Consider the following 144179-nt stretch of genomic DNA (forward strand, 5'->3'; position numbering starts at 1 on the left):
CTAAATGTATTGTTAATGTAAAATAAATAAGAAATTACAACATTTTGTCTTTGTGCCGAGGTCTCATGTTTGAGGCTGTCTTTCTCTTGTGGTAGTTCAACTTTTTTCACTGTCATTGTTATGCATATGTATTGTAACCCTGTGCTCATTAATGCTTTATTGGGGTCAATGCGTACTGTATATGGGTGGTCCTGTCTAGTTTTTTTATGTCTTTTATTGAGAAATGTATTTATACTGTTAATGTCTAAACATTACAGGAAAATTTTGATATTTCACATAACTAATCGTGCATTATCTGAGAAAATCTAAGTAAAGGTTTATTCTTTACTACTGAAGATAATCTTACAGACTATATAAAACTTGTTCGTAATGTGCTTCTACCCGTCTTTATTAATTTATTTTACAGGTTAGTATGTCCCTTCAGAAAGAGGACAACGTAGCAGTTTTTGTTGTTCCTGGGCAATGGCCCTAGGCTTCATACTTATCAAAACTTGTTCTGAACTCTAGAGTCTGAATGCAACCAAAACAACATTTACACAATAATCACATTTGTTTACTCTTATGAATGAATTATGCAAGACTGGTTACCAGGGTGAATAAGCATGTTTAGTTTTTTTTTATTTTTCATGTTCAATTCTAGGATTAAATTGAATACTATTGTACAAAAGTAAGTAGTTCTTAAGGATCCAGGCTCATAGCTGAAAGGTTGTGGTGGGGTAGATGATCCCCAAGGTACCTCACCATAATGTCTCACTAAAACACTTATATAATTGGTTCACATGGTAGTCGCCTTAGATAATAATGTCAGACAAATCAATTAAAACTAAATTATTAGCAAAATTATTTATGTACTTTATAAGTGGAGAGAAAGGGGTGTTTCAGAAAAAAATATACAGTATGAATTATTAATCTTTATTTTCAGACATGACTGCTAGATTATTTTAATCAAACATAGTTTTTTTTATAAATACAATGTAAAATTCTACAAGTATACATTTATGTTATTTTATATAATATTCCAAATTCAATAAAATATTCAGTATTTAATAAAAGATATATAAATTCATATTTTTATCTGAATGGAAAACGGAGATATTAATAAGCATTGGGTCTCAGCATTTTTTAATTCTTAGATCTTTTATTCATCTGACATTCTTTTAATATAGTAGTCAATGAGTGGATTTAAGTGATCTCTGAAGAAATAAAAGAGAAAAGACATTTCAAAATGAAAAACAATTAGAAATTTCATTTTAAATATGTCTACGCTATGTACTATAATGTACTAAATGTTCTAAAACATCATGGATGTGAACACACATCTTCTCTAAATATATATATACCATTAAATGAACTACATGGATATTATCATACTATTCTGCTTGAGTGGACATTATCATAATATTCATTAAATAAAGCAGAATCACTTTAAATATGAATGATTCAATCAAAGACAAAAGCATCATGGAAGGACATGATAATTTATTGTATTTTGTATGTACAAATTCATTTATTTCATTTTAATTAAGCAATGCAAGCTGACTTTGAGAAGGGCCTGCATTTATGTATACTATCCAACACATACATAGAAACTGCAACAGCAAATGTCAGAAAACTCCCTGTATATGGAATAAAACATATCTCTGTGAAACATCTAACAGAACAGATTGACTAAATTTAATTCAATTTTTCCTCTTCTCCATTGTTACGCATTCCACTCGCGCCTCCGTTCCTTCTTGCATTCCCACGCGCACACCCTGTAAAACAAGCTCACGCCCCAAGTAAACGCCAATCACCTTTCTCTCCCGTCTCTATTTTAGTTCTCCTTTTTCCTCACTTCCCCGCTCACTATTGCGGATTCTCTTCGAGCTCCCAAGTGCGCGTTTATCTCTTGCTTTTCTCCGGTTTGCGATTTGGATTGCTGCTTCCTCGTTTGTACTTCCGTGTTCTGACCTACTCGCCTGCTTCCTGGATTCGATTTCGCCTAGTGTTTTTGGATTGTTGCTTCCTCCTTGTATCTCCGTGTTCAGACCTACTCACCTGCCTCCTGGTTTTCGTTTTTGCCTAATGTATCTGCTTAGTGTTTTTCTCTTGTCTTGAGTCCTGCATAGGATCCTATTGCCCTAGCAGCCCTAATCTTACATCCATAATATTTCAAATATCTTGAATGAACAAAATTCTGATAACTGCAAAGCAGTTAAAGTTTTAGCTTGATTAAATTAGCAATTGCAAAAAGATAGTCGAAATTTACTTCAAATAAGAGTTTGGTGCTTTTTTCTCACATGTTTTTATTTATACAATAATTTATAAGAATAAATGCTCTATCATCAAAAGAAGTAAAAAAATGGTCTTAAAATGCATATATGCACATATGTAATATCACTACCTCTCTATGAACTATATGAATATCAAGTACATAACCCCATTACTGAAGATTTCTGTGATCTGGACCTCAAAATCATGTTCACATCAAGTAAATCGCCCTGGATCAGGGCATCTACGAAACAAATAAATAACAATGATAACATTTTATTACACAAAGTCTGTGAGCTCATGAGATAACTTTCCAAAGAAGTTCAAGTATGTAGCTGCGTCAGTAAGCGTAGGATGTAAAGGAACATTTTTCAATGCAGAAAGGAAAAGAAAAGAGACACAACATTTTGGTTGTGAAGCCTTCTTCAGGTATCATAGCTAAAATGTTGTGTTACCTGATTGTGTTTGAGTAAGCCACTAGGAGTTTCACTATTGTGGTCCTTTCTGGCATTTTGCTTGTGGATAAACACAGTGTAATGAACAGAAAAAATATTCTGTGGTCTATTGAGAATAATGAATAATTAGGGAGCTCTGCAGTGCAACAAGGTGTCACCACGTTGTAAAAGGATTCAGGTTAACTGACCTCATTAAGATCTGATTCCTGTACACATCATTCCTACACTTCACAAGTCCAGACGAGATTTCATGGTGAAGAACATGAACAAATTGTCCCATTTTATGGAATAAGTACTCATGGACACGTGGAACCTTTAATTTGAGTCAAGGTAGCCATTTCCATTATTAATTTTATTCACAAAATTAATACAATTCCTAAATGAAATGAAGATAATTTAAAGAAAGCATATATTCTAAAATACATTTGAACTTGAAAACTACCCAAGCATTACACTGGTAGTCAAATAGTTTATTTAAAAATACTACACCTTATTACATCACAGTTTTGTGAATCATTTGTATTTTTTTTAAATCTGAACAACTTTGCCATACCACCTCACACCTAAAACATCATCAGTAGTGTTATTCTCAGAGTTTTTGGAAAAAGACCCCTAATACAAGGTTGTGCATTCATTTCAAGAGCTATGACAGAATTACCATAAAATAAAGACCTGACCGTGTCAGCAGCAGCACTCTAAATTCATGATTATGAAAAATAGGAGTGGGAATGTAGTGTTTTCTGAGGTTTGATGAATTTCTCCATAGTGACTCCACCAGACATTCTAATTAAGTGTTTAATTAATGGACCAAACCATAATCAACCATATCTTAGGAGAACATTGTTGAAAACTCAATTGTGAAGTCTATTATGAGAGTCCAGACTTTTTTCAAGGGTATGCCAAGAGGCAAGACTGTAAGATTTGAACTAATACGATGGCAAACATTGGAGTTTAAAAACTAATTTTTAAATTCCGAACAGGCAACCCACCACAGGTCTTTCATTATGCAGAATTTAAAATTCAATATATGGGTTCTCCCTTTCAAATGAATTAAAAATTATTTGTCTGCAATCTATTCCATTACTTTAAAGGGGGGGGGGGGAGAGGAACCACAGAACTAAAAATACAAACTACTATTAATACTGTTAATGTCATATATGGTTAATCAGCTTATTAGTAGAATATTAGTATCCTTGCAAAAAAATGTCAATATCCCTTCCAATTTGATGAAGAAACTATATTTAATTAATTCCTTTATTTCTAGGTCAAAATTAAATCTTTACTCTCCTTCAGCATCTGTTTCAACACCACAGGAGTGGTGTTTTAAAATAAAAAACGAACTGGCACCAGTGTCTCTCCACAAATTCCAGAGTCCTTAAAAGGCTTGTTTCATCTGGGTAGTAACTTGGCTATGATCCAGTTTAAAAACACTGCACCAATCCTTAAACAGAAATATCAGGGTTGGATTATCTGTTGTCTTTAAAAAGCAAGTACCTGTCAGTATATGAAAGATATCTGAAATAAAATTCTCAGGGTTTGCCACAACCTCTAGAAGAGTGGTCTATATGCCCTCTGCACTTCCCATTCCAAAACAGCCCTTGGAACTCTGTTTGTTACTTATATAAAAATTGCCTGGTTAAGTGTAAGTGTATAATAAAATAAATAAACAAATATCTTATCTTGCTAAAAACATAGTGAAAATTCACTACAAGTTACAAATTACAAAACCACAGTTTAAAAAACAAATGATTTACCCAAAATGGTTTGAAGAAATCTTTGCTTATCTGAGAGCTATCTGATAGTGCTGGCATGGTGGAGGGTCAGGGAAACAGAGTTAGAAGTAGCAAGAGTAGGACTGAGGACCTCTCATTGTAATAGAGGAAGCAAACACTTGTGTTTACTATCCTTGATCTTATCTCCCCAGATTGGTCAAGTCTCACACATTGGATTGCTGAACCATTGTGCCATTTCCCCATAGTCTAACCTGCAACACATGAAGTACCAGCATGAAGTATGTTTTACACTGCCAAATCCTCAATTCACGTAAAAAAAAGAATAAGAAAATAACATTCATCAATCCATTCATTTTCTAACTACTTGTTAGACTTGTGAGTGTCATGGTGGTAACCTGATGAGCAGGGCACACCAAATTTGCCTTTCCCATGCAACACTCCCCAGTTCCTCCCAGGGTTTTCCCAGGTGCTCTCAAGCCAGTTGAGAGATATTATCCCTTCAAGCATGTCCTGGATCTGTCTCAGGGTCTTTTCCCAGTAGACTGTGCCCGGTACACCTCCAGTGGGAGGTGCCTGGGGGGTCATCCTAACCTGATGCCCAATCCACCTCAACTGGATTCTTTCAGTCCAGAGGAGTAGCAACTGTACTCCAAGATCCTCCCAGATTGCCAAACTCCTCACCCTGTCACCTCATTTTTGCTTCTTGTTACCCCAGTCTCATTCTTTTGGTCACAAAGTTCGTGACCATAGGTGAGGATGTAGATCGACTGGAAAACCAAGAGCTTCTTCTGAAAAACTCAGTTCCCCACCACTGTTCAGTACAATTCCCCCTCCCCTCACTCATAAACAAGCTCCTCAGGGGATCATGACCTTGTCACAGTGGAGGTATTAAATTCTCCAGGGAGTCTTAAAACCCTGTTGTCAGGAAAGTTTTACTCTTTATAGGTTTACCATTGGCAAATTGGTCTAAGTGAGGGACCAGACAAAGAATGATCTAAACTAGACTACCATGATGTTTCCATTAAGAAGTGAGAGAACCCTGCCTTTATCAGGGACACAGGGAGCCAGGTCGGGGGGTGGTATTCACTGGTGAGGGCCTGGTGCCCAGGCCAGCCACATAATCTGGCTGGGATCAGCTCGAAATGGCTATGTGGAGCCATTGTGTGGGTTCTCCCACCACAATATGAAAGATTGTATTGGTGTACTTGCTTGTTCTCCCAAAAACAAGTGCTATCACATGGAAAGCACTGTCCAATTTTTATTTACTCAACAATTGTAGTCAAATTTTAAGTCAAAATAGCTATTGAAACTGATACCCAGGCTTGTTCTTTCAAAAAACAGCAATAATGGCACTGAACTTGAACTTGAACTTTATTGCCATATGTAACCGGTATATGTACTGGTTATCATGTACAATGGAATTCTTACTTACAGCAAGTCTCGATTGTTAAAACCGGTGTAAAAACACAAAGTGCAGACAGTGCATCAAGACAATATACAAACAAACAGTAGACAATGTACAAGTAAACAAGTAAACAGTTTGAATGTAAACAATGCAGATGTGTAAACAATGCAGATGTGTAAACAATGACTGGAGATGTGCAATAAATAAGAAATCATAATGAGTAAGATGGTGTAGCATGGCTAATTGTGTTCGCCAATCGCACTGCTTGTGGATGGATAGAAGCTATTGAAGAATCTAGTGGTAAGTGTCCGTATGCTCTTGTATCTCTTGCCTGAGGGCAGTGGAGTGAAGAGCTCCAGGGGTGGTGACTTTCCTCTGTGATGGCCAGAATTCTACCATGGCAGTGGTCCACATAGAGCTGTTTAATCTCGGTGAGACCACAGCTGATGATCTTCTGGGGCATACTGACCATTCTCTGTAGTGCCTTTTTTTCTCGAGAAAAGGTGTTGCCATACCACATGGTGATCCAGTTGGTGAGGATGCTCTCGATGGTGCAGCGGTAGAAGTTCACCAACACAGGTACTGGCATCCTCCATCGCTTGAGGCACCTCAAGAAATAAAGGTGCTGCTGAGCATTCTTCATGATAGAGTCAGTGTTCACAGTCAGGTTAGATCTTTAGAAATGTGAATTCCCAAAAACTTAAAGCTGGTGACTGTTTCCACTTCCGTTCCATCAATACTGAGTGGGCTGTGAGTGTGTGGCCTGTGTCTCCAAAAGTCCACTATTAGCTCTTTCATTTTATTTACATTCAAGTCGAGATTATTGCTATGACGACACCTAAGCAGCTGTACAAATTCATCCATGTAAGTGGACTCATCATCATCACTGATCAGTCCTATTATAGTGGTGTCATCTGCAAACTTAATGATGGCGTTGTTGCTGTGTCTTGCTGTGCAGTCGTAAGTGAACAGGGAGTACAACCTTGGACTCAGACAGCAGCCTTGTGGGGTTCCACTGCTCAGGGTGAGTGGTGTTGATGTTTTATTACTTATCTGCACCACCTGTGGTCTCTTGATTAGAAAGTCCAGCAGCCAGTTGCAGACAGAGTTGCACAGACCTAATCCCCTGAGCTTTGTCACTGCTATACTGAACTTATTCAGCATCCAAGAGTGAAGAACGGAAGCACAGGATGGAATGGACAAGCAAGTAGGCACAAGCAGATGGGCTAAACAAGCTGGTTGGCATGAGCGGGTAAACATAGTCCAGAGTTGTGATCAGAAATAAAGTGAGGTTTGAAGCTAGGTAGACAAGGGGGCACACCACAAAAGGGATATTCACAAATTGAGCTGAGGCAAACAAGCAAAATTCCTATTAAGTAGCTCTCAGTTCAAATCACAAAGGGGGCAAATCCAGGAAGAAGTGACAGAGCTAAGCAAGGGTTGCAAATCCAGGGCAAAGCACAAAGCAGGGAACATGAGAATTAGGAACAAAACATGAGAGTTAGAGCAAAACTCTACAATAGAGCACAGATCACTACCAAGGCAGAGCTTACAGTCTGTTCCTGCTGAGACAGACATGGTCATAAATTCACACAGGTGGAACAGACTTCTTCCCTGAGCTTGTAGTCATGGCAACTGTCTGACTGACAGGTGAGTAGAGTACTCACTGGTTGCTGTGATGATGTTAACTTGCTCTGCAGTGCTACGGCAGAGGCAAGCATGACATCAGAAGTGGATGAGATTCTCTGGCCAAATTGGCCACATGGGCCCCTCTCTTTTGGAATCACTCTTACACTCTTAGACTTTTTCTACTGATCCCTTGTGAATAATAAATCAATTGAAACAAGAAGAAAAGAAAACAATTGTAACTTTAACAAAAAGTTAACGCTTGAGACATTAACATTAATTTTAAAAATGTTTTTGCTCACTATTTCCTGTATAGATACTTGTAGAAAATACAAATCAAATAAAGCTATCTATATTTGGTCATGGCACTTTGCAGCAGTTAAGAAAAAGTGAAAGCAAAATCAAAAATATTGATTAGATTGAAATTGCATAACATTTCTTTGTAGGCCTATTATCATTTTCTTCTAAGTGCGAAATCCACTTAAAATAAAAAGTCATTATATTCACAGTTCGTGACACAACTACACATTTGCAAAAATAGTGCTAATTGCATTAATAATATACTTGCAGGTAGGATGTGAAGAGATTGGAGTGAATTATTCTTCACTTCTGAAGCTCAGAATTCAGTGTATCACATTTATGTAGAGAAGAGCTCTGTTTTATAGTAAGCCTCCTTTGAACGATCCTATTAGTGTTCATAGTTGTTATAATTGCTCATAGTGTGTTGTTTTATTTTTTAATAATATATTCATTTGTATTATTATATCTAGTGCCATGTGCAACATTTAGATTCAGTAAGTACTTAGAGGAATAACTGGGGAATATGTTGTAGAGGACTTACTTGAGGACCATTCCAGATACAGATTAAATTATTTTCAACATCAACAATATTTGATGAGCATTCAAGGCTCATTTGCTTTTTTTTTCTTTTCCAGGCTGTGTGTGGCTCATTTACTTTGGAAGCCCAAAATGAATGCAACAGGAAAATTCAGTGAAAGAACTCAAAATCTAACTGGACTAAGACTAGATTCTTGCTTTGTTTGGGCAAAAAAATGATAGCACCACCTGGAAATGTTTGACCTGCCTGTTGAAACAAAAATAAAGAAGTGTGTGTCAGTCTATAGATCAAATAATCTCGGTATCACAAACATTGAATAAAATGTTATTGATGTGTCTCCTTGCACCTCTTCATTAGGCATTAGACTGCTGTCCTGGTGCAGACTGATGCTGTGTAGTTGCACCCATGGGGCAGAATGAGCATCAGCTAATGGGGGGACTGCAATAACAATAGTAAGGAGGATTAGCAAGGACAAGAGAGAAATAAACAAAGATATTCTGTGGCCGAAGTTGACGTGGTTTGGATGCCTAACCAGAAAGGTGGGAGAAAAGGGGAGTAAGATTGGAGAAAGGAGAAAAAGTTAAGGGGTAGTGAAAGGGAGAAGAAAGGGTAGGAGAGGAAGTGGTCACAGTTCGGACACAGGATGAGCTCCAGAAAGGTAGAGGACTTCAGAAGAACTGCAGAGTAAATATCAAGGTGAATGTGGAGAGAGAGAGAAAGAGAAAGGGAAGAAACACAACGAGAAAGAAGCATCAGGTAAGAGGATCAGGTTCTGAGACCAGATTTTGGCTAAGTAATTTGAACCTTGTTATAGAACGTTTGCTGTCCTGTTCTTTAAGTAAATTCTGATTCCAAGTCACTTTTGGGCACTTTCCAGGATAATAGGATGTGGGTCATATCCTGGCAATATGACATGTTCAGATGCAGAAACTCTTTCAAATGGCTCTTTTCAGTTTAAATGTGTGACTTCACTCATTTTTAGTGCAATATTCTTTTGGAAATGAATCTTATTAATAAACAGCTTCAGGATTATAACTTGGACATACATTCTGTGGTTCAAAAATGTCAGAAAACTAAAAATAAAGGGCTTGAAAGAACACTGGTAAATTCTTATGAGCTTGCTGAGGCAATAGACTTTCAGACAGAATTTGAGCCAGTGCCAGTGCTTATTTGTAAAACAAAATCAACTTTTTTATTTTTCTAATGAAGGACTAGACAAATCCATTCAGACCCCTCAAGTTCTACTTTGCAGTCCTTGATACTGTTATTTTCTCATTCATACTATCACTAGCAGCAGCCAGGGTCAGTATTTGGCTTTCTGTGTGGTATCACACAGCTTGCAAAAGAAAACAGCGTTATTCTCTTAATATTGTTTGACTTCCTTGTTTTTATTGTTGTTTTGGACTGCATTGTAAAACAAATGTCCACCAGAGGATAATACAGCTTGAACTGAAATTGAAATGTTGTATGAAACTGGATTCGTGATCAGTTCATGTAATTCCAAAGACATGGATGCTACAGTGTTTTGTAGAGAGCTTCAGTTTGCCTAGGGTGCAAGTTGCTGGCAGCTATTCTTGGGATGTTCCTGCTTAGAGGGGGGAAAATAATGGTCGGAATTCTGGGCCCAGTTGTTGTAGGAACTCCAAAAGATGATGTAGTGAAAGCCAAGCAAAGAGCACAGGAGATACATGGAAACAATGAAGAAATAAAAGGTAAATGTTGTCTGACAATGCTACATACAAGAAAAGCTTGTCCCCGATGCAGCTGAGTGTGAGAAAGATGCACAAAAGGAGTGCTTGGCGGACATTGTGTTTATGAGTAAGAAAGTGGAACTGGGCAAAATTAAAATCTGAGTTAATGGGATATCCTCTTCTTCCTGTGAGTTGTGGTTGTGGTTGCAGCAAATCTTTTAGACTTTTTACTGCCATCTTGAGTAAATGTTTTTGGTTTTTGTTTTTCAAACAAAGGAGTCCTTTGAGCATTAACAATGTCTAAATGTCATGCACTCAAAGCACACTTCAAGCATACAGAGTGTTACTAAACTAATCCACATTTCCAAATGTTGTGATATGAGCAGGAGGCAAGAAGCAAGCTTTTTTAAGGACATATTGCATATGTGTTACATAATTGCATAATGTAACACATATGCAATTGGAACCATTCACTTCCTTTATTTCATATTATGGACTGGGAATTCTCTATTTTTCAGATAATATTCTGAGTAATGTCATATTAAATTTAAATTAGGAAAACGTCTGATAAAAATGTTTAAATTCTCAATCTGATATATGTATAGTATTTTATTAACCATATTCAATATAGTAAAACAATTGATTAACATTTTAGCATTAATTGCATACATTAATAACTTTTCTTTGGTTTTCTGTTATTTGCCCTTTGTATTCATTGGATATGTTATCACCTGAAACCATATCCAATAAAGAAATAATCTTGTGATATGTATAGTAAAAAAAAAAGTTATCCAAATGAAAGGACTGATTGTCTTTTTGTTTATGTTTGCAAATGTTTGCGAATGTGAAAGCCATTTTATTACAACTAAAATTAAAATAAAAAGTAATGAAACATTACACTTCATAACTGTGTTGTATTATAATGTCTTTGTCTTGCTTCTTACAGGTTATACTGGAATAAAACTAGATTTCTGCATAAACTGCTAAGAGCCATCAAACTGTCAGATTACAGCCTGATAACTGATGCTGTGTATAACATTTGAATGTTAAGTAACCTCAAAGCATTAGCATTTACCTTCCATTTCTTCCTCAGCTCTCTGACATTTAGCTCTTCCCAGCTAGAATAAGCAGAGATTGCATACATTTAATCACATAGATAAGAGTAATGAGCAGGCAATGAATTATGAAGCAGGGATACCAAGTACTGTAGAAAGAGGGAATTAGAAAAATGTAATGAGCTCTAGGACTGAGAAACACAGATCTAGCACACCTAGCAGCACAAGACTGCCGGAGTGCCAAGATTTTCTCAAATTCTTTACTTTTTTCTGTTTTTTTGTGAATGTTGTGTTTAAATGTGGTACACAAGCTAAGCACTTGAAAATATTTACAGGTATATTATGTAAATATAAATAAGGACAAAAAATATTATGTATTTGGTTTTTAACTGGTATATCTCTTTTCTATTGATTAAAGTAATACAATGTTTTTTTATGTTTTACACAAAGTTAAAAATGCATTGTATTGTAACTTTGGACAATAGTTCTTCTTAAGCTATTTTAAAAAATACAATCACATTGTGGTAAATTTGTTGTTGTTTCAAACTTTCACTGCATAACAATGAAACAACGTCAGAATAGAAAGTTAAGTTTGAGTCCTACTGCCTGAATATCATTTTTTAATTCTTCTTGTTGCCAAGAAGAATTTGTTCTTTAACACTGATTAACTCCCCAGAGAGTGATGTCTTCAGCTGTTAACACTTAACAGTTAACACTTTTCAAGTAACATATAACAAGAAGCAGTGGTGCTCATCTGAATGGTTCTACAAATCAATTAATTATCTTTTAATCTCACCAATATAAAGTTATTTTTATTTTTTATAAAAATAAGGCAAACTTGTGTTATACATTCATGTAAATGTTGGGTGAATAGTATCTGATTAATTCAGGCCTCTGATCTCTCTGCAGGGATTGACGTTTTGCAGTTGGTACATGGAACATCATGACTACTGCATGGAGAAATGCCTTTCAAAAGCCTCCAAAAAAGTATTATTTGGGATTTTTTTGTTGAGCACGTGCTTCTTAAAAAGAATATCAAAGAGTATAGCATTCTTTAACATTTGCATCATAGCTTCAAACACCAGTATTAACATCAACATCAACTCCAAACTTACCAAGTCACTCTTCTCTTGAATACCACTCTTCACTAAAGGCTTTCAAAAACTGAGATGCTTTATAATCAGCTTTTCAGAATACCTTTTGATGTATACACAGACTTCATTATGATTTTCTAAACACAAGTGAGGATGTTTTTATGCATATTTTTTACAAAATGTCTTTTCTACAAGAATTATTTGTGGATATAGGTCCACCCATAGAAACAACGGTTTAAACAGCAGTCTGAAACAGAATGCCTCAAGTACCCGGTTATAACCCCACCAACAAAACAGTGCAAAAAATATGCAGAGGAACTTCAAAATTCTCCAGCAAGACCCATCTACAGCATCTGTTTTCAAAACCCCACTACTTCTAAGTTCATATAGAAGGGACAAGAGGCTCAAAGAATACTTTCATAAAAGAACATGTATCACCTGAAAATTTATCAGGCCCTGTAGAGAATATGTCTGAGGTTGTGGTTAGCTGTAAATGATACAACCAGTCATACGTTGGAGAACCTAGAAGAATACTTTTTTCAACATATACAAAGCATTCAAAATAATAACACAGTGTTTCTAGTTTCCCCACAATGCAATACTAATAACCACATTGCTAAACATGTCACTATCATTGGAGTGAATCAGTGTAAGAAGAAGAAGAAGAAGAGGAATTGCTTACATTTATATGGCACTTTTCTGGACACTCCACTCAAAGCACTTTACAGGTAATGGGGACTCCCCTCCACCACCACCAATGTACAGCATCCACCTGGATAATGCAACGGCAGCCATAGTGCGCCAAAACACTTGCTGTGGGGAGGAGAACATAGTGATGAAGCCAATTTATAGATGGGAATTATGAGGAGGCCATGATTGGTAAAGGCCAATGGGAAATTTGGCCAGGAGGCCAGGGTTACACCCCTACTTTTTTCAGTTGTGAGTTGCAGGGTGTTATGGCTGCTGGCTTTGATATGGAACAAAGGCAAAATAAAAACAAAAGAGTAAGAAGAGTGATCTTCAGTTTTGGACTTTGTAACCTCTTGGAATGAACATTCTATTCTGAAATCATTATCATCATAAGTGTCAAACATGTTTACTTGTTGTTACGTAAGTTTACTGTGGTATGTTTCTTTTCTAACCAGCTATAGAAGGAGTTTAGTCCAATGAGTACAATATAAACACGTTCTTTTCATTTTTAATCAGTAATTGGTACTATTTGGCACTCAAAAGCTCTATCATCTTGCAGTATTATAGTATATCTCCAAAATAAGCGATACGTTTTAGTTGTCTGAAGTTGACAGACAGGTTTGTTTAACACAGATACAGAAATGAATGTTACTTTGGTCATCTGGAATAGGGTCATAGAATAATCATAAAATAAACTGGTTCCACTCCTGTTTTAGTAGTGACAATAGTTGCCAAGCAATTGTCACGAATCGCATTCTTACGAGCACCTCTCACCGCCAACACGCGGGCACTAATGAATCAATTGTCACTCCTCATGCTCTTCCCTGTTTATACCCTCTCACTCCACTCAGTTTCCGCTCACTATTGAGAATAACGCTTGGCTTTCTCTTGTGGGCGTAAACTACTTTCAACCTGATTTCTGGATACCCGACCTTGTTTTTCCTCCTGCTTCGACTTCTTCTGGCCTCTCATTTTGGATTTGGATACTCTCGACCTGACTCTTGTGATACCTGACCTTGCTCTTCTACCTCAACTATGACTTTTTGCCTATTGCCTTTGGGATTTGGACATTAATCACCAGCTACTACCTAGAGTCTCAGCACCGCATAGGGTCCAACCAGGTACTCCTAACGCCATCCTTGACAGCAATAATGTTGCAGCTGAAACTCAAATTCATGCCAAAAGATTTTCATTGGCAGAACACTTTGCAACTAGGTCTCCCAGAAATACACTTTTTAGCCTTTAACTCTGGAAGTACAGTAAAGCTATTAAAGCACAAGGGTATGCGTTGCCTTGTGTTGAGCTTGTTGATACTGGAAAATATCCCAATAAACAGCTGTGAGGGAAAGTTCTGAAGTAAGACTTACTTAAAGACCAAAAGAAACTCTTTCATGGCAGGTTATACTGATCCACCCAAACTATTTGAGTGTCCAATCACTTGATCTAGGGCAGTACTTACAACTGTCTGTTTGAAATGGTTGTATTTTTTTTAGACAGTCATTGCAATTTGGATATAATACATCAAAGATATTAATGTTCCATTGTATTTGAAAAGTTAATAAGAAGACTGAATCACACATTGGCTTAGATTTATTTAACAATAACATAAGGGTGTGATGTTTGACTATATAATGCTATCAAGGAAGGCATCTGTCAAAAAAATGCAAACACTAAATGTATTAAACCTGTATATCTCCTTCAATATAGTGTAACAAGCTGTTGAGAAAACTTTAGAACAGCAGTAGATGCTTTAAAATTACATTAAACAAAAAGTACAATAATGGAACATTTTATACAACAATGAGAAAACTTAAAAGTTATGATTATTATAAATAAAAACAGAATCAAAGGCAAATACAACACTGATGATCAAGGAATACAAAGCAAGAGATCAGGTTTTATAAAATGTAAACTTTTTCTTTCAAATCTTTACAAATAACTGTCTGAAAGTATGATAAATGAAAGTGATACAGTAGTTAAGCAATATGTAGTTAAGAACATGTGAAGCCCTGAGGTAAAGTATAAATTATACTACGAATAGGCAGTACACAGTTTTAGTGCAGTGCAACACTTAACATTAAGGTATCTGTGAATGCCTAATGTAATTAAATTTTTACCATCAAGACTTTAGCATTTGACTTCCAACTGTTCTGAAAAACTGAATTATATATTCTTGAATTACATATTAACTAATCTCTTATCTGACTTAAAATATAAAAAAATATATCAAGAACCCTTACATAATATTTTTACATAGAAAGCTACATTTCCCTGTAACAAGTAAACTATTTTTTTCAACAGTGAATGTAACCTTTCTGCAATACTCACATTCACCTCCATCACTTTATTCTCTGAAGTCAAGAGGGGCATTACTGAGTTCTTTTGAAAACCTCTTTAAGCCAGGTAGTTATTCAGTTCTTTGTGGATGTCTCTCTCTCACCTTCAGTTTTCATCTAGCAAAATTCAGGAGAAAAGAAAGCTGAACACCCGAAGAATGGAAAATTAAGTTCAAGACATAGAGGGAGGGAGTCTGAGCCTTCCATGGTGATAAATAAGTCTGTTAAATGGTTTAAAACAAAACCAATTTTACACAATAAAAGACATCCCTCCAGGTGACCTAATTAGGAAAAGAATGGGTAATCTATTTTTGTGGGACAGTAACAAAGGTTAAACCTGGTCTCTTCCATCAGCCTTTTTAAAGTGACATCTCAGAACAGAAGAGGTCATTGTCTTCTACCAATCACTATATGTAAGGCTCAAAGGAAATTATCATTGTAGCATTGATCTTTTTTGTTGGAAATAGGGTTGGAAATTCATTGTACCCTAAATACTGTAATACAAATGATTTTTTCTTCAAAGTTACTGTTTGGAAACTATAGAGAGTTGTCAGTACATGTAAATAATATTCTGATTAAAATATAATTAGTGGTAGATTGAGCTTTAAGTGAAACTGATATGTAAGACTGTTTCAGGGTTCTTAGCAAAGAAAATATTCTCTTTTAATTATTCTCCTTTCAATTGACAGATATTTGTTTACAGCCTTCATGTGGAAGAGACAGATCACCTGCATCATGTCTGTTATTTTCAGATACAACTGAAGTAAACAAAGCAGCTAAAAACAACATTCGTCCTAGTTGTTTCAGGCTATTAGTTTTTATTTGGGTTGTTACTGCTAAGGGAAAATATCCAAATAGTCAAATCAATGGTTCATAAGGTAATAATTTCCAAAAATATCCTCTCAGGAGTATAACTAAGAGATTAGTGTAGAATTACTTTGAAACCACAATCATAATCAAAGTATTTGATTGTATATGAATTTAATACATGGTTAAATTGTTTAGAAATAATATGTACATGTTTTTTCTTATATATAATATTATACCTGTTTTAGAATGTTCTTTCTCTGTTCTATCTTTAACAGCTGAAAACACTATGGAACACTGGTGTTTGTCCCTAAAATGGCACAGAAATGGCTTACCTTATATAATATTCTTTACAGTTTACTGATAGCCCTGATATGATTGATCTACTTCTAAACCCCTATAATGACAATTGTTAGCATACATATATACAATAGGTCAGTATCTTGTCTTGTCTTGTCGAGATTCTTGAAGTTAAGTCTTGGTGCTAGAGTCAGTCAATAAACCAAAAGTGCACATCATTAAGTCCTCTAAAACAGACATTAGTTTCAGAATGCAAGGAGTTGATTTATCTTGGACTGAGTCACTTTACTGTTATTCAGTCAGCAGCAGATAATCTTAATCACACAGGACTTAAAACTGGCTAAAAGAAATTAAAATTAAAAAAGCAAGTGATATTGAGAGAAACTAAATTAATTTATAAATGTGTTTTAATGATTAGATTGCTAGAAATGTAAAAAGAAAGCATTTACAATGTTAATTAAACTAAACTGCAAAGGTAAAGTTAAATTAAATAAGGGCCTTAATGTATGTTGTGGGGTAGGTACTGGAGATCTGGAAAAACATATTATGTTGATATAAAAACTAATAAAGTTTGATCTAAGTAGGTTCAGGCAGAAAAAAAATGTAATTGAAATATTAACTCCACAAGACATATTTAATGCTTAAAATAGTGTTTCAAAACAACATCATCTTCACAAATATCACCCTCAAGAATTCCCTGGAAACCTAGAACACACATGCATCATTAAAATGCATTTATTTTAAAAATCATATAATTATATTTAATTCATCACAATCAAACACAAGACGCTGCTGTGTTTAGCAAAACTTACATTTTGTCATCAGCTAATCAGAGTATGAGAATGATTTCATTGAGCAAAATCTATGTCATTTCTAAAATAAATTAAGAAAGCCTTTTGATGTCTTCATTTTCCAAGGAGTTGTTCAAAGGAGAAGTTGACTGCTTATCTGCTAGAAATATAATATTGCCCTACGGAGCCACAGAGGTCTGTCTTACATTTTTTATGTCTTAAGAAGCATTTTTTCTTCTTGATGCATGCATTAGCATTACATTTTCAGCATTTAGCATTATTTGGGCCAAATTCTTAACTTCACACTCATACCGTTTCCCCTGAAAAGTGTTGACACTGTGATGGGAACCTCTGTGTTACTTTCCCTAACATCTCTGGTTTTGCTTTTATCTGCCATTCAATCATCCATTCTCTATCTGCTTTAACCAATAAAGGGTTGCGGGGGAGCCAGAGTCTATCCCGGCAAGCAACAAGCGCAGGGCAGAGTACTCCCAGGATAGGAGGCCAGTCCATCACAGGGCAGATAGACAAAAAGACAGAATTGGACACACTCTCACCAGGGCCAATCAGTTTGTCATTGGGTTGCAGGAGGAAACCTGAGCACCTGGGGAAAACCCAGGCAACATGGGGAGAGTATACAAACTCCAAGTAGACAGCTCCTCAGGTTCAGAATTGAACCACTGTGCCACCATGCCACTGCTTTTCTATCTTGATGTCTGTTGTTTGGATCTGACATGCTGGTGGTGAATCTGGAGTGCTGTGACTGAGGCAGTTGAATCCTGGCCTACACAGTGCCTCTATTGTAGTGGTTTAGTGTTTCCTGGGGAAACTTGGAGCGGGTACCTCTGACTGGGATGGGGGAGGGGTTTTGCAGATGCTGCTGAACTGTTCTGTTCTTGCTTTAAACCAGAATGAAATGGTTCAAATGAAACTTATTCATTAACACCTGTACTGTTAATAAAGTACTGTTGTACGAAATATCAGAATCTGAAACTGTGATGTTCAAAAATGCATGTAAAAATAAAAATACTTACATTACCTTTCAAAACAGAACTACATTTTTTAATTTCCTAAAATATTTAATTTAATTGTAGGAATACTGAACAAATGCACATCTCAACACCTTTTTGTAACCAGTTTTTATCTTCATTAGATTGATTGGAATAAAAATATTTGCCAATATGTACAACAAAAGACATCCTGACATCCACTGTGCAAACCTTTAACATATCTCTCCACAAAATCTGATGCAATCCATTTGAAATGTTGGAGCCATACTAGGAAATATACTGTATATGGTGTGAATGCCATTTTCTAATGTAAAACATGTGACAGCATGTACAGAAATAAATGTGTGCTTAATAGCAAAAATATGGTGTTATGAAATCCATTCTAAATCAATGTAACATAGTGAACAATATTACATTAAGACCTTAACTTTAGTTTAAAACATGGTTAAATTAAGCTTAACTCAGCACATTAGCTGGATATAAAAAAATGTTGTTAACATTAAAAATGTATTTTATCTGTTGTTTTTTCATAAATATTTTTTAGTGGCATGTAAGTTGATCCTATTCACTTTAGTTTTTGTTCTGCATAAGAGTTTTAAAAAATAATTATGTAAAATTTATTTGAAACTTTTGGAGGATCCTTCCTGTAGACACTCAGCTATAATTAGTTTTGCCCAACTGTATTGCATCATAAGCAGGTTCAGCCAGATTTGCTGGGGCTTTAAAACTTACTAAGAGAAATTGGAAACGGACTGTGGGACAAAAAGTGGTGCTACACCTCTTAATGCGGTTAGAACTTGGGTTTTGTAAAGGACAAAGGGCATGGAATTGGTTTTTCATTGAATGAATGTAGATGTAATAGAGAGAACCTGCTACTTCTATGACTTTCTGTTACATTCCCACAGCCATGAACAAATACCAACCCAGCCCTGCAGTTTTCTTGCCTTTGTTTCAGCTTTCTGGGATCCTGACCATGGACAAAATATCTGTCTGTTTAAAGTCACTTCAAAGGTGAATTTAAGCTCCTTTTTCATCTCCTGAGATCAATTTGTTATTTTAAAATCCCAGATAAAACCATTGAATATGTTTTTAAAAGATCGATTGAAATAATAAACATTTTGTATTTTATGCACCCTGTTTCAACATGGGAGTATTGATCACAAGAATTCCATTTTATACTAATGACCTTAGTCTTGTAAATGCCACCTTAGAAGATTAGGAATCACAATAGCACTACGAATTATATTTATCCTGAAAATCACATTCCTACTTCTTATTTAAACACACATGAAATATAGATTTATAGATTTGGTAGGTAAACTGTGAAGGTAATTGTAAAACAGATTAATCTTTGACATAGGCAACTTAAAAGTGTTAAATAAAATATGAAAAAAGTACTTTGCTCAATAGTCTGATTTATTTTTCTCACAATAATACAGAAAAATAATTTAGGATCAAAGATGTTTGCTGTCCTTCAGTGAATTGTTAAACTTGGCTTTGAAATTTGCTTTGATCATTTGTTGAAAATAGTGATGCCTCAAATGTGTTTACATCATTTGCCAACCGATCAACTTTAATATAAAGAGATAAAAATTAGATTGAAAATCTGCATGACTGTTAAATTAAATTTCAACTTCATTTCACTAATGTGGCATCTGTTTCTAAAGTGTGCTTGATTACAAACATTTAAATAAAAGATTAAAGTAAGCTTCATGTCTCTAATCAGACACATTGTGACAAAGGGATCTTGTTTATTATATATACAAAATAAACTAGGAGTAAAAAATATTATAGTTCAGGTGGGTAGCTGCGCCAGCATGCGAAGGCTGCAAAGGAACAAGTAATAGGTTTATTCCATGCTGAAAAAAAGAAGAAAGAAAACAGAACGTTTCGGCCATGGAGCCTTCTTCAGGTGTCAAAAATATTATATATACTCTATCAAGATATCACAGAGAAAAAAGACTTGAACTAAGTTTTAAGAATATATACTGTATCTACCTAAATTGTGTTTTTCATCAGTTGTCACTTATAAATGCCATTTTATAGACAACTAAAAATTATCTATAAATATATTTCTCAACAATTGTAGAACTGTATGGGTATTCCATGCAAAAGTTATATTTTTGGAACTGTTTGAAAAAAAAACATTAAAGTTCCAAAGGAAATGTTCCATTGATGCATTAAATACACTGAAATACACTTTGTGAACCTAAATAAATGTTGTTCCAAGGAAATTTCAGGTTTTAGTACTATTGCTGCACTATCCTTTTAAGGGAGAAAAGGATTTACATAAGGCTCAGAAGGGTGCAAAAAAACTCTTCACACTCTTAACCCAGCCATTATTATTGCGTAAGTGGATGTGTTGAATTTGCATGCTTTTGTTTCCAGTTCAGCCCTGACAGAACAGAATGGAGTGGAAGCCCCGCTGTGTCCTAAAGGGAGGCAAATTCAGTGTGTCTCATTTATTTTAATTGGAGAACCTCCCTAACAACTCTCTCCTTATTTTTCTTACAGAAGATTATGCAGGGAAACTGAGAGTAAGATGCTAAAAACCTTCCCAAAGTGTAACCATAAGCCCTTTCAAATATATTTTAGGATAAGCAAATAATAACAAAGAAAGATTTTTTTCCCAAAAAAAACATTCAATTAAAACTACGAGAGAATGATTGCACTGAATAACCTTTTTCAGCTTGCACAGAGGGATTTCATCAATATACAAATTCACAATTGAAAAATATTAGGTATTTAATTTTATAAATACATTATACAAAATGGAGGAAAAAAATAAGACATGTCACACTCAAATCCTCTACTATGATTTTTTTTTAGACTTGTGTTACATAAAACAGTGTGAAAATAATTACAATAAGATGAGCAGGCATTATGTATAATTTTAATTCCAAGTCATTCAGTATGTATTTATAGTATTCACTGAATACCACTTCTTCCTTTGTAAATAACTGTCAGAATTCTACCATTCGTAACTTAAGAAGGTTCATGCTGTTCTTGAAGGTTTAGCTTATGTCTTCTTGTGTCAGACTGCCTGCTACTGCCTTTTCATAGATCTGGTCCAGCTCCGAAGATGTTTATTGTAATGACTGATGGTCTTATCTAAGGCCTTGAAAACATTTCAGGCTTTAAACTATTTAAGTCCTCTACTTTGGATTATTTTAGGTACTTTCATTGGTGCTGCTAAAGTCAAACACTACAAATGTGTACTGTATTCATTGATTAATAGCCTTATAATCAGTTCTAATTACCCAGGATGTTAAGACATACTGTGAATAAACATGGACACAAATCAAACCCAAAAAAGTGAAAGGTACAGTATACAGTGTATGTGTGGGAGAGGAATAATTTAAAATACTCTACTTTTCATCTATACAAAAAGAGATATACCGTAGACATATGCCGTATGTGAAATATTTTCTGCAAATTCCTCTATATGCGGTGAGTGACGTAAAAATAAAGAAAAATCAAATAGTAATTCCATGATAAAAATAATGGAAAAATTAGCTAATTCAAATCTGATGCAGCACGCATCTGAGCTACACTTCGGGAACTAGGATACAAAAACTATAGCACGCCGGTGCTTTCTTTATTGGCCCTTTCTTTATCACCCTCAATATGGCTTGTAAACCGAAAACAAGTAAGAAGGGGAAATGCAAGTCAAGAAAAGTGCCTTGTTAATCCTATTAATTTGATATACTTTGGATTGTGTTGCTAGAGCAACAAAGGATTGTTTAGTACTTAAAAATCAAAACATATGAATGAAGACTGAATTTAATAATGTTTCTTGGAAAAATCCTTAGCTCAGAATTTAATTTTATTCAATAAACTGTTTTATATCTTGCTCGCAGTTTTTTTTCTTAATGGATTTCCATCAAATCATAATTTACTCTTAATTCCATGATTATAACTAGTTATTACATGAGCTCTCTAAGTGAATTATAGGGATTGGCCACAAAGGGTAATGAAAGAAAGGCTTAAGATATACTCTATAAGCACAAATATGTGTTAATGCAAACAATAAAGTACACTTCTTAACAACTATTCAGAACCAATCTATTATAATCCCGCCGCAATGAGGTTATTAAGAGGGCAATGCTTTTCTATACACAGTGGTACACAGGGGAAAAATGCTTATTTTGCTGTTCTCACTAGTAAATTGATAGCAAAACTAGCAGTGATGACTATTGCTTAAGTGAGATTTATGTTTTAGTTTTAAAAGAACAGTGACTTGATGGCAATACAAAAGTGGGCATGAGCCAAGTAGCACGGTTCGGAAAATAGAGTTTCAGCTTGTTTGCTTCAACTGACTGTACCTGCAAGAAAAACAAATCCTTAGATTCCAGCTCTCAAAGGAACAGGGTTATTATAATAAAGCATGGGCGTAATAAAAAAACAGGAACTGCAACTTCACACTTTGTACAACCAGTGGAAATCTCCGGTCTCATGAATGATTCCTGCCTTTCAGTTGCATTTCTTTCTCCAGCCCTTTTCTATCTCTCAAGCCATATTCTTCCTCAGGGGGTGCTGGTTATTTATTCACCATCCTTTGAACAGCGTTCTTACTCAGAACGACTCCATATGTTGAGGCAAACACACCAAATTGGGCCACCAATGAAAACACAATGTTAAAAGGGAACTTGAAACTGGAGTATTGCTTTTGAACATATTTTTACATTTTTACTGCACTTTCCCTGCTCAGCTGTTCCAGATGTTTGGCAAAATGTTCTTATTTCATTATGTTTTTACTTGAATAGAATATATGATAATTCCCAAAGTAATATTATTTGGTAGACAAATATGACAGTAAAATCAATGAAAAGTAAAATCGTGGTAAATTAAAATTAACAAAGAAACCCTATTAAGACCATATGTGTTTGTTCGCTTTTATGCCACAGAGATACATTATCACTTGAGATAGTATACCCTGGAAACCCATTACAAGACAGATTACATTAACTTCTTGCATTCACTATCACAAGGTTTTAGAGAACATGAAAATATTCACACTGACTGAAATCAACATTAAAAATATTAATTTACTAAACCTAGACGTAATGTTAAAAGTCCAACATGTTATTTTAAAAATAATTGTAAATATGGATATATTGGAAGTATGTGTAAACTTTATTTTGTTTTTAATAGAAACACTGGTGATAAGCAAAAGACAGACACACCACCAACACATTTTAGTTAAGCTTACAAAGCAAGTTCAGTTTGTCAAAAATCCATCCAAGGCAGAGAGTCACAAACCACAGTAATCATTTAGACAGTCTGTCCACATGAATTGAAACTCTACATTTGATATGGTTAACACTCTCCTGATCAAAGGATTAGTTCTTGCAGCGAAGCACAATACAGTTGGTATTAAAATGCTGGAGCCGGTCTAGTGGACATTTAAGAGAGGAGCTTGTGAGATAAGCCTCCTGAATTCCTAAAAGGAGCAATCCCAGAGAGCAGCAGAGTGACGTTAGAAATGTTATTTCTGTTATTAACATTCAGCATAGATGGAAATACAGTCACACAGTCTTGAATGGGAAAAATGTTAACAAGGATAAAAGCTAAAAAGTAAATTTTCTGGAATCTAACCTCTATATTTAATCTATTAGCAATATAATATTTCTTTATAAGGTAAAAATATCTTCATCAAGCATTAATAGGCTTTCCTGATGAATTTATGTGCTCTATTGGAATCCCTGACGCAGATGTTCAATGTAAAATTATATGTTGTAACATTTGTGTCTGACATCACTAAGAATCCTTTTTATTACCAAACAAAGAACTGTCCAGTAGCTACCAACCTTTCAATTCCAGAGAGAACTGTTCACCCTTCGCAATTTATTCAGGGTCTGTACCAGACTGGAATTTTAAGCAGGATTTCTCTAACCCTGTTTATTTTCAGATGTGCATGCTAATTTGGGTCATTTTAGGGCAAGTATATTTTTTTACTTAAAAAATAAGAAGATTATTGTGTTCATTTTGAATGACTGTGCTCTAAAATGGAGAGAAAAAAATAACTAAAACCTGGAAATAAACTACTCAAGATAACAGGAATTAAAGACAGAGATGTTTCTTGTGTTTTAACAGAAAAAAAAACAATTAACTTGAAGGGCACAACCTGACATAGCATGGATTGGCTTTAATTTAAGGTCTGTTGGAATCTGAGCACAGACAATTTACTTGTCTCTAAGCCCTTAACCACACTGCACCTCACTGAATCATACAGGAGATGTTTCCATTTAGAAAAGAAAATGAAATGGCTGGACAGTTCCTAGCAAATGAATCCTGCAAATTAAAAAAAAAAAATGAAAAGTCAGTTTTAAAGTTGAAGATCTAAAACTTTAGTCTGAGAGCATATTATTATTTAGTGTTTAACATTTGGAATAATGTGAAGGTAAAATACGATTTTTGTTTTCCTGAAGAAGAGGTACTGTAAGTCTAATAACATAAAAGAATGTAAATAAAAATACAGTGTTAGTCTTTAGTGAAATGAATCTATAAGGACATAATGCTTCCCGTGATTGCAGACGTGAGTGCTCTATATATTTAGAGGAGTTAAGGAACGACCACTGAATTTTATTTAAATAAAAAGAAAGTGATCATTGTGTATATAATAAAAGGAAGTAAGAATAGAATTTTATTATCGTGACTTTTTAAAAGACAGTAGTAATTGGGCATTTAACATCAAACACTCAAGTAATAAAAAAACAGATGCCTGCTATTTACTATAATAAAGATACTTATTGGTTACTGAAAAAAAACATTCCAAGGCTTTCAGAATAGTGATTACACTATGTACACATCATGTGTAAGCAGACAGGAATGATGTTTTTTTTTTTTTACACAGTTTAGACCCACAGATTGTTAGTATGAACATTATAATGGTCACATGGTTCCTGTTTAAACCCCAGACACCATTAGCTTTTAATCATACTACTCCAGGGACTTAACCCCACCAATATTATTTCTAGGATAGTTAAAATACTGGAGTTTGTTTGAAATAAGAAACAGAAAAGATCAGTACGAGCTCAAATTATCTATGAATTTCTATTTCTGAACTCAATAGTGCTTTTCATAATAGATCAACTGAGAAAATAAAATGCTTTCTGTTGTTTAATCTTAGCAAAAAGAATCACACCACAGTAATCCCAAATTCAGCAGCAATCTATTAAGAACTTTGCAATAACAATTGTGAGACTCAGCTGATAAGCACATTCTTTTTTAAATTAATCCGCTTAAGAACTCTCCTCAGTAACGAAAGAACACAGTGAATGGAGGTCCTTTTTATTGCCAAAATATAAACCACCCTTGTAAATGTCTCATTAAGGCATTGCTTCTTAATGTAGTTTTACACCAGAGAGGTACTGACCACATGCACACTTCATAGTAGCTCACTGAGTCACTCAAGCATGATGAGTTAATCAAACATTAATGCAGTCCCATGACCTTTCATTAGCTGTGTGGGCAACACAAAATTTTGAGTTGACTTACTGAATTACATGTTATAAATGCTGACCTTAAAAATAAATTAAAGAGCAGTTTTTCTCACTGCGACATTGCAAACTGAAAAAAAAAGATGGATTATCTATGAGAAGTATGCCCATATGCATGTAGAATAAAGGGGGATTTGGGAACATTAATTCCACAGAGATTTGTACTTGTGGGTTGACAAAGACATTCTTGTTAGTTATGTTTTAATTGGGTGAAGTTGAAGTTATTCATAATACAAAATAGGAGGACAGCTAAGGTACCTTGGCGGTGTGCAAAGAAAATAATAGTTGTTAATAATAAGAGATAACACTGTCTGCGAATTCTCCTTTTTTGCACATTTAATTTTTACTTGCCTAAATTTTCTATTATATACAAATTATCCATAGTGTGTTCTTAAACCTGGCCTCACTTTTTAACAGTAATAATACTCTTGATTACGGTGCATTTTTCATGTTCAAAACTGTTTATGCTTTATTAATATCAAAATTACAGTGAAAATGCAAAAATACTCGGAAGAGTCAATGTCTGCAGACATAGCAAAATAAACAATATTATTTTTATTAAAACTAATGCTTTAATTCAGTATTTGTAATAAATGAATATTAAAACCCTGTATTCACCCAAAACAGGACAACTGAGACAATATACATTTAATTTAAAAAGAAGAAAGAACATGTTAAGTTACTATATATTCATTAACTTGGAATTAGCAGTACATTAAGGTTCAATTGAAGGGAATATTTCCAGAAGGGGAAACTCTTTTTGACAAAAATCTTGCATTGTCATTTACAGAATTCTGTAATTTTTATGATGTGTAACTAAATATATCTCATTGCATTTCTAAAAGGTATTTTGTTACATTATATTACTCTTGATATTCTGTTAATATTGATTCAAAATGTAAAATACATTCACAATAAAAAACTCATATACAAAGCATATTAATTATACGTGCACCACATTTTTGTAGATACAATATATATATATAATGTCATTTTAGCTTTCATTAGCAAGCAATCCTAGCCGTCAGAACCCCTCCCCCACACACAACCTCTTCACAGTAGCCAAAAACATACAGGCAAGATTGACCCCTAATAAGACAAAAACACACGTACAGATTATTTTCTCTTAGAATATAAACCATTTCTTGAAGAGAGCAAAGAAAGATGATGAGAAAGAATGATATAATAACATTCGCGTCTTTCGGATGAGACATTTAACGGAGGTCCTGACTCTCAGTTGGCATTAAAGATCCCTGGGCATTTCTGGATAATAGTTAATCCTATTGTCTGGGCCAAATTTCCCCCCTCGGCCTTCACCGTGGCCTCCAAATTGTCCCCATGTATGATTGGCTTGCTATTGCCCTGCAATGGACTGGCGGCCCGTCCAGGGTGTACCCGGCCTTGTGCTCGTTGCTGGCCGGGTAGGCACCGGCTTCCCAGGACACTGTATGGTATGAAGCAGTTTGGCAACTTACATGACATGACAATTACATTCGGGAAGAAGGTTAGGTATTTCAGGGTGGCATTGTGGTGCAGTGGTTAGCATTTCTCCCTCATAGCACTAGGATCCTGGGTTCAATTCTGGACCTGGGATTTTCTCTGTTTGGAGTTTGTATGTTCTCCCTGTTTTCAAGTGGGATACCTATGGGTGTGCCAGTTTCCTCCCACAGTCCAAAACCCTACTGGCAGGTTGATTGGCTTCTGGGAAAATTGGCCCTAGGTCTGTCTGTGTTTTGTTGTGTGTCTTATCTGCGATGGACTGGAATCCCGTCCAAGACGTACTCTGCCTTGCACCCTTTGGTTGCTGGGATAGCTTCTGGCACCCTGTGACCCTCAGTTGGAAGAAACAGTTAGAAAACGGATTTAGTACAAGAAAGAAAATATTGTTGGAGATAAGGACAGGCAATGTAAGTCTACGGTAATTGGGCAACATCTAAGAAGGCAGTGCAACACCACTGTACTTAATTTGTGTAGAACTCAGAATTGTAACTTATTATGGTCCTTCTAGATGTAAATGAAAATTATTTAGTTTCTTCCATTTATCAAATCACCATTCAAAAGAACCAAAGTGCAAATAATTATTTAGCTAAATGTAAGGTTTTCTTGTAGTTGTAGCATTTTATATATTAAGCAAATTGCCTCATTAGTTTCACGCTTTAGTGTAAATGCAATAATGTTCATTTAACTGCCCACAACACAAATCAACTTGAAATTAAAGAGAAAAATTGGATTAGCCATCTCCTGAGGGGGCATGACCCTTAAAATATACTCTGCAGTGTGATCTAAAAATATTGATATCTTCATAAAGGCCCTTTGATTTGTATTGACACTGGCTGAGCTGCAAATGCACACACATCATTGTTTACCTCACAGTGCTATTTTTTTAAATGTAAATATGATTTATAGAGGCAGTAATCACATTTATACAAAGGGACATCACCAGCTGCTCAACCCATCTCAGTGTAAAACGCTCCACATGACAAAATAGAAAAAGGAAATTGCTTGTCATACTACAAATAACAGACTGCAATACTTCTTATGTGTGCTACTTGATTTGTTTTCTTAAGCAGAGCTAAAAGTGGTCTGGATTTCCTAGATGGGAATAAACATTATGCCTGTACTGTTAAATAGAGCTGTTAAATTATACCAGTGTCAGAACTATTTCTTGGTTTAAATAAGATGGAATAAATCCAATGAGAAAAATATATATGATAAATATATAGAATTAGTTTTTCAAATGAGAATTTTATATCTAATAAATGTATAAGAAATGTTTTGTATGAGACCATGTACTTTACATGTAGGGTGTTATCTTAATATATTCTATTTATTGATTTAGAATATAGAAGCCTTGAACTGAAGATTATTTCTCAGTGGTTTGTTTTCTGGGTTGATTATATGCCGTATCACAAGTGGGCTTAACCCTGAACCTTTTTAGGTATTTGAATGCATACATCAGATATTGCAGTACCAAAATTCAGAACATGTTTCTATCAGTGGAGAAGCATTTTTTTCTCTTGCATCAGGCTAACCCTAGACTTCAATCCACTGTAGATCAAGCTTTGATTGCTCTGAACTAAATAACAGGCCTTGCTGTATTTAAGTGCTTGTAAAATGATAAGCTGTTTGTCAAATAGACCTCACCACCCCCCATGAATAAACAGCTTAGGCACCAGAGCAATAGTCTGCCATTACATTGCACTGTTAATGAAAGAAGTGACCGTAACCATTAGGGCCTGATCTCCCTGCATGAATAATTCACTGACTGTCCTCTTTATTGGAACAGGCCACTTCAGTGGCCTGAGATTGATTGGCAAGGGAGCTGAGTGATAAATAACCCCAGAATGTACAACTGTATTAACAGATTCAAAAATACATGTTTTTGCTCATGTGATCATTATCCTTGCAATTTGTACAAAAATAACAATGCAATATCTAAAACCCATCAAAAATTTAATTCTACAGTTTACTTAATTATTTAAGTGTTCATCAATGTTAGGACAAGCAACAGTTTTTTGCCTATCATTATCATATTTACAGTTTCATCTGGTTAAAATCTGAATGCAAAATGTTTATTATCATTAAGTCTCATCAATATAGTTAGAAAGGAAATTTACTCATGAGCTAAGGGATAATTACATCAGAAGTTATACAGTACCTGCCAAAAGAATTGGGGCAGCAAAATTAAAAATGTCAATTGTCCTCGTGAGATTATCAGGAATGATAAACAAAATAAATTGTTTCATTTTTGCTAGTTCCATATGTAATTTGATCATATTAGAATAACAACACATTGTTTTCAAACCAGTTTTTTCATGTTACCATACTGTACATTATTGGGAAACATTCACTGGAAGTAAATTTCAGAGCTTACAAATCAGGATTTAGATGCATATCTCTTTGAAACAATAATTGCATGACATCGGTGACCTCCTGAGCTGGGTCTTACTCTTTTTGTAATCATCTAAGCTTTCACTTTGATTTCTTGCCTATGCTTGCATTGTTTGGACTTCAATATTTTATTCAGCATATAAAATGCATACTCAATTAGATTTACACCTGGTCAGGACATTCTAAGATTTTCTACTTTTCTGTTTTTGATGAACTCCTTGGTTGTATTGGCCATTTGTTTACTGTCATCATCATGCTGCATGGGGAAACACTGCCCAATAAGTATAGCTATATTTTCTTCTGTAAATGGTTCTGTAAACGTCACTATTAATTCTACTCCTGCTGTCTTTAGTTACATCATCAATAAAGAGAAATGAGCTAGTTCCAGAGACTAGAGACATACCACGGCCATTGCATTTCCACCATGATTTTAGTTGCTTTAGAATTTGCTACAAAGATGACTTTTACAACACAGTGTTATGGACAGGTAAGACCAAGATAAACCTTTATCAAAGTGATAGAAAGGGCAAAGTGTGGAGAAAAAAAGGAATTCTAGATAAGCCAAAGAATAACAACTTATTTCTGAAGCAAGGTGGACGTCATGTCATAGCCTGGTCAGCCTCTTGGTTCACTTGCATTATTGTATAATGTACTAATTATTCATACAAATTACACAATCACAAATGCAAATGGACTTGTAAAGCAAAGATAATACTACAGTCCCAATACTTTTGGAAGCCACTGTATATTAAACGGAAGCAATGGTGACGTTCACAAATTAAATACATCAGAAATCAAATTATAATTGTGTTGTTCATTGCTCTGATTTCACATGATAGCAGATGTAAATATTTTCACTGATGCTGGTACAAATTAATTATTTCTCACTGATCTGTATAATTATTTTGAATTAAGAAAGCATTTTTAAGGTTTCTTAGGGCACAGTCAAATGAGTGTAATTAAGTGGGATGATTTGAAGAAATTTAAAAGAAATTTCTATTATTGCGTTTGACCAAAGCCTCATCCAAGGTGACTAATAGCAATATAAACTAACAAAACTACAAAAATGTTGTCGTAATCTGAAACTAGCACATAATAAATATGAAGTACAAAATAATTAAAATTTAGCTTTTATTATTATTTTAGTACAGTCCTTATTTTAGAAAGTAATGTAGGTTGCCTGCCCGTTTGTTAAACTATTTAACTTTGTTGCTTATTATTTTCTTCATTTTTAAACGTCAACAATAGACATTAGTTTTTTGGATAACGTGGTCAACTTCCCTGTCAATTTCCTTGTTTTAAGTCATGGTACAGTGATTAGTGTAAGTAAGGAGAACTGAAATGGTAAAACAAAAGACACTGTAGATGCTTTATTTTTAGAATTATTAGCTCAAGTGCCACGGATGTTGAAGGTTTCCTGTTTTACATCTTGGCCAAAGAGCTTTGTTAAGGCTTGTCCCAAGTGAGCCTATTCTATTGCAATGTTCTTGTTCTTAAACTATCCAAATTTCTCTCTAAAATGAATAATTCCTTTACACTTGCACCAAAAGCACAATCTGCACAAAACATTTCAAAACAACACATTCATGGAACCATCTATTTCTAATACGGTAAAAATGTGGCACACTAGCCAGTTAGTGAGATCATTATATTGAATGATTGGAAGTCCGGTAATGGGCTACAAACAGTTTTTCTTCTCTGTTTGGGGGATGGGCTGTTTTCTCTGGCTCTTGACAGCAGAAATTACTACTGGATGTGTTACAGCTGCTTCAGTTCCTCTTACAAACCCTCACCAGCCTAATACAAAAAAGCAAGTTAAGAAGGACTGAAATATGGAGCTCCTGGTGTTACACAAGGGCATAATGGTTTAATTTTTAAATTGAAAACACTATAAGAAGGGAACAAGACATAAAAAATCATATTAAAAACTAATTATGAACTAATTTTAAAACACATTTTATATCAACATACATAAGCATGATGAAGAATCTGATTTTTAAGACAGCCTATGACATTTAAAGGATTGAAATTAATTTATTTTTCAGTCTTCTCTACTAATTTATGACCACAAATTAAATACTATATAATAATGTTCAAACTTCAAAATACAATGGCCTTGCTGTAGCATTTTCTTTTGTTTCATAAGCAGGTGAATTCTAACAGGTATTTTGAATTAACTCAATTATTCTGTTTGGCTGCTGACTTACATGGAAGTGCCCAACAAACAAAATGAGATGTCTCCTTTAATTTGAAATACTGTGTGTTAAAATTGCTCTTTCCAAAAGAATATTGATTTTCTGTAGCCCAAATTGCCAGTTTAGCAGTATTACTAGAGGCATTTATGTATCTGGCACACATTTGTTTGTACACTGTAACAAGCACTCTGTGAAGCATGGTAATTAACACCTCCACATTAGCTCATGCAGGGAACACACAGACAAAAACAGATGACTGGCTTTGTTGTAGCTCTCTTCTCTTCAAACATGGGAGCACTTAAGGAACGGACTGTAAGCTCATCAGAGCACCATATGGAGCAGAAAGGAAAGGAAACACTGAGGATGTTCAAATACTATATTGAGGCTGCAGAGTAAATGAAAGCCTTCATTTACAAATTGTATATACTAGCAGCAAGGCATAGAGGTTAAAATCATGCAGACATTACAGATATATACAGTAGGAATGTTCATGATGGGTAGTGCAGTTCAACTAATTTTAATTGTGCTTTGTAGAACAATGAATCACCAGTAGGGAAGACACACAGGTCTAAGTAACAAAATGAATTAATTAAGGTTTAATTTTTTTAAATTGTTTTCCATTCCAGGTGCATCTGTAAAACCAAAAAAAACATTTTAATTTTTAACAGTACAATTTTTACTCTGGTCTATGCCATTATATTTAGAATGAGTTTTCACCAAAAATGCATCTGTAATATTGAATGCTCTATGGCACATGAAACAGTAATACTAGAATGAAACAATAAATCTCACTGAAAATATCAACTACTGTATATCAAAAATATCAATTCAAAGATCATGAGACAACCAATTTCACAAATCCTGAAACACAGATTAAGTATAATTAAAATCTGATTACCCTTTCCAGACAATCTTGTTTCTAGAAGAGAATTTAGTCTGTGGAATATTTTTGCCATTACTGATGCTGATGTAGAGTTGAAACTGTCATTAATTATTCACAAGAAGACATCACATTTGTGCTGAAAGTTAAGAAGAATAGTTCCCATGTATTCTCATAAGCTTATATCAGAGCATCAATCCACAAAATTGTGGATTTTTTTTCCTTTCGTGAAAAAGAATGAGCACCGAGAAAAGCTTATCACATACCGTATAAGTGCAAAAATATCACAAAGTTATCATGATAGTTATGGCATAATTATCAAGACAATTATAGTATTTTTGTAGCAGGTGCACAAATACTTTCCTGAACACACATGACATAGGTAAAATCATTTTGCCAATTAATATTTGTCATCAACCAGGCAGATCGTGAAAGGGTCTACTTTGAACATCACTGGCTAATAATGCGCAATGCCACTGCTGGAAACAATACAAGCTAAACATCTGTGATGCATGCTTTTCACTAAGTTGTAAATGCTGTCTTGTAGGATTTTGTTTCTCTCCTCTCCAAAAGCTTGTACTACCATGGACTTATTCACTGGTCTCTGTGCCCTTGATACCATATATTGTATGCAAATTGTCAATGTCCATAACTGTGTAGCCAAAAGGGCATCCACTGCATAACTATCACAATCGTATAATAATAATATCTTATATTTACAAACCGCCTTTCCGAAACCAATGACGCTGTACATCTTGAATAATGAAAAATGAAAAAGACAAGAAAAGTAAAAGAACAGTAAATGAAAAACAAGAGAGAGTTACAGAACTTGTCTCTCATAAGGTCTGAGAAAGGTCATACCACACAACACTGTACCAGAGGTTAGAGAAGGCACTTGGCAAACAAAGTTGGTCTTAAATAACGTGTTTCATTATATACAGTAAGTAAACATATATTGTCTTGTCAATGCGAGCCTCCAGAAAGAGCAGCAAGTCAGGTCCCAGGACGTGACTGTCACACAAAGTGGTCAGGTTTGCCATCACAAAAGAAGAGGCCATTCAGCCCATCTAGCCTATTTGGCAGAATCACTTCAAAGGGACTTCTATAATGACTACAAACTGTAGTCCTGTCCAGCCCATCACAGCAGGACCTTCCTGTCAATTTTGTACACAAAAATTGGTGACATTCCGCATGTTTTAACCACACTCACTTACATCCATCAGGATAACTTATACAAAACCTTGCTTCCTTACTTAAAATAACTTGTTTCCACTGCTGTGCTCATGAAGTACTGCTCTGACATACCAATGTCACAAAGGCGTTGTTCTCATGATAAGCAAAGTTAATTCTTTTCTTTCTGTGTTTTTCTCTCTCAGCATCTAACAGACTTTGCATGCAATGGTTTAAATCTCCTCATCAACCTATGAACGTTTTCACAATTGAAGAGATTTGGTGCTTATGGGATGGTCAAAATTATTTGAGTGTATTACTCGAGTGTATCAGTGATGAAAGGTCAAATAATCAAAAATTACTCCAAAAATTTGATATGATATCCAATATTCATTTGCTCATTTTCTATCTTTTCTGAAAATGATATGCATATGTTTGAATGATTCATTTTAATACAGTGTATTATTTATAAAATAAAAATTGCTAATGTTCTTAACTTCCTTTACACATGAAATTTGAAAATTAGACTCAGAAGCTAAGATGATACCCATGTAAATAATGGTTCAATAATTGGTTACATTTTAAGTATGTGAACTGCAGCAGATGCTTTAGCTAAAAATAATATATTTTTATTTTCACCTGTATATACTGTACAACTTTATTGTCCATCCAAAAGGGTGAAAATTTGTCTTCACTATACAAAACTAACATAAAATAAACACAAGTATAATCAGAGTATAAACTTCAAGTAAAATCAGTACTGCACATTTGAGTATCCTGTTTCAAAGTCTTTAAAAACTGTGATGATTACATTATCAAGGTAATCTTTTTTGCCTAGAGGAAACAGTAGATAAAAGCTGAGCTCGGACTAATTATTAAAAGGAAACTCAATTAATTGGCTTATTTAAAAAAAAATAAGTTGTTGTTAGTTCATTCTGCAATATGCTTCAATACCAAGGGTAAAAACTCCACTGCAGTTAAACTGTATTTATTTACAATAAATTAATGAGAAGACACCGTTTTAGGTAACACATAAAGGAAATAAAATCTCTGTTCTGTTAACCAGTATTCAATGGCTCATTATGTAACATTCTTGTGAAAAAAGAAATGGCATTTTCTTATACCTGCCTAGAGTTTATTCTGCTTTCCCTCCCCTTTATTCCTTTATTTTACTTTTATATTGTTGATGACTTTATAAAATCTTCAAAGGGAATATTAAAATATTAAGTACAATGTAATTCCTGATAATGTGACCTTCATGTTAATGCTGGAATCTGTAACTGAAAGCTTGAAGTCCTGTGTGGTACCTTAGCCTCTTAAACACATGCTTTAAAATAGCCTCAAGCTGCTAAATAAGAAGGTCATGAAGTGTGACTTACATGGAAGGATATAACACTTAAGAGTGACTTCATAGCTTACAATTACGTGTAGCAGTAGTTCACCCAGGTCAGGACACTTGGGACACATTTGGGTTTGGCCGGGCTGTGTGGGTGCAGTGACAACAGGATGTCAAGAGGAGTGCTTTTTTAAATAAAAAAGGCTTGTCTCAGAAGGCAGGGGTCTTAGAATCTCACTTCTGTCAGAAAGGCACTCCTCACTTCTTCTTTAACTACCCCCTCCAGTAAGTCTATAAACAGGGATGCTGCTGCATGGTTTCATTGTTGGAGTAGGCGTATTGCTAGGGGGACATTTATCACTGTTCAATCACATGTTGTGTGGTGTCATCTGTTAGGGACTTTATATGCTCTTTGAGCTATTTACTGTGTTTACAGCTAAGGAACACTGCTAACTGCAGATACCTAAAAATCCAGAAAATCATTGAAACAACTACAATAATCACAATATGTGAATATGATTGTTGATGGACAGTTATTGAACTATTTGCATTATGAAACAAAAGACAGACAAGTAGCAGGAAATAAGAGCTAGTATGTTCAGGAAAATGAACAGTTTTGTGGAGGCCAGCTGAAACGTTGTGTTTTCTTTCTTCTCTTTTCAGCTTGGAATAAACCTAATACTTGTTTATTAGTATGGCTTTCTAGCTCTTCCTTATGTTGTTTAAGGTTTTTAGTGTGTTTATCCAATGCTTACTGTACCAAAGATGGACTCATAACAGATTCATCCCAAAGGTAAGTAAAAGAAATCCCAGAAGGCATTTTACCACAGGCAGTGGATTACTAAATTAAGAAAAGTATAAGAAATTAAATGATTTAGGAAAACAGAATCCAGTTAAACGAGTTTAGTAAACTGCAGACAAAAATATTTTTGAGAGGCTAGGAAAAAGAATAGAAAATTGTAATGGAAGCTGTTATATTTTTTAAGTATTATGACAGCCAAAGAACATTAAAGAATGTTAGAAAGAAAAAGAAAAGTTTAAGATGATGAATGGGAAACTGCTGATGGATTAAATAAATATGCTGCTCAGTGTTTGTGTTCACCAATCAACAACATGTCTTAGGCTGAGGAAAGACAAAGTTCTTTAAATAATAGTTGCATAGAAAAGGCAGATTTGCTAAAGGTTCAAAGCACTTCAGATAAACAATCTCCAAGGCCTGATGGCACTCTATCCATTGTACTTGAAGAAACAAATGCTATTCAGAAGTCAACAGAAAAATGCCTCCATCAGCTAATCAAGACATGGATAATATCTACAGTTACTGAGGTGATCGTTCATAAAAGTGTGACAAACTGAACAAATTAATTAGAGACCAATTATTCTTACTTCTATTGCATGTAAGGTTATGGAAAAAATAATTGGATCTAAACTAATGATATGATACTAGGGGATTGTAGAAAGGGATTAAAAATAACATCTTAGAATTCTTAGACAATACAACTGCAGTGATAAGAACATATAATGTCATATGTATATTTAAGATTTTTAGAAAGCTTTAAGTGAAAATTGTCCAAGAAATAATTATCAAATTGAATGTGATAGGCATTCAAGGAAATGTATGTGTTTGGATTAATAACTGGTTAACAGGAAACATGAGTGCATGAGAGATATGAGGTTGGTGATGTGGGGTGAATGCTCAGTTTGAGGTGATGAAATAAGTATAGCAGTATAGGGATTTGCATTAGAACCTCTGCTATTCCTAATTTATATCAATTATATAGATTCTTATATACTTACTAAGCTAGTCAAATTCACTTATGTTATTAAAATAAGAGGACTAATAGATACTTTTCCAGGACAAATCTGAATTACATTTACTTCAAGTAGGCCATGCATATTATACATTATCAAAATACTAAGCACAACCATTATAATGTATTATTCATTTGTGGCCTTTCACATTTTTGCAGTTTATTGTACAAAGACATACCTCCTTTATACTGTATGTAAAAAGCATTCTTCAAAATGTAAATAGAGTAAAACAAACACCATAAATACAGAATAGTATTTATTTGCTAGATATGAGCAATATAAAAAAAGATATAAATTCTCTTCTGCAACTATCGTTCCTTGACAACAGTTGAATGTCATGCACAAATCAAAGAAACTGGTTTTCCATTACATCAATGAGGAAATTTAAATTTCTCCACTTCTCTTGACCCAAAGTTTTCTTTGATCTTTGACAACATATTTACAAGGTCTCTTTTACTACTGTTGTTTCAATGAGATCAATTGTTGATCAGTTGCTGACATTTTACCAAAATATGGTGGAGGGGTTTAGAGGTTTATATAGGTTTCATTGTGTCAGTTTTTCCCTATTGGTTTTGTACAAAGACAGACCCCTGTCAAAGCTAGATCTGTGACAACATCAAACAGGAGCACTGCGATTGAATAGAGGTAGAGAACACCTTTGAGCTCTCTGTATGCTTCATGTGTGGATTATGAAGACTTGGAAAAGATACGTATTGAACCCTGTTGAGACTCTGACCACAGGTGTCATGTAGGCTGAACAAATAAACTTGGCAGGCTGGATCCAGACTTATGCTTGACAGAAATTGCAGAGAGGAGGAAAAAAAATACAATTTAGATAGAATGCATACACTGACCAAATGTGTGACAGACAACATTCTGCACATGTGTTGATTTCTAGGTAGCAAAACATATCCTGTGATCATAACGAATGTATTACTCTATGCATTGAGATGATAAAATAATATAGTTTATAGTATATATAGTTTGTATATTGATTAAATATTTTGATATTTTTTTATTAATTGATTATTCACTACTGACCATGATACACTCAGATGACTTTCCTTTTGCATAAGTATACAATCATTAGTGATACAAGTAGCCAATACATTAGTGAGATAGCAGATGATGAAGTGATCTGACTTGCTGAATGTCAAGCCAAATCATGAAAATAAAACACAGAAAGGAACTAAAACTAATATACTCTTCTGAGTAAGAGAGCATATCTCAAAAACACCAACGACTCCAAAAAAAGACCAATTGCACTTGTATTGTGATAGTAGTGGAGCCAATTTCTCTTAAGTGATAGGTCAAAGTTTTATGTAGACCACCCTGATGGATGTCAGAAAGTGTGGTAGAGGTACAGAATGATATATTAATTATTGGGTACAACAGACCAATCAATGGGAGGTTCAAGTGTGATTGTCTGACGAGGAGTGTTTAATTACAATAGACCTCCAGTTGTAGTGATTAATGACAACCTGACCTGTTACATTGATCAAGTCCTTGGACCTCATTTGCTGCTTTTGCTTTGGTCTCATCCTGAGGTGACAATATTCCATCAGGACAATAAATGTCCTCCTGCTGCTCATGATACAATGCTTTCCTGCAAGATATGATTGTGATATTTATGTTGTTGATGCCCTGTTCACCAGACATTATATGGGATAAACTGAGATGACATGTGGCATCTGGTACTTAGAGAACAGTTAAGCTCTACAAGAGGAATACGACATAATCCCAAAAGATAACATCTGCAACAATTTGTATTCCTTCCAGCTGTGGCCACACATTAGTAGCCTATGAACTGTAGCCACAGTAGACATCCTGTTGATCAGACCTATTGAAAACAAATCTTAATCAGAAACAATAATTTACCATGTGTGCTCAGTAGAATATCACTGTAATTGCTGCAAAAAAGATTAAGATTATTAAACTCCACTGATCCACTTTCTAACCACATTATTCAGTTCATAGTCATGAGGGAGCAAGGTGCAAGGCAGGATACACCCTGGATGGAACATCAGTCCATCGCAGGGCACACACATACACACACCCGCACACCAACACCAGGGCCAATTTTCCCAGAAGCCAATTAACTTACTAGTTAATAACTAACTGAAGGAAAAAACCAAGAGGAAACCCACATGAGCATTGAGAGAAAATACCAACTCCACGTTGATTGCACCCCAGGGCTCCAGCTCTGCGAGGCAGCACAGTATACAATGTGCCATCATTGCTGCCCACTTTGTGAAGTGATATTTCCTTTGACTCTCCATATATAAATAGAAACTGTGTAACGATGTACTTGAAGAACTTACTGTACATGTTTACAAAAGAAATATTGCTGTTCTGAAATAATTTCAGAGAAGAACAACGAGTCTCAATGACTTTGAGGGAACCTGATTTAGGATCCTCTAAGCTACCAAAAAATCAATCTTGTAGACTCCTCAGTTCATAGGACTGAAATTTTCAGCCAGAGAACACAAAATGAAACTAATGGAATGTGTATCACATGTGAGAACAGCTGTCACTTTCAGACACAAGGGGTTGTAGGAGTCTGGGACAAGCTATCTATCCATGTTTTTGAAGCCCCCTTCTTTCACAAAATAGCTATATGTGATCACCAGTTTCAATTAACTACTGAAATGGGCAAAAAAATACTGGGCTGAATGGCCTCCTTTTATTTGCAAACTTTTCTGTGTCCTTATGAATGGAGATGAAGGCAAAGAGGTCTTAGATTAGGTTATATTTCTCTCACAGCTTGCTGTGTATGGTACAGTAGATGTGTTTTGTAATTTAAAGAATTGAATATATGAAAATGTAATCAAGTCGCCAGCTTCACATATGACACCTTTTTCATAATAATACTCAATAGTTCAGTGTATTTTCCTCCATTTTGCAGACGCAAATCATTTACAAAGTAGATATGTTTTGTTTAGAAATCTGAGCAAACTATATTACAGAACATCTGTTACATTGTTACATTGTGAGTAACAAACCGGATACAATAAGCTACAGTTTAGCAACTAATACACCACAGAAGGGCAATGTTGTCAGCAATATCACTTTAATTAAATTTACATATTAATTTAATTAAAATGGTGTTACTCATTCCTCGATATCATTACCCAGGTTATGGTATGTGTTTTATATATATCATTTTTACATGCTATTGCTGATTATAAAGAAAAAAAGCTTCCCTCATGAATTTATAAATGAGACGAGTGTCCACATCCTCCCCCTCAATATTGAGGAATTACTCTCTGCAGTTTTAAACACATTGTTAAAAAGGACTGTATTATTACCATTCTACGAAGAAACTGAAACATCTAACATCTAAATATCATAAATACCTGCAGTTGCAGAATTACAAATTAATTCAATCTGATGTATTTATATTTATGCTTTTGTCACTACAGTTCAGCTTGTCCTATTGCTTTACCTCTCAGTATTTTCTTCCTAGGAAAACAGATTTTGGCCTGTCAGCCATTTCCGTTGACTGATGGCACAGGTGGTATTTCTGTCAATCTACAGTTGAGCATTGCTCTCTACAGCAATCCTTTACATTTGTCCTCTTTATGTTTATCTTCAGTCACAGGCTTAACTTCTCTTTCCCACATAAACATTCTAAAACACTCAGTGCAAAATTACATCTTGAGCTATGAATTTACAGACATAAAAAAGCTGTTGTCCCACATAAAAAGTTGTTGCAGTTTGTTAGTTAGTAGTGCCTGTTAGAACATTATATCGTAGTATAGCTTCTTAGCACACTACTACTGAGCACTAAAACTAGTAATTGGTAGATTAGGCCCCCTTTTCAGGCCATAAAGGCCCATGGGGGAATGGGGGGCAAGGGACACCATTTTTCTTGACCATCCATCCTTTTCTTGACACTGGAAGTGGAGGTGATATGGTCAGCATCAAGCTCCAGCTGGCCTGTTACCCCCGGAAGGATTAACCCCCAGCACCCATTTGGAAAGTAGGCTGCATAGACCTTAGAGCCATCTGGAAGGAATTAGATCAAGTTTCATCACTTGCCACTACCCAGGATTGAACCTGGGACCTTCCGGTCAGAAGCTAGACGCCTTCTCCAATTGGTAGATTACACACTATATTTATATTGTTACTAGGCACTGCAAAATGTTAATAGAATTTCAATCTAAATAGAAATAGAACCAGTTTTATGTAAATACATATTTAAAATGCATTGAGTGCAAAATTACTTCAACTTATTTGATAGTTATTTAATACACTACATAATTACACTACCTAATTATAAAATTGTATTTCTATTTTTGTAAAACAGATAATCAATCTAATCTCTCTCCAAATGGAGATTCTAAAAATGAACAAAATATTAGATATCATGTAAATAGTTCATACTTCATGAAAGGAAAGACTATCCATGAGATTTCCTTCACAGTGAGGTCATTTTATTCATTAGCTGTGTAGAATGACTCAAGTTGTTGTATATCGATATATTAAGAACTTTTGATGAATGGCAACAGGATGTTATTTATAAACAAAGATGTGCTTAGAAATACCTAATTAGTTTTATTTTTGGACACAAAGAGGCACATTTTTCAATTGCCTTATCACAAGTATTAATATGGTTAATTTTGAACATGTAAAGATCTAATAAGCAGCAGCACAATAGAGTGCTAACAGGCAGTCGAGATTTTAATAAGCTCACAGGGGAGCTGTAAAGATAGAAAGATATCCCTTATCATGGATTCAATAAAATCTTTATAGTGCAGCACTGGAATGTGACCATTTTGCCTGGTATGGGCATTTCTAGCAAATATATCTGTGACAACACACCAAATCCAAGTTAAAGTCAAAATAAGGGTTAACTGTGTAAAGCTGTGACAATAGACAGATTCTTGCTTTGCAATAAGTGAGTATCTATAAAGCTATTTTAAGTATGCAAATGAAGCACCCACAGGATATAAACCCAAGAGAAAATTCCTCCTAGTATTGTAAAACTAATTTAGCAGAAACTCTCTGGGTAGTAAAAACTAAAGAAAATCATTGGAGGAGAGACAGGGGTCACTGGTCTATTTAATTCTGGTACTTGAGTCGACATATATGAATTTAAATTGGGACGTATGAGTGGCATTGCCATTGCTTTGTGGGGCAGTACATTTCAATTCTGTCATTACAGCAAACTGGATTATATATATAAATTGATATAAATGGATTATCACAAGAATGTTCCAAACAATGTTGGAAAAAAAACGTAGTAAAGACTGTTTTGTAATGTACAAAATGATAGATGGAATACACTATATAAATCACACAGTAAACAAACTTGAATGATAGTTGAATACATACAGTACAAGACATATATAAAAAAATTAACCAATACAAACTATTTTTTAACAAACCTGTATTATCCTATGTTATTTTAATATTGCTTCTTTAAAATAATGTGTTCTTATTATTTATAAATATAAATAATATATTATTTAGCTTATATAACATCTTCTACATTTTTATCTATATTTTTAAGAACTTGAGACTTAATATTTTATTCAACAATACTAAAATGAATTAGGACTTTTTCTATCGAATATTAAAAAATGAAACACGTTTCAAAACTGAGCTAAAAGCTTTGAAATCATTAGCAGTTTTTGCTCTTCAGACATTTAAATTGAAATAACCTGATATATCATGAATACTACTCTGTAAATCTTGTCTTCACTTGTCTCTCTTGTTAGCACTATTATTCCTTTCTTCTATCCAGAGGACAAGTAGATTAATCATATAACAAATGTTTTCCTCTCCAATAACCTTGATACTATCGCCTGATCAACATTTCTCAATGGTTCTAAACTAGAAAATGCTTACAAGGATGCTTAACAAGTGTAACCCTGCACATTGAGTGCAATTTACATAGCGTATTACAGTATGTGTGGAAATGTAATGTTTGTATAATACTATTTGTCTGTGGTTCTGTTCTAATCATAACATTTTATGTGTATCAATACAATATGACTTTGAGTAATATGATCAAAGGGTTTTCTGATTTAATTATAAAATATTTTATTCAAAAATGCAGTTTCTGTATGTCCAATACCACATTAAAGTGTTACATGTTTTTCTTACACAGATTGAATGATTCAATTTGAATGTTTTAGCCAATTTTCTATCTTTCTACCTGGAGGATTGTATGTCCTTTTGCATGCTTCATACCAAAATTATGCATTTCGTGCTTTTCACCTTAGTCACTTTTTATTATAAAATCAGAAAATGTCTAATTCTTGTTTTACCCTGTTTAAAAGAGGCTGCTACTGTAAACTGCTTACAACTCTTATGCAAACTTGCTAAAGCAAGAGGCTGTCATTTTAAATTTGCACACAAAAAAACTGTTAATTCCACAGCAACCATCGAATACACTTTTATCCAAAATAAATTAGGTCAGCTGCACTGCTTTTAGCTGCTTAACTTTACATTACTTCAGGAAATCAAAACTTGCTGATGGCTGTGTATTAAAAATATATCTGTGATAAAACATTAAATCATCAATTTATGAAATATCCTTTTTACTTCAGCACTCAAAAGATTTCAATCCCTTAGTCTGAAATATTAATTCTGTTAACATTGAAAGCTCAGGTTTACTTATGGAATAGTACAGTATTTACCGAATATTTCAAACTTTAATGTTTAGCTATGCTGTTTTGAAAGAGGTGTTTTTAAAGGCTTCTCTCTGCTGTGGTGAGTTCTCACAGGAGGGTTCTAGCTTGTAAAGGTTATCCATGCAGAAATCAAGGCTTTGTGCATTTTCACAAAAGGTCACACTCATCAGCAGTTCCAATGTGGCTGCTGGGAAGGGCTGCAGAATAACCACCCAAAGATTGCACCTTGGCCCTAGGTTTCAATTCCTGCACTGCTGCCGCTGCCACCACCACAATCACTATCCATGTCACAGAGGGATAAGCTGCTACTGAAGAAGCTGCTAAGTCACTTGAAATTCAATTTGTACCTGACTAGAATCCACTCTTCTCTCCCCCCCTCCTCTACCACTGCCTTCCTGCTGCTGCCTAGCAGCCTCTGTTTGCCTGTGCTCTGCATTTCAAATGTCTTTCAGCTGCAGCGAGTGGCTTAATAAATGGAATAGCTTTTGATTAATGTAGCAAGATGGAAATAGACAATGATGTAATGCATATCTCAGCAGGAACCACAGGCTTGGAACAAATTTATAGCTGTTCCAACAAGGAAGGCAATAGGCAGGGCTCAGCTGAAGGAATAGCCTGTTTTTAATAGGAAGATTTCACAGCTTTTCGCCACCCCCTCCCCCCTTAACACCCTGCACAATTACACTTGTCTTTTTATGTATTATAACTGAAGTGTTTATAAAGTGCTCATTAAGGATATTTGAGGCATCACATGTAATGCAATGTGCTTACAACATCAAAATGCAACTATAAGCTGTGTATCCGTTTTAGAGAATTCCTACTGTTTCTGTATTTGTCAAAACCTATTTTACTCTGCCTTATCTATACAGCTAACATTGTGTTAGCCAGTTACTACAACATGACTGATCTTATCTTTCATTGTAAATGAAAGAAAACTGTAATGTATATATGTACATAGGCATGCATGTATTTGATACACATTTTCATCTTCTTAAACTGCAATACACACAAAAAGGCAATTAAGCAGATTTTTAATTTGCAGTGAGAAACTACAAAATAGCACAAACATACAGAAATACTCATAACTGTTCCTTCTACCAAAACACAAGGAGAAAATTGTTCAGTAAAGCATTTATTCTTTGCTCAAGGGAATACTGCAGTATTTTTCAAATGAAGTACAGATGTGTAAGTATGATTTTTTCTTTTCTGTAGCAAATAGAAAAGGCAAGATATGATATTATGACTTTATGAAGGGGCATGAAGGAAAGCATTGGTCAGAAATGGCCTGTTAAATACTTAAAAAAGACTAGATACAACTGGGCCTCCTTTGCCAATTCAATGAATTGATTTTTCACCTATTGGTGTTATTATATGTTTTTCTTATATAGCATGAAATGGTATGAAAGAGCTTTGATTTAGCATGAAGAAATTATTTTAAAAATCATCGTTCCGATTTTCTACAGTCATAGACATAATTGACAGGGACACAGCAGGGATGTGGAAGGAGGGTATGTGGGGGACCCCTCCTAAGAAGTTCTAAATCGAAGTATTTAGACTGTATAGTTTGAGGGCAAAAATAATTTACTCTGTGTTCAGACTTAATGGAAACCAACAGAGAGAAAAACAAAATAACACAATGCACAAAAGTAACACAATGGGTCTTTCAATAATTTTTCATTATAATGTTTTACCTTGTTACCCTGCACTTGGCTATCTAAAAACTATTCAAATTAGCCACCGGTAAATTTAAAGACAGTGATAGATAAAATATGCCCTTGGCTACATAGGAAAGGAAGCTAACATTTGGTCATGGGGTGTGTGCAAATACATTATAGATATGTAGTTGCTTTTCATCTTGTACAGCAGTTTAAATGGCTTGATTATTTAAAAGAAGATACAGGATTTGTGAGGCATGAATGATACAATTTGGAGATCGCCTCACATTGTGTATATGAATTTGTAATATTATCATTACACTGGATTAATAAAGAGTTCCCCATTCTTGAGGGAATAGTATTCACAATTATAAAAAGATCAAAATGGCCTAATCCCTCTGGGAAGAAGAAATAACAATAGAAACCTTTGAAAAGGGCTTGGCCATATATATATTACTTGAATAAAAAGAAGACGAAAGCAACAAACTAGGACAGAATAATGTAAAATCAATGATAACACTAGCTAGCTCTTTGAATGATTCATATCACTGCTTTTCCTTTGTGAGCCCCCGGTGACAAAATAAAATGCCACTGAAGCATCAAATTTTGATTAGTTCTGAGCAAACACAAGAAGAGGAGCTGAAATATGAAGCTCTTATTGCTATCCCTTTGACATATGTAGCCATGTGTATAAAATATTTTCCCCTCTTTCAAAATGAGATTCCTTTATCACACAGTGTAAGCTTCCCATAGCAAAGAGTTGCATGCTAAATTCTGCTTTGGCAAACATGTTTTGCAATTGAATGACTTGGAGAAAATCCCCAGCTGAGTTTTTAGAGCTAACTGCATTCACACTCAGCAATAAGATCGATGCCTCCTGCTCGTTGATTTTTCTCCTTTGGATTTTCTCCTTTGGCAGTGTCTGAATTATGCAGATTTTCAAGTTTTTTTTTTAAAACATTTTCATTATAATTCCCTACTGCAAATCATATCTTAGCAAAAAAAAACATTTAAAATGATTAAGCAGGAGCTTGCTTCCAAATACAGACAATCGTGGTCTGAAATTTCCTCTAAGAAAGAATGAAAATGATTGCAGTTTATAGCATGGTGATCCATATACACACACAATTAATGTATTACTCTTCTCTGATGCTTGAAAAGGATAAAATGACAGACTGCTATTTGTAATGGGTGTGAAGATTTTAAATGTTTATTGCAAAACCATTAAACAAGTAGGATGATTTTGAGTTATGAACCTCTTGCCTTCAAAAGGTAAAAGCTAAACTTTCTCACTGTCTTATTGATTAATTATAATAGGTATCCCATCATTCCATCTACCTTACAACCTTGTCAGTGTTATGTAAAGGTAAGAGATGACTGTAGCAAATTCACCCTAGTAAAAGCATGGATTTCTATCAGGCACAATTTACTTAGGAATCAATCAGCATGGAGCGCACTGCACCATTTAGGATAGCAATCTCTCTTTATAAACTGCTCTTCCCAGCAGGACTGTGTTTTCTGTTCACAGCTAGTGGTAAACAGCTGAGATAAACACAACCCCAAGAGCTTTGGAGCACTGTTCTTGCTAATGGGTTTCTGTCACATTTTAAATCTGTTTAACTTTATAGGACAATGTTGTTTATGCTTCCAAAGACACCTAAAAAGTGAGTAGCTACATAAGAACATCATGTTAATTGAAAATAAAAGGAACAAAAATTGAATCACCAATTATTTTTTCTCCTAATTTAGAATCATCAATTGCATCCGACTGCATTTCAACCCCTGATCATGCTCTCTTCAGGCAAGCTTATTATACATTTGTTGTTTGGCACTCTATAAGATTGGCATTGCCTTGCAGCACAGTTAGAGACTATTAGAGAAGAAATGCATCTCTCACTGACAGAAAAGATATCACAAAGGTGCTAGGTATGAGAAGGCACCAGGCACACTGGTGTGACACTCACAAGGTACCCTGAGGTAGACAAGCCCATTCATTCCTGGTGATACCAGTAATACACCGTTACTTGGGAAGTCTGGTCAATAACAGTTCTGGCTTGACCCAGGAATGCGTGGACTACATGGCTCAACCAGTACCCAAAGAAAGTCCTTTACTGGTGGAGCCTAATTAGAGACCTTTAGTTAAACAGTAAATAAGAATAAGATTCTTCTTATTATTATAATATATTATATTATAATATATTATTACATATTATATAAAGCAAGAAAATGCTTTTGGGCAGCGTAAAAGGTTGTAGAAATACATGAATACAATCTTCTGTCATTAAAATCTCTGATTTGGTGAACTCTTTCAATTTTCTGTATCCCTAACTAAAAACAATACACATGCTTTCCTATATTAAGTACAAAAAAAAACAATCATGATTTTTACCTAATTTGGATAAATGCAGAAAATCTGAAAGAAAATCCACCAATGTCTTCATGTTACACACGACTTTAAGTAATTATCTCCAGAATTACTGTAATGAAACCAAAACCAGGATGCTTATGCAAAACCTGTTTTCAAAGCTGTCACTTAAAAGTGGTATTGTGCAGACAATTAAATAAAAGCTGATATTCCAAGCACCTGTGTAAACAGTCTGATTGATAGAACTGGGTCATATTCAGCTAAAAAGAATAGAACAGCAATGCTAAATTATCAGCAAGGTTAACATCCAAACACCTTTCTAGACTGGCAAACAATTTAGTTTTATCTGATTTTGAGCTTAAGAAACTCAATAATTTGCCTAAGGTGCTTTTCAAAGCTCATTGAATTATTTTGTTTAATGTACATACTTTCAAGAAACCATTCAGGCATTCCTTAATACAAGTTAATGCTGGGATGAAATGTAGTAACAAGTAAAATGAAAAACAGAAGCTTCTGTATTTGGAATTTGGAGCACAGAAATCCTGAATGAAGTGTTGTCATTGTGTAATCTTTTTTAATGCACTCTCAATGGTAAAGAGGAGATTGCTAATAGGCAGGGAGGTTTAGGAGCTCTGAATTGTGTCTCTGTCTTTATTGTCCATAGTCATGCAATATTAATAAAATAATGAATACACAAAATATTCGGACAGATACAATTATTCTGGAGTTTATATTCCAGTAATTTCCCAGAAAACAAACCTCTTTGGAAATGTGCATAAAGTTGAGTGAAAGGAGTTTCCATACTAATATACTAATATTTGAAATTAGAACATTGTTATGAAACTATATTGCATTTCCATTGTTTCATCTTTCTTACTGCCTTTGAGTCAAATTCATAACAAGGCAGAAGATGAGTAGTTGTGGCTGCTTCTACTTTAAAATTAATTTGCAATATTTTTCATATTCTCTTTACATCTACAGATAATTAAATGTTAACAAAGTGATTTCTATTTGTTTAATTTTCATATGCAGTAAGGTTTTATTATGACTTAATGCAGTAAGTTTGGGTCTTTACAGAAACACAAAGTGGAATCTTTTTGTTTACAATATTTATTTTATCTCAAATGACTTTTTCATTAAAGCAAATTAAGTTCTCAATAGATTTGTTCAAAAAGGATAAATCTGTCATAATGCCGTAAGTATCCCTTATTTAAATTTGACATTCTTGCATTCCATATTTAAACACAACACAGCAAACCATGGAGTGTTCAAACAGACCTTATTGTTTTTTTTAAATAATTTTTGGCCTGATGAACACAATGAGAAAGCACCCTGAAAACTTCCCCATTTCACAGTTCCAATAAATTATTACATTATGATCTCTAACACTTTCCAGTCAGGTAGTTTATTGGTAATTTGTAATTTTAACTGTATCTAAGCATTATTTAGGTAAGGCGTCACGCCTACTTATAACCCGAACTATGCAAAAACCTAAAAAGCTGTGTAAAGTAGGTTTCCCTTACCTTTGTCTTATTTTCACAGCCATTAGACATTTCACTTTTTAGTGGGGTGTGTTTGGGGCTGTAAACAAATATGTTGTGTGTACTCTCCTATATCCTCTTTTGGCTTGCTGTGCTAAACGCTAGATTATCACTCAGTGGAAAATGCTGAAATGAGACTGTGCCAGAACTCATATGTATAAAGTGGTTTGTTTTCACTTACTTACTGGAATGGAGACAGATAAGCATTACTTCTATGGGTGGTTTACTACTCAATTACTAGACATTTCCAGTTTCCACCCACTTCTTATTTTTGACATGGCAAAAATGAAAAGCCGAGAATGAGAAGACAGTAAATTCACGCTGAAAACAGAAAGAACAAACACAACATTTTGTCAGGCGTTTTTCTGATTTAAGACACCCTGAAGTACAGCTAATTGTGTGTTCCACAGTTTGCTTGTTCCTTATATCTTTTAAAATAGTATTTCTAAAAGACTGCATTAAATACAAACTACTCATTCTATTAAAAACAACATACAAAATGGACTGCACAAAATTCTGTTTTCATTGCTGTAGTCTATATAAATGGAATATTATATTATCATAGAGGCACTACAATCTTCCACATTCATATCACTGACACATAATCAGGGAAATAAATATTTTTTTTCATCTGACATACCACTGTGATGAATACTTTAAACACTGTCAGGCCTTTTCCATTGAAAAACAAGTAGCAAACAAGTTTTATAATTTCTTCAAACCATACCGCAAACATTTAATATATATAGATAATACTAATGCCGGTGTCACACTATACAACTTTTCCTAGGATTTTCAGTCGTACCCTTCATTACATAGAGAGTCGCAGCGCACGCCCGTTACTATCAGTTGTGTAGTGTGCCAGAGACTCAGTCACAGCGCTCTTAGCCCCTACATCATTCTGTGACTCACTACGAAAAAATCAAACTGGACTGATTTTCTCATAGCGAGTTGCAAGTCTTAGGGGTGGGCTCTTGTGTCTGCAACAGTCAACAGCCAATGAGACTTCATCCGGAAGTACAGATCGAAAGTACTGTTCGATGTTTCGTGTTTGTTGTTGTTTAATTTCGTGCGGTGCTCTACTTCTTATTCCAGTGTGCTCCACATCGATTGGCTGCCAAAATGAGGCGACCCTGGGTATTTTCGCAGCGCAATACAAGATTTGGAACAGTGATTAAAAGTCGTGAGGGAATCGTGAAGTCACCCCCTGCGATTCCTAGTTTATATAATATAATTTGATACTAGGAGAGAAAAGGCAACAAGATTAAGTGAGATTCAGCAACTGCAGTCGTTAAATTTGACATGCTTTCCAACTAGAAGACGTGTCGAGTCATATAGTGTGTATCATGTAGTTTTGTAATTTTAATATAATTACTATACAGAACTAGTGTGGTCTTTATATGCATCCTTTTCAGTTTACATTTTTTTTTTAAATGCAGAGACAAAATATAGTGTCTATCAGTAATTTTTCTCAGTGCTCTATAGAGTGCATTAGCAAACATTAGCTAACAAGTGAGCTTTGAATTTTGAGAGTGATTATTCTGTACAATAGTGCTCTTTTTACTTTTTAACAAACATTCTAATAGTGCTTTTAATAATTTAAAACCCTATGTGTGGTGAGTCAAATGTTTTTAAACCTTTTGCTTTAGGAAGACAGTGACATATGAGTGTATTAGCTTCAGGTTACATTACCAGAGGTGAAAGCAGAATATAAATAGATCTTGTCAAAGACCAAACCTTTGTTGTGATAAATCCTTTCATTAGTAGACTTTTTCATAGAAAGTAATATGTATATTTTACCTTACAAGGCAACTACAGTGTAAGCCCTTTTGATACTAATGTATTGATATGGTCAATTAAAAAGAGTGCTTTTATTCCTACATGTTCTAAAACTTGATTTTTTTTATTAATATTCGGCTTAATTTGATTAATATTTGTTAAAAGTTAACACTGCTAGGTAGCAGCCAGTCATGTTTAATACTAAACCTGAATCAGTTTGATTCAGGTTTAGTAAAACATCAACCTGATATTTTTATTGTTGGAAATATTGTCATAAAAAGTGTCAGAGCGCAATAAAAAAAACATTTTAAAGTAATGTATTATAAGATGTAATAATTAACCTAGGATAATCCCTTCGCTCTTTAAAACTAAAAAAAAAACTTTAAAACTTTATTTTGGAGATTTAGACACTGTACTGAAATAGCTCTTTTTAATGTAGTTAATAATTTGCTGATGACTTCTGACTCTGAGTCATTTAATATTCTTCTCCCCCTAGATTTAAATGCAGCTTTTGATACGTACTATCTACCATAATATCCTACAAGAGCACGTACATAATTATCTAATCAACACTAGTACTTCCATTCACTTATTTAATTCTCATTTGCCTGACAGCAGCCAATTCACAATTCTTGGCTGTTATTGTATTCACTTTTATCCAATTTATTCTGGGTGTTCCACAGGGTTCTATGTTGATTCCTGGTAAAAATATTTGCCCATATGAAGTTTATATTCAGTATTCTTGATTAAATTCAGATTTTCTTGTAAACTAAATCAGATACTACTACTGCTATTCCTGGTCTTTGTAAGTTACCTACAATACCTGCCTGACGTTAAAAAAAGGAATTCAACTGAACTTTCTTAAACTAAACTGTGACAACACTGAGATTATGCTTATTGGCTGCAAATATAAGGTTTACAAAGATACAGTGTTAGTCCTGTGTTGTCATGTGAAGCGTGTGTTAGGATCATTTTAGAGTTATCTTTTTTTCACAATATCCATAACATTGCGTGGTTAACATCCTTAATTTGCTTGATGGTGAAATATGAATCAGTCCCTTTATTTATTTATTTTTTTTATCAAGTCTAATCTTAATTTACTCAAGATTATTAAAATAAGACTATTGTAATACATTACCTACAAGGGTATCTTCTAAGGTACTAGATACAGAAGGCATGGTTATGTCCAGTATGCTGTATGCTAACTAAACATATTATTTATCAGTAGGTAGTTCTCACAGACCCTGCTCCCTGAGAGATTTACATTGGACTTAAGACTTTACTAGTGACGTATACCTTCTTGGTAATTATGCTGACATACAGCATTCCCTATATAATTTTGAAATACACCAAAGCTTTTTCACTGATGGCAGTCCCTTCTAAATCTAGCTGTTACTAGTTGCAGGAAGACAGAGACTGATTGTTTGTATAGTTTGTGTATTGTATTGATTCAGCCTGTTGAGGGTAAACACAGATTTCTTCTGTCTCTTTAAGACAGCTGACAAACCTCCTGATAACAAAGGAGCTACTTAGGTTCTTAATTACACAACTGTTAAACACTGTCTACTGATAAAAGAGAAAAGTGATAGTTTTGAACATGTATGTTTGACCAGTTCTTTAGGGTCTTTCAGAACCACAATGAAAAAAATACAGCTTGGGTATTGATTATTATGCAACCAAAATCTCAGAAACAATATCGGAATATCGGAGATGTTGAATTAGGTGTGGTAAATCCATGTTATTCCTAACATGCCAAGGTTTATTTAAAAAATGTCCTAGAACAATCAAAAAATAATGAAGACATGTATCTTCAAGTAGAATCATATATATTCCTTATTATTCTGCAATGTTTTCATTACAATGAACTACAATTAATTGCGGTCATCAGAAAGATTGTATTTGTCTTATATTAATGATCAGTCAGAAATTACATTTTCGCTTGTATTTGGATTCAATTCTTTTTTCTTTTTCTTTTGCTTACACTTATATAGCGTTTTTCTGGACACTCCACTCAAAGTGCTTTACAGGTAATGGGGACTCCCCTCCACCACCACCAATGTGCAGCATCCACCTGGACGATTCTATATATTATTGGGTTTTTACCTCAATATTGCTATATAAATGCAATTATTACGTTTGTTGGTATTAATTAGCTTACAAGTCACTATTTGAGCATTCTTACAGAGAAAATACCAAATGGCATTGTACAAATGTGGTCAAGATTTTTATTGCCAAACACATTCTATATTCTAACCTATTTTAGGAAACCTATGCCTTTATAAGTTCTGCCTCCACAGCCTGATACGATATACCCATGTCTTGAACACATAACAGCCTCATAACATTAGAAAGGTTAGAAACATGAAAAAGCCATTTAGCCCATCTTGTTCCACTCCACTAATTATCCCAGCCTTGTTAGAGTTCTTTCCACTTACTGTTATTCTGTTTTCTGCTCATTAACCAACTCTCAATTCATGCATTTATATTACCATGGATTCCCACTGCTCTCTTATTTTTTGTGGAATGTTACCAAACTCCTTTTTCTAGATCTTAATACATAAAATACTAAAGCTGCTCTTTCTAAATCCATGTTAAATCCATATTATCTCTGATAATGATATTACCATACATGTAATCTCTTTTTTAGCTCTTAATAAATTTTCCTAACTTTTTAGAATATAGTTATTGATAGGCCTGTACCACATGTAACAATCATATGAGTAAGTGGCATGTTTTTTTTTCTTTTTCCTTAGTCATTGTTTCATTATGTTTTGTTTTTAAACAACAATTTACCATGTAAATTGCAACAGGGTGGTTTAGTCTATCCACTTTTGACAGTACCACTGTAGTTCTCAATACCTGGTGTGGCTGTGTGCCAAAAATGATAGTAACTTTATCTATTCACAGTTCCAAAAAAAGCAGTGCGGTATTGCAGTAATATCAAAAACAAGAAAAAAAAATGAGATGTTGTATTTTGGCTTGATTTGATGCAAGCACAGACAATTCAGAGAGAATCAAAATCTAATTGAAATCCTTAAGCAACAGTGCATAATCGACAGAGTTCCACTAAGGTAGAGCTGGGCTTTGATTTCTCTTAGTTCTCTGGCAAACAGGGATTTCTGTAAATTCTTGTGCTGCTGCAGGCTAGCAGTGACATCAGTGAAAAACACACTGCTCCTTCAGTTAGTGCTGACTCTCCTGTTAGGCCTGTGGAGCTAGCAATAGGTCAACAAAGGAATATCTCAGCAGGTTAGCATGCTGGTAGAGTATGTCTGCTTGTCTGAATGTCTCCCAGACAAGTGCAGGAATAGCTGCTACAGAGCTTAGTCTTGGAAATAATTGCTAGTTGCAAATTGGGTGAGTGTATAAAAAGAACAGTTATTACCATCTAAGCTTTAGGCAGCAGCACTACTCACCTGAAGCTTGATCTCATCAGATTTCAGAAGCAGATTTTAGCTGCAGGACCAGTAGGTACACTCTTTTTTCTGAACCTGAATTTCCTAATGCCCAATCTTGGTGTCAGAATAGAGATACTGTGCTGTACTCCCAAGGCAGGATTTGAATAATAAGGGTATAAACCCTGGTCTCTTGGTTAAATTTCACTCTGGGTCCCAAAACTAAAAAAAAAAACATATTATCATAATATCATTTTTTAAAATTATGTTAATTAATGACAACATATTTATTTGACATTCAAGTGTTTTATATTTAATGTACAGTATGTATGCAAGTCTTCGCTGATCACAACAGTCTTTGTATTTTAGTGGACATTTATTACAGGGTACATTTCCTGGAAAATGTTCTGTTAGTCTGTAATCACAATCTGTCAATGAGTGCCCTTTTCAGTTCTTAACCTCTGTTCTTTAGAGTTTTTAGATAATAATGTGACCTTGAAACCTCAAATGGAATTTTCTAGGCTTTGGAGGACAGAAAAAAAATGAAACTATGAATAACAATTTGATCATCCTCCATACTCAGAGAGGTTAATTAAACCTTCCTCTCCACAAAGCATCAAGAAACTGTTCTTTTTAGCACTGACCCAGTGGAATCTATTGCATTCACAATTCTTCCAGCTTTGCCATGATACTCAATTCCCTGGCAATTAACTGCTATCAGCTGAAGCATCAGAACTGCTGGAGACTTTCTCATCTAACAATCTTGACAGTTTTCATTTACTAAAGTTCTTGCAAAGCTCCTGGTTATTTATTTCTCCAACAGAAGCATTAAATTATGTAGAAGCAATATAATCAAAAGGTGGCTTACTCTTTATCGATAGACTGCATTACAATGCAACTTATATATATATACTGTATATCAGTCTATTTTAGATTTGTGTGTCAAAAGCATTTGTATCAATATGAGTCTGAAAACTTAAATTATGTGGTCATTTCAAAACAAAAATACAAGATGTTCTTTTACTGAAACAGTTTTTAGGAAATTCAAACTTTAATGTGTTTAATGTGAAAATAATACCTTCTGAAGTCAAGCACGTCCATGTTATGTTATAAAACAATAGTGAAAATAGTAAAAAGGAAAAAACACACCAGCTGTAAAACATTCTTTTCATAAGGCTGACCAAACTGATAATTGTACCCCAAGCAAACAAGTTATTCTTCTTGAGATTTTGGAAGATAGTCTCTATGTCTTTTCAGTCTTGTTTTCTATGTTTATAGAACCTGAATTGTTTCCAGAACTAACAGCAACACCCAGGAAGTAGCCAATTTCCAAAACAGAAATAAATTTAAACTTATAACTGAAATATAAACAAGCAGGTAACATGTAAGTCCTCATTTTTACTCCTGGCAGTCACTTGGACTTCATTCTAATCTTGGATAAAATCAAAATATTCTCATAGATCAAAATCATCTTTCAAACACTAGCACTGCAGTGACCCACGGATGAACTTGTATTTTGCATTTGAGCATATAAATTCATTCTCCCTCAGTCTTTGCAGTTCTGTAATGCATATCCATCCAAATAATTCCTTTTCAATGGAATAAAAAAGAAAGATCTGTTATCTTTAGCAGAGATTGTGATGTACTACAAGCAAAAGGAACCGAATGGTATTCTGACACTGTTTATAGCCCTTTTTTTTCATGGTGTAACATCCACGGAGACACATTCTCACGCAGATCAAGGAGGCCTTTTATACAGTCCTCTGTACCCTTTTCTATAATTTTGCTTCAAGGGCAAGAGGAATCCTGCTGTAAAAGGAAAGCAATTCTCACAGGAAATACAGCAGATTGTAAACTATGACATAGACTGTTACCTTAAACAAGAACATTTCATTTTCATACACTGCACCAAGTTTTTGTACAGGCTTTAGGCTAGCAACAAATGTGAAAAAAATATATCAAATAAATTTAACTTTTCTAGAGCAGAAACACAAGAGGGGTCCATTTACCAACTATTTTCTGTGGGGTAAATGGGAAATAGGTGTTGTGTTTATGGAAGTATTCCTCTTAACAAAAGGAAAAGCCATCAAGCTAAGCCATTTATAAAAGGACTCGGGATGAATGAAACGAGTAGGAGTGTTTTCTTTTGCTTTTAACATGCTTCTGAGCACAGATAAGAAAAGGTCAAAGACCGATATACATAAAGGTCAAACAGCAGAATAAAGATTGCACATCTGTTTACCTGATATGGAAGAAAAAAAGACATGCAAATTTAAATGGCAGCACAGAATGGGGAGAAGAGTCTTACATACATGACAAAACCAGACAAAAGAAGGTGAGTCTTTATCTCTAAAAACATTTATCAGTTACTGTGATGAGTAAAAATATCCACAGAAATCTGACAGATTCTTTTCAAAGATGAAATACACAGATTAGCATAAATAATTGCACTCTATTTTTATATCTATGAAAAAAGAGACCAAAAAATACATATTGCATACGTCTATGGTAACTGTAGAGTCAATCCCTTCTCTGCAGGCACTGACTGGTTCACTGGGTCTTGTTGACCCAGCTGCAAGTTAAATTGCTAAAGCCCACTGGTCTGTTTAGCCTGTGGTTTTAGTGTGAGAAAATATCTTAGCAAAAACATAAAGACTTTAAGAAAAATAATGTAAAATTAGATTTGTAAATTAAGATAATTATAATTTATGAATCAGAGTGGTTTACAAAGTACCCTTAGCAGTTTATATTTTTGTTATTGTACATTCATCTGAAATATAACATTTCATAGAAGTCAAGACAAGACAATATAATTACATTGGGAATATAATTTAGGATTTTAGAGCATTACCTATCCATCTGTACATTACCAAAAAGCCTCTAATGTACAAAATATATAAAATTTAAGAATTATTAAAGCTATTTTAAAGATAAGTGGATGTTTATGCATTTTTATTTTTAATATAAAAAATAGTTAGCAATGATACCTGCACATCAAACAGCATAAACACAACCTATGCTTCTAAAAACCATCTCTTATCATAAACAAAAACTGATATATTCTCTCTAACCATTTTTTTGTGAGCAATTTGTCATTGCAAACAGTCTGGCAGTTGACCAGCTCTTTTCAGAGAACAATCCTATAAAACAAAAGCCCATTAAACACTCTCCTTGTCACAGAATCAGATTTCCACTTCAGCTCATTGGGGTGAAAGCTTCTACAAAGTTCCTGTCTGAAAAACCACCTATTTTTCCAATCAATGTGAATTGTATAAGTAAAACAGAACTAGGGAATAAGTAACTCAATAAACTTACTTTTTTTTCTTTATTGCGTGTTTCACCACTGAAGTGTTTTCTGACACTTACTTCATTAATATATCAAAATTATAAGAGTAAATAATCACATTTTGTAAAAAAAATAGAATAAAATCTGATTCTCTGTTTTGTTTTGACAAAACGTAGCGATCATGATTTCTAATTAAAATGGTTTGCTAGTAGAAATCCTATTTTCTGCTCTGCTCATTTTTTGCAATTCCATCAGAGTTACAAAACAATGTAAAAAGAACAGGGGTAATTTTTCTGGGCTTAAATGGTGTTGCTGTTTTCTCCAAGACAATTATAAGGCATTCTTATGTATCCACAGGGGAAAAGACATTATGTGAAACTGCTAAAATTTGAAGGTCATATTGCATGTGTTGGAGACTTTCAAAAGGTCTCTTTCTTGTCTGCCTTGTTTGTTATCCTGAAGATTATTATGTCTGCTTCAGAAACATCTGTGAAAAGCGTAATTCTGTGCCAAGTGCTGTAACAATAGTACATGAGTGCTTTATGAGTAATAGTGGCTTTGAAACTGTTTCCCATTCCCCCAGTGGAATTGTGCCTTGATTTTGTATTATTTCAGTCAGGCTTTGTCTTTCAAATGTTTAAACAGCATTTTCAAAACCGAACACCATGAGTAAAAAATGATTGGTTTGTCAAGCAGTACCTATTAATGCAAGTTGCAGGTGTTCTTTTCTATTAAAACTAAAGATTTTTGAGAAAAAAAAGGAAAAGAAAGATAAAAAAACATGATTTAGTAATATCTTTAATGTTTGAATGTCTTCATTGACAACAGTATTTGAGATTACATGCAATTTGGGATGAAGTTTAAATAATGTTGCACTTTGAGGCAAATAAAAAGAAACAAGAACAAAAGGCTTTATAGTTCTGGAAAATGGGTGGTCCTTGAATACAAGTTGTTCCAGGATAAAAAAGCATGAGTTAAACAACCTTAAAACGAGCAGAGCCTATAATGCTTTGATTACATAACAATGACAAGAAAAAAGGAGGAAGTCACACTTGAAATCACCTCTGCTTGTCTGTTTCTAGGAAGGGGGGAATGAATACTTGCATTCTCAATTTTCACTTCAGCACTACCTCAATATTGCAGAACTGTGTAGTACATGTCATTGTGAATTCTATTTTACTTTAAGGTTAGCTTTTAGTCATATTTTTCTCATTGTGCCCACAACGGATTATGATTACCTGAAACGTTTTTTTTTTAAAGATATTCTGTTTGGTTTGGTCACTAAGTTTAATGTTTCTTCTAAAAAATCCATTTTTTTTGTGATTTTACTTTAACTGATTTTATTAAAACCCTTGGAGTGCAGCATTGCCTTTCGAAACGATTTCTGCCATTTCTGTTAGTACCACTGCCATTTCTCTTCCATTACAGAAACACAGTGTTTGGATTCTGTGCATTAAGAAATTCTTTACACACTCATTTTCTTTTTTTGCGGTCTGGGTCTTGTGAGCATTGAAAATCTCAAATATCTTAATTGTTAGCTTACAGCATTATGTTCAACACAGTTTTTTCACATACTGTCTACATCTGTCGGTATCATGTATATATTTGAGACTATTCAATAAATTGTTCTTCAGGAAAACAAATACAAAAACAAAACAAATATTTGACTTTCTGTATCTTTCGAGGGCATAACATCTTAAATACAAGCTGCATAAAGCTGGTTATTAAAACCAATAATCATTTGCCGCAAACTGCAAAAGTGGACTTATATGTTGAAAGTAATGTTTGGCTGGGATATTTGACCCATGGAGTAATTTAGGTTTATATAAATGTATTTGGAGTATTCTTAATGCAAAATTAATTCATCGGTGATTAAACTAATAATCATGTTTATGCACAGCATAAACCAAACTAATGAGCTTTGCTTATGTGAGGTGCTACACGCCTTATATCTTATTTGTACAGCTTCACTGGCTTCCCATAGCCCTACATTTCCAATGTGTCATCTCCCTTGCAGGGAAACATGCCTCTTAATCTCCCTAATTATTTTCAAACATTGCTATACTTTGCAACAAAAATGAAAAAAAAAGACTTTTTTTATCTCCTTAGCTCTTTCTTCTCCCAAGTCTTTGCCAAAGCTGATGTGAAATGTAATTGCTCTTTCGACCTCTATCTTCACTCTCCCCAGCTCTGAGGAAGAGCTGCACTGGTTGATTATTGAAGGAATGAAAGGCACTATGACCTTGTCGACCAAACGCCTTGCTGCTTTCAATGTTGCCCATTATGCTGAAGGCAGCCAGCTCCTAAAAAGACTGGAATCTACAGGATAGCTGCTGTCTGGGAAAGCTGCCAAGCAGAGGCTTCATCATCAGCAATTTAGAAACAGCCAAACTGCCTGGGCAGCTAAGGAAACAGAAAAGTATATCAAAACACTGTCAGTACAGAAAATGAAAGTGCTTTCAGTGTAGATCACATAATGCAGCACCACAGTGCTGCAGGAACATGTTGTTTCCAGAGTATATAAAGCTGAAACAACAAACAAATGCTGCAGAGTAAAAACTGATTTTAGCACCTTTGAATTACAATTGGTTCACATGTGCTATTCCTGTATACAAAGATTTTGGATGTATAATTAAGTAAATGGCAGTCATCGGGAAGCACCAATGTTCATAAAAATGCTTCGAATTAGTAAAATAATACAGTGAAATACCACAACCATCCAGCTGCTAGGATTCTATTAATATATGACTATTTTGGGTTGTATTATTGAAGCTTTTGATGATCTATTTTTTTTCTTTTTTAAAATGTAAAATAAATAAAATGACATGGATAATGATTTAGCAGATGGGATTTTTTTTTCTTTTCACTCCATTTTTTAATTGTATATCTTGTCCCCAAAAGCAATGCAAAACAATAAGCCGCCTAAATTGTTAAGCTCGTTTACATCCCTCCTTCTCCCATTCAGTTGCAAACAAGTTAATTTGTTGTTGCATAATCAAGCAAACGAGTGATGGCAATTGTGTAAGGTCAGTAGGGGATAGAAGCAGAGACCTTACGTACTTTTTCAGTATATATCTTGCATATTTCAGTTTCAAGCTGATTTTTTTTAAGCTGAGGTCTTGCTGTCTGCCACATTCAACATGCACATTTTTCAGTGATAACTGATTTTCCATGACAGATAAATACATTTTTCTGGTGAATGGTGAACACTACTCTTTCTTCTAATCACTAAACAAAGGAGGACTCTTTATCTAGGAGACTGACATTATGCAGGTAGATTTACAACAATAAATCAAAAGGATTAGTTTGCCTTTTTCATGTTGAACATGAATACAATCACACTATGAGCAAAGACATGCTTTATAAATATTTCCCGCATTACTTCTTCTGCATACAGACCTTCATAATCTGCAATACAATTGTTTATATTATTTATGATTTATTTGTGATAAATTCATATTATTGTAAATGATTAATACAATATTACGTTCCCTTTGGCAGACAGCTATATCATAGTAGAGCACAATGTTTTTCTAAAAATATCTAGAAAGAGCATTTTGTTCACTAATGTTGATTATACATGAAATGCATTCTTTTGAAATATAACATTTTTATTTGCCAAAGGCCTTTAATAGAATAATATATGTCTGTGTTTTCAAGACCCTGAAACAAAAACAAAATCTCACTTCATGTAACATTAATTACTTTGCCAATGTTCAGCTAAGGTCATTGCCACATTCTCTGCAGCATTAAGTCGAGTCAGTATTAATCACGTACATTAGGCTCTGCAAGGAGAGCACGTGAAATGGATCCTAAATTAGACACTGCTCGAGAGGAAGAATTAAAGACATCTCTTCCAGTGCAGGCATAATTCACCAGACATATACACCAGCCTGAATTCTTTTTTTTTTTAATAATCATTTGGAGTGTTGGGTTTATTTTTGGCATAGGCTAACCATCCTGTAATTTTGTTCATATTTGCACTCAGTCTTTCATACAGCTAGAACAACAAGGACAGACTGTTTAAACATCTGAAATTGGAATATAACATAAATCCTTCTCATGAGGAAACCCCTTCACAACTCACTTCTTCCTACAACCCACAAGAGTCACTTCATAAAGCCTTTTTAACCTATTGAACAGATGGTATCCCACACAGACATCATTGCAATATACTTAGTCATTGTATTTTCACTTTCTTTACAGTTTTATACTAAGGGTTGTAATCAGCACAAAGAATTAAAGCTGCAAACACGGCCTGAAATACATCCAGCTTTTTATCATGCAAGGCATGTACTTTAGTCTTTCATTGAGCAGCAAAAGACTGATCTGTACTGTCTCTGAACGCCTGAGCACATCTAACATGCTCTCTGAATGCTGTCTTCAACACTGAAAAAGAACAGCCTTTGTTATCTTTTTCATCTCTCTGCTAATGGAAAACAAACAGATAAATCAGACTACTGGCTCTTAGAAGATCTGAGGTTTGTGATCAATTGGTATTCAAAATACAATTTTTAAGGAATAAAATGACTTTTCATATTGAGAATGCAGGCAAAGCCGTAGGCAAAGAAAAATCTTTCACCAATTACAGGCGTGTCAAATTCCCATCGGGAAGGGCATTGTCACAGAAGAATTGAGACCATTAGATTTATTTTTTTCTAATCTTTTGTCTCAGCATATATGATAGCCTGATGCCTGTTATTTATGGTTGTCATTCCTTCAAATGAAAAGTAAATTCTGTTTTCTTCTGTACAGAACAAATCAAAGAAATATGATTACCACAACAATTACACTGATGTATGCATAGAAAAGAGAAACAAAAAAGGAAAGAGACTTTTACTGTGGCGCAAGTTAGAACACAGTAATTTAAAATGATAATTTACTGATACTTATTCAACTGTCTATTGTGTGCCAGCAACTAAAAATAAAAATGATATAAATGATACATTTGATATTTAATAATGTCAGTCTCATATGCTAAGCAGATATCTTTACAAATGCCTCACAAGAAAAAAACAAATATTACATTTTAAGTGTAATCACAAATCTTCAATATCTATTAAAACATCTTTGATTAAAGATTTGATCAGAAATCAATTTACTACATACAGTTATGCCCCTGCTTTCAAATACATCATAAACGATAGGCTCACATATTAAATGTCAGAGAAATAAAAATCCAAGATACCTAAATGCAAGCTTTGACTTATGCTGCTCCATTACGTGAAGGAAGACCAATAATATAACCCTAACATCCTAAATACAGCCTGAAGTAATAAAATCTGCAATGGGGTACACTTTATCTATTTTATGGATTATGAATTCAACATCAACCATATTCTTCACATAACAGTTATTTACTTGTGCCATTATCCCATGGCCTTTTGGGACATCTGTGAATTTAAATCTCCTTTAACAAACACTCCAACACGTCTTCCCAAGGCTTTTTCTACACTTTCTTGTGTAAATAATACTTGAATATATATCAGACATAAAAAATGGAACAGAACTGCTATGTACTATTAATCGCAAGATCTGGAATAATATTTTAGCTGTCTTATTGTTGATGCATTGAGGCGTCTGAACTGTGAAATAACATTGTTGTTTAAATGATAACTACATGGTTAAACCTCACAAAAAGAACCTCCCCCGCTCAAAAGCTCTGTACAGTACAGTTCGACCATCATGCTGCTCAGCTTCGTTCAAGGCAGTGAAAGAATTAAAAATCGAACTGACCTTGAAGCACAAACCCTTTGGCACGGCTCCCACATAAGACAATTATCTGTCCATCATGAAAGTGACGGTAACAATGCCACATCCTTTAAATGGGATACTGCACGTAGGCTAGTATTTGACGCTGGAAATTAGTTTTATGTGACGCCCTTCGCCCCGATTTCATTTGAGGTGTTTTTAGCAAGCGTTATGCAAAATGCCTTATTTGTATACATGCGGTATATTCTGTAGACAGCATATGGATCTGTTCAGGTAGCCTTTATAAACTGCCATATATACTTGTGGATTTTATATAATCAACGTGCAAATGTTTTAATTGGTTGAATCGGTTTTTAAGAAAAATAAGAATCGTTACTAAAATCTGTGCCCAGTATCTCTATTATAAGGTTGCTTCTGACCTCCTTATGTCACTGTGCAGTTCTGACAGGATGATTCAAAATGGTGTAAAATAAACTTTCCACCACATTTTGTCACGATCTTTAGACACACTCAAAAAAAAGTTACGTTTAGAACTCAAATACACCTACTGGTTTGGGACATTTTTTAGAATATTTCTAATTGTTTTGTAAAATTGTGTTTCAAACGAAGGCAACCGTAACATTAACATTGCGCGACCTCCGTCTGATTTTAATAACACAGGGAATTTTGGGAAGTCCAAGCCACGGTAAAGGTACAGAGAAAAGGAAATGGCAGTTTTTTTTCAATGACATACACTCATTCCTTTCGACACTGTCCTTTCAGTCTACACAGCATTCCAATCCAGCTGTTAGCCAATCACAGTGCGTAAAGACATATTTCCATAATGGTGATTGGCTGAACTGCTCAGGGCAGTTGGGAAGCGCAGCGAGGTGTAGCCAAACCCAAGATTCCAAAAATAATTTTAAAAATCTAAGATTTGTCTGTAATCACGGATGAGTGTAAGTTTATAAGACCGTCTTTGTCGGACCGTGACATCGAGGAAAATATTAAAATTAGTCCAGTAGGCAAGTGATTAAACAAACCAGTTTATTGTTTGTACATAAACGGCTTGAATCGTTTAAACTTTCTTTAGTGTTAAAATGTCTACCTTTAGGGGACTGAGTTTAATAATGACTCGTTTACATTTGGATTCCAGTAACCTAAGCAACTGTAAAATTAAAACGGCAGCTTAGTTTAAAGAATTATTTAAATGTATCTGTGTTTTGTTTTTTATGTATATGTAGAATGATTATATTTGCAATAGATCTGTTCGGTTATTTAAAGGTAACCCAGTCTCAAGAATACAAACATAAAAAATAATAACAGATAAATTGAAATCGCAGAGATTGGAACAGACTTGTTAACCCGCCAGAAACAGGGATTGTTCACAGGGTAATAATAGATCAGACGAGCAGTTCCCAGCCTTAACCGCCTTAGTGTCTTTTAAAGCCCTTCCCCCCACCAGCAGGGCTAATAGTCTCTGTTGCTGTAACAACACTGTTTCTGTTAGATGCTGTAGTCTATTTAGCAGGAACCCTGCACGCCAAACGACCTTAAAACCAAAATGATATGCTCGAATAGGAGACAGTTAATTGATCAGTCACAGAGTGTCTCAGATATGTAAATATGTGTATTTTGTATAGATGTTGCAGTGTAAGGCAATAGTTCCGTGGCTATCGCAATGAATTATTATATTTTGCGTTTCAACGGGGAGGCAGTAACACTAATAAGGACATCTTCATTGACGAAGCAGAGAATTGCTTTTCAGTTTTTGTCACAGCCCGAGTCTGTAGAATTTGAGGGGGTTTAAAGGATGAAGATTTCTAGAGATGAAACACAACCCTGCATAGCACGTGCTCTTTTTGACCCACGATTCCCCGAAGGGAGGGCTGTTTTAATGATATATAATATCGATCGTAGAACTGGGTGACATCCTCTGTGCTATCTGTATTCCGCAGTGAATGCAAACAATTGCTCTATAAACAATTTCGTCTTTTCTCACCATCACAGATCATGTTAATAGTGTACAGCGTGGGGGAGGGGCAACACGAATACAAGTTATTTTACATTACTGTGCTCTCCTCTGCTAGCGGTTTCATCGTTAATTTGCCGAAATACAGTTTCACTGGGTTCCTTTCTAGATAACGTCATGTGTCAGTGCCTATTATGTTCTTATTAAGTTATCCCCCCCAGTTGTATTTCACGTTCCCTCGTGTGAAATTCGTGTCTAATTTTGACTATTTCATTTAATAGAAAAATGACAGTGAAGGAAACCAAGAAACGTGGCTTTAGGGAGATGTTATTGTATCGTTATTGCATAAGTTATTTGTGATATCAGCTGACAAGCTAGAATGTTTCAATATCTTATTATGTATCATTAACGTTTTCAAAATTAGTTTCTGTTTTGCACATCGTGCATTTTGTGTTAACCGGTTATGATTAATATGCATCAATATTTGAAAGAAAGTGTACAAATAGCAAAGTTGTATGGGTTGTGCTCTGCTTGCTTGTTCACTTCTGTATGTGAAAAACGCTTTCTTTCTAGCAGAGGAGAATCTGTTGACCAATAGGAGGTCTAGGTTCCATAAAAGCATGGATCTCATTGGCTAGGACTAGAAGGGCATTGGGAACAAAGAAAAGTCCCTTCAGGTAGAAGCTGAGCTTTTTCTCAGTTTGCATTTCTGTCTTTGGCAGACGTAGCCAGCGTGTGGGATTTTTTGGGGGGTAAATGGCTGACGTGTGTAATTTAAAACACTTGGACTAAACAGCTTTGTGTGATTAAACTTTCAATGAAGCCAGGCGGAAAAGACACACCCGATCCAATGCAGATCGTAAGTATGATTGTGTGGACAGCTCTGTCCACTTTCGACAAGGCTAGTGTTAAATGATTTGATATTCAATTACTCTTGGTCAGGTGAAATCTACAGCCGCAAACACATTAGTGTTCACTTTAATCGCATAGCTATTCCCGAGGTGTGAAGTCAGTGCGTTTGCATTTTTTTTTCCAGTTACACTAACATCTTTTTAAAAACATAGTTTCAGTGACACTTTGCAAAAACAAGTTAAAAAAACATGTGTACTGAAAAGGGTAATCAGTATATAAAAGGTGTTGGCATATAGTTTAAGTAGAAAACAGGTTTCTCAATAAACATAGTGTAAAGAGTGCAACGTGAATATTTTTATCTTCTGTGTTCCGTGAAACACATTAAATGTTTAAGTGGGGACCTTAACATTATCTTAATGTGTGTGAGAAACAGCTCAGCCGGAAAAAAAAAATGTTGTCAGCAATCGGCAACCAGTTGAGCCCTATATTCTCACGTGATACTAAGGCATGAACTGTAACAAAATAGCTGCTTTTAGATGGTTGGCTGAAGTCTTCCCTACTCCCATCCCCCACCCAATCCGTCCAACACACCACTCTGCTTCCATCAACAATTCATTACAGCTTTTAGCTGGATAGCGCAAGCTAATTAAAACTAGTGAGAGATCTCCTAAGCTGAGCACATTTAACAGTCTGATTGGTAAACATTGAGAATGTGTGCTGCCTACACATTATCCATTGTATCTTTTTCATCAACATTTTAACGAAGATACTACAGAATCCTGTAAAGAGGGGTGCTTTGTGATCTAATGTAAAAATCTTGAGTGACTCCACCGTTTTAGGGATTTTTTTTAGTATTCCCAAGAAAGCGTTTAAAAAACCTATTTGGGGTAGCAGTCGAAAAGGGAAAGGAAGCGGTGCCAAATCCAGACATGCATTAAACTCCACTCCAGATTTTTCACCCCCTTCATTTTTCTCGGTAATTTATCCCAGGGTTAGCAAAATTCTGTCTTGTTACAAGCGGCTGCCTGTAGGTTTGTTTCATGGTATCATTACCACGTACTGATCTGGATTGCTGTGAAGTCTTGGATTGAAGGCGGAATGTGAAGTTTGAAAACTTTGTACCTTTGGTGCTTTCTTGCCTATTTTTCTTCAGCAGAAGGACTTAATTCTTGATAACCTTGTTTGCTTGTAATTTATGGTTTTCGTTTTTGCCGCTGTAAAGTACGTGGATCTTATTACAGTTGCCATGAGGAATATTATTAACTGAAGAATTAAATCTGACGGTGGCATTTTACAGCAGTTTGGTTTGGCTATGATGTATTTTAACAGTATGTGGCAGTGTCTGTGAGAGATTTTTTTACGAGTTATTAACCCTTACTTGGAGAAATGATTTGAAGGATTAAAGGTAAGGACTAACAACATCTCTTGGTATGGATTTAATTTGATTTTAATTAGTTTTGTGGTCCTCAGTTATGATAGTTTAAATAGATACTGTAAGAAGCAGTTAATTGCTTGACCCGCCTTGAATCATGCAATAAAAGTGTTTTAAACAGACTTGAATTAACGCACGTATGACAAGGTGTTCTTTCCTTTCTGCTTAAAATAAAACACACTTAAATAGTCTAAAATCTAATTGAATGCGACAATGGGATTGTCGAACCTGTGTGGTTAACGTGTTGTGTTTTTTGCTTTTATGTAAACCTCACTGTTGTTTACAATGCATAACTGGTGGTTTAGAAGGTTAGGGTTTAAGAAGAATGTAACGCTAATATGACAGAAGCAGAGCTTTAGCGCATTCATTAAGTCCGCTAATAGCATAAATTACTGACTATGGCCATACAACTTTTTTCCTTGCTTTTGCCACAGGATGTGATGGATCTGAACATAAGGGTGTAGAGCTAAGGATTTCACTGTAAAATTAAAGGCAAACACAAAGACGGGTTAGATACGCAAGGGAACAACGAATGTCCTCTCATCTTCAAGTCGGGGGATTTCATCCACGTTTTCTGTCCGAGATCTTACCTTCAGGATGTCAGTGAATAGTTCCACAGGTGGAAAAAGTGTGGATCCAAACGCAGTTGATACGTATGACAGTGGTGATGATTGGGAGATTGGAGTTGGAAATTTGATCATTGACTTGGACGCTGATTTGGAAAAAGACAGACAAAAATTGGAGATGAATAATTCTACGAATAACGCCAGTTCTAAGGATTGCGGGGGTCTGACATCCAGTGGTGCTAACGCAACATCAGCCTTATCGGATGGCTTAAAATTTACATCTGTTCAGCCCCCTATTCCCCAGGGGAATTCCAACAAGGAGACTGGTAAATCCAAAGTGAAGAGGAGCAAAACTTCTAAGGATACTAATAAATCTCTCTCCTCGGCAGCATTGTATGGGATTCCCGAGATCAGCGGTGGTAAAAGGCAGGAAGTTCAAGGACGCCCTGGAGAGGCATCTGGCATGAATTCAGCACTGGGCCAAGCTGTTAGTAACCCAAACACTAGTAATTCAATTGCTTCATGTGCAAAAGGCAAAGAGGAAAAAAATGGCAAAAATCAGAGCAGAGGGTCTAAAAGGGATAAGGATGCAAGCAGAGCCAGGAAAGAGAAGCATGATATCGGACATGCAAACACAAATGCCAGTTGCACCACTGGCCACCTTTATGGATTTGGGGCCAAAGGGAGTCCATACCATTGTGGGAACGTCGGGGTGGGAGACATTAACAAAAGTGGTTTGGATTCAGGAATAATGGGGAACTCTATTGTTGTAAAGAAGGAAGAGAACGACGAGGAGGAGACCCACAGACCAGCAAAGAAATTGAAAACTGAAAAGGTATGACTTAATTTTAAGATTTCGTTTTTATTTTATCCCACATGAGTCGTGTCTGAATATATCAGTTGATTTTATAGTTGGAAATTGCCCCCAAGGTTTTATTTTTTTTCCTGTTTGTTTTCTAAATCATGCTTGTAATGGCTCTCACTTTGGCTTCTTGAGGTTACATGACTTATTTGAAGAATAGACCTGTGGGAAATTGAGCTCCTTCTCCTCCAGGTGCTTGTTAGTAGGGAGCTACATTCTGTAGATGGTAATCACAGATTAAGAGCCCGCTGCGGCAACACAGGTTCCATAGTAAAATGTTTATTAAATGGAGCGGTTCTGTTTGTACAACAGCCGGGAGTATGAACAGCTACTAAGGAATGACATTGTTATTGTAATCGCCCCTGGTTTCCTTGTGTGTGTGTCAAGAGGGGGAGGGTGCTGGGGTTGTTCCTAATAAGACTGTTAAGAATTCACACAACCTTTCCTGTGTAAGAAATATGTGATAATTAAGTTTCAAGAAAAACAAGATGCTGTCTATAATTACAAATCTTGTAGTCATCTTAGGTAAATCCTGCTAGACGCTGTGTTGCTAAGTAAGGTTTCTCAAGAGGTAATGACCTATTGTTTGTTGAGTAATTAGAGGTCAAATGGACACAACTGTAAGAGAAGCTAGATTGTCCAGTGATTATACATAGGTTTTCGGTTTCCAGTAGCTGAATGAGAAACTACTGGATTCTTTTTTTTCTTTTCAGTGGTATCTTCATTTAGGAGCTTACGTAGGTTAATATTAATGGAATTATTAATGATTTTATTTGCTTTGATATTTCTGCAAGGGGTAAGTTTTTACCAACTGGAAAAGCAGGAGATCTAAAATAAAATTAATATAAATGTTCCATCACATCCAATTTTTAAAATCAATAAGTAGCAGTTAAATGTATTAAAAGTCACATACTGAATTTAAATGTTACTTTGCTCCTGAAGAACACACTGCAGACTGGAAGCTCTTTAACCAGTGAGATAAATGGCCTTAATCTGGCCATTACAATGACCAGGACTTAAAATTCAGTGTTATTTGATTGAATTCACTGGATACTTAGAATGTGGGAGGTACTGCCCTTGTGCATCCTCTTAGTCTTTTAATCTTTCAGCCAAATGTTCACATTCAACAATTTTGTTTAACTGGCAGTCTGTACATTTCAGTGTCTCAAAGACTGGTGTCATGGCAACAGAGATTAGTATGCGGTGTGGTTTCCTCCATGTTAGATTATATTGAAATCATTATTTTTAAATAGCAAATAATGTAATTCAATAAACCCTGGAACGCTATCTGATTTGTATTCCTTATAGAGGATCTATGGAGAAAAGCATTCATTTTAATATATGATTACAAATGGAAACTCATCTATGAAGTTAATCTTAATGAAAAATGTATATAGATGTATTGCTTGCATTCCAAAGTACGTGAGATTGTGAATTTGCTATTAAAGTTATGCTTTCTTCTTGCACATCTATATTTGGCCTCCTTACACTTTCCACAATGCAGCAAGGCATGTTAAACATGATAAATTGGAGCATAAGAAAGCCTATTAAATATCCTGACTGTGTTTCTGCAGGCTACTTTATGCAGTAACCACAAGTATGTTGTAAAATACTTACCACTCCCTTAATGTGTGGGTCAAGTTAAAACAGTCTATAATTCTAAGCTGTTTGTGCTATATTCATATGGGCCATTTTTGTGGTTAAACTGTTTCTGGCATGCCTGAATAAGTAGAGCTTAAAAAGCTAAATAACACTCCTACATATTTTCAATTTTTAGTTGTTTTTGGTATAGAATTACATAAATTTTGTCAACATTTAGCTTTTCAAAACTCAAGGAATAGTTTAAGAAGATTCATAAATTGACTCTGATTAGATTTTTGCTTTACATGCCTTGACAACACCATAAGACACATTGATACGCCAACAAGAAAATAATAATTTTAAGTACAACTGTCTGCCATTGCATATACTTCTGCTTAAACGTGAAACCAAAAAATAAGCTATTTGTATTTTATTTTGTGTTGGCAAAGTGTGTTAAAATGGTACATAGCCAATTATAAAAGCAGTGCATTCCTTTAATTCCAAACTGCTAAAATATGTTAGCTGTGTATCATAAATGAGGAAGATTTGTAGGCTCACAGGACATTCATCCATTGTGTCATTAAGATCTGATGTGTTTCACACTTGAAAGTTTGTTGAATTTATCCATGTACTTTCCCAAATTAATTTTCTCTGGATTTTTTTGTTAGCTTTGTTTTACTAAAATGAGTACATTTAATAAAATGATGTCTTACGGATTTACTACTGTTTCAAAAACAAGTTCAAGAAAAATAAGTAGAGCTGATTTTCTTTAGCATTTAATAGCCATGAAAGGAAAAAAAAATGTACTTTCTACTAAAAGGCTAAACAACTAAAGTAGTTGTGCCCTCAGGTCAGTGAAAGCTTTCTGGGTGAATGCTGTTGACCTTCCTAGTGTGCATGACCAGACATGTGATTGAACTTCTGTTCATGGATGACCTAATTTTAAGACATGTTTTTGGTCACCAGTTATGGTTAATATACCTCACAAAAGGTGTTTTTATTTAATATTCTGCTCTCACTCTAAAGTTAATCCAGTTAGGTAAGATTCAAACAGAAGACCTCATGCGCTTCTTAAAATTGCATTCCTTTGTCAGCACATTAACAGCTGAATTCTTAATGGGTTTCTAAGTGGACGTCTTTGTTGAGCAACTGAGGGACAACACAGATGCTGTTGAGGTCAAACATATGCTGCTTAAACTGTGTTGTAGAAAATGTGTTCTGGTTTGCTCTAAAGTCCTGGAACACATTCTGCTCAGTTTTTTTTTAAGTGGTCCAGTACTTTTTATCCCCAAAGTACTATGAAGATTAAAATAATAAGACGACCCTGCCAATTAGTTTTTTTTGTCCGATTGCTTTTTTGGAGGTTATTGTGCCTAGTGCATCTTCTATAGAGTAGTTATTTTAGTTTTTTTTACATTTGCATTTCTCAAATGTCAATCTTTACAACTTTGCCGTCATTAAAGGATAAATCATTCTCGTTCTTCAGGAATACCATACACAGAATTACACAGGCATAGATTTTAGGCTGTGTTTGTTTAAGATTTCTATCGTGTCTTTGGCCTATTTAAAATACAATTCCATGTTTTTAGAGTAGAGCTCCAGCTTTAATTTGGTGTTCTATACAACGATAATATAAACCTCTGTTTTGATAAAGTTGTCAAAATTCAGTTATTGGCATGGTGGCATGCACTGTGTTAATCAGTTAGCTTGTTGGTTGCTGATTCTGAGAATTTGATAAGACGTCATCCGGCCTTTGTCCAGGGCTTTTATTGAGGCTAATGACTGGTCTTGTGCTGCCTTGAGATAAATGACATTATCTCTTGAGTGGGCTGACAGGAAACAGACATGTTAATGGTAAAGCTCCAGGGAAGACCTACTGCAGTTGAGATGAAGAGGGGGGAACAACAACAAAAACCTCGGCTTGCAATCACTAAGGCATGATGCATTCTTGTATTTCCCAGGAGGGTCATGAACATTATAACTAGCATGTGGGGTACATAGTCTGGAAACCTGCTATTTGCATGTAGGTTTCAAGTAGTATGGTTTTATTTTTAAGACTGTAGTTTTCGTAACCTTAAACCCTATTGTAAACGTTGTAGAGAACTGCAATAGCTAGGTTTTTGAACTGTAGTTCTATTTTCATTCTATAATTCAAGCTCTCTGAGAATGAGTTTTGTATTTTAAACTTATTTAGCAAAGGAACAGCCAGATGTAAATCAACCATAGGAAGTTAAACTTGAACCAAAATATTGGGTAGTCTCATGCAAAGGCTTTTGGGTTCAGAATAGAAGTGCCATTTTGTATAGCACTGAAATAACAGAAATGTGTGCTTCTTCTGTTCACCCCAGTATAGCTCATGTTAACACCCAAGACAATCAGCAACTGTTTATAGCAGCCTTTAAGTTACTGCAAAGGCTTCAGATTTTCTTTTTTACTGAGACACACCCATCAGTTTAAACACAGGATTCTTATCAACTGGAGTTTTAAAATAAGACAGATCATTCAGAATGACCCCTCTTGATATAATAAGTGACAATTTTTTAATGTAAGTGCATTGAAATTACCGCTGTATTTATAACATAGGATGCTTTGTATGGCCTGCAGTTACATAAAATGTTCATCTGTCCTTTCTCTTTAATTCATGCTAAATGGACTTGGCAAATAAAACAAAGCGTTTGCATGAGAATAAAGAGTTGTAAAACTATTTGGACATTCATGTGAACATCACAGTGTAGATTGACAGACAATAGGGCTGTTTGTCATGTATTTAGAAGCTGAAAAGAGCTTGAGGTAGAGAGACAATTCTCCCACGTAATGTATGGATTTTTTTCTTTAGAGTTTAAATACAGACACTTAGCTAAAAGAGGAAATAGTGCATTAATTATAAATTTCTTTGTAAAAGCTGACATTCAAAGAAAAACATAAAAACAAGTCAGCGCCTTTGTAGTGGCTTTTATGGTTTTAAAATCTGATATGGAGGCTATGTGCGGGTATATTATTACGATCAAAAAGATGGCTCAGAGCCACAGGGGTATGCTTTTACTTAACAGAACTTAGAAGGTTTTCTTTTTTCCTTCTTTTCTTCAGATTTCCCCGGTGGCCTTGTTTTTATTGAAAAGGAAATATGAGGAGACCTGGTGGCAATTTAGTGCTTTCCCATGACACTCTGAAATAATAACAGTCTTTGGTTGTTGTGCACTTGCACTGTTGTACACTCTGACTCAACCCTTGCCTTGAAAAGAAAAAAAAAAAGGATAAATCTTTTATAGCGTAAAGCATAATAGAAATGCACTTGAACTCATTGCATTCCAATTTACCTTTCCAGGTGCCTTCTTTTAATAATATATATACTTTATTTTTATTTCTTGTGTCATTAATCCTTATTGTGTTCACAACCTGAATTTTGCCTTTAATCTTTCCTTTCTGTTAGGAAAATTGGCGGTACATGCCATCCCAGACTTCCAGATTTATTGGGGGTTTTTAATTCCCTAATGTAACATCAGAAGCCGTTCTTTAAATAATTAATCTAAAACATGTAACTCGGCTGGTATCAAGAGACATCACAGGGATTGGTGTGTTTATATATCCTGGCCATGTTTTTGGAAGTTACAAAATGTCATTAGATTTTGTTGCTGTTGTTTGCTATTTTTAAGTGTGGAAATCTTCCACTCCTGTAATTTTACAAACAGAAGTGGTTAGTAGCCTTCAGCTGGATAACTGTCAGTGTGCTTGTTCACTGCCCAGAATGCCCTGCCACCCTTTCCCAAGATGCCACAGCAGATGTCAGACAATTGAGTACAGCTGCTTCCATTACACCATCAATATATATTTTTTTTCACAATCTGTTTCCTCAACTTAAAAAAAAAAAGATTAATAAACCTATATCATCTTGGAAGGTGTCTGTCTCAGAATGATTTCTTATTTTTAATGACCTTTGTTACACACATTCAGATTTAAAAAAAAACAGCTAAAATGCAATTTTATACTGTGTGCTTGAATTGATTCCCAGTGCTTTTCATTCTGACAGCCTAGCCTTTTCCTTTCTCTTTGCAAAGCACACTGTTTCTAAAAATATTTTTATAGCTTAGTTGTGTTATTCCTGATATGCAACTATGAAAGCTGCTTGCCCTTGTGGAAGTACATTTATTTTAATCTAGTTCCCATTTATTGCCTTGAGCATTGTAAATCTGTCAGTTCTACCCAGCATTTTTTGCCTCTTTATTTGCTCCATTTTCTGCTCTTGACATCATTCCCCTGAGGCAGAATCCTAATCTGCTTTCAATTAGTTGCAAAACTAGAACGACTAAAATGGAGTTGAAAATTAGTTAATGCTGATATAACAATTAATGCAGTTTTCCACTTGCTATCATTCTATGCATGTTAGGATTTTTAATAATTCATTTAGCATCTACCAGTCTTAAATCTAAAGTGATTAAAGTATCAGTGTGTCTTTGCAGTATAACTGTCATATTGTGCCTCTAAAAAGAATTGTTTGCCTTGGTCTATTTTGCACACTTATGACTGACATTGTTGTTTTTTTTTGCCTGAAAGTTTTTAATAGTAATGGAGCAAGACCTATGAGCAGGTTTAATTTACTAATAGGTTTAATGCTGTAGTAGCTCTTATCCAATTCTGCAGATTGATGCTGTAAGCCAGAACCTGGCTACAACAGGAGAATTGAATGTAATTAAAAAGTAAATGGTTGCAGTTGATCTTAAAAAGCTCATTGTCAGGAACACAGGGTCACTAAAAAGCCAAACTCAATGCATGATGGCAAATAGACCTTGACAGAACCAATTACCGAGGAGGTGCCTTTACACATTTCGCAGATTTTATAACTGTGTCATTGCTTCAGCCATTATATTTTGAACTGTCACCTCTTTCTATTTTAATATCAAAGGGAGTAATATAAAATATTTTAAATTTAATACAATCATTTAGTCTGTGTAGTCGAACATTCAAATTTTCAATTCCAGTTAGCTCAACTCTGCATAAACAGTTTTAAGATGGGCACATTGTTCTTGGTGAAAAGGTTCCATGGCCATGATAAACCAAGGTATCGGCTAACATTCTAATTTAAATGCAATTAAACAAGATACTGCTACAAGTTTTTCAGTTGGAACCTGGCCGAGGAAGGAAAACAGTAGAACAACATGTTAAATTCAAGAATCATTTTTAACTGATATCACAGTACCATATATTGCAAGTATATAGAAAGATTGGATTTCTGTTTTTTCATGCTAAAGAAATTAATTAGCATATACCTGACAATGCAAGGTGCTTGTTAACTGTTGGGCGCAAATCATATTGGTGCATTTGTTTGGGGGCATAGACATAGTAAATGTAATGATATGTGCCTCTACTTGCCCTCTTTTACAAATGGGAATTGCTGTGCGTTCAGGAAGGGTTTGAAGAGACAGATTAAAGAAAGATGTGTTTGTAAATCAGCCTTTGTTTGAGTGTGCTAATTAGTGATCCGTGCTAATGGTTATTGCACAATTGAACAGTTTAATTTTGGGCTTTTTGCTTTCCAAGGCCATTGACCAGCATTAAAAAAATACATTTGATATCCAGATTTCTAGACCCTTTGGGCAAGACATGTGCATAAGGAGGTGGTAGAAACTATGGCTGCATTCTATTGTATTAAAATCTACAGTTGTGTATTAAATGACATGGTTGGTGCTTCTATATTGTCTTGCATTCTCTGAATACAATGATTACATAAAGTATGTGTGAATGTATGAAAATTTATATTCTTACAATAGGTGTCCTGACTACATAAATACATGTACTATTAAAATGTATATCCTTAAGACCCTTTAGAGTACGGAAAATATGGAAATATGTATTGCATACTTGCTGTTTGTGCCTGAGGACTCACTGGATGAAAATTGGGAGAGTCAAAGCTTACAAGTCTGTATGAAGACACTTGATACTGTGGTTTCAGATGTTGTAGTACATGGTAAAAAGACATCAGGCCTGTAACATAAGTGGATGTACAGCTCTAAGGAGATGTTAAGCTAATTACTTGCTTCCAGAATTTTTTAAAACGTTCTTTTGAGGACTTGAGTTTCGAGCACATTTGTAAAAATTGTATGATCTTTTCAAGAGTCTTCTCCTCAGCAAAGGAGTCTTAAGTCACTGCATTAGTTAAAGCTGTTATTTTCTACTAGACCTAAAATTAATGTTTGTCCTTCTGTATGGGAAATACAGATAACCTTTAATAAAACATGTCCACCATTTCCCTTGTGAAGTGAGTTTGAGTTTATGATGCATCTTGATTATTCCACATGAGAGTAATGACAGCTCTCATTTTAGTTTGCTCCAAGAGTGCATACGCGTTATTTGGTTTAGCAAGTGTTTGCTGTGGTGAATGTGGTTCCAAATCTGTGTTAGGCAGCATTTGCTTTCTCAGCTTACCCACAAGGTCTGTGACTAATCTAGTCACTGTGAGGATTTTGTCCATATGTTGGCTTTAATCATGGAAATATGATCTTAGTGTGGGCCGTAGCAAAGCAAGACATTTATCAGCTGTGTTGGTTGGGAAGGGGGAGGAGGTGGTTAATGGCAGTTCCATTAATAGGCTTTTATTGTTTGGAGATGTAGGATAGTGTCGTGGTATTTGTATGGAAATCGATTTTGCTTAACCTCTTCATGTGGAGTAGGCATCTTCTTTTCCACATTCAAGTGGCTGTTTTAAACAGAAAGATATTTTTGGATATTGAGATCTGCCTCTTTTAACTGGAATTAAACTTTCTGGTCTTTGAAAAAATTCCAAGAGCTTTGGAAATTTACACTTTTGAATTGAATAGTTTGTTTTTTCCTCATAGACCTGATCAAGACACTTTGGAAGAAATGGTGAAAAAATGAGTACGGCAGTGGCTGTATTACACTGACGAGCTTTCTTGCTGCACTTTTCTATTATAATTCCATTTGATGTGCACTACTAGAACAGAGGATAAGCTGTTAATCTTTTGGGACCACAAGGGCCCTTGGCACTTACCTATAATTGATGTGCTCTGATGGCTGCTTGCATACTAGAAATGTTGAGGTGAGGGGCACAGTCTTCTAAGTTTCCTTTGTAATACCTTGATAAAATTGCTTATTCATTAATGTTTTCTCAATAAAGATGTACATTTTCAGCAGCCTACTTTAAGTGAACGTAATTGTAGTCTGAACTGCCATATATGCATTTGAACTGAAAATCAGTACATTTCTTCTTAATAGAGAACCTTAAGAGTACAGAATGTTTTATTTTCAGATACAATTGAAAGAGATAAGTTCAATGCAAAAAGCAAACTCATGGGTGTTGCCGTATTGAAAAAAATAATCCATGATCACTACTGCTTTCAGAAAGTTGAATCTACATAGCTTCTGCAACTTGTTTTTAGCTTGCATAACACTTTTTTACCCAGCTGGAAATCTCAACTGGTTGCATCTCCAACATGTTTTCTGTTGTGCTGTCTATTAAAGAATACTAGCTCCTTCTAGTCTTTTCTTGTAATGTTTACTTAATGGAATTATATTTCAGTTCCATAATATTGCCATCATGAGGTTTATTAAACACAATACTCATGCTGTGTGCTGATGTTAGAAACTATGGAATTCCAATTCATATCTTTTTTTTGTAATAATGTTATATGAGACCAAAGAACTATTTGTACTTATCAACAATGAGTTTCAAGTCATCCATCTTTGAAATGTTTCTGGAGATAAATGTTTCTCTTCAATTAAACAAGATCTGACACATGGTTTTTCACCTCATTGTTTACTTTGCCCATGACCTCATCAATTTCTCATTCACTTTTGCCACAGGCTTTGAAATGACAGCATTGGGGAAACTAGTGGTATTTGGGATGTCCAGCACTCGTGCAATCATCCTATAGTTCTTTGGAGACTAATGAACCAATGGGAAACCAAAAAGTAGATATTATTCAATAATGCAATCTACATTTAAAAAAATACATGAACTGTATATTGTTAATTTACTTAATGCACACAGAAGCATATTAATAGACTTGAAGAAAAAGAAATAGGGCTCAGAGCTTCGCTCTTTGTGGCTCTGATGATGCAGTGCACACACTGAAAGTGTAGACTCAATGGACCTGGAACAGAAGAGGCAAATGGATGTCTGACATGTAAAAAACTGTCATTAACATGGATGGTGTAGATTCTTATTAATAACAATTGGGTGCTGAGATGATCTCGGACCCAGTTAAACGGAATACACCGTTATATACCACACATTGAGCAAATATGAAGCTCCTGGCTACGTCTACAGTTGTATTCAAGTAAAAACAGATAATTTTATAAAATTCCTAACAATTAAAGCTTCAATGATTGGTCACTTATTGTTGACATACTTAGGTTGTGGATCATCCTATATTCCTAAAAGAATATGCTAGATTTGCTCATCATATTTGGCAAACATCTTGATCCTAGTAGGTTATGTTTTCCTCTTTACAAAATGATATCAAAACCAAAAAGTAGTGAGGATTTTGTAATATACAAGAATTCACAAAAAATAGTTACTTTCAGAAGGACCCATCCTATTTTGTCCCATTTTGTGAAGTTTTTGGAATTGGAATTTGTTTATCCACTTTCTCAATATAAAGACATGTAAGGCTAAGGAAGTGTTTGACATTTTCTTTGGCAGATTTGCTCAAGCCCTCTCAAGTTGCTTGGTGATTACTTATGGACAGCAGTTTTCACATCTTTCTACTGATTTTCAATAGAATTCAAGTCATGATATTGACTGGGTTGCTCAGGGATGTTTTTCTAAGCCACTGTACTATAGCTTTGGTTTTGTACTTTTGATCATTGTCCTGCTGAAAGGTCTCTAAGTTTTTGCCTAAATTTTATATCTGAAGCAGGTTTTAGTCTTAAGATTTTTCATGTATTTACTCCATCTATGTTACCATCAGTCTTAAGCTTTTCAATTCCTGTTGAAGAAAGCTGCCACCAGTATGTTTGACAGTAGGGATGATTTTGACTTGAGTGATGCACTATGTTGGGTTTGCTTCAGATCTAATACCTTGAATTTAATAAAAATATACACTTTTTCTTATCAGACCAGAAAGCCTTCTGCCATATGTTTACTATATCATTTAGTTGTTTTTTTTGCAAACCCCATGTAGATTTGTGATGTTTTTTTCAGTTCTATACATGTCCCCTTTCAGGAGTGACTATGATATGGTGCCTTATGGACATTTTCTCCCATCTCACCCACTGAATTCTGTAACTCTTTCAAAGTCACTGTTGTCCTTGCATCCCTAAGCAATTTCCTCCTTGCCCAGCTGTTCCATTTAGAGGGAAAGCCTAATCTAGGCACTTCCACTACTTAATGATCAATTTCACCGTGCACAAAGAGATATTAAGAGTGTTTGAAATGTTTTATAAGCTTTTCCTGATCAGTGGCTTTATATAACTGTGTACCTAAGTTGTTTAGAAACCTCCTCATTATGATTGAATCACTACCTGACTAAAGAACCTTGCAGAGTTAGAAGTAAAGGTTTATTCCATGCTGAAGAGAGGCTCCATTGCCAAAACTTTGTGCGTTCAGGTCATTGTGTCACTTTTTTTCAGCATGGAATAAACTTTTACTTGTTCCTTTGCAGCCTAAGCATGCTGATGCCACATCAATTGAATACTTATGTAAACTTGGTTTTTTCTTTCTTTTTTTCCCATATAATCTAATTTTCCTTTTTATTCTTTTAATGTGTTGCGTAGGTAGTGTATATATCAGATATAAATTGCTTCTTCAAAGTGTTAAGACTGCAAGTTTTAAAGTGACAAAATGTGAACGTGTTTGCAGTAGTTACAATATCATTCAGATCTCATGTTCCATTATGAGAATTCTGCTTATTTCTAGTAAGAATTATTTCAAGGTCTATCTCAGATGCGTGGGGTGTAAAACAGAACTATACCTTGGACAGGAAAACACTCCATCATAGTACAGGATTAGATAAGTTCCATTAAATTCTATATAGTTCAAGTACGTATTTAAAAGTAATCTGTAATGCTTATAGCAGGAGCCTACAGGGTTTGCATAGGGATATAGGAAAGGATATGAAGAGAGGAGGCCATTTAACATGAAGATTTTGTTGGTTGTTGGTAGCTGACTAATCCAAAAATATCATGTAGACATTTTTTGAAAAAGCAATGGTATCAACTTCAACAATATTGGCTGGTTAGCTTTTTCCCCTACAATCCTTTCTGTGAAGTGCCTCCTGTTTTCATTTATAATGCATTACCATGTAGTTTTCACTTATGTCCTCTGGTTCATGTGTCACTGCGGATTCTGAAGAAGTCTGGATTGACTTTGATGATTTTGAAAACTTGAATTGGATTCCCTAGTAGTTTTTTTGTGGCTTTAAGTTTGTGGCTTAAAGGTTTCAGTTCTTTTAGCCTATCTGTGTAGGGCAATCCTTTAATCTTGAGAACATATCTGGTTGCACTTTTCTGGATTGATTCCAGAGCAGCAGTATCTATTTTGTAGTGGGGTGACCAAAATTGGACAGTATTTAAAATAAGGTATTATTAGTGCCTTGCTAACTTTTGTCTCTTAATTTAAATTCTTTGCATTTACATATAGGTTGTAATACTCTGTGTTTCTGTTTCCTTTGCTGTCTAGAAGATTAAAACAATACATCAATATTTATACCAAATTCCTTTTCAGGGGTTTTTCCATGAAAATTAATCCCTAAATTTTAACCAATCAATATTTGTTTTTAGTACTTCCATGTAATGCTTTGCACTTATCTACATTAAACATCGACTGCTATCTGTTTATCTTAAATGGTTCTAGTACTTGTACCTCTACCACAGCTATGCTAATACTATTTGATACAGAGTCAAGCTTTCCTGATGTGCTTATGTTCACAGTAATTTTGAACCAGTTTGTAATATGCAACACCTTGTTTTCTTTAGGGATGAAATTGTGGAATCATATAGATGGTAAATATGGTAAATGTGTGGGATTTTGTAAAATATTTTCTGAACCTTTCTTTTTATTGTATTGGTATATTTCATATCAGAGTTACTATGGCAATACTTGTGGCTTGTTTATATAAAATTCAGGGGTATACTTATGTTGCATGTTCAAGTAAAAACAGATTGTGGTAAAATACCAACATACATTTATGAAGTAGATGTGCACACTATTTTGCATTTAAATACCTAGAAATGTAACGTTATCTTTGTGTTGTATTGACTAATTCAGTACATACAGCATACAGTCATCCCCACAACACCAGAAACCACTTTAGGAAGTTTGGAAATGAGGAAGGGCCAGATGGGGAACATACTTTAGAAGCAAAGATGACAAGAAATACCAGCTGCATGGAACGACAGTCTATTGCAACGCACAGAAACGGACAATTTAGAGACCTAAGTTAATCTGGTAAGCATGTTTTTGGGAGGGAGACACTTAAGCAACATTCAAGCCCCACATAACAGCCACCCAAGGCCAGAATCAAACTTAGGACCTTGGGTTGCATGCCATTGAGCCACCCATACATTGTACCCACTGTAGAAATATTTTTTTTAGACCAAAATAACTGCCAGGCTTAAAAGAATCATTGCTATGTGAACCACATGTCCACACATGACCGTATAATGTTACATACATAGTCATGTAATATCCTCTCAGCCTGAACTTTTGAAGGGCTACATCCAGGCCAAAATTGCTATCATTACAATTAAATAATTCTAGCTAGCTGTTTTTTTGTAGCTTTAATGTACTACGTCAGTTATGTTTGTTTCCACCTACAGGAAAAATAAATTTGAACATGTTCCAAATGGTCCTGTAGTGGTGCGGTTTTGAATGTTGTTCAGCATGTATTCTAGCTCTTCCAGATGGGATTCATGTAGCATCTAGATCATCATGTATGATGCTGTGTATGTGCTGAATTCTAAACTGCTTCAACAAACATAAGAGTTACTTAAATGCTTTTATCATGGGACCCTGAGGTAATGAAAACACTATCCATTGCATGGGCAGAAATGACCATATAGCAACAAATGCTGAGTGTAGGAATTTGGAAAACATTTCTATCAAAGAAGTTAATACCACTTCAATTCAAATAATATTTTTAAAATACTTTAAGTATGGTATAAAAATATTGCGAAAAAACAGAAGTGGTCAATATAGTAAAACTACATTCTCAGAGTTTTTACTGTTTATATTGAGATATTCACAGTATTTCCCTGCACTGCACTGCATTGGTATCTTGGCATTTTCAAAGTGTGTTTGCAAGCAATTATCATCACCATCATCTGCAGTTACTCATAATGAAACAAGCTTGATTAGTTCTCGAGAAAGATCTTTCCCCTTGCTCGCCAGTGTGATACCGCATTCCCTGGGTAATTGCCATCTGTGTGATCAGTTCCAGGTTATTTTCAATTAGTAAGCACCTCCATCTGCCCTAAAGCCACGCAAAAGAATTTTCAAGAATCTAATGAGCCCAATTTAACCAGTGTATTTTCTGGGTCTGTGTTAATCTTTGTCCAGATCAATTTGAGGCGATCTTCATGAAGCCATGAATGGTCTATACCAAAAGGAATGCATTTGTATTTTGTGCTGCACTACATTTTAAACAAGATGAGCTTTGTTCTTTGTGTAGCACTGTGGGGAATAGAGAAAGTAAACAGTCTGCATATTTCCCATGTTTATGTAGGGTATTTTCACTCGGTGGTCACAGGTGTCATGGATTCCATACTTTTCATAGTGTCTGTGATTTTTGTTCAGGTTAAAACTTTTGTGAAATGTCAGTGGTATTCACTCCATTAATTTCTGATGTAAAGCTATTAATCAGTATCAGTGCTAATTTAAAACAAAATCAGTTTAATACAGTATTTCACAAATCAGCAAGACAAATTATATATGTTTTGGACTCGCTTACCTTTAAAGGCTGCTAAAATGAAACTAACCTTGTTAACCCCTTTACTTTACCATCTGTCATGGAGGCTGTTGGCAGTTGACAAAATTACTTCAAAATTCAAATCAGCTTCAAATGACTAAGCTCAGCAATGGTTCATAACCTGTACAAAAGAAATTTGTGAGAGAAAGAAATTGGCAGGGACAGTGGTGTAGTTTTTGTCCATTACACATAATATTGCAAGGAATGTGAATTTTAGTTATCTTACTTTTTACTGTTCTAAAACACAGCTATGTAAAAATAAGAAATGTATATTAATTATCCTCACCCTTTAACAGCTCTGCAAGTTTTATAGGCAACTTGAACCTCTCAACAACATTAGAGTGGTAATTAAGGCCATTTGAGTCAATGATTGATGTAATTATCCTACCTTCCATATTTCTATAGCACTTTTCTTGAAGAATTCCTAAGTGTTTTGTATATAGGAGAAACCAACTTCATCTACCACTGAAGTGCAGTACCCACCTGGATTACATCACAACTATTATGGGCCAGCAGTCCCACTGAACAGAAGATCAGGTGGAGAAGAGACTTAAATATTTAACCAGTTTAATTAACAGGGGATTTTAGGTAACCTAGATTGTATAAACCCAGAGTGGAATTTTGCTGTAAACTGGTGTTAATGCCCATATTCAAACCCAGCGGTTTAACTGCTGCTGTTAAGGGTGCAATGAGCCTGTGTTTTTATGTATCAAATCATTAAATCTATTAAAATAAAAGGCAGAACATTTGTGAAGGCCAATTTCTGGCTTATTCAAATACTATAACTTTAAAGTGCTGTGTGTAAAAATATAGACTACAGATGAATGTGCAAGACATCAGATTGTATCATGTTTTGTTTATAGATTACATTTTTTTTTGGCATTAGCCTAACCGGTGATGTTTAAAGGTGATACCTCTGTTCCTGGTCACCATTTATTCATTGTATACCATTATTTTGTTGCAATCATCTACTATGCTCTTATGGTAAGATATGTCATAGGGCACTGTTATCGTTAGACTGACCTTGATAGTATTGGTGTTCAGTGACTTGACTGCAAAACTTACAAATGACTACAAAGGGACTTTATAACCTTCTCTGGTTCAAACTGCAGCCTTAGACATGCTATTTGCCAACTAATTGTACACTTTGGTTAACAGTCCTACACATAAAGATCTCCTAGGGATGAAGAGTTGTATAGCCTAATGGGCTTTTATTTGGTAAAGGTTCTTTGAACTTATCTAGGTCTTCCCTTAATTTTTTAAAATTTTAATTTAAGTTATTGTGTAACAGTTAAAAAACAAAGGCACTGGTTATTTTGTTATATGTAATATTAATGCCGATGCTGTCATCTATTTAGTCTTTCAAACAATAAATAAAAACAGCTGTTGAAGTGGTCAGATGGTATGTTTTCACAAGACTCCCGGGATTGAGGTTTTTTGGCTGCAGCTACCTGGCACACTTTAATTTGCCAGTAATACAGCTAATTCTGCGCTGTTCAGCAGGATTTTAGAGGATAAGAGGATACTGTCTGGATTATTTTAAGAGCATAGACTGATGGGGGGGGGAAAGGTATTTTTCTTTATCTGTTCAATATGGGTTATTTGTATAAAAACACACATGCTAATTAAAATAGCTGTCCTTTTCTGCAAAGTTAAGATGTATTCTTTGTAATTTGCATTTGTCTAGATTATGAAATCCATTAGTATAGATTCAGTTGTTTTAAGACTGTTGCAAGTCTTATTCTAATTATGGTTTTTCACACGATTTGGGGATTTGATATTTTCTTTTACTTTTAGGCTTATAAAAATATGCCTAAATTTGGAGTGCTTGTCGCATCAGTGTAGTTTTTATTATACTTTTTGGACCTCTTCAATACTGATTCACACATCATACAGAGCTGTGACATCTGGAAAGATGGGGTTTAAATGAGTAAAGTTTGGTTTTGTGAGTCATCTCTTTAAATTTAATGTGATAAAAAATCTTTTTCAGCCATTTAATGTTATTATTTCTTTTTGATCTTGGATTAATAGATACAGTAAATGCTTTATTTGAGGCCATTAGAAAAGTAGTTAATGAATGACCAGCTGTTTTTGACTCCCGTTTTAGTGTCACTGCCAGCTGTTAGACTTGTGTGTTTTTTTGTTTTTCTGCTGCCGCCTTGTTTTTCTTTAAATAATGGTCTGAATTAATATATTTTCTACTATTTAAGTTAAATAGTAGAATACATTAACATAAAATAGCTTCTTTCTTTCTTTATACAAAAAATCTGTAATATTTAAGTAAATATACATTTAAGTCCTAAATCCTCGGATCATTTTTCATGTAACATTATTCCTCATTCCTTGACCTCCCCTCCCTTTTTAATCTTCGCTTTGGAATGTTATACTTGAGTTGATCAATTTTACTGATTGTTTTCTCATTTTGCTATCTCGATCTTCCAGAATGTCTGCTGGTTTGAGCTCTTTACGATGGGTTATTCGTCTGATAATGCTTGCATAATTAGTCCTTTGCAAATTGATTAATGTGGAAATCTCTTGACTGCTTTAAAAAAGGGGCTGTTGTGATATTTTTGAGTTGTTGTTTTTTTTGCTGTAGTCAATTATACTGCATTGCATTTGTAAAAAAAAAAAAAAAAAAAGATGGCTTTCTGTTCAGGAGCCAGCTAGGTGACTAAATAGGGAAAAAATATAGGACCATTCATATCTCCGGTGCTACTATTTTTATACTTCAGTTTGCCTCCTGGATTTGTCCATTATATATGATTTTAGATTAAATTGTTTGTCTTTATAATTGCCGTTTAAAACAGCTGATTTTTATAAGGAGTGTTTTTGACCTACAATGCCCTGTGATCAGTTTCATCTCCTAGTTTGCATCATTTTCAAAGATTTCATATTTGTGCATTTTCTTGCCTCTTCTGCTTATTCCCCAGGACAGTAAAGAGCCTCTAAAGGCAACAGCCACACTAAATAAACCGCAGCGGGTTTACTGCTTCAACAGCACTTGTCAATGTTGAATAATGAGCTTTGCATTATTAGCCCTCTGTCAAGCTGGAGGCATCTATACTTTTTAATTAAGGAAAAAAAGAAACTTGCCAAGAATGACAAGGTGAACAGTTATTTCCTGTGTGGTATTTGCACATTAGGCATACTTGGGCAGAAGAACTCTTAATGGTCCTAGTTGATCATGTGCAGGACCTGGTTAGAGCATGGTGAACAATAGTGAGAAAAGAAAGAGTCCCGTTTTAATAAAAGCTCTTTGATGCATGTTTGGTTTGGCACAACAGCATAAGCTATATTTATCATCTAAATGGTAATTCCGGCTGATTAGTAAAAATGTAAGCCATTGGAGTGTTTTTAAATGTGTGTGTGTATATATATATTTAACATTCTTGATAGTGGTTTTGTAATAGCAAGAAAATGCAAAACTAAAGTTGAAAAGTGTTTTGGAAGATATACTGTCTTGAAGTTGGAAAATTGGTTCTTCCAAGTATTCATTGGTGGGTTTGAAGCAGTTTTAGTTCACCTGCTATTTGCTGTGCCAAGAATAATCAGTATTCTTTTTTTTCTTTTTTTCAGGTGGATCCTTTGTTTACAGTGCCTGCACCCCCTCCACCAATTACTACAAGCATACAGCCACAGATTCTGCCTTCCTTCTTCCCTCCAACATCAAACATTTCTGCTCCCACTGAGCAACTATTAGTGAGGACTCGATCAGTGGGAGTTAACACTTGTGAGGTGGGAGTTGTAACTGAACCAGAATGCCTTGGACCTTGTGAACCTGGGACTAGCGTGAATCTGGAGGGCATTGTGTGGCACGAGACCGAAGAAGGTAAGTTTTCTCATCTTGTGAAGACACGTGCAAATTTTATTGCTGGGATGGATAATTCTTTCATGAAAATTTCCATTGTTGGTCTTCCCAATCTAATGTGTTGCTTACTGAATTGCATTGTAATTTGTGTACATTATACCCGTTATGTACTGTAGCTCTAAATTGAGAGACCAGGTGAAATTGCATGTTGGGAATATTTAGCTAAAGTGTAAAAAAATAAAGGGTTATACCTAATTGTTATTTGTGAACTACCTTAAAAATTGACCTAAGTGATCAGTCTTCAAATGTATATAGCATAGAAACGTGTTCCAATTGCATTTACAGGGAGTGGACAAAACAGTGGAAACACCAAGCAATATTTTGAATATTATTTTTAATTAAAAAGGAGATGGCCACCCTTTGCCTTCTGAACCTCTTCATTCCTTCTTGGAATACTGTTATACTAGTTTTGAACTCTCTTTCTAGTGGAATTTTGGACCATTCTTCAAGAAACCAAGCTTCAAGTTCTTTAAGAGTCGAAGGAGGTGGAAATCTATCCCACACTCTGTTCCAGAATTTCCCATAAAGGTTCAGTGCTGTTGAGATCTTGTGATTGAGAATACCATGGTAGATGGAGAACAGGCAGTGTGGCTTGAAGGCTTTCTCCAAACATAAACCTGTTCATATTTTTCCAGATAGGAAAAAGAATTAAAGACAACTCATGAGACGTTACTTTCTTTCACTACTCAGAAGTCCAGGTGTGTTGGACTGGGTTAGAAATGGTTTCTGAATGGCAGCCCTGACGTAGATTCAGTTCTGTTGGAATTTCTGAGGCTGTTGTTTTGTGTCTTTTAGCAACTATCCTTAACAAGTGTGTGTTTATCCCTATTGGTAAGCTTTTACCTGCGACCACTGTTCTTCTTTTCTGATGCTATTTTCCCTTGTTTGCTGACACTGTTCCCATTGACACATTAAATAATGTTGCCTTTTCTGTGACAGATGTACCTGTGATCCGGGCCTGAACTATTTAAGCTCTTTCAGTGTCTGTTAGGTCTCATGTTTTAGAAACTTGCATTTTAAATTATTAGTTTGAAGACATCTCTTCTAGATTAATCATATTGGTCATTAGTATTGAAATTAATGTGAAACATGAGTAGAATCCTTTTTAATTGAGGTTTTTCATCAGGTGTTTCCATTATTTTGTCAAACCCTGTATGTGCTATTAAGACTATATATAACCTGTTCCTACACCTGTGATAGATCCTTACTAAATAATTTGGAATGCACTTATAAAGGGTATTTATCTTCTTTGTTGGTTCAGGACTGTTCGTGCTAGGATTTATCTTGCTCAAACAATTTGTTAGAGTTTAGTTGCATAATGCATGTTCACTAAGGGTATTATACCCAATTGTAAATAACTTGCTAGAGTTCTATGTTTTAAGATTATGGCAGTGATGGAGTGGGATCCAAAAAACTGTTTAATATTGCGTTTGTGAATTTTTGCCAACATTGGTTTTTCTACCATCCTAGACTTCTAATCCTAGAAGTCTCTGTGTTGAGTACTGCTAAGCTGCTGTTTATTGAAATGTTTAACGAGCTTTGGAATGTGTGTGTGTGTGTGATGGGGCCTTATGTGGTAGAATGAAAGAACTTTCAGTGGCTTTTGGTTGTAGCTCATTGAGAACAAGCTGATCTCTTGACCCCAAAGCACATTTTCTGCCTGACTGGCAACATTGCCTAGCACTTGGATTGGTTTACAGTTTATAATATTTATCCATCTTTGTCCATCTTCTTTATGGATAACAGTAAATCATTAGTTTTGTTTTTAAAAGATGCAGCTCACAGTTTCGTTAACCCTAGACACTTTTTTTGCTCTGTGTTTTGCAAGTACTTTGAAATATGCAGCATGGGCTACTCAAAGCATGGAGATAATTCCTCCATGTTCACAAGACTTAATCTCTTCGAATAAAATATAAAAACGAGAAAAAGGGAAGTGATACATTATTGAAACATATGACAAATACTACAATCTGAGCATTTTAAAAATGTAATTCAGATTTAAAAAATCTAAGAACCCATTGTTATGATTGATATTAACTATCTTTACAATTGTTTGTGAGTGGCAATTGTGGATGTATAGCAACGCTACTGTATCTACTGTATATAAAAATGAATACTGGAAACTGTCTTCAGCTACTACAACCTCCCAATTTATTTATATCCCAAAGCAAAAGTACTAAGACATCATACATAGTGTCCTGCTAAAAAATAAACTCATATTGTAATCTAAATGTTACTGCCCCAAGCAAATGCATGTATGTCGTAAATAATTATAGTTCAGAAATCACAAGAGTCCCATTTATTCATACACAATATTAAAATAATATTTGTTTAATTGTTAATATTTTGTAAATTCTCCCCTGGAACATATTATGCATACAAAATGCCTCTTATAGTTTGCCAAGAGGTAGAAAGTGGTAGATTCAGATTTTGTAAATTATTTAATTAGCCATTCCCCATCTTTTGAACGTCAATTACCATTTTCCTGTAGTTTTAGGAGAACTCTCCAAGTTTAACCACTTGTGTGGTACCTCCTTTCATACCCGAGGGATACCTTTGGTGTTAATAAAGTACTTCCAAAGAGCAGAATGTTATTGTTGATTTTAATGTAAAATAATACTTGGAGATATGTATGTGACCCTCATATTTCCAGGAATTGAGTAAATTTATGATAAGTACAAATTTGTTCTGTGCAGTGTTAAAATTATTTTTAGCAAAACACACTATGCAATCGATTAACTTATTGCATCATCTGAAATTTTTTTATCCTCTTTCATTCAGTAAGGGTTAATATGTGTGTATGTCACCATATACATGTTTCTTCAATACAATTTGCCTCAGGAAAGAATGGGGGCAGTTGGATGTTGATGGAATAAATGCATAAAAACTGTTGTCATGTTTAGACTGATCTATAATGTAGATTTAATCTTCCCTGATTGATTTTGATTTTTTTAACTACTTTACATCCACCATCCATTTTCAGATTTTTCTGTATAAACACAAAATGTGGAAAGTAATGTGCATACGTCATGTAGTTGTTAACAAGGTATTCTGAACTCTAAAAAGCATGGTGCCTACAGCATGCATTTTATCAAGCAGATCATGTCACATTTGAGACCTTTCTTCTTCTGCAGTAGCAGCTTACACAACTTGCTTAGGGAGCACTGGGCCACTGGGCAAATGCATGTGGAAGTTGTCACTCATAATGCATTACAGATTGCCTCAGGAGTTGAAATGAAAGGTGTTTTTTTTTTTAGGTTTATACCCGTAATAAACATCTTGGTTTCCTATTGCTTTGCTTTATGACAAAACTCTTAAATTGGTTATACTGACAAAAACGTAATTGTACAAAGCACAGCTATACTTTGACATGTTTAAGAAGCAAAACCCTGGGCTCTGGTGTCTTTTGTTGTCTAGAAACAGCTGCCGTTTTAGCCTTCTGTTTTATGCCTGTCCTTGTATTCATTGTGTCCCGCCTCACGTGCTCAGATTGACATTATTATTAATGCCACATTAGTGTAATTTGCTCATATGATTGCATTATAGCTAAATGAGCGGTGATGTGAAAATGGTAAGCTCTCTGTTTATAGCACAGGGTTTAAATCCTCAGCTAGCTGCTGCTGAGACAGAATACTTGATGAATTAGTGCAGAAAATTGAGCCCTTTTCTCCACCATTGAAGTGCCCCACATCCCTCACCTGCCTTTTTTGGTAATGCAATTGTGCAACCTTAAGGCATACATATAGTACAGATAATTAAATCTCTTTTTTCCCCAATCATTATGTGAAATGCAGTTTTAGACAGAAAAAAGTAAAAGAAATACAACATCTCACCCTTTGTTGACTCATTTTTCTTTATCCGACAGCTACACTGTCACATTTTAAGATTACACATTTACAGTAATGATTTGAACTGAAGCCAGTGTACTGCTCTTAAATGAGGTAAGAAATGCCTTCATTCAAATGCAGGATGTAGATTGGAGTGTAAGCCTTGGCGAGCCAGGCATAGTTTGATGAATAAAGGGACTGACAGTGCTATGTGTGAATCTGCATGAAACGCAGCAATCCTACATTACAAACATCCTCCCAGCAGAACAGAGTGCTATTTTGGGTCCCGAGAGCTTCTTTCAACATGCACAGTAGAGTTATTCGTTGTGTAAATAAATATTGGCAAACTGAGGAGGAGGTGGTTTTGACTGAAGCACACTGCACAAGTGCTTGCAGAATTTGAAGCAGTTTGCTGCAGTGAAGACGGGGGGAGGGGCACTGCTGGGAACATATTGTACAGTGTGCATGTGCAACTTTAGATTTTTCTACAGCAAAGCTCATAATGTTTAGAGGCACAATGTATTAGTCAAATCTGCCATTACTTTGGGTGCTTTTTATGGAAGCATTTAACAGTAATGTAAAAGGAGGAGACAGATGATGTTATTAGTTGCAATATTATTTTATCACAGTCACAGTTTTTTCAAGAGAAATCACTAGCTAGTACAGTAATAGATTCAGTTTTTTTTTTAACCAAAAGCTCATTTTTGGAAATCCCCTTCTTTGTGTTTTAGTTTCCAAAACAAGTAAATAAGAGAATACATTGGGACCCCTGACTACATGTACCCTTACATAGCTAAATTAAAAAAGGTAAAACAAAGGCTCATGAAAACGCGGCTTAAATAAAAACAACTGTGAATATGAAGGGGTGGAATGGCCCCAGGCTCAGCGTTTGCCTTCGATATAAAGTAGAAGACTTTGTTTTAATGGATACAGCAGTATTTTAATTAACTTCAGTGTTGCTACGGTAACCTTTTTCAGTTGCTTTCAAACTAAAATATGGAGTACAAAGCCACAGCAGTAAAAGCAAGTATTTTTTCTTATGAATTTAAATAATGTCTGTAGTTTTTAAATAAATTACAAATTTGCTAGTTCGGTATTTGTATTCAGACTTCTTTATCCATAGCTTTCTTTGTCACCCACTGAAAGATGCAAAAATACTGGGAAGATAGGTTGGCTGAGAAAAGTGGCTAGTACGTTGTTCAGGCGGTTTAATATTGAATGTCTAAGGTTCTAGATGTGCACTGCCTAGTATGAGCCTGAAAACCAGACATATTGTTCATAGACCAATTTTTTTTGGTATTAACTGGCTTAGTGAATCTTTAAATGATTGTGCATTGCTCCATTGTGGACTGAGTAAACGTTTATTTTGCAACTGTGACTGTTCTTTTTACATCTTAAAGGAGATTTCAAGGATGAAAAACAGGAAAGCCTTAATTTAATTTCTTATGTTATCTGATGAATGTCTTGTTTTCTGTCGATGGATTTTTTTTTTCTCGCAAAACAGGGACTTTCGCAGCAGCAGGAAAGTTGGGAATCATAAAAGCTGGAGGTTGTGGAGTAAAAGTGTTAAAAGATTTGCCAGTCTGTGGTTGAATATGCAGCAAAACCCAAGGGACTCCTGGTGAAAGATTCATTGAAATGTAGATAACGTAGCCAGCAAATGAAATGGCAAATGGTTGGGGGGGTCATCTGCAGGATGAGGTCAATTACGCTCTCCAGGCTGTTTTCAAGGATTTTCTTCATGCTTTGTCCAGGGAAGCTGGTCACAAGAATTCCATAGTTTGCATACTGTTTGAGCGTTTTTGTAACGCAATGGAATGGAAGCCTAATGTGTATTTACTTCTCCCTGGTATAATATATTATATTATAGGATTTATGACTATAGTTTCACAACTGAGACTTTTATCCCAGTAAAATTTAATTTGACAGTTGGCTTTTGTTCTTATGCATTGTCAGGGGTTAAGAGATTTTTTCTCACATAAGACATGCGTTTTATAGTTTTACAATGTGGCAAATGATCTTAAAGATTGCAAGGTGAAGTACTTTAAGATTTCAGCAGGTTTACAATATTGTAGTATAAAGAGTTCCATGCCCTTGTCATTTTATCTGAAGCTTGTTATGATGTAAGTAAATGTATTCTGTGTTTAAAAGTGACTTTATACATGGCTTAGTTGTAAAGCATTTCTGTATGAAGCAGAATCTTTTAAGCCAGCACAGAAATAGGATATGAGCAATTTGTTTGGCATGTTCCATCTGTTCTGAATCAGTCTGTTTTCTAGGAGAGGCCTGTGTAAGAAGTAATTATATTCTAAAATTGATTGTTACATTTGACTAAAGCCTTTAAATAAACTGTTAAAGTGTGTCTTGGTAGTGGTGGAGTAAGAATATTAAAGTAATGAAATATGTGTGACACATTGTTTAGAAAATATACCTAACCCCTTTCCATACTAGGTACTGTATACTTACTAGGTAACACAGCACGAAAAATGCTTCTTGTGTAACAATCACATTACACTCCCCACAGTGGCACTAATGGAATTTTCATTTACATACTGTAAATCTAGAAAAATGTTGATCTTAATTTTAGCAGTGCAAAGAATGAACTATTTTAATAATGGATGTTTTTTTGTTACTTTTCAGTAGTTGTGACATAAAGGACAGACATTTTTTTAGTTTTATACACTGTAGTAGAGATAGTATTAGGTTTTTGCTTCTGTAAGCATGGGTTTCTGTGTTTTTTTCTAGATGTATTGTGATGTCTGAACATTATTTGCTTAAGGGGTAAAGGTAAAGCTGGAGATTGACAAAAATGCTGTGCCAGTCTAGACAAGAAAGTGACAGGAAATAAGCTGGAGAAAATGTTTTTGTATCCCTGAGGTGCTGCCTTTGAAGCATGCAGCAAGAGAAGCCTTTGTGCAAAACAGCCTCTATTTGGACAGTAACTGCAGTGTGTTGCAGGAAAAGCTGTTAATTTGTTTTTTGCTTCTGGGAGTGTTCAGGGTTTCTTTTTCTGTGCTGGTAGTTCAATAAAATTGTTTTTCCTTCCTTTCAATCTTTGATGTGTGGGTGTGGTGTTTAGATTGTGTTAAACTATGTTACATTTCTCCCAACAAAGTGATACCCTTTCATTAATTAAAATGTTGCTTATTCCTGGTAAGGGTTGCTAGGAACCTCAGGCCTTTCCTGGAATTACAAGGAGCAAAAGGGCACAGAACTACATCTTCGATGAGGTGCCTATCCATTGCATGTGTCTGTATCCTGCAAACACATAGAGATAATTTAGAGACACCATTTAACGTAGCCCGCATGTCTTTGGAATGTGGGAGGAGCTCTCAGAGAAAACCTATGCGAACATGTGAAGAATATGATAACGGCACACAGAAGGTGCGATTGTTGGTAATCGAACACTGCACCCAAGAGCTGTGAGGCAATGGTGCTAACTGCCAAGACAGTGCCACCCAGGGCGATATCCATTACAGTAAATTCCTTTCATAGAAAAATGTTTCCTTCAAACTTCAAACCTTGCAATCCACTTTGTGACTCAAACAGGAGTGTTCATTGCTTATTTGTTGTGTATTTTACAGTAGTTGGCAAGTTCTCAACACATTAAATTGTTTCTCAAACTTTACATCATTTAGTTGCTTACCCTCATCGATTTTCTAAGCCTTCGGAATCACGTATTATACATATGGTTAGTAAATTTGAAAAGGCTGTCTGTTCTGGGGAAAGAAAAAAAAACCTGGACTGTATCATACTTAGATTAAGCTGTTTGGGCAGCTCTTTGACAGGCACCTACAAATGGTGTCATCTTCTCAAAGGAGAGTTCTCAGTGCCAAGTGGTTTTTGTTTGCAGAGGAATGAGTTTGTGAATTAATGTTTTGTTTGCCTGGAGACACCCTGGATACCCAAGAAGTTCCGTACTAAGCTGGAGGAGCCAGCCAAAGTCCTGAACTTGTTCTGAAATGAACCACTTCTTTAATGTCTTTCCTTTTAATGACAGACTACCACCACAGTGCTAGGAGTAATGTGCGCCGCAAACAGTATAATTTTATCAAGAATTTACAAGCTGTAGTAAATTAATTGCTGCATTTTGGCACAATAAATTGAAATGAATTAAGTGTGACTTGGAGTTTACTATCAACGGAGTCAAGATAAAGACCTTTTCTTGCCCTGTGATAGGTTGCTGGCAAACTGCCAGGAAGTGTGTTGCTTGCTCTTTGTAAGTGCTATAAATCATCCTGCTCTACCTTGAAAGCTTTTTAGAATTAATTCTTATGGAGAGTTTGTGCCATTAGAAGAGCCTGTCAGTGATTTCACATTGCATCCATGGGTTGTACAGTAGGTAATGCTGTGAATATTTTATAGAATAACCCAGTACTTCATCTTTATACAGCAGTATTATGACGGTACTTGCAGTGCCAAAATTGTTCTGGTATGGTATTTGCGTTTAAAACTTTAGACTTGCTTCTTTTTTTTTTAGTTTTGACTTACCTGAACAGATAGTAAATGATACCATTATGTTTTATTTTCCATGTTCTCATTTGTGTATATGAAACCAGTCCCACACCAAATGATTTATGTTCAAATAAAAATTCTGTAAGCACAGGCCAGGCATTCGAGTGGGGAAATTCCTCAATTGACTGTTCACTCCGGCAGAGAACACTTTGGTTTTTCATGGGAGCAAGGACTGCATTCCCCTCCCCCACTCCTTTCCACTCTGCGGTTGCTCGACTTCCCCTTTTCTCTCTTGACGAATATGTGTGTTTATGGAAACCAATCCTCTCCCAGTTACAAGCAATTACTGTTACAGAGTCAACCTTTGGAATCTATTTTTGAAAAGCAGCTTTTACTCTAATCAGTCTCTTTGTGTGCAGGTGACTCCTGATAGCTTGAAGCATTCTTTTTCTGTAACCATAGTTTCTCTACCCTGCTGTGTGCTGATGTGTAGATCTATGTTCTGTTGGCTATTAAGGTGCTGAAGGCAGTGTTTCTGTTGCAATTTATGAGAAATGTCAGTTGAAGCCAGGGCATACTGTACACACTACATTTTCCCAGCTGGAGACTGTTCGTGAACAGAAAGCTAAAATGTAAATACATGCAGTATTGTCTCACTTTTTCCGAAGAAAAGAAAATGGAGTGAGTGGCAGGGAAAATTGTCACTGTGTGTGGGTGGTCTGAGACCCATACTCTCAGATGTGAATGTTTTTATTTCTTATTTGTTTCTTTTGCAAACAATTTGCACCTACAAGTAATGATTTTTCTTTATTTACTTTAACGTCATAAAGCTACAAATCTTTGCCATCTAGGGGGATGTTTAATTATTTTTCTTAATCCACTTGTATCCATTTATAAATGTAACCTACTTTAATATTTTTTCCTAGTATGAGTAGCACTACTTTTATTTCTGGTTTGTGAAGGGAATTTGTGTTCAATTCCAGTGATTTACATGGCTTAGAAAGTGTTTGGTTTTCATCTGTATTTCCGTGAGAGCTGTCCTTAACATATCCCAGGGCTGCTCTTTTAGCCTCAGTGGTGTAATGAGAAGTAATATTAAAAGTCCAACTCATTTTTAAATTTGGAAAGAAAAGGGATAATGGTTTAGTTTTTAATAATAGTTTTTGACTTTTTATTAGTAGTGGTAGGACTGTTGTGATATTCTGCAATTTCCAACTACATTTGAATTAAATATACATTGTTTCAGTATAATATTTTTAAATTGAATGATACATACTTGAGAATAAGTGATATTGTAATAGGACCAAAAAGTCATTATACATTTTTCATTTTTATTGTATGTGAATTAGTACCTCAGGTTTTAAGTTAAAAAAAGTATATTTTTCAGGAAAGGCTTACAGCAGCCTTGATCTTTAATCAGGGACCAAAGTAATCCTCTTTACTGTACATTATGTCCTGTCTGCTTCCAGCGCTAATAATATCTGTGTAATATTGATGATGGCAGTGCTGAAGGATGGTGAGGCTCACCTCATGTGACAGAAGTCATGAGTGGATTAGCCACTCTTTAACTGGAAGGGGTCCTGACAGGGATCATCGTGTGCAGATAGACCTGTGGTTTTTATATTAGTAGGAAGGTCAGGAAATGTATGCATTCGGGATTTGCAGTGAGAAAACATAGCAATCCCAGGGGAACCTATTGGCTTAGCTCATTGAAACTGGCCTTCTCAGACTAGCCAAAGAAAACCAGAATGACTATAAAACACTCCTTAGGGAGCCCTGGAATAATTGTGAGCCTGTTCTGTTCTCAGAATAATGAATCGCTTACTCCTTTTACTGTTGAGCTTTGAGTAAATAGCTGTTCGGGATTAAAATGCTTTTCTTTTTCTTCCCGGAATCCACATTTCAACAACAGATCCTCAATTTATTTAATATTTATTAAAGAATAATGTAGTGTTCTGCTCCTTTCTGTAACCATTTACATAAGTAAGGTTTGTGAAATGGCTACTAATTATTTTATAGCATAAAATGGATTACCTAAATGTCCAGCTTCGTATTCTTAGGTATATTAAGGGGGTGCGGTTTCTGCAGTTATACTTGTTTAGGAAGCTTTTTTGCTGTAGAATGTACGTAAACCATGATAAAAGTCTCAGCAAGGCTTATGCTATCTGATAAGTAGCAGTGCTAGGCGACGGCAAACACCAACTGCTGGCGAATCTGTTTTCTCATTAAAGCAGAGAATGAAAGCCAGTCTGCAAAGCCATTGCAAGCAGTCAGGTCAGAAGCTCCCTTGAATGCTTATTGATTGAACAAGAGCTAATTGCAAAACATCTTAACATTTCTGACAGCATCAGTCACAGTCAATGAGCAATTACATTTAAAACTCATGCCCTTCTATGACTGAGCAATATAATTTCCACTATGTAGTTAAGAATTATATGGACATGTTCAAAGGGAGCACTAAATGTACAATAGTGTGAGATGTTACAGGAAATGTGATTGTATGTGGTAGTCAAATACAGGGAGTTTACGGTCTGACACTATTGTGTCTTTGACATGCATGCATTAATGTTGCAACTTCTGATTCCTTTTTTTAAATTGTGTATGAGAAAAAAATCATCACAGAAGTGCTCATTTTAAAACGTAATAGGAAGTGGCATCCTGGACTTTCCTTGATTTGAGGAGCATGATGGCGTGTTTCTGGAACGTTGGAGGGGGTGCAGCAAGTAGTGTTTACAACCTAATACAATAAACTGCCATAAAAAAATCACTGAAGGTTACATTTGCAATACGGGACATAACGGGGAGCCCAGAGAACTGTGGTGATGGCAATGCATGAGAATGAAGCCTTTGAAATATCTGTAAATATGTACTTGGCTTTCACAGTGTCTAGCAGGGCAGAGCTGGGCTGCTGTGAGTGACAGCTGAAAGGAGTAGCTGCTGTATCAGGGGGATTAAACAGATGGAGGCTGCTGTTCTCTCAACCATCAGCATTCTGCTAAGCTCAGTAAATATCTTATCAGCTCCCTCCAATCTTCAAGGAAAATACTCCACTAAAGACACAAATGGAATATTTTATTTCACAGAGAATAGATGTCTGGGAGAATAAAAGGGGCCCTAAACACATTTGAACTATGAAGATTGTGTCTTAATACAGCCTTCACATTTTTGTTGCTCTTTGTCAACCTGTTATTATATTTGGTGTGTATAAAAGTAATTGTAAGGGGTAATAGCAGGTCAATAAAATTCTGTGCAGCATGTGGGGAAAAAATGCTTCACGTTCTTGCTTTTCCACCCATCTTTTTCCCCCCCATTGAACGAGCTTGTGTTGATTTTCCCCCCCCTTTCTGCATCAGACATATTGTGGCAAAGATTCCTGCAATTTACCCATCGACACAGCTGAAATGCAAGAGTGCACGATAGGCAGAAGAGGAAGGAGAAAAATGAACAATAGAATCTGAGGAGGCTGAATTGGGCTTGCTTAAAGAAGACTGTGAAAGCTGTCAAGAGGCTTGATTGATGGGCTCTCACAGCAGTCCCCTGTGCAAAGCAATAATGTTCCTGCCTTTTGTGAAAGGGTTTGATGTGCCACCAGGGTCAGAGCTTATCAGCAGGAAGGGCCAGCATTTCAGAAGAGGCCAAAGTGCAGTCGATAATTTATATGGGAATCTTACACCTTTACTCCCACATTGTGGGTTTTATCTGAAGACTGCCTGCCTAATAGTGCAGTATGAATATGCAAATTATACCAGTGGAAGGTATTCATTATAGCCAAGTTCTGCCCGTATCTCTGTCAAGACGTGATGTAATATAATACCGTCAATGTTATTACTACTTTCAGTGCATTTCAAATGGCAGTGCTGAGTGGTGAGAGCAAAAAAGTGAAGGCAAGGGGAATACTGTTAACTAGACAGGATGAACTCCTGCAGGCTGAGGAGATTCAGGCTTTTCAGCTCTGTCAGGAAGTTAAATGCCAGTTTTGATTTCCTTAAACATATCACAGTGCAGCAAACTAATTTTAGTGTTCTGCTATTGCCATATTCATGATGTTACAATCGCAGCATGTATTGAACCATCAAAATTGTGCCCACATCTGCTAGTACAAACCTAATAATTTGCAGGTTTCTGGAAAAAAAAATTAAACACTTTTCCCTTTTTTGGCCTCACACAGCAAGTGTAATTACAGAGCATTTGTGGGAATGTGTGCATGAGCTGAAATTCCAAACCAACCCATTTGTTAGGCTGCTGTGTGCTGTAGGTATTCATGTAGTTGGAAAATGAGAGAGTTTTATTAGGGAACCTTAGTCCTGCTTCCCTCACCCCTCAAAAAGGCAATGAAAAATGGCAAAAAGAAATGTGCTTCAGTGAGTGCTGACAAAGACTCTGCTATCTAGCCATGCTCATGAGGAACACTGTTAGTTGCACTCCATTAGTCTTGTTTAGTGGAGAGCTCTGGCCTCTAAGCACATGACTGAACTGTAGTTGACTTTTTTTTTAAACTTTAGCTGATAGGAGTGTAGGATGGAATGTCAGTCAAAAACGTATTTTTATTCAAAACAGTATTTTGTTAACATTTGTGGAAAAGTAGGAAACGTACCTTATCTTCAAAGGTTTTGTGCCTCTATGTAAATATAAAGAATTGTATAATTGTGGTATATTTGATATTGCATTAATGGCTTGTAGATCTCAAAAGATGCAAATTGCATGCAAGATGAATTAAATATTTTCACAAAAAGGGAGTTTGTGTATAATTGATGTTATTTTCTTGGACAAAACAAAACAATCCTTTAACAAAGCTATATATATTTGGTTACTTATGGGGAGAGAGGGTGAAAAAAGAAAACCTAGAGAGGCTTGTTAAGCGGCTGATAATTTATGGATACTGCAGCTGCCTGCCAACAAGGCTTTATAATGCTTTTTGTTTGGCTTGGAAACTGCAGATGAAAAGAGCCTGAGGTTGGCACAAATAGTGCAGCATTTCCAAAACAGGCTTTAATAGGCTTTTAGGCATTCTACATGGCATGAACCCGTGTAGCTGCAGACCTATAAACATCTCTGTTTTTGAGCATTTATTTAAGGGAAGGTTAAAAGGACAAAATTAAGGCTAGCATAGCATTGTAGCTCATATTGGTGCATGATATGTTACAGAAGGGGCTTCTTCTACCTGTTCCTTTTCTTGGAACATTTCTATATTTTGTAGGATTTTGTATGTGTGTGTGTGGGGGGGGGGTGTTGTGTTCCACACTGTATTAATGTAAAATAGTATAAAAAAACTATAGTGCATCTGCATTGTATGCCGAGATTTTGCAATAATGATATCTAAGACATAATCAGCAATTCTCTTATTTGATCGTTTAAATATATTTGTCATATTAACATTTGGGTGTATTTATCATATAAACGGCCTATATGTTAGGTTTAGTTAATAAGTGTTGATTTTTGAAAACGGAAGTGAAGCAAAAGACACAAAACCATGACTATGTGCGTTGCTGCTGGTCTGCTGCTCTTTTTATTCTGGCGGGGGTGGTAATAAACAGTTTCAGTGATCCTGTAATTAAACTAATGGCGGAAATGAACGTGACAGGCAAGATGAAAGCCCAGAGTGCTAATAGCTGTGATAATCAATGTGCAGTGATAAAGAGGGATGACAGCCTTAAAGAACTGTTGGCTCTTGTCATTGTAATGGTGATCAGAACCTGAATAGCTGTCACAGAATAAAAGCTTTTTTTAGCTTCCATATCATAAACCCACTAACATGTGATTTAAACTGTGTTAAAGTCTGCTACGTTTGCACACATTTGTCCTTCTGAATAACATGCCCCTTTATCCTTGGATGTACATTTCTAAAATGGTGTTACCAATAAATAAGAGCTTCATCATTTCAGCAGTACTTAATGCAAGTATCTCGTTGATATAAAGGTACTGTACAGATTAGATTTCTTTGTTGAAACCTCTCAGACCAAGCTGAAAATGGAAAAGGCTTTGTTTCAACACAATTATTTTCTGTAAAGTAGAAGCACTTGGAAACATACCTGAACTGCTTGAGGTGCTTTCAAAGCAGGATTCATTGTTATTGTGTTCAGTAATATCCTTCGTGGCAAAGCTCTTGATTTAGTTTTGCTTGTATTTGTACTGAAGGTCAGGAAAAGAACATTTAGAGGTTAATTCCACACTGTTTTACTCTCTCTACTTTTCAGCATGGAATTAACCTTTACTTGTTCCTTTGCAGATTGCACGCTGACAAAGCTCACCACTGTAACCTCTTAAAGGTCAGGAAGTAAGGTTTTGTTCAACATGTGGAAATAAAAGCGTGTTATTTTAGGGACTGCACAAATGCAGCACAAAATCCCATATAAACAATTATCCTGTATTTTGTTGCCATTGCATGATTGGCAAAAAAAAAAGTAAACTTTTGTTACTGGACTTTTCATGGGTTTTCAAGTTGTTTCTGGGTCAAAGTTCTAAATATAAATTTGCATGACTGATGGGAAAAATTACATGACGACTAAGGGCCTAGTTAAATGAATCAGTTCTATTACGAGTAGCCTCACATTATCTTTACTCTTTTATTAAGGTGAGACATTAAAGGTGATTCACTTCACAATAAAATAAATCGGGTGATTTATAATGCATGCGTACACCTGCTGCTTGGCTCTTTGTTTCACTGGGACAGCCATAAAAGAACCGCAAGCTGTCCATGTGGTGGTCCTTGAGCAAAACTGCAGGACCAAGCCAACCTCATTTCTAGTAGAATCTGCCAATTTAAGACATTTAAAGGAAATGAGCATTCACATGCCTGGCCAAAAAATAATAAAATGTTCTATTATTCTGTCAAAGGAAAACTGTTTTCCCAGTTTGTCAAGCTGTTTTGATGTGTGTGATACAAGTATAGAATACAGGCAAGATCACTCCTGCAGCATTGGGGCACACTGTGAAAAGTGAGCTCATGTAGCCTCAGGTACTGTAGTTTTAGCTGACCAGTCAATTGATTATTGATCAAGTGTCTCTACACAAGAAAGAAATGGATGGTAATGAATAAGCCTGAGTCTAGTTTTCCAAGAAGCTTTCCTTGATCAATACATCTCATTGGGCTTTAGAGTAAAGGCAACAGGGAATTTGACACTGATGGAAGTGGCAGTATTCTCAGATATTGGAACACACAGACTCTTGGGTAAATGGTGCATTATTTTTTATTCTCAGATCTTGCATATTTTGTGACCCCACTAAGTAATTAACAGCCCATTATGCATTTATACTATTGGAAATAAGGGTATTTAGTGTTTCTTTTTAGTCTTATTTTTTTGTACTGTTTCATAACATCTAGGGAGCTAATTCCTTTGTTTGCACTGAATTTAGGATTTAGGGAAAGATTTCTCAGCCCAAGGGATTAACTTAGTCTATCAAAGGCTATTAAGTTTCAGAATTTTGAATGAGTCACAATGTAGGTATTTGGGAAAAAGCATTGCACTGAAACCAAGCCCACTCTTTTTAATCACAGTGTTAATCTTATTGTGAAATGTATCCTTGAAAGAAGACACTTGCTTTGAAACCTGAGCTATCCAAGGTCACCTGTCTGTAAGCAGTGTTGATTTATTGTTAGGCCTGTCCCATAGAGAAAAGGATAATTTGATGTATGAGATTCACTAGCAGGTCTCAATTGATCAAAAATCCACTTTTCTTAGCAATTGAAATGTCTAATATTATGCCCAATTTAATAGTATCTTATTTTCTCAGTAAATTCAGGTCAGATACAGTTGCTTGTGTATTGAGTTCTTTTTACATCCATAAAGTCCCCTTTTGCTGAAACTGTGTATTTAATAACATTTAAGATATTTGTTTAACAGTGAAAGGTTCTTTGTAACTGTAAAGAAGATATGGTCAGACTCCACTTAGTACTTCTTTCAATGTCTTTAATGAAGAGGATCTCTAATACTAATTTTAGCTTAGACATTTTATATTCTTTGTGCTGTATTGTTGGAAACATCTGATAGCTACCTTTTTGTATGTACTCTGGTGCACCAGGCTTAAGACTTATTTGGACTGATTGGTTGTGTTTTATTTTTCCTATTATGACATGTGAAGCAATTCAGTTGCAAGCTTTTCGTTTTGGTAACACATCTTGTGTTAACCAGTCTTCTTTTTGGTAACCAGGATTTCGTTTACTCACTCCAGGTTCCACCCTGACCCTGGCTTTGTTTTGCTTTTATGAACCTTTTGCACACACTTCTCAGGTCCTGCATCGTATTCATTCTGTTCATTTATCCAAGATACTTGCTCTTTGTGCTTTCTGGTGCAGAGCTCGAGACAGCCAATCAGGGTTTAGTTCTCCCAGCTGGATGTGGCCAATCAGACTGCCTGCTTTTGTTGGAAACCTGAAACCCTCTGGGAATTAGGTCTAACAAAAGGCTTTCACTGCAGACAAACGTTAAGTGTCTGTGCTGACTTTTCCTGTTTTTAATTTTATTACTTTAGCCTTGAATGGAGGAGTTAGTGTGTCTTTCATGTTCCCTTTTAAGCAGTTTTAATTATGTATTTTTCAGTTGCACATGAGAGTTTGCTCATACAAAGACTCAGGCAGCTTGTTGAGAACAAGAAAGCAGGAATCATGCTGTTTCTAATGCTTGTTGAAATTATAATTAGAAAACCATCTTTTCACAAAAAACCTAGTGATACGCAGTGCATGCTTCTGTGTGATTAAGTCCAAATGCATAAAATCAAGCGGGTATACATTAAAGCACTAAAAACATGTATTTCCCTCTCCTTTTCAACATTGAATTACTTGTTTATTTCTTGTGTAAACAGGGCTATATGACCTCTGCATGTTATTCTAAAGGACCACCCTTTCCATTTTAAACAGTCTTTGCTAAAAACAAGATTCTTCAGAACCAATTAAAATCTAGATTTGTGGAAATCTGCCAGTGTATATTTTGTGACGTTACCCAATGTCTGTAATCCAGTACTACAAAGTAATGAAAATTTATAAGTAGTGCGTACTCATATAAAATAGTGCTAATTATTGAGATTTAATAAGTGATGCCTCGTGTTTCAAAATTGAATATTATTCAAAGTAAGGTGAATTTAAAAGCTCTATCTGCATGTTCATTTCAGTCATGAAAAGAAGCTGTTTTCATTTACATATATACTATGCTTTATTTAACAAACTGCGTATTTTAACTCTTATTAGGTCCTCATATGTAGGCTTTCTCAGGTTGTGAACTCTTTTTTTAACCGTCTAAATGGGTGATTTTTAGCTACAGGGGAATGATAAATGCTATGTTTTTGTGATGCAGATCTGTAATGCAGAGAGACTGTAGGGCAAGCTGTTATGAACCCATTTTTAAAAAAAGTATTGAATTTTTCTAAATCCCCTTTCGTCTGGTAAGAAGGGGAAGATAAGCTTAGTGGCCTCTGAATGCTAGCTTTGATAAGAAACGCAGATGACAGCCTATGTAAATCTTTTTTTGATAAAGGCAAGTTCCTCTTGGTTGCTTTCTCTGCCTGTGGAAGCAAATGAGAAGATGGACTCTGGTCATTCTCAGCCTTTAAGCACCACTGACTAGTGCACAGCATATACTGGCTGCCTGCCAAGCAAAAGCAATTATGTGTAATAATAGCAAAATTAAGAGGTGAGTGTTGCTGTTTTACAGCAGGACGTGGCGAAAACCCATTTCCTTCTGTCAGCTGTATCTCGATTACACACTAAAAAAACAATTTCCTGTGGGGCTTTACTTGAGGTCACTGAAACCAAAAAGGAGGAAGAAGACAGACCGCAGCCTTTGAAAATGGAATGAGAATAAAGTGTAAATCTTGAAGACGGGCCACTTCTGTATATTCCAGCTGTAACTGTCTTTTGTTTGTTTCTGACTCACAGGTGTCCTTGTGGTGAATGTGACTTGGAGGAATAAAACCTATGTGGGGACACTATTGGATTGCACAAAGCATGACTGGGCTCCTCCCAGGTAACCAGATATCATCATCAAAAAAGAATTTTTCCTTGAGGAATTTTTTCTTCTTCTATTATTAAGAGTGATGTTTTTCCAGCACATAAGTTGATGCCAATTTTTGTGTACTTTTATCTAGCTCTTCAGTAAATTGTTTATTTCATTTAAGATCAATTGTTAAGGTATTAATTTGTTATTCTACATATAAACATTTGTAGAATAAAATCTTGTCACAAATGCACAGGGTGCTTTAAACAGTCTGTTTGTTTTTCTTAATGTCTTATAAATTAGGCACTGATGGAAGATTGCCAAATATAAAAAAATATTGTATAAATACCACTACATACTGTAATTTTATCATTTGTCATGCAAAGTGTCATTCATCACATTATTGTGCATTAGGTACACATTGTTCTTGTGTATATTTGGCTTTGTGTTTTAGAGTATCCATAACTGGCCATAAAAAAGACAATGGTGGATGCCAAGCTCACAAAACAAAGGAGATATTGAGTGAATCCAATATTAGAGAATTAAAGAGCTTGAGCAAATAGCCATACAGAAGCAGTTACAGGGTGCTGTAAGACATTTCAGGTCTTCATTAATTGAAACATTTATTAAACACAATCAAGCCACATCTTCTAACCCATCTATAATTTTTAAGGCAGCATTTGGGTGTAGAATGTGTACATACCTGTTAAATTGATTGTTGCTTGAGAGTTACACACAAAGTTCTGACATCGGTTCAGATTGAGTGTGCAGTGGCCTCTTGGTTTTCTTCAGTTATATTTTTTTTTCTGATAGCCAGCGCTGCCTTGGTACATAAAATTCCTTCATAATAGTACGTGTCCTGCATTTTTTCATGTTTTGTTCAAAATGTTTTCAAAAAGCAGTACCCGCAAATACAACTACCTCACGTTTTATGAGAATATCTTTAGTATATTTGAATTGAATTTTTCCCTAATGTTCAGGCTGAGATGCTGTATTTTCATGTTTAGATTTTGCTTGTATTTTTTTTATTGAATCCCCGGTTATTTGTTGTCATATACACGTCAAGTCTGGAATCAAGTGTTTTTTTTACATCACTCACCTGCCGAACTTCAAGCCATTTGTCTTTTGACATTTCTCAGGCTATGCAGCCTTGTGCAGTAGGTGTAGTGCTATTTGGAAGAGCAACTCACAAGCCAGCAAGTTCCTAGGAGTTAAATGGGATGCTGTTTCACATGCCAAGAGAGCCAAGAGAGCTCTGGCTGACTAATGGGATCTCCCGGTTGTGCGCTACTACTTTGGGAATTCCAGTTACGGTTAGCTAGTGACATAACCCAGGCTGAAACCTGCAATTTTTGCTCATCCAGCATTCAGGCAATCTATTTTACCAGTAAAGCTACTTGGGAGCCCTCTTGATTTGCCTGCAGCACTGAAAATATGTCTAACTCCATTTAACGAAAATGGAAGTGTAATCACATGGATAAATCTAACACATTTTTTGTTTGCTTCTAGGTTTTGTGAATCCCCGACAAGTGACCTTGACATGCGTGGTGGCCGGGGTAGAGGAAAGCGAGCAAGATCAGTTGTTGCTAATGCTCCTGGTATTGAACCCAGTTTTGCAGAGGCCAGAGGACTGCAGCACAAGAACCGCGGTGGGGGTGCCAATGGCAAAGGAAGGCGGGGAAGTCTGAACTCTAGCAGTGGCCGTAGGACACCTCCCAATTGCACTCTGGAGGAAATCAAGGCAAGCCCGACAGCTAATAACAAACGTAAAAACAAGCCATCTATGGAGCTAGATCTAAATTCAAGCTCAGAGGACACTAAGTCTGGAAAGCGAGTTAGGACAAATTCAAGGAGTACTCCTACCACTCCTCAAGGAAAGTCTGAGGGTTCTTTTTTGGACCAAGGCTGCTCATCTCCGGTGCTAATAGACTGTCCACATCCTAACTGCAACAAAAAGTACAAGCACATCAATGGGTTACGCTACCACCAAGCACATGCACACTTAGACCCAGAAAATAAATTGGAGTTTGAGCCAGAGAGTGAAGACAAAATTTCTGACTGTGAAGAGTCCCTGGGAAACGTGGCTTTGGAATGTACAGATACAACCTTTGGGTCCTTAAAGGGACCAAATTCTCCTGGGAATTTGGGCGCAGCAGGGACACCAAAGGGAAAAAGGGAAATGTTAAGTAATGGCCAGAGCCCTGTGATGAACTCTAAAATGGGCAGGAGTTCTGGCAAAAAGAAAGGACATATACACGACATGAATAACCTGCCCATCATCTCTAATATGACTGTGGCTTTAGATAATTGTGTGGTCTCAGATGGTAGCTCTGTTTCGGAGATGCCAAAGCTGGAAGCTGAGGGTATAATTGATAAGAAGGGCGTATGTGAGAAAGACAAGGGGAAAAAAGCAAACAATGGGAAAGTGGATAAATCTCTATCCAAGCCCAAAACTACCAGGCCTATAGCACCAGCCCCTCCTCCACCTCAGCTGATAGCAATTCCAACAGCTACCTTTACAGCCACCACCACTGGAACAATTCCAGGCCTTCCCTCTCTGACAACTACGGTTGTCCAGGCAACACCAAAGAGTCCTCCTTTGAAGCCCATTCAACCAAAGCCTACAATTATGGGAGAACCAAGCACAGTAAACCCAGCTCTTGCCTCTCTTAAAGACAAGAAGAAAAAAGAAAAGCGCAAGTTGAAAGATAAAGAGTGCAAAGAGGCTGGGAGCCCCAAGATGGACAGTAAGCTTGCAAAGATAGAGGACTCAAAGAGTGCTGGGAAGGAGATACCCGGTCATTTTTTAAAAGAACACTTGAACAAAAATGAGGTGCTACCAAATGGTCTTTCTGAGTCTCAGGAGAGTCGAATGGCCAGCATTAAAGCTGAGGCCGATAAGGTTTACACGTTTACAGACAATGCGCCCAGCCCTTCAATAGGGAGCTCCTCTAGACTGGAATGTGGTACACTTGTAAATGGACAATCTCCTATGACCCCTTTACATGTCTTAATGCAAAATGGAAGTGATGGCACTGGCACCAAGACAAATAGTCCAGCGTACTCCGATATCTCAGATGCTGCTGATGATGGTGGATCTGACAGTCGTTCTGAAGGAGTAAGGTCCAAAGCTAGTTCACCCTCAGAGATCAATTCTAACAAGGAAAGTGTTGTCAAGAGCCTTCCTGCTACACCTGCCCAAGCAGCTCCAGGAAAAGAGTCACATTCTCCTTATTACCATGGATATGACCCTTATTATTCCCCCAATTACATGCACTCTGGACAACCCAGTACTCCTGCATCTGGAAATGGTAGCAATTCCCAAGGGAACAAGTCCAAAAAGGAGGGTTCAGAGGAAGAGGGTGAAAAGAAAGAAAAGGCAGAGGCTTTAGCTTTGGATGCTAAAAAGAATGAAATGATCAATTCAAATTTACAGGCCCAGCACCAATCAGTGATCACACAGAGGCATCCTGCACTTGCTCAGTCACTTTACTATGGACAATATCCCTATGGGCTTTACATGGACCAGAAGTCATTAATGGCCTCTAACACTTACAGACAACAATATGAGAAGTATTATGAGGATCAGCGACTTGCGGAGCAAAAAATGACTCAAGGAAATCGAGAAGGAGAGCGGAAAGGAGACCTTCCACAGAAAGAACAATCAAAAGAAGACATTAAACAGAAGACAATCCCATCAGCAACAGTATCAAAAGCTCCACCCACCCCAGATTCCAACAAAAACTGTAACAGCAAATGTGGGCCTGGGATACCTGCCAAAACAGAAGAATCTGGGAAGCAACAGATTCTGACAAATCAGCAACAGCATCTTCAGTCAGCCAAGCAAATGGAAAACCATCAGCTTATCAAAGAGGCTGTGGAAATGAAATCTGTTATGGATTCAATGAAGCAGACCGGAGTGGATCCTACATTACGGTTTAAGCAGGTAAGCATTTACCTTCTATTAGAACCAGACATTCCTCAATATAGATTGCTTGTTCATAGTTCAGAGGTATACCACAAAATGTGTAGCACGTTATTTAGAATTATAGTATGTATAATTTTAACATTAACAAAGCTACCTTTAAGTAATTGGAAAAAGTGGATAAATGCAGAGCCCATGATTTTTAGGATTGCCATATATATGACATGGAAGCTGGATATTAAAAGAAGAAATGTCATGTAGTCGTTTATTATGAGTATTGTGGATGGGAAGTTAATTTTGGAGCACTAATTCTTTTGACAGATTACATGAGACTTAGGGAATACTGTAACTTTTCTGTTGCTCAATGCTGATTTTATGTATATTGAAGAAATCGGTCTCAATGGCAAAAATTATTTCAGAAGAATGTTTTAAGCACAGAAGCTACAGTGATTTCTTTGTGTTTGGAGAAAAATGGTCTTTTGCTGCATGTTTTTGTAATCTTTTTTTTTTTCCATTTGTGCTGCTGTTGAAGTAATGTTGGGAATTAAATGGTGCCTTTGATTAACATTCAAATATAATCTTATTACTGCTATAAGCAATTTATGAGGAGCATTATTTGTCTCTTTATAACCAAATAGTGCTGTGAAAAGGTTTGAAAATCTTATTATAGCCCCAAGCAGTGGTACCAAAGTCATCTTATGATTTTAATAAGGAATTTAAATTGAATTTTCATGATGAGGTCCAACATCAGCAGATAATACCCAGTTGTGTACTGTGCTTAGACAAAGCTTTTGATATAAGGATATTGTGTACTTGGGCAGTTTAAAATACATGTTCTATAATTGCTAAACTGTGATTGTTATTAGGAAATTGTTCTATGCAGCAGTGGTTTATATAAAGTGCATTTTATGATTTTATATTTTATGCCATATGCTTTTGTATTTTTGAATCAACTATCTGCCTCTTACATATTTCTGTAGAACCAACAATTTAAAAAGATAGATTGTTGAATATTAACAATTTTGTTATTGTTAAAGGTACAACCCTTAGAACCCTAAAGTCCCCTTTAACATGGGACTGTTACCTCTTTCAAAAGTATACCTTTACCAATCTTTGGATTTTAATAGTTTGTTTTAATCAAAATGATGGTCTCAAAAAAAAAAAAAGTAGGATATTGTTTTTTAATGTTTGAGGACTTAAATCAGATGCAACTCCTGACCAAAACCTTTGATTTCCATTCAGGAGTCAGAGTCCCGATCTTGGCACCATTATCCATATCAGGCCAAATACATGGAGCAACAAAAAACAGAAGAGCTCGAAAAAAAGGCCAAAGACGACTGTCCCAATAAGGCTGGAGGAAAAGATATCTCTGGCCTCAACCTTACAGTCTCTATGACCACTGTCAAGGATGAACCTAAGGACCTTAAAAGGCAGGACTCCCACTTGGGCTCTGTAGAGGACTCAAAGAAATCCGATGAGCGTGGGACACCCGTCAGTGGAAAGGACTCAAGGAACGCTCGGGTTGCCGTGTCCTCGCCCATGAGCCAACACCAGTCCTACATTCAGTACCAGCATGCCTATCCTTATTTGCAGATGTATGATCCCAACCACCCAGCTTACAGAGCTGTGTCCCCTGTCCTGATGCACAGTTACCCAGGTAAGCACCCAAATGAAAATAAGCAGACTGAATGCTGTTGCCTACAAGCCCCTAATTCTTCAGCAGTTTGTTTCTACTTCAGTGTTGTTGAATGTATATTCATGACCTTTAGGTCACAATTTAAAAAAGTTATTATAAATCTCCTCCTATGGGTTTTGACTATGGCCTAAGATTCTTGCTCTATTAAAAAACAACTGTTTTGGGGTTATAGGTTTAGATTTTAGAAATACAACTGTGAAAGAGGGTATTCCTGTTTGTACTCAATTGAGATGCTCACTGTGTAATGGCCGATTTTCCTGTCTGTTTCTTAAACATGTTTTAAATTATGAAGGAAATCATAATATTGCTTATTTAGTCTGTGTAGCATTTATGTGGTCTAAACTTTAATGGCACTTGAGGCCAATTTAATTGATCCTGTTCAAAACTGTGGACCTGTGGGGCTGATTTTAATCTGTCAATTTCCTTATGGCTGTGACACTTAGAAATTGAGACCAATAAGTGTATTGCAGTGCTCAGCGTGACCCAGAGTAGAGAACACCCATTACAAACTGTAAAATGTTTAAATAAAACCACAAATCCTGTGTTTTTTTAATGCTTTGATGTTTATTTATATCACATGTGATGTGATGTTAAACGGGCTTTACTTAAGAAAAGGGTGAATTATTTTGTATTTTATCATGAGATACATTACTGTCCTTGTTAGGGTTTTGTGTATCTGCACAGATTAATGTAATCAATGCTTGGATAAAATTACAGTCTGTTTTTTCAGGTTTCCATTACCCTATCTATGGGAAGATGGCAGGCAGGGATGAGGTGGAGAAAACAAATACTAGTCCAAGTATAAGCACTAAACCTGCTTCTGAGTCAAAAGCACTAGACTTGCTGCAACAGCATGCCAATCAGTACCGCACTAAATCTCCTGGGGTGAGTGTAACCAGACTTTTCATTTTCCTTCTAATACTGCTCTTTTTATTATAGTGTGGGCAGGTATAAAGCTGCAGCTCGCATCAGTTTCCTTAATTCCTACCTTGTTAAATGGAGTTAGTGTCAGTCTTGTGTCACAACATGAAGATAAGGGCTAAAGGCCGTAGACATGGGAACTTTCCATTTTTTGCACTCTATCATTTAAACCAGCTATCTTCCAATTTTTTAAAGAACGATATTTAATAGTCTTGACCAATTGGCAATAGGGGAAAAGAATATATTCTGACTGAAATTATAGTATTGCAAGTTTTATAATAAAGATGGCAAACTTGTAAACACCTTGATTTTTTTTATGAGCCACACAGATTTTAAAGTTATTACTAATAAAATAGAAATAAAAGAAATGGGGATGTTTTCCCTTCATCACCAGCTCCTGTGCTTCATGGAAAATTGTCCTGCTCTTTTGTTTTGCTGATCAAAGCCTTCTTGCCGTCCTCACTCCTGTAATTATGTGCTTATCTTGTAACTTACCATGTTGATCTCTGAAACCACCAGCTACACCTCCCTATCCCCCTCCCCCTCCTCCACTTAAGTGTGCAACGCATATCCCCCAAATTCAAGTAGACAATGAAACCATAGTCAGTGGGTGGTTTACAGTACCCTCCCTCATTCTAAGAAAAGAGCCTCAGGCACAAGGAATGCAACTGGAGTAGGAGTTACACAGATCATTTTGTGACATTGTTCAAAAGATATGCATTTGTATAAAGCAAAACGCTGCTAAATGTCGTCTGGCTGTTAAAACCCACTCGCCCCCTAAAGACACACCACACCTTTATTTTCTTAACTGTTCTGAATGTAAGTAATTCGACTAGCATTGGTAAAAGGGACCAATTCTGATTTTCTCTCCAGCCTGCAGAGAAGGGACCTCCTGAACGGGAGAGGGAAACGGAGCGAGAGAGAGATCGCCATTCTCCATTCGCCAGACATCTTCACACACATCATCACACACACCTAGGAATGGGCTATCCCCTAATACCTGGGCAGTATGATCCATACCCAGGTAAGAGCAAGGGCTGCAGCGGGAAACAAACTATTACATACCCTCATATGAAAATGGGGGAAAAAAGAATAAGTTTATATTTTGATTATCACAGCACACAAACAAATTCAGTGATCATATCTAAAAATAGATATGAATGCCCTCAGATTATATAAGACCATTATTTGAATCATGGCTGTAGAAAATAATTCTTAAAAGCTGAAATAATATTAAGATCCCCTCTTTTTCCTCCATGGGAATTTCATGTAGCTAAAGTCCCTAGATAAAAATAACTATCTCATATATGTAACTGTTAGTTATGCTTACATTAGGCTGTAATTGTTGTCAGAATTCTATGGTGTCATAATCGATCATTATAGTTTCTGTCTCCTGGGCATAAAAAAGAGTGTTGATAGTGCACTATGTAATGAATACATCCCACAGGCTTTTTATCAAAGCCTTACACTCAATCCAAAGACATGCTGACCAGCAACCCTGTCTCAGAATTGAAGGAGACTTCTAGATTTTATTTTTAACAGATAATTAGAGGAAGGTGCAATTAATTCCCATTTATTTGACTAGGTAAGGGGGAGGGGGATGATGGATAAGCCTCCTAAAACAAACACTGTGGATTACCAGGATGAGGAAGTTTGTCAGGGTCTTGCTAGGGGAAGGCGGCAATTTTCTAGGCTTGCTCTTTGATATTTGTGAATTTGCACACTTAAGAGTTGTAAGGATATTAACCAGGAGCCCATTTTCCCTCCCTGCAGGTTTGACCTCAGCAGCCCTTGTAGCCAGTCAGCAGGTGGCTGCTCAGGCTTCTGCATCTGGCATATTTCCTACACAAAGGAGGTAAATACCCTGCTCATCTATTTTATTCTGAGGCCAGATTTTGTCAGAGGGAGGAGTGATTTGGTTTCATTATTGCAAATTAATTTGCATGTGTGATATATGATTATCCTTCGCAGCTTCATTTGTAAATTATCTGGTAAATTCATAGGAGCCCATAATACTGCTACTATAGTGTACATTATCAAAGCATTTTAATTATTCCTAGCATTCATATCAATAGGTTAATTTTGTTATATTTGAAACTCATACGTTTGTACTTCTAAATCACTCTTAAATAAACTTGAATTCATGTGACATCAGACAGTATTCATAATTACCATGTAATGTAGTATTAACGTAAACATTTGTGTTATTCCTTTTTTGCAGGGAATGATTGGACGACTTGTACATAAGAGACATGTGACTGGATCACATGAAGATACACTTTAATATAGACATCAGTTCCATGGTGTTATTGATTGCCTTGATGGCAGGCAAAAAAAAAAGTAATTTCATTTTTTTTAATTCAAGATTTTATAAGAGTTACCAATGTTGCTGTAATTAAACTTTTGTTGAAATATATATTCTTAACTCTTTATTTTATAACAGTAACCAGGCTCACACATGCAGGATCAGCTGCTAGTGGCAACCAGAGAAAAGGAAGTGTGTTTGCCACAAAATAGCCACTTTGTTAAAAAAAATGTATAGAAAAAATATTGTTCTGTATTGGTGTGCCTGACCGTATGTAATATTGTAATATTCCTTACATGCCCTCAGAGAGGCTAGCTGTTAAAGTGACACCTTGGTACAATGTAAATGTGTACTATCTAGTGGCTCCTTGGCTTTGTATTATTTAAAATTGCATTTGTATAAATTTGACTGTATTCATCTGTTTGTTAATGTGTCTTGTGAAGAATCTTCATTTTGAGGGCTCTGGGTGCCAGTACCATAAAACTGTGGTGTATATACTGTATAGATTTTAAATGGCAGATTATAAGTTTATGTAAAGTATCTAGTTTTTTTATGACTTTGAATGGCAGTTTACCCCCAATAGCCTGCATAGCTGAAGACATTTGTGATTGTTCTATTACTTGAATAGTCCTGCAGTCTTTTAAATGTTTACAATTATCAACATTTAGGAAGAGACTTTAATGTCGTTGCCTGGTTACTTGTTTCATGCTGTAATCTAGTTAATTTTATGTAAAGTGTATATTGAATGCTTTCTTTTTTATACCTGCCTTAAAAAATAATTTGGCAATCAGAATAAAATAAGTTGTTTTTTGTAAATCAGCCTAGTTTTGTGTTTTTGTTTTGGTGCAAAATATGAGATTACACAATTTGGGAATGTGGATCATTTTATCTTGTTTTTATTCTGTCATTTCCTTTTGAAATTTAATATTTTAGACATAATAATCCTATTCTCTTATGACTCTTGGGAGGCTTGTGCTGAAATCTAGATGCAGAGATACAATGCAGTGTGTTTTCTTATAATTCCCAGAAGTGTATCAAGTTAACATTTGTTTTGACTTAATAAAGAACAACATAACTTGATTTTTTATTTCTTAAAACTTCCTTTTACTTCTAGCTTTTACTTAATTGTTTAGTAGGTTAAATTGACCATTTTTCAGAACTTTACAGTGGTTTGTTTGACTGATATTCTACATAAGCTGTTAAAATCGTAGAAAATCAATGGTGCAATACATGAGATACAGTATTTTAGATGTAAATAAAAATGTAAAGGCAACATACCGTTAGCACTACATTATTGTATCCTTTCATTCTGTTCCATCTGGAAAAATCTTAAAAGGAAATTTCCTGAGATGGCATCCATCAAAAAAATACTTCAAAGAATTAAAGTAAATTGCATTTTGTTGCATAACAGTTGATCTTGGTGAAGTTCTGCTGTTTTTGTTTTGAGAATTTACTGTGTGTTATGTAAAATCCAGTTAAGACTATATTTTGACAGAATTACTACTTTGTTGAAATCAAAGACCAATTCCACTATTTGCTCAGAGTAATACTGCCATAATTCATGGGGCCTGATACATTATATTAGAATGATGGGATGATAATACACTGACAACTGTGTCATTTCCAAATGGAAAGGTTAGAAGACAAGAAAAGCCATTCAGCCCATCTGGTTCATTTTAGTTGCCAAAAGCTCATTGATTTGTGGAGCTGATCCAGTTAGTTTTTTAAATCAGGGTATCGGCTTCAACAACATGGCTGAGTGGCTTGTTCCAGATTCTCAACCCTTTGTGTAAAAATACTTCATGGTCTTTTAGATTTAGAAGCACTTCTGTGTTGTTTCAGTTTAAGTCTTCTGATTTGTTTTTCATTGGTGACTCTGAAGATGTCCGTCTGTTGCTTTGACTTTGTCAATGTTTTTGAGGATCTTTAGTATTTCAATCATATTTTAAACCTTAAAGCAGATTTTTCTTTTCATTTAAAGGTATATACATTTAAAAATAACACATGACAAGCTGTAGAAAATTCTAGTAAGACTTTTTATTTCTCAATCACAGTCCACCAGTACACTTTATCAGTGCAAGAGAACCAGATGTTATAGTGTGCACATTACTGCAAAACGTTAGGCTACCAATAAAATAGATTTTTGGTAGCCATTAGCAATGGGCTAATGGAGCAGAAATCTTCCTGGCTGCCACTATGGGTCTTTAAGATCCCACAGCAGTCAAAGTTACAGAAAATAAAATACAAGCTATATAAAAAGTTTATCTTATATAAGTATAGTAAACATACATTGGATTTTCTCCATAGTTATCACTTAAATATTTGACTGTGTTGTGAAAATGGTTTCATACAAATGTAGTCAAAAGTAACTATTTTCTATTAAATACAGTGCCTTCTAAAAAGACTGGGTCAGCAAAATGCAGTCTGTCTCAAGATGAAACTAAGGACTAATGATGTCAGCAGCAGAATGAGTTTTGAAGATTACAGAAATACATTGTCTACTTTTGTAGAAGGGAATGCTTCAGTACTTATTGGGTGGTGCTTCACCTATGCAATGACTCAAAACATAGGGCAAATGCAACCGAGGAGTTAATCGGGAAGAAAAAATATTAATTTGGCAAAAGTTGTAAATCCAATTGTGTATGCGTGTTGTATTGTTTTATAAGAAAATGGAGATGAAACACCTCAAAACAGACACTCAAAGGACAGAAGCAAATCATCTCAAATGATTATGCACTGTCTGGTGGGCTCAAGAATTACACAGTTATGCAATTATTGCTTCATATATATATGCAACCAAATACTTCTGTGCTCTGAAATTTACTTGAGTGAGTGTGTCCCAAAATGTATTGTCACTTAAAATCACTGGGTTGATTTTTGTTTCTAGTATGATCAAATATATGCATGGAATTTACCAAAATAAATGTTACATTGTACTTATTCATATTAATATCATCATCACAAATTCAAATTGACTCTAAAGCAATAATAAGTAATATAGCATTGTGTTGTCCCAATAATTGTGAATTAAATGGGATTGTTTGTCTTGCAATCACTTTATAATTATCATAATTAAGGGAAACTTTATCTCATCACAAGAAATCACTTAAGTTGTTTTATATTTTATATAACATTTGTGAAGCAATCTGAGTGCATGCCATATTGCTTGCTTTCCTTGGTTTCTGTTTAGCTTTGCAAATGGGTTGAAATGTGTGCTTGAAAGACTTCAATGAAGGCATTTTGCCTTTGGAAAATAATCTGTTTTAAAATAATCCTATCATTGGTCTAGTACTGTTGGTCTAGTAGATATTTTATATAATTATTTTATTGTTGGATCCATAAAATACAATCCCACATATTCTGAATTAAGATACTATTTTTTAACTGTTTTACTACTAATGAAAGATGCACCTGAATGTTCCCCCTGCTAATTCAGGCACTAGAGTAAATATTTGTTCTGAACAGATTAGAAGTGAATACTAACACAAAATACTGCAATACACATTATCATGTAAAGCATTATCTTTTATAATGCAAATCTTTTCACTGTAAAACTGGCAGATGATCACTTATTCCAGAAACAAGAAAGAAAGATACTTGAGGTTACATGAAAGAAGGATGAAAAAAACACTTTACATGGCCTTTGACATTATTGTTTTGTATTGAAGTGTTGTACAGCAAGATAGATATAGAATAGAATAGAATTTCACACGTGTATCCATCAGTATACAAATTATATTATTGTTCCATATATATAATGTATTTCTGTATTAACAGAAATGTGATGTATGACTAATCTGGGTGTCAGCCTGTCTTGTACAGATCTTGGAGACTTAATTACCTTCTAAACCCAAAATATGCAGGGGAGCTCTGGGTCAGAGCTGATGGACATTAGTATGAGAAGATTGTGTATTTCAGTCTTTCACAAGGATGTCAGGGGGAACAGGCAAATTTACTTAGCAGAGCTGTCAGTCTCCCATCCTCCATGAGTCTAACATAACCAGATGCATGAGTCCCTCATGAAATCAATCTTCAAAAATAGATACAGATAAAATCAGAACAACTACACTCACAAGAAGTGAATTCAAAAATCCCAAAACTTCCGAAATAAGATTTTATAAAATACAAACTGAATTTCTTTACTGTTATGTTATACGTAACACGTTGTACAGCTTTTCTTTGTTCATATAGGACACACAGCTAATACAAAGAGTAGAGAAGGAAGATAAATAAAAATAATAAAAAATGTAAGTGTTTAATACATATAGGCTCTAAAACGTCTTTTAAATACGTTTTTTTTTTCTTTTTACTTTCATTTCAGGCGTTTGAGAGATTTAAGTGAAGATATGGCAGTGGGAATATTGAAGACAAAAATAGATATGCAATCAATTAATCTATTTTATGTTGTAATAAACCTTAACTATTACATTTACAAGATACTAAAATGACTAGATTGCAATCAGAAAAAAATATCCAAATTACAGTATAACCTTTTCTACAGGTTTTAAGGCCAGCCAGCGATTAAACTGAGCCTTTTATTATTACCTCCCAGTATGCAGCCACTGTGGGCACATGATCATGCCTTCCAATTACAAGTCATGTTGATGTCTGGACTTCACAGCTGAACACTTAAATAGTGATTGTATTCACTAGTTATGAAATCCTCTTTAAACCAGATGCAGCCTGTCACATTTAATATATCAGCACAGCTTTAGACATTATAGCAATCATTGCAAGGATGCTAAGCTCCCACATTTGTTTCCTTTTCAAAATTACTGTTTTCATTAACTCTTAGCATCCTGTCTGTCCCTAAGTTATATTTTGAAGAACTGTACTTTCACTATAATTTTGCTTGCGATTAAAAAGAGTACATCTTAAAATTCATTTTTAATTGTATATATACTATAAATCCTATATAATTATTTTGAAAGTAGTAATTACCTGCCATAATTACTAATCTTCCTTCCTGATTACACTAAAGCATGTAGCATTTTTGCCTGTTAATAAACAATTACTGCATGTATTAATGAACAATGAAATGCCTCAGTCTATATTTTATATCAGTTGCTCATTGGGCACATGCATAATGCTATTTACATTCTAAAAATAAGTTGATAGGTTAGGCTCACTAAGGGTTTCCCCATTTCCCCTCAAATGTATCTCCCCAGAAAACAGTACTTTCAGTTATTAGGATGCTGTACACAAAAAAACACAACATTACCCAATTGCTTGCCCCTTTCTTTAAAGCTTTATATTTGCTATCAGTATTATAATCTTTTTAAGCCTGTTCCATGGTTTTATATTACTTTATATTGCTAATACATAATAAAAATACTACACATTTTGAACAAATTATAATAATTATGATTCTGTGGATTTATATATTACCTTCCCAAAGGACCCAATTGTATTTACATATAGGAAGGAACTCATCCATCAATGAAGGAACACCCATTATTAGGTAGAGAAGTGAGTAATTGCTTCGCCAATTGAATTAAAGGCAGACATTAGGAAGGCCAAATGGTACAAGCCCAGTGGAATTTATCCAGGATACCAGGGTTAACACCCCTACTCTTTCAAAAAGTGCCATGTAATCTTTTAAAACTAGTCAGGATTAGGGTCATCCTAAATAAGTGCATAATTAGGGTTTCCGCATTTTTATCTAAAACGAAAAAAATCCCATGAACCTGTTCTACCACACAGTTCTGGGATTGAACTGTCATGATGTTTAAAAAAGTCATTTTCAATATCTTGCTTTGACCAGCACTCTCTCCTGAACCGCGTCTAATAAATACATGTGAAACTAACACAATAGCTCCAATTAACAGAAGGCAACTGTGACTGACCAACCTTCATCAGCTGACTTTGTGATGTTTTCATTTCAGATATTTGTGTCACCTTTCAAATGAAAACCGATAATAATTCACTGACTTAGGTCTCATTTTCTATGATTTTGTTTGAAATGTGTTTAAAATGTTTATTGAAATCAAAATGATCTGATTCTTATGTCTTTTGCACCTAAGCATGTATGCGGTGTATATGTTACAGTTGAATATATTACTGCTGGGTTTGATTCATCTTCTTTGGATGCAGTCAGCATGTCTGCTCCATGTTTTTTTTCTATCTCCCTCCCACTTTCCAAAGACAGGATCGTTAAGTTTTTTATCTTATTTTAATTGTCCTTGCGTGCTTGTTCTTGTGTGAATGTATTCCCTGCAATTTACTGGCAAGCCATCCAGGTGTATTCTTTCCTTGCATCCTATGTTTCCAGGACAGGCTTCTTTGCCCCACAGCCCTTATCGGGAATTACTGACTTTTCTACTAAGGGCTGAAAACTGTAATTTGATAGTGGAGAACTAACACAGTCTACTGTCTATGTTACCAAAATTATTTTTTTAAATCTTTTCCCAGACTGTCAGCAAACACAGGTGATAGTCACAGTCATAGGCAAATCAGTCAAAGTTGACATTTACAAGATTTTACTACAGAGTACCATAAAAACAATGTAACGTGTAACAAAATCTGTTAAACACAACAGCAATATAATAAACTACAGCACAACACTGCAGGACGCTATGCTAAGCCAAGTGAATCTGTGGTGTAATTACAATAAATCTGTAGGAAACTATTAAAATACTGTGCAAATGATACAGGAACATCTATACACAAAATTTCATTCAAGTGAAATCACCTTAACAGAATAAAGTAAAACCTCAACATCTACGAGTTTTTAAGCTAAAAAACATTTTGCTAGTGACTTGTCTTCGAAAACTCGTTGCTTTCCTTTCTGATTCACTCTCTACATTGTTCAGGAAAATGACTTCAAAAATTAGGTGCATATCTTAAACTGTAATTCTCATAAAAACAAACAGTAAACATGGCTTAAAGGTTGAGCAATGATAATGACATGAGCCCTCTTTTAACCAGATTCTCATGGGAAAACCAGTCAATACTCTCTTCCTTACATTCTGCAATAAATAGCTTTTCATTGACATGCTGAAAGCTTGGCAGTTCCGAGGTTACTGTGGTTACTGTACTGCCTTGTGTGTACTTGTTCAGTAAAGACTGACATAATTAAATAAATGAAATAACCAAATATTTGACAAATAAATAAAAGATAAACCAGTGAAACAATATATTATCATCTACAATAGTTTGGTGCTTTTTGAACAATTTTAGTTCTGCAGCATAAATGTATTTTGGTATGATTCTGAGCAACAGTGAACCTTTATAAAAACAGTTTTGCCATTGACATAGCATCCCCCCATCTAAAATATTTCATTTCCTTCAGGCAAAAATGCAACTTTTGAAGATAAAACAACTTATTTACATGTTTTTTTTTTTCCTGCTGGTAAATGAACAATCCTCCACCACAGACACTGATAACTCCTGCCACAGACCAGCTTATTCACGTATGGACAAGTGACCGACCGAACATTATGCCAATATCCCAGAATATGAATCTCAATTCCAAGTGCCAAATACAAACATGAAATTCCATATGGGTAAACAGCAATTAAGGCTGTAGGAAAAGAAAAAGTAGGATACATTTTATATATTTGGCTTCCTAAATTGTTTAGTACATACAGTATGTATACTTTGTCTTGCTCTCCTATTGCTTTTTTAGCTCTGGACAAGCCATATCATCAAAGGGGTGAGCATGCATAAAATTTCCATTCAGGACTTAATTCTGCTACTGATAGAATTACATGGGAATCCTGTGCTCTGTTCACTCATGATCTTTGAAGTAATCTAAACTCCTTTGTAAATTATTGAAGTAAAATCACCTGGCATTCTGAATATCCCATTCTCTTACTAGGCTACGCCAGCATGGCCTAGAAGTAAACAAAAAAAGAAACCTCAGAATTGTCAGTGCAACATTCTCTCATGCTGCTTTCACACTGCTCTTTTATAATGCCCTTAGGCTGAATTCAATAGCATGTTATAGAACTAGTACAACACCAACTGAAAAGATTATTATCAAGAGAAATATGATTGTTATCATTATGCCATGAAAATCAAGTGGACTTTGTTAAAAAAAAGAGTTTTACTCAAAATGTATGGTCTGTATACTTTTGATAATGGGAATCGTTTTAATCTCCTAGCAAAAGGTCTATATGTGTACATGTAACAAGTTTCTCCGAATTGTTTTTTATTTAGTTTATTTAATAAACTATTATATAAGTGACCATTTTCAGAATTAACTATGCAGAACTGGCTGCCTACATAGAGTAAAGGTATTTTAAAACACATCAAAATCAGAAAGACAAAACTGAAAAAATGAAACTGACAATGACAAAAATACTGTATATTTGACCCTTACACAGCTGACACAGGTTCAACATACTTTTCTTTCCTGTGGAGCTGTTTTCCGGAACAATGGGCATGTCAGTCTGTTCCCTTGACCTGAGGGTGAAAAAGCACAAAGCATGGAATGACCCCATAGCCTCAGTTCACAGTATGTGTAAACAGCCAAAGCAGCTCAGATCAGGACTGGGTTTCTAATTTGAAGACAACTGCATGTCATGTGAAAGAAATAAACAATTGGTTGCATTATGTTGTGTCCGATTATTAGAAATCCAAATCGACTGTTCCGCTTCACCACAGTGTTACCTGAAGTTTTGAATGTACTTTCATTAAAGCTTGTGAAAACAAAACAAACAAAAACATTTAAGCTTGTTAAAAGCCTGTGTCAGTTTCTTGCACAACTATTCAAAATATATTATTCATAATTTAAAAGTAGAATAAAAAATATCAGTTCCACTTTTTGTGAGAATCACCAATTGATTGGTTAACTGGTTAATTATCTAAGGTTTCTATCTAACACTTAAAAAATATGAGATTCATATATCAAATAATATGTGCTCTTATAAATAACATTTACAGGTTAACTGATTACTCAAATATAATGCTAACATAAAAGAAGATAACATTTTCTTTTCACACCTTAAACTCTGAGTAAAGGAAATTATGAGGTTGCAGAGCCTTAGTCATTTATTAATTAGATTAAATAAATAAAAACCATCAACCAATGACAATTTCAAAATTCCATACCCAATCAGTAATGGCTACTTACAACAGAATATACATGCAAAGTCTAACAAAAAAAAACCCTGCTATCAAGTACTATGTTTAAAATATTGCTTTTTCAAGCTTTAACAGCAATACTTCCACTGGTGTGCAAATACAGTACAGATCAGGAATGACAATTATACATTTCTTATCTCCATATTTCCACTAAATATGAATAAAACCTATTGTAGGTTTTATAATTTGTAGAACCTATTGAGTGCTAATCTCAGACCCCAGATCTCAGATCGTTTTCATTTTATATTGTGATTTAAAACAGGTAAGAATGCTTGTTACTGAATATAACAGTGTAAAAACCTATGATGGTTTCCCTTGTTTCTGTTTCTAATACACATTTTGAAGATAATTGAGTGGGGAGTTGCATCAAAGTGTGTTGGCTGCAAAGGAACAAATAATGGTTAATTCCATGCTGAAAAATTGAAAGAAGAAACACAATGTTTTCTCTTCAGGCTCTTCAGCTTTATTTAAATATATTTGTCCATTTAATGCATGTTGTGAAGGGCTTCTACTGTTAATAGGCAAAAACAAGAGTTAAATTCTACTTGCACACAGATTTTAATGTTGTGTTTGTCCTATTCGGCACTGTTTTTAGACTTATATACTTAGTTAAGTATTTTGTAATGTTCAGCATTGTTTAAAAGTGCTTCGTTATATTCTCTGTGTGCATTATTTGAAATTCAACTTGCTTTGCTTCCTCTTTGCTTTCCATAATGGTTCAAAATAATCAATATCACATTATTTGGCTAATGCTGCAGTGTAGAGAATATTGAGTCCAATTTCTTTGAAGCTTTAAATAAGACTTAAAGAAATTGCATCTTGTAGTTAGATTTGTATTGTTTGTTTTCTTAAAATATACAAAAAGGAGAAAGACAAAAAACTATATTCTTATTTTATAACTGGCACTAACAAATTTCTCCAATTATAGAGTCCATTCTGTAAGCAATGAATCTGCAGCTCTCAATTAATCTATTTCACCTCCAGGCAAGGTCTAAATCAGCTGGATACAGCTAAAGCAATTTGTGCACAGCTAAAAGCAAATTGAAAAATAAGTGTTCCACACTGCTGCCTATCTTTTGAAGCCAAATACACAATCAGCATTCCAGCTATAGCCTTCTCCCAAGTTATTTGAGCTATCAATTTTAATTATAACAATTATTGATTAGCTGGAAAAGTGAAAAATCTCATATTTGTACCAAAACAAGAAGTCACTGTTTATCCTTGTTTGTAGAAAGGAGATGAACTAAAAGAAGCTACAAGGTAGGCAGTAAATCCATGTTCATCCTGAGAGATTGTGTTTGCTTGTTTTACATTTATAGCAGCCCTGTTTATTCCAGAAGGATATACAGGTAGCTGCACCTCGTATTTTAATTTACAGCAAACATATCAATTGCAATTTTTAAATTAAATATATTCAACTTACTGACAGTTTTAAATGACACTTTGTAATTCACCCTGAGTTTTTATGACCTACCAATCACTGCATTTGTGAAAGGAAGCAGCAGTGTGAGGTGGTGAGATATAAACCAATATCTGATAGGAGATATTAATTTCTAAGATGAAACTGTTCATCTAAGCTAGATCCCCTGAAGGCTTTCTGCTGGTGGGGTGAAACAAGGCTCCTGTAGACCACAAAAGCAAAGGTTTAAAATAACAGCTTGAAACCTGGGAAAATAGTCTTAACGCAGAGACAGAGTAGTGCAAGTACTTATTCAAAATTCTTATAAATGATTTAGGCATATGTTAAAAAAGCACACAAATGACAAGTAGGGTAAACCTACTGTCTGGTGGATGCTGTAAATTGGTGGTGGTGGAGGGGAGTCCCCATTACCTGTAAAGCGCTTTCAGTGGAGTGTCCAGAAAAAGCACTATATAAGTGTAAACAATTATTATTAATAAATTATGATTATTAAACCATGACAACATGCATAAGATTTAATTTGATAAACATTTGACAGATGTCTGAAATTGGAAAAATTCAAGTGAATGTCCTAAAGCTTTAACATGACTTTTCATTTGAAAGAAAAATCAAGGCTGTGTTTGTCACCAGGAAGAGCTGATTGAAAATGGGTGAAAATGGGTGGATACATTTCCACAGATTCATAAAAGGATTTAATTAAGGACTTTGACTGGGGCACTTGAAAATATTCACTTTCTTATTCTTAAACCACTACAGCTATAGCTTTGACCTTGTGCTTTGGATTATTGTCCTGCTGAAGTGAATTTGTGCTCTAGATCTGAAGCAGTTTTTAATGTAAGATTTTCAAGTACTTTGCAACATCTATTTTCCCATCAGTCTTGACAAGCTTTCAAGTACCTGCTGATGAGAAGCTGTACTAACACATAATACTGCCACCATCATATTTGACAGTAGGGATGGTGTTAATTGAGAGATGTTCTATGATGGATTTGTGTCAAATGTAAGACTTTGCATTTAGACCAAAAATTTTAAACTTGTCTTTGACCACACTACTTTTTGACATGTTTGCAGTTTCACTTACTTTAGATGTGTTGTTGCAAACCCCATGAGACTTTTGAGATATTTCTTCAGGACCACACAAACCCCATTTGACAGTATAAGTGTTGAATAATTTCTCCCATCTCAGCCACTGAACTTTGTAACTCTTATAAAGTCACCATTGGCCTCATAGTGTCATCCCTAATGATTTTCTCCTTGCCTAAGGCAGTGCTCTTGCTCAAAAAGACATTCAAGAATGTTTTAAATGTTTTAATACCCTTTTAATACCCTTCTTCTGATCTGTACCTTTAGAAAAAAAACATTCTTGAGTTGTTCTAAAATATCATTTGCTAAGCAAATAAACTTTGCTTCACTACCTGAGTGAGTGATCTTACAGAAACAAAAAATGTATAATGTATCTGATGTAATGTATCATGCATAATAACCCATATTTTTGCATACAGAGGGCACTGGTTAATTACGTGGCTCATTAGGGTATTTTTTTAACCTACTTTAATTGAGTTTTGCCACAGTAAAGGGTTTGAATACTTATGCAATTATGATTTTTATTTTTTTCCATATTATTTATCTATTTACATCTTTGTAGTCTTTTTTTTAATGTGTAGAGTTGGTTATGTACAACAAATTATTGATTGCTGCTTCAAAGTATCATTACCAAAAGCTTTAAAGCAATACAATATGAAAAATATGCAAGACTTTCAATATGTTGCAAGGCACTATTTTAAAGTATCAAAAACAGATGTGGTGAATACAGAGAAACCTAAATTAAATACTGTATTTACAATGCCTGCTTTTATGAAGGCTGTGTTAGTGCAGTGCAAATGCAGTCAGATTAAACTATAGTCTCCAGTATTTCAACAATATGTAGAGGTGGCCTTGTGCTGGTTCAGAGCCAGTTGAAATACAGTGAAAGAGCAGCATGACCTTGTCCCAAACTGAAGAGACATGACAAAAGGCAAAGCCTTCAAAGTCTTTGACGCCCTATCTGAGAGATAGGAACAGACAATAACATAACATTGCTCTGTCTATAAACAACTAAAGATGTAACAGTTTTTACTGACATGACTCAGCTTAACAAATATTTTTTTCTTTATTTATTTTTCTTCTATTATTATTTTTATTATTTGTTCTTTCATTTCTGCTGCATGTACTTAAAAAGTGCAGTTTCTGGATTGTACTATAATTTGTTTTTGTTATTATCATCATCTTCATCATCACTAATATTTATAAAGGTTCAAGTATCATCAAGTAGTATTACCCAAGATGTTCAGAGATCACATGATCTTCTTGCTGAAATAACAAGTAATATTGTGATTGTAATTTGATAGTAATCCTCACCCAGAATGATGAAAAGACTACAATCTACATCTCCTGATCATTAAGTTTTCTCTGGGTGTTCTGCTTCTTTCTCACACTTTTCCTAATCTTGCAGTGTAGTTTAATTGGTATTTCTAAATTGGCTATAGTTTGCATGTGTGTGAGTGAATAATACATATGTGGGCCCTGTGATGGACTGATGTATCCAAGATGCAGAGTCCTACCTTGCACCCTTTGCATGCCAGATAAGGTTCTCACTCACTCATAGACAGATGATGTAGTTAAATAATTTATGACTAAAACCCAAAGAAATCTGTACACTTTCCTAATATTATTTGCTCCTGTACCCATGTTTATTGGGGTTAAAAAGGTTAAAAAATTCATATCCCACAATGACTAAGCTCTATTTGAATATCTTATAAAGCTAAAGAAAAATGATATGCCCAGACACCAGTGTCAGAATGTAACCCTTAGTCTTTAGTGTGACCTAAAAGGCAAGAAACATGTTTATACAATGGCTTGCAAGTCATGGTGGTGGTCTAAAACTATTTTAGATATTGCATGGTCAGTTTGTCCATTGTAAGGCAATGTAACTTCAATATTAAACCAAAGTTGTTATTTGTAGTAATAATTTTTACTTTGTTAAAAATTCTAGCCCTCACTAAAAGCCAAACCAGAATCCATTTTCAGTCATAATTCCTGCCCTAGAAAACCAGTTAGCAAAGGCCAAAGAGGGGAAGCAGATAAAAGGCAGAGTTCTATTTGCTCATCTGACAGACAAACTGAGTGCCTAGTGGTCTTATATCCAAGTAAATGGGTTGCAGATGCACTGATTTTGTTTAGTTTAGGTCATGTGCGTTTTTTGTGTGATTGTCCATTGTTATTTCTGCTTAGAGTTCTGGTTGCTTTCTAAGGATGCATTCACAGACAGAATAATAAGAAATGGCACTGGTGGCATGGAGTTGTCTGGGACTCCCAAGTGACTGCGACACCCAAACAAAGTGGCAGATGGCCAGTGCAGAAAGCTCTGTGGTTAGACTAGTAGGCAGCCATATTTGCACAGAAGAACACTAGTCTCAAATCATCTCTTCTCATTCATGAAAGAATGGTGCTTTTTAGTAGTCTTTTCATTTCAATTAAAATGGTAAAGAAAATAGGAAACAACAAGAAAGCCTTGTGCATGTATGAAACCTGCATAGTTATCAATTCTTGAAGAAACACACAATATCATTTAGTAAACAGGAGAGTCATTTTGGCTAACCACACTTTATAAAATAGGAATGTGCACTCAAAGTGGAGTACCTTGGATGAGGCACAGCAGCCTCTCTCTGGAGTCAGCACAGTATGCCGCACCTTGGATGAATAGAGAAATCATGCTACGAGTAACAAACGAATCTTTCCATAATTAAACTGTATTTAAAAACTATGACAACACAATGCCATTGACATGCATTGTATACATAATAACAATACCCAGCACTCTCTCTGCTACCTCCAAAATTGGGTTGCAGTCTCTTTTACAATATGCAATGACTTTATTCAAGCGTTATTTCTTTTATAGCTAACAAATTGTAAGTGTATTGCTCTCATACAATACAAAATTATACGTGTTAAATAAAGTTTGGAATCTTTTCCTTCAATGAACAGAAAAGATTGCTTGAGCATAGTGTAATCAATGTGCCCCAGAGTAACTACATAATTATAAACAGATTTCAGAACCACTTCCTTTACATACTTTTACAGTGTTGAACATGCAGAGTATTTTAGTGACATATAAAATCCACACCTGCAGAAGTGTGATTTTCATTGATATATAATTCTATATCTTAGCCTTAGAAAAAACACATGCATTATTCAAATCTGTAATTGTTATGTTTTACAAAAACTATCTCCCCTAAGGGTTCCACTGCATTTAAGTTGGTAGTCATTCAGATTGGACTAACAGACTCAGCCTACTTTCTACACAAAGGTGAGACTCATACTAACGGGTGTGAGAAGTTGTGAGTGGGGTTGTCATTTCAAAGAAGTTAACAGATCATTAAACTATAAAAGCAAGTCAAGGAAATCTGGTTTTAAAGACATAGATTTTCATTGAGGTATAAGCACCATGAAGCTAATTATGGTATCTTCCTACAAAATAGATCTTTCAAGTTTAAATATTATAGTTTTATAATACTGATAACTAAATATTTACAAATACATAGATTGTTCAGATCAAGAAAGTAGCAAGTCATTGTTTATTACTCCAAGTCTGTCCTCATACTGGACTCAAGAAAACTACAGAGTATATAGCTCAGTAAACACTGAAGTCAAATGTGGTCTTATCATCGTTTAATTTTGACCCTTCAAAATTAGAAGTATACCAGATCATAAACTGTTTTTATATTTTTATATTTAGCACATAGAAAGTGCAGATTGTTCAAGTGTCTCTACATCATAGAATATTTTATTTTCCCTTTACAAATCTGTTTATGTGGTACAGAGCTTTCTTAAAAATGCACTGGTTTACTAGTTAGGATACCTCAGAGGTTCCATAGCTAATAAATTGTTAGTGCTTTTTACAGCTGGCTTCCCTGCGTTTACTCAGAATGGCATTTGGATGACTGCCCTCCTCTAAGTCATTCTAAATTTAAGTATTTCTTAAATGACTGAGCGATCCTTCAGTGTTCCTGTACAGAATAGTGTACAGTTTACCCAATTGGCTTCAAATTAACTTTAAGGAAATAAAAATAAACGATAATATACTTTTTCAGTAGGGGAATGTTAGACTAGTTAATTACAGACTTCATGGATGAATGATCAAGCATTATGGATCGTGCCAGACAAAGTAGAAAATACCTGTTAGACATAACATTTTTGCTTCTCAATCAGTATATTTAATAGGACAAAATATGGTTTATTTTGAGTTTTAATTATATTTATGTGATATTCAAATTATAACAAAAATCATTATTAGGTACAAGTAAATGTATTTACAAAACAGTTGCAAATTTAAACAAAGATGTTATTCTGGCTAAGTCGTGTTCAGTTAGAAACACAAGTTATTATGTTTGGAAATCAAATACTAGTATGCTGTATCCACTAAAATCCATTCTTCAAATTTCTTGAAATTATTTGAAACAATTTTCAAATAAACATTATTTAAAGAGAAAGACTTTGTAATATATATACTGTATATACCCCCTTCACTGGTCAAAATTAACTGTCACACTATTGAAACTTAATAAGAGTGTTCATGATTGCTAACTTTGACTTTATATAAATTAGAAGCAGAAAATGTTTGTTTAGATTGTTAATATCAATTCCCATTATTCACAGCAACTGAATGCTATTAAAACACACCATAAACCTGAAAGGTGTTCTTTGTAAAATACATATACATTATATGACTATAATCCTCAGTCAAAGTTAACTCCTATCATGCTAATGAACAATAATGAGGGCAAAACAGCTGGTCATGTCAGCTTCAATTTAGAATTTGGAAGTTTATTGGATGGTTTTGTCTTTCTCAACATAGTGAAATTGGAAGAAATAATTAATTTGAATTCTCCTAATTAATAGATTTTGAAATTGTGTTAGGTTTTTAGAAAATTATTAGGCAATCTGTGCTGGAAATGTAATAAAGACTGCGATTAACTGAAGCTGACAGTGAGGTTGGATAATTGTTTTCAAAAGGACAAGCATGTTTTCTTTTTAGACTTAACAGCAGTATACTCAATAGTGTCTCTGTAACTGGAGATAGCATCTCAATGACGTCTCTGTGTTTAGCTTTTGAAAGCACTGTGTGAGATGGGGAATTCAAAAGATGATCCATTGAAAAAGAAAACATCTCTAATTACATTTTTCTGTGTCAAATAAAATGAAGTCTGAATCATAGCCCTTGTCACGGGGCGTTCAGAAATGACACACAGCTCTGCATTGAACTTGTGTGCATGGCTGACCTGTTTTCAACAGGAGGAAAGATGACAGGGAACATTTGAAAGAGGAAGTCAAAAAGATCTCATTCAGAGACTTTATTCTATGTCAAGTAGTTTTATGTTTCCTGAAATTCTTTGTTTATAAATGTAGAGCAGTATTCTGCTTTATTCCCTGCATTGCTAACATTTGCCCTCCATTTGGCAAGAAATATACGCTTGTGGCTTAGAGACACAGCCCCCTTTGAAATTAAAATCTAAATAACTGATTTGTGATAACTCTGTGGCATTATAACTAACTTGGTTGCTGTGTGTTATCCTCTTCTAAAATGTATTTCTTAAATATAAAAAGAAAAGTGAAGATTCCCCATTTTGTAAGCTGAAATTCTTGGTTCATAAACAGCTTATGCAGGAAAGTTCTCCAGTCAAAGCAAGATGAGTCTTAAAAAGTGCAGACAGCGAATGCAGCCTGTGCCAATTACTGAGTCACCAGAGACAGTATCAGATTAGCCCAAGGCTTGCAAAGATTGGATGTGGGAAAGATTGACATAGGATCCTCACCTCTTTCTACAAACTAATGTAAGTGTAAAGCTATTTTTGTCCTCCACATGGCACTTGAGCTGCAATGATTGTGTTCCTCTATCCTGATATCATGTGAACTGGGTGTATACTAATTGTACATTGCAAGTTTTATAAATAAGAACCCACTTTTTTATAAAAAAGAACACCATATAAAAATAATATATATATATAATTTTAATATAGTTCAGATGGGTAGCTGCATCAGAATGCTTAGGCTGTGGAGCCTTCTTCGGGTATGAACTTTAATATAGTCCACCTTAACCCTAATAGTAGTGAATACTGTATATATCCAATTCATGAACTGTATCAAGAGCAAATGTCCCATGCTTAACATTTTTTTAAGGATATTTGGATGACTAGTATGATATTACTTATATCTGAATGTAGACATTTACTACATAGAATACATGACCCAAAGAAATAATGGGACCGATGCCATTTCTCACGTTCAATGAAAAATATCTATTCTTTATTTTGAAAAAGTAGTAAACTTGTTATTTGCAATGTTCTTGTTTTCACCTCACTATTGGATCTCTTTGGTCATTCATTTCAGATGTTGTGCACTGCATACATTGTAAAACCTCACCTCATTTTTTTTCTTTTTCCCCCAGTTCAGTTGCCACTGACAGATATTTAGATTCTTACCATCATTTTACTTCAAATATGAATGCATTTGCTTTGCAATATACAGGAAGCAAAACAAACAGGGTTAATGTGTTGCTTTATTTTATAAATACTCAACAAGACAAAATCTGACACAAGGAAGGCTTCAGCAAATAAGATAAACACATGCTGATAAACAATTAAAAATGGAACTTAGTATAATAGTTAAATGAGCCCATACAAAACGTTTCACACATTGTATAAAGTAAGCAGATAAGTTTGATTGACTGATATTGTTCCTTGGGATAACACAATCCTGAATTAATGCCATGACATTTAATTACATTTTTTTTAAATGAACAAAATCAGTAGATTAATAATCTGTATAAACAGCCAGTCAGAATGAAATTATTTTCATTAACAAAAGAAAAATAAAAGATCTGACCATGCTACACTAAAGTAATGAAGGTCACCTGGTTGCTGTCAGCATGACTGAAGACAGCTTATCTGTAAGAGGAGTTGCTCAGATATGTTCCGCTTTAACAATGAGCAGATTAGTCCAGAGAAGCGAAGAAACTGTCTCTGTGAGGGATATTGGGTCTTGACCACGAAACCAGTGTCAACATATTAGTCCATATTGTGATTCATTTGCGCAATTGTCTTCAGACTACAGTAGCTACAGCATGAGAAATTCTAAGAAGAAATTACCCTTGCATAAGCAAAATGAAAAAAGGTCATCATCTGCTTGATAATGATCTGCATGCATCAAGTCCATTTAGGAGCGACATTGGAGAGATGAAATTGTCATCTTCTATAGGCTAGAATATCTGAATTGGTAGCAGAGAGAATTGTGGAGCGATTTATTTACTGGTTGTCGCTTTCCCCTTGATAGGCCCACTGGTTGACGAAATGTGTAGAGAAGGAAATAATGATTAATTCCACACATTAAAGTAGAAATAAACACAATGTTTCAACTGTGGGTACTTCTTTGCACATATGTAAAAAGGCTTACATACTACTTTTTGCAACTTTAACACTGACACAGCTCCTCACTTTACACTTGTCCACGTGATCATGGTGTTTGCAAAATCTTGAATTTTGGCAATTGATGGAAATGTTACTGCTAAGTGATACATAGATCTTGAGTCAACAGGTTTAAAAACAGTAGGTGCAAGGATTATAATGTTGAGTCTCAAGGAAAACAATTTCAAAGTCTTGCTATAACCAGGATTTTATCCTCATTTCAGTCCTTTATAGAGTCTATAGGAACAGGCAGACAACTGATGCCATCAAAAGGAGACAACCTTGACCAGCTAGCAAACTTTAACTTCAGAGGAAGCTATAGCAAGGTGTCTTTACTAAAAAGTTCACAATCAACATATGTATATATATAGTAAGAGAAAAAGAGAAAACACCTTTCAGAGAATATTACTTCATGTTTGAGATTGTGCTAAAAACTGGAAGTGCTTAAAAGTTTAGTTTCAAGCTATTGGATTATTTTCCCAGTCTCCTGCCAGTTTACTTAACAGGGAATGATTAAATGCTGTGTGTTCTGTTAAGACTGTTATAGTGTTTAAACAGGGAAATCTGTGTTTGCTTAAGAGAAAGGGGAAATGGTTATCTTGACAGATTAAACCAAAAAAAAACAAGAGGACTGGAGTCTAGCACAGATGTCCAAATTTGCCACTTGGCTGGTTTTCTGAGGTACTCTAAACAAAACTTACTTATGTGTTAGTGCCATAGCTCTGTTTGACACCTGACTATGGAATGTGTTTAAGAGCTACTGCTGCAGTTTACTGGTCCCTTGGGGTGAGTGTTTGGAGTATGATATTTCTCAGGCAATGTTGCATAGTCTAATAGATTCAGAGGTGTTTTACTCAAAAACAAGCTGATAAAACTTAGTCAAAATGAGGTTTCCAACCTGGCTCTTAATTTCATACTTTTGAATTTACATTTATTCACAAAGGTGACGATGTTCCATAAGATTTTTAGTCTCCTTTCCGAATGTTACAGGAAGATTCCATAAAATTATTTTAAATTTTAGCACATAATCCACAATTGCTTTGTTCATACACAAATATAGGACCAAAGTATACTTTAATTAGACCACAGCTTATTGGACAATGCCAGTGAATACAAGAGAAAATGAATGGGTAGATTATATAATAACAATTTCATATATGGGCACTTTTCACAGAAACATAAAGCTCTGTTAAAGACTTTACATGTAATACATAAAAAGAACAAAAAGACAGCAATGCAAGAAAGTTAAAGCTTAAAGTAAAGCTAAATCAATCATTAAAATCCACCAATCCTTTTTCTAACCACTTTATCCAATACAGAGTAACAGCAGATGCACAGCCAGAGCCTATCCCAGCAAGAAACCTTAAAATCTTTAGTGAAAATATCTTGAGTTGCAGAGTCTTTAATGGGTTTCAGGAGTAAGTTTCACAGCTCTAGTGCTGAACAAGAAAAGTGTCTACTGCCCATTGTGTGGAGTCTTATCTCTGGCACAGTAAGAAGATATTACCTTAAGAGCTGTAGTATACTCATGAAATAAGCCCTTAAGATAACCTAGATTTTCAACACTAAGTGTGTTTTACATGAGCAGGAGAATCTTTTAGTTTATACTAAATTTTGCTGGGAGGCAATGCAATTTACTGAAGACAGGAGTTATGTGGTATGTCAAGGCAGTGGTATGTGGCTTGTATTGTAAGTTAGCTCATGAGCTGCAGAATTCCGATCATACTATTTACATTACAAGATCCCTTATAAGTTAGGTGTTCTATGAAAGTATTCCTCCTTGAAACAAGCCTAGAATGAGCACTTCCACAGAAAATACGTCTAATCTATTACTTAGTTAATAACTATACTTCATATAATTCATTTCACATTACATTTGTTTTAGACAATTGCCCTATTTCTAATGTTTTACCTCTCCAATGTCTGTCATTATCAATAGTTAAAAGTTATTCTGCAGTGCATTTTATAACATTTGTTTGCCATCCCCAAAAACAATTAATTATAACATCCAATCACAAATGTGAACAAGCTTTTAAACAATTCACATTACATTGCATCAATACATGTATATTAATTTGACACAAGGCTAAATAAAAGCACTTTCTGACAATGACATATTATTCAATATGATAGATATATGAAACTGCAACTGAGGTTCAGTAATATAAAATTAATGGAACCTTTGTCATTAAAAACTCATCTACTACAAATATGACTGGAGACTTCGTTTCCAGATCACCTGGCACTCCTGAGGTTTCCGACATAAACAAACTAGTCTGGAATTGCAGGGATAGCTTTACTTGCTCTGTGGGTGCACACACAGAGTAAAGTAAGGGTGTTCCAGTATTATCAAAATTAAACATGAACTCAAACCAAACACCTGTTTTCCTTTGTGTTAAAAGTGAAATGAACCAAATTGGTGATCAACTCACATGTTTCATATAAATTGTTTGGATTTCTCACCGGCAAACTGGTTTCTCCCACTACCTGTAGGACCCAAACCTTGGCATGGCAACAGAGGCTGGCTTAGTAGTGCCTGTTTCGGGGTTGCGCATGCGTGGATTGATTTGTAAGAAGATGCCATTAAGATGGGGTAGTATTTTCTTAAACAGTATTTATGTACATAAAAGGAGGATGATATTTTATTTTAGGTCATAATATGCTCATTGTTTAGTTGTGTACTTCATGAAGAAATGTGTATATCAGAATTCTGATTATTATTTTGTAAATTTATTGTTGCTTTATAGTGGAATATTCTAGGGGGAGGAGTTTAACCTAGACGAGGAGCTCTTCTTTGAAGATTCACAAGTAGAATAAATGAATGTCTTATAAGATTTGTCTTTTGATCTTTTTGTTCCTGAATCCATGTTTGTCTCAATTTACAACTTACATAGGTTGCGTAGTTTATGTATTTTGCACAGGTAAAATGATGATTGTTTGTGGGGTCCTCTTGTTTTTCCTGTTAAAGAATATTAAATATTCTAAGGAAAAGGTGGGGGTTTATTCCATGCTGAAAGGAAAAGAAAAGAGATACAACACTTAAATATTCTAAAACAATATTTAAAACAATCTGTAAAATCATTATTCTATATATAAAGTGTTTATTATATCACTGTTTTATTCTAACAGATATTTATTTCACACATCTCTATGCTATTTATTTTTTTATCACAAATTGTTGGAGCCCAATCATCTGAATCTGTGGAAAACAAAGTCTTAACCAGTTTTTTAAAGGTTGGGAGCACTTATACATTATTGATCAATTAAGCAAGTAAATAGTTCAATTAATGGAACTGGCCTTTGAGCTCTGGAGTGAATTTAGATTCTTTTACCAAATGCTCTCCAAATTACTTTCTTGCTTAATTGTTCCCAATTGAATTGTTCCAGATCTATGGAACTTAATGATTTAAACATCACTTATAAAATCTGTTGGATCACAGCTCTTCAAGTTCAGGGCTGAAGACTCCTGCTGTAGTCATCATTTTAATGTCACATTAGAGAATGTACATATTTTTTGTTCTTCCAGCATATTCAACCACCCACAGGTTTGATTAAAACCACCATTTTAAATTATTGTTTCAGAGACATGTTCATGTACAGATTGGTATTGTTAGGACTATGTTTCCATATTTGCATGCTTAAAGGAGAAATCTTCTTGTAAATGCAATGTTTGATCAGTGAACAAGATTAACTGTCATGCATGGCTGACTTGGAACACTTTCACATTTTCCATCTGATATTTTCTTATCCATGCCTTGATTTGAGTTTTAAGGCGATATTTTCCACCCTATGAGACAACAACATGTATAGTCTTAACAACTGACAGTTTAGCTGTTTTCTTTGTTAGCATGTAAAACTAATTGACATGTTCTCCAATTATGAAGTAAAGGGAAGATGAAAGTCCTTTTTTCAGTGAATCAAAGTGCACAGCTGTACATACTGGTAATAAATAAATCAGTAAATAATTTACTATCCCAAAGAGGCAATAGTACTCAGATTGATGAATACATGATAAAAATGGTGTTTTAAAATATGGCACTTTAGTGAATGCAAAATACTTTTTTTCTTTTACTCATATTTAAATGACATCATAGCTAGTCGGTGAGCTGGCGAGTTAGAACGAGGGGATCCTGTGTGGAGTGGATTTTCAAGGGATATGACAAACAATGTCTCATACACACAAAATATCACAGATATCAAATGCCAGAACTCCCAATAAACATATTTCATGTTTAAGTTTAAACAAGGCTGTCATCAGACCATACTTTCAGCTGTCTAACTATACAGCTTCAATCAGGAAATACTGAAAAGGCTTATGTGATGCATGACCTACAGCACTTTGCAATGTACACATCTGCTACGTATACACATCTGTTCTGGATAACATTGAATATTAGTAATACTGTGTATTTTTGAATGGAAATAAAACTTTCTCAGATTGCTTACAATTCTGTCCACACCATGGACATTCACTCTGGGGGTCATAATCTCTCCCTGTTAATATCCACTGTTCTCTCCAGCTTTATTTAAAGCTGGTACTTTTATTAGAACCATTCTGAGGTTTATTCCCATAGCAACAACCTTCATTTCTTTGTATATCTTACCCAGTTTTTTTTTTATACTAAGTCTCTCTGTTGCTTTTTCAACTTGAGCTTATTTAGTAATACTGACCTTCTAAATTTTATGACTTTTGCAATGAATGCTAGAAACTTAGAAAGTATTGTGATCAGAATTCTCTAGCTATGACTCATGTAAATGATTATTTGCCTGTGTTAAGATGGATTCTTGCTTGCCTGTATTGCTTTCTGTCTTGGTATTACTTTGTGGTGGCTAATGAATAAAAGATGAATGTGATCATAAATTCAATTGTTATCATAAAACAGATTTCTATATTCAGTCTGTAACATTGCCAGTAAATTCCATTAGCCTGTCACCTATTTTTTAGATCACTGACCAGTAAAATAATCTAAACCTTTACAGGCAGAACAAATGTATTCTTACTATTCACTTCACCATTGAAAGGAATAAAATAATATATATATATGATTGTGTTCCATCATTTTTTGTTATTGTATTTTGACATTCTTTTTCTGTAAAACATTTTTTTAAATACCACTTTGTAAAATTACTGATTCTGATCTGATACTGAATGATAGCTGATTTTAGTTTAAGATTACATTTCAGTAAAATTAATGCTTCTTTACAAACCATTTAACAGATCCATGTTTTAGACTAATTGCTTTGTGCATGAAATAGATTAACTGTAACTGTGTAACTGAAGAGGAGTTCATGCTTTCTTTTGTGCTAATATGAAGCAGTTGCTTCCAGCTGTTAGCATATGAATTTATTTCCTTGCCTTTTATTATATATGAATTGTCAGATCTTTATTTTTTTAGCTCAGAATCTAGAAAAACATGTGTCTAAAGACTGATGTGCCTTGTACAGTGGTAGCTCTAAGCATTTTTCAACTTAGTAATGTGGATGCTTGAAAAAAGGAAAATACAGAGGGCAAATCAAAGGACATAATGATCAACTAAATTGATAAGCACTGCTTAATTGCTGATTTACACAATTACTTTTGCTAAAAATAAAATGAAATTAGACCCTACATAGAACTGTGAATGTTCATTTATAATAATTAATATTATCTGCATATGTTTTAAACCAGTGATTGCAGTTTCTTTTTGCTTATTGAATCAAGCAAGGGAAAAAAAGCCTTGAAAGTAGAACACATGAGAAGTCTGATAAATTATTTCACTGTTTCAACATAATATCCATTTAATCACCGACACGACTAGTGAAGGCCTAAAATTTATCACAGCTACTCACCCCTGTTTCTCCCTCAGAAAATATCAGCAAATGATCCCTGGAGAATGGTGGTTTAATGAATGGCACAAGGTATGTGAAAAATATGGTGTGCCATTAATGTGTGGCTAAAGTGGCCCCATTGTTTATAACTGGGGGGCCTGTCAAGAGTCATAATTCACACTTCATTAACTGCTTCATTAACAAAGCAGCTGGCCTTTGAACTGTCAATCTGTGATGGTCACAACACAGACTGTTATTAGCAAACTGTTATTAAGGATGGTATGATTGCATAAATCTCTCCAGTTTTCTATAATGGGGGATTGTAGGAAAGAAGACATTTAACAGTAGAAGATAGTTTTATTTGGCAGCCTAATATTGGCCTGTCTAGAAAATTAATCTTAATACTCCAGCAGACATTACATCATTCTAGAAGATAACTGATAGAATATGTTAGTTATTTTATATGACTTATTTGTATATGTATGAATGTCAGTTTGGATATATATATATATGCATTGACTTAGTTATAAACAGTATGTAGCAGCAGATGGTGAAGTGGGGGAGGATGCATACACATATATATTTAATTTATATGAAGGGGAAGGACACTTTGGGCCTTTATCCAGCTATAACATTATTTTTATTTCAGAGAGCTTAAGGGAACTCTTACCACAATATCGTGAACAGATTCAAAGTGGGGAGAATAGCCAAGCTAACATAATTGATTTTTGAGATCCTCTTGGCATCTCTGTTCACATGGAGGGGGTCGTCACTGGGGCATTCTCTGTGTTTCCTGAAAGGGAAAGGGAGGATGTTGGATTTCTTCTGACTGGTGTTTGTAGGGGGCTGGTCTTCTACTACAGATGAGTCAGGGGAACTGAAGGTCATGCACCCAAACTCTTACATTTGCTTGCATATCCAGGATTTTAGTATTTTAGGAGGAGAGAGGTTGAGATCCAGGATAATTTGTATGTTTTGTCCAAAGAGAATATGCAACTCTTATTAGAAAGGCTTTTGTGTATTTTAATCATGTAATATCAGTTAAATATCAGGCTATGTGAACACTTGGACAACTTTACTGATTTGTTTGAAAGCACCATTTTGGTTAAGGTTTCATGGTGAAAAGCAAGGAGGCATGAAGTGTCAATTTGCATCCCAAAGAGTCATAGTGCTGATTTGAAAAATTAACATCTTACAATTAAAGGGCATTTTTCATACCCCGTCCTGTCTTGCTTTGTCCTGTGTATGGTGACACATGGTCAGCAAGGCCATACACGGTCAATACTGAGATTAAAGACGTAAAGAAAGTCAAGTTGGTTTTAAATAATGGTGGTGGACAAGTAGGTGGCACTCTTCCTTTTTTTAACCAGTATGACCAATGCCATGTCCCAGTATGGTGATCAGAGACATGGTTGTGGGAGGTGGCATCCTTCAGAAAAAACAGTAAGCTGAAGGATGCCTTAAGGATGAAGGATAAAACTGTCACGCAGCAGTTCCTTCTGGGCCTTATGCGGACGACGCGATCCAGAATAGTGAAGATAGACGAGGGAAAAAGTCATGCAGGAAAGCGTCAGGATACAGGGGGGCGTGTCCAAGGTGAGCTGGTGTCCTGAGAAAGTGAGTCCGGGCGAACAAACAAAGCCAAAGTCCAAACGGGAGAGAAGAGTCCAAAGCCAGGAGATCCATCCAGGGGTTAAAACCATGAGCCGGGTCAGGACCGGCGGGGCAGGGGATCAGGAACAGAAAGTTAAAACCATAACGGAGCCAGACGCAGCAGGACCCTGGGCTCTCACGATGCGGAAATCAATGAGGAACCAGGAGTGAGGTCCGTGTCTGGCTTTTAAGGAGGAGCGGGAATAGGGAACAGGGGCAGACAATGGGAGGGAACAAGAAAAGGGCTGGAGCACCCTTAAGAGGAGGGGTTAGCGATCGTGACAAAAACATTAAGCTAAATATTTGTTCATGAAAGAAAGTGTCCAAGCTATATTTAAAAAAATTATTCTTTCCAATGAAAGTTTGAATCAAGCCCTACTTGAGTGAGGTTTTTATGCAACTTCTCTTAATCTCTTGAGTTGTTGGATGTTCTGTATACATGATGTTGACCAGTAATAACTCCTCTGGAAAACTTACCACAAACTGGTGAATTATTTTTCTTTATTTTTAACACACCTGTATAAGTGACAGTGCATCCCTGTTTGTGGTTTTTGTTTACTTGGCAGACCATGATGCTAGTTTATTAGGTCAAACACATAATTAATAAGGTGTGGCTAAAGCAATATTGGAGATATAAACACTCAATAAAGCAAATTATCAAGTAAACACATTTATGTTTGAGGATCGCTCTGAATATAAACTCCTCAGAATATTTTTAAAAATCACAGAAAAGTGTTAAACGTGCATCTTTTCTATGTCCCAGATATACTAGGATAGAAATGCCTACTGACTAGGGAGACTTAACACTGGCTTGGCTCAGTTTCAGAGAATATCACAGCCTGTGTAGTTTCACAATACATTCATGTCAGTGTATAACACAATGCCCTTTTTATTTGCAATTCCATGCAGGAAAAGGGGTGGTGGAACATTTTAACTTAATAGCCTCTAGAGCCCTGAATGGTTACTGGTCTCTAGACCCCAGGCTCCCAAACTGATGACATCCCTTTTTGAAGCTAAACAAGCACTTGTCTAACACTGACAAGGTCATGCTTCACCCATAATGCTTATAGTGCCCATTGAAAAGCACTGCAGTAGTCAGCAGAGTGATTTGCATTAGCCCTATATTTCCATAAACACTGGTAGCAGAGCAGAATTAGCAGAAAGGCTACAAGAGACCCTGAGGTATTGATGTTTTATTAGAATGACTTGTTTGCATAGATTAATTGAATCAGGAAATATAAGTTATTATAAGAACTTAATGCAGTCATTAAATACATAAAGGAAAATATGAAACATAATAAAACATAATAAATAATAAATCCTAAATAATCTGTTCCCCAGGGAAGGGATCATGCACCTTTTTAGCAATAAGAAATAATTGTATATATTTTGTAACTATAAAGACCTTTGAGACATTGAAAATGATTTAGATACTATCTACAGTTTGGTATTTAATTCAAAGATTGTGTTCTTCCATTCAAGTCCTTTCTTAACCATGTCTGATCAAAAGCTTGAGAGCTATGAAAAGCATTCATATTCAATGCAGTAAATGTATTCTAAAAGAAGAATCTCTTTCAAAACTCAAGAGGTGTTTCTCCTGACTGAAGTGATCCCTTTTTTCCATGTCAATGTAATATACATAAAACAATTCATATTATTTAGAAACTAACATTTCTATATCAATAAGTATGGGTTTCCAGACAGGATAACTGGAATTAATGGGACATTATTTTACTGAAAAGATTATTCCAATGCTTTATTTGTTTAGCTGTGTGTCAACAAAACACAACTAGTGCAGGAGGACAAGTAAGCGATGACCAGAAAATGACTTCCACAAAAGGTCAAACTACTTTTTGTCACTTAATGTAAGCCTGTTGACAACATTGTTTTCTACTTGCCTTGTACTTAAAATCTTTATTCATCAGGCACATTATTACAGATGACATAGTGTCTTTATTATCATCATCCACCTGCCGGCCACCAGAAATGCAGAGAACCATAATGAAAAATAAGGAACAAGATTGTACCAGAGGTTAGCGACTGTGAACTATATTTGCAACACCAACAAAGCTAAAGAATAAAAAAATGAATCAGGTGCTTTATTTCTGGTGAATATAAATGGTCAATTTCTTTTTTAAATTGTAAAGGAAGTTCAATATTTTAACATTTTATTTAATTTAAAATTTTAAGAAACGGACAGATGAATAAGATTGATCAAAACACTACTTATTTAGTTGAACTGAGCAATTGTGCACTGTGTGTTTTAGAACTTAAACGTTTTTTAAAAGTACAAGATAGTAAACAGCTCAAATTAAATTAAGTCCAAAGTACACTAATGCTGTTTTATATTTCTACAAAATATATATTTTAAAAAATTTCTGACATTTTTTAAAAGGTTATCTCTTCTGGTGAGTTTGAATAGTCGTACACCATCATATTTTAAAATTAAAACAGTACATTGTAGTTGGCATTTCACCATCACTGGGTTACTGTCATTCAAGATTCAAGTTTTAAAGCTGTCATCTCACATTTGCTCATTCTGTAAAATTATCTAAATGCATTTCTTTAGTTCTGCTGAAGGGCAAGGGCTGTCTATTTGATTACTCAATTTTGGATGTTTTTATGAGGGCAACTTGCGAATCATTGCATACTAAAATTGTCACATTATAATCACACATTGGGAGAAAGTATAAAGTCAAATACCAAATGAACGCACTTATCTAGTTTAAGAAAAGGTAATGGTGATATCAGTGAAACAAATTAACATTAGAAAAAAAGTTGACCACCAATCTTGATGGCTTTATTTCCAAAACATTCTTCAAGTTTTGTTTTAAATGGAGATTAGATTCAGCCTAGCTTTATTTATGTAAAATAATACTGTATTTAAAATATCCAACATATTTTTAGCTCAAAAATGGTTTTGAAAATAAGCTTTTTTGTCACTTGCATTGTGAAAAAGAGGTTTAAGGTTTTGCACTCCCTCTGAGACTCCTAACACTGCACTGGTAACAATTATAATATCTGTAACACCTGTTGAAGACTCTTAATTAATTGGCAAGAGATACATTTTAAAATGGAAAAAAATAAGAATTGTAAAGATGCTGAATTATTTTTTTAATGATCATTTTCTCGTTTAATTTTTCATTTCAGTGTTTGAACTTCAGTACATTGACGGCTTTGTTGTAAAAAGGCTAATTTAACACTTGTGAGGGCACAGCTAGTCCAGACACAATATCTACCTTGTCTGGACCACATTCCACATAAGCCTCTGGGGAATGAGGTGCTGCTGCACTCAGCCACCTGATCAGTGACAGGGAGATGATTCGTCAGGTGAGCATTTTGAAAGCAGGAGGCTGACGCTTCCTGTCAGCTAACTCGGCAACAG

At 35.1% G+C, this 144179-nt stretch overlaps 1 protein-coding gene and 1 long non-coding RNA gene across 4 annotated transcripts; one reads left to right on the plus strand and one right to left on the minus strand.

Moving 5' to 3' along the window:
* Positions 1-10847: 10847 nt before the first annotated feature.
* Positions 10848-68145, minus strand: LOC138237728 (uncharacterized). The gene is made up of 4 exons (XR_011189089.1): positions 68067-68145; positions 15166-15290; positions 12830-12960; positions 10848-11116 (listed from the first exon to the last, which is right to left on the minus strand). It is a non-coding gene; the product is annotated as an uncharacterized lncRNA (long non-coding RNA).
* On the plus strand, positions 64100-115601 carry znf608 (zinc finger protein 608). 3 transcript variants are annotated; one of them, XM_015368600.2, is made up of 9 exons: positions 64100-64179; positions 86982-87234; positions 105424-105511; positions 106991-109427; positions 110649-111063; positions 111833-111987; positions 112897-113047; positions 113797-113878; positions 114245-115601. In XM_015368600.2, the coding sequence occupies exons 1-9, from the start codon at positions 64174-64176 to the stop codon at positions 114249-114251; spliced, it is 3594 nt and encodes a 1197-aa protein (XP_015224086.2). In that variant the 5' UTR covers positions 64100-64173; the 3' UTR covers positions 114252-115601. The 3 variants fall into 3 exon arrangements, with proteins under 3 accessions (XP_015224086.2, XP_015224080.2, XP_069043331.1); XM_015368594.2 differs by lacking the exon at positions 64100-64179 and adding an exon at positions 65849-66051; XM_069187230.1 differs by lacking the exon at positions 64100-64179 and adding an exon at positions 68074-68877.
* The last annotated feature ends 28578 nt before the right edge of the window (positions 115602-144179 follow it).

The sequence above is a fragment of the Lepisosteus oculatus genome, chromosome 3 (genome assembly GCF_040954835.1).
Source record: "Lepisosteus oculatus isolate fLepOcu1 chromosome 3, fLepOcu1.hap2, whole genome shotgun sequence".
NCBI classification, from domain to species: Eukaryota; Metazoa; Chordata; class Actinopteri; order Semionotiformes; family Lepisosteidae; genus Lepisosteus; species Lepisosteus oculatus.

Coding starts and splice junctions, on each gene's coding strand:
- znf608 (XM_069187230.1), top strand. CDS start 68,074: ATGTCAGTGAATAGTTCCACAGGTGGAAAAAGTGTGGATCCAAACGCA. Junction 87,235..105,423: donor GTGGCACGAGACCGAAGAAG/GTAAGTTTTCTC, acceptor TCTGACTCACAG/GTGTCCTTGTGGTGAATGTG. Junction 113,048..113,796: donor GCAGTATGATCCATACCCAG/GTAAGAGCAAGG, acceptor CCCTCCCTGCAG/GTTTGACCTCAGCAGCCCTT.